Source organism: Podarcis pityusensis, assembly GCF_964106645.2.
Source record: "Podarcis pityusensis genome assembly, chromosome: 6".
Classification (NCBI taxonomy): domain Eukaryota; kingdom Metazoa; phylum Chordata; class Lepidosauria; order Squamata; family Lacertidae; genus Podarcis; species Podarcis pityusensis.
Window position 1 is genome coordinate 91,215,212 of NC_138030.1, and position 144,179 is coordinate 91,359,390.

Genomic DNA, 144,179 nt, shown 5'->3' on the forward strand with positions numbered 1-144,179 from the left:
AAGCCATTGGGGTGGGGAAGATTTGTTACACACAAGTGACAAATCAGATTTAATTGCTGGTATGTGATTGCACCCCACCCCAAAATAGCAACAGGTTGGAAAACCTTCAGTATTCCAAAACATAAAATATCTCAAACATGCACCTGCAGTCATATAAACCTTTACATATATTGGGTAAACAATTAATTGATTAAAAAGGCACAAGTAATCAGCTTAACTATGTTTTGTATGTGTGACAGCCCTACAAACCAGCTTCCTATATTACCTCTGAGAGCTGGTGTGGTGTAGTGGTTAAGAGCAGTAGACTCGTAATCTGGTGAACTGGGTTCGATTCCCCTCTCCTCCACATGCAGCTGCTGGGTGACCTTGAGCTAGTCACACTTTTATGAAGTCTCTCAGCCTCACTCACATCACAGAGTGTTTATTGTAGGGGAGGAAGGAAAAGGAGATTAGCCACTTTGAGACTCCTTAGGGTAGTGATAAAGCGGGATATCAAATCCAAACTCCTCTTCTTCTCTTGCCACAGATATACTTCTAGAATCCAAAACTTCACTTAAAAAATGCTCAGAAGTTGCCTGTCACCTTGGAATGAATAATAGGAACGTTTCATACCAGAAGTTGGATCAATCCTCATTTTGGCAATAGAGCTCAAAACCATTTGAGTCTGGAATCTCGAAGCTTCTGCACCTGTGTCGGCCTGGGATTTTTAAAATAGATTGAGAGCATCTCGTTGGCATCTTGATGCCATGCATCAAGGCTGAGTGACAAAGGATCAGCAACAGGTGTGCTTGGTGGCTATCCCATAGCTGAGAGAGTTATTATATTTAAACTAATTACCCAAATAATATCCCTTATTGGACATTGCCATGGTTTCAGTGTTTTGTGGAATCTTGCTCCTCTTGCTGCTTGTTCACAGTCTCTTGGCCATAACATGCATGGGGAGGACAGATAAGGCAGTTGCATGAAGCAGATTTTCTCATAATTGCATTGATCGCAGAAACAACACCTTTCCCCTTTCTTGGTGTCAGTAGTGACAGGGCAATCCAGCTATCCAGGACAAGTTGAATATGTGTCTAGACTCAGCCCAAGGTTTTATAAACTCTAGACAATGCTACTAGGAAGAGATACCATACTATTCCATGTATAAGATGAGATCCCCCCCCCCCAATTTTTAAATTTTAAAAATGTGCGTCATCTTATACATTGAATATAGCAATTTAAAATATAAATAAATACGGTACTTGCTGCCATACATGCTCTGGCAGTTGCAGCTCCTCGCAGTGGCCTCCTGTTAGGATTTTTATCTCACCAGCTGCTCAGCGAGCAGCACAATGGTTGTTTATATCATGTGAGTGTCTGAGAGCGTGAGACAGGAAGTCTCCACACAGTCTCAGTACTGTAGAAAGTTACTTTCGCTTCTGTGTGAAGTGTGCTCTTCCGTACTGCTGCTCAGAGAGAGCAGACACGCTGATGGAGACTCTGTGCATAGACAATGAATAAAGTAGTTTAGAGCTACTGGTTGTCACTTTCTTCTGCAATGAGATGCCAGAAGACGAGTGTGCTCTTCTCAGGAGGGAGGGGTCGCTTATTACCGATCTCTCTGGACTAAGGAAGATTTACAGCCAGAGGGTGACCACCGGAGAGACGCCTTGGGGTCTTGGGAAGGTGGCGGCCTTCCCAGGCGTTTTTCCAACACCTCCGTGGTCTGCTTGCCTCCTCCCACTCAGCCTGCCCTACAGCTGGAAGGCAGGCTGAAGGCAGTCCGTTTGTGCCACATGGAGTTTGGGCAGTGGCTCCACGCAATCAGTGGCACCACTCCAGTTGGTAGCGGTGATCGAAGATATCTAACCCCTCTGCGCCTTTCCCCCAGGGCCTCCGTAGTTTGCTTGCCCTCTCCCCCTCCCGCTGAGCCCGCCCTACAGCTGGGAGGGAGACTGAAGGCGGTCCATTTGTGCCACACAGAGTTTGCAGCCGGCTACTCACGAGCATCGTTGCCGCTTCAGTCGGCTGCGGCAATTAAAGTACCGTAATACCACCCATCTGTGAAACCTCACACCTTGTGTTCCTCCTGGGTAATGGAGCCTCCCCCCCAAAAAATCTCAACAACTCTGCCCCCCCCCCAAAAAAGCTCAGTGATTGTATGATACAGCCTGCAAGGGAACAGCTGATAGAGGCATGCGGCTGTCAGCGTTGGTCCGGCGGTGAGCGATTTTCATCAACAATTCAAGTCAATCTCCCCCCCCCCATTTTCTTAATTTGGAGTCCCCCAAAATAGGGGTCGTCCTGTACATGGGGGTGTCCAATACATGGAAAAATATGGTATCTTGTGAGACATTCACACTGTCGTTGGGCTGCTCAGCTTCCAAACAGTACAGGAAATTAAGCACACAGTGTCCATCATATTTGATGGGGTGTCATCCTGAATTGACCACTTTTTGCCTATCTGTAGGGTTGCCATATATCTGGAATTTTCCTTACACATCTGGAATACTTCAGCTACATGCAGTGACTTTGTTGTCCAGATTTTCACTTTTTGAAATATGGCAACCCTACTATCTGCAAATTCTTTGGTCACAGGTGTCCATGCCATCTTTTTGTTGTTGTTGTTTAGTTGTTTAGTCGTGTCCAGCTCTTTGTGACCCCGTGGACCAGAGCACACCAGGCACTCCTGTCTTCCACTGCCTCCTGCAGTTTGTTCAGTCTCATGTTAGTAGCTTCGAGAACACTGTCCAACCATCTCGTCCTCTGTCGTCCCCTTCTCCTTGTGCCCTCCATCTTTCCCAGCATCAGGGTCTTTTCCAGGGACTCTTCTCTTCTCATGAGGTGTCCAAAGTATTGGAGCCTCAGCTTCAAGATCTGTCCTTCCAGTGAGCACTCAGGGCTGATTTCTTTCAGAATGGAGAGGTTTGATCTTCTTGCAGTCCATGGGACTCTCAAGAGTCTCCTCCAGCACCATAATTCAAAAGCATCAATTCTTCGGCAATCAGCCTTCTTTATGGTCCAGCTCTCACTTCCATACATCACTACTGGGGAAACCATAGCTTTAACTATATGGACCTTTGTTGGCAAGGTGATGTCTCTGCTTTTTAAGTATTCTTGTAAAAAAAAAAAAAAGATCTCTAATTTGGAATTCTCATCTGAGATTGCTGCATCATTATGTACTGAAGAAAGGAGATTGGCTTTGCTTCCTTTCTTTGGGACAGAAATTATAAGTCTGTAATCTTCTTGAAAACCAATAAGCTGTGGTGCTTCTGGTTTTGTGGGCAAGGAAATAATGGAATTTCTGGTCTGCGTTTCGTCAATGTGCCTACCAGAATCAGGTATTTTTTTGATGTGCCAAGCAGAGTCAGATGTTTATTCAAGAGCAATGGTTCATAGTTCAATGGTGCTTATCCCCAGAAAATGCGAAACCAGATTTGTTTTTTGTTTTGTGACAACTCTCTGCCCCCCCAGCCAATCATATAATTCTTTCAGCTGAATATGATTGCTAGTTTCAAAAGTAAACATTTCTTGTTTTTGTTTTGTTTTTTGTAACTATAATACCCTTTGTACTTTCAAGTCTAGAATATGTTCAAAGCACATCACTTTAAGAGGCTGACAGATGGGGAAAACATCCTATTTTTCATACAAGAAATAGCCGAGAGCTATTTTTTAGTTGGTATGTTATAAAGAGTAATATAAACTCATAAACCATGTTTCGAAGTTGAAGAATTGTAGAAAACATATATACTGTACAAAAATGTACAGTAAGAATAAAAGGGGGCATCACTGCAAGATTTTGGGCCAGCTACTCAGGTGGGATATAAATGAAATAAGGTAAAACTAACTAATGAAATAAATAAAAACAGTGGGGTAGGGTGTGTAGAACAAGATACATATATATAAAGAGATTTGTGTAAACTTCGCAACTCCATTTTTCAAAAAAAGAAATTCAGTGAAGGATTCAGAGCAGCTAGAACTGATTGCTGAGTATTGATTATTTAATTTTTATACTGCTTAATGTATTAAAACTGTCTCTAAGTGGTGTGCAAAAAACTGAAGCAACAACAGACAACCTAAACAAAATATTACAAAAATATAGTTACATGGGAAAATGTTACATCAATACAAAGTTACACACCCACACCCACATGCACATTTTCCTTCTGATATGTCCTCACTCTCAGCCTCCAGGTATAATAATAATAATAATAATAATAATAATAATAATAATACTCTGGGTGGCTCCCAACAGAATATTAAAAACACGATAAAACATCAAACATTAAACACTTCCCTAAACAGGGCTGCCTTCAGATGTCTTCTAAAAGTCAGATAGTTGTTTATTTCCTTGACATCTGATGGGAGGGCGTTCCACAGGGCGGGCGCCATTACCGAGAAGGCCCTCTGCCTGGTTCCCAGCTTACCCACAAAAGTCTCACAATGAGAAAAGTTCCTAGAAACAGTGGACATCACCCTTGTCTCACTCTAGACTGGCTATTTATGGGCAGATGGACACCAAGGTGGATGGCGCTTCCTCAAACTGCCCACATTCAGCAGGATTGTAGAGTTTCCCAGGGGGGCCGAGGATGAGAAGAGGGGACCTCTCCACTCACAGGTCTCTCTTCGCCCTCTTTTTCTAGTGGTCTTGGCATTGCAGTGCCCTTAGCCACCCTCTCTGAAGCAATATCACTGCCTCTTACTGAATAATTGGAGGGTAAAGTGGCAGCAAGGGTGGCGTGGTGTGGGCACAGTGGCAGAGCCAAACTGATGCTCCTGCCACTGCACATCCACGGCCCTCATATTGTCACCGCCTTGCCCCACCTGAGCACCAATCAGATAAGAGGCACCAAAAGTGGGGTGTCCCTGTGGCACTGCCATGCCATGCCCAACTTAAGAATGTTTTCCCAACGAAATCTTAAGAGCTCAGTTATTAAGCTCTTAGTTAGTGCTGAGCTATGGATGAATTATATCCACCATTATTATTTTTTAAAAGGTATTTCCAACACTTTGGCTACATTTGCATTAAAGAAGTAAGAGTCAAGTTCTTCATTTCGAAGGGAATGATATTTAATTGGAATCAATTCTTTAGATCTGTTGTAAGGTACAGATCATCAGCATTCTCCTTAATTACTCAGGCATTAGGGAAAAATCATTGAACAGTGATGCCTGGACTGTCCCCAAGAGAATAATAAAATAAAACAAGTAGGACAGTTTTGTTAATAAAAGTGTCAACTCTTATTAAGCTGGCCTTCACTATAGAGAGCAACTGCATGTTATCAATTTTTATTGCAGCTACAATATATATTTTATGGGCTCAGATATTGTTCTCCTGTGTGTTCTGGCTGTGCTCTGAGAACCATACCAAGTCAGATTATAAATACTTTATTTATTATCTTTTCTTTGTAGACTTCATATCTTTAGAATACAGAGATTAAAAAAGACAATTGACTTAAGCAGCATAGCTGCCTATTGTTCAGAAGGAGGCATCATACACGCACACGCATCACACACACACAAAAAAACTTGAGATGGCTTAAATACATGCTTGCAACAAAGCCTGGGAACAAAACCAAGAGGAAAATGTCACATTTTGTGACTTTTGAAAATGAAAATTGTTTGAAAGGGGCCAAATCAGTGATGTTCTACGTGTGATTGAGCATGATCCTGCCCAAGTTAAGCACTTATACAATACAATTTGGTATCCACTTACCTGGGAGTAAAGTCCATTTAATTCAAAGGGAAGACATGCATAAGATTGCACTGTAAAGTAAAGGTAAAAGGACCCCTGGCCATTAGCTACAGTCGTGGACGACTCTGGGATTGTGTGCTCATCTTGCTCTATTGGCCAAGGGAGCCGGCGTTTGTCCGCAGACAGCTTCCAGGTCATGTGGTCAGCATGACTAAGCTGCTTCTGGCAAACCAGAGTAGCGCACATAGGTCCGTCAGATTGCACCCATTAATCTTCAGCTCAATTTCTTCTATTGAAGTCCAAAAAAGGCACCTGAAAGTGCTTTACTTTAGTTGGACTACAGCCATACATTTTACCAAGGAAAAAGAGCAGCGATAGCAACAAAAAATATGTGCAAGAATAAATAGCTTTGTTGCACAGAAAGCTGAGGCTGTAGCTGCTGTTCTGCTTGGCATGAAGTTTTTAATCTTTATGCAACCAAATAAGTATAGTGGTACCTCTATTTCAGAATTTAATTCATTCCAGAGGTGCGTTCTTAACCTGAAACTGTTCCTAGCCTGAGGTACCACTTTAGCTAATGGGGCCTCCCGCTGCTGCTGCGCTGCTGCCGCACAATTTCTGTTCTCATCCTGAGGTAAAGTTCTTAACCCGAGGTGCTACTTCTGGGTTAGCAGCGTTTGTAACCCGAAGTGTTTGTAACCTGAGGTACCACTGTAGATTATATCAGCGGTGGGGGATCTTCAGGCATGGTTGGGCTAAAAGGAGGTTTGCAAACACTGCCAGTCAGCTGATTGGTGGCACTTGCAAAGACCTCTGTACAGTGCTTTGGAAGTAATGAGAAACAGCTGTCTGTTGGGCAGACACACCAACTCTAGGGGCAGAGGTATGTCTTGCCCAAAGCAAAGTGGTTCTTTTAAAATGAGATTCAGAAGCAGTACAAAATACACAAGTGAGTGAGAAGATTAAAGATTTTATTCTAAAACAGCAAGCAATGTATACATACCAAGCAAGCAAGCAGTTCAATCTGCCACTTGGAAGCCCTCAGGAATCGGTGAAGCGACTCAGTCCGTGAGATCAGTCCGTGCACGAGCTTCAGAGAAACTCTGCCCAAACCGGCCGATTTTATAGATAGCCTATGTGGCTTTCTAGACTGGCTACGTACAGATCATCTATTAGCCACCCCACCTTACTTTCTCAAAACAATGTCCAACATCAAAGAAGGTACCCAGCGCTATCCTCCATAACTGATGAACCAGCTGGGGGGGGGGGTTCACCTCCTCCCAACTTTTTCAGGACATTAAAGACTGTTCTCACACCATCAAAAAACTTAACAAGAGAGAGAGGGGGGAAGGAACAGAGGCAGGAAGGGCTCCATGTTAGATCACTAACTCCTTGATACATTTTGTCTTCCGGTTGCAATAATAATAGTAATAGTAGTAGTAGTAGTAGTAGTAGTAGTAGTACTGCAAAAATTGTAGCACAAATAATGCAATCAAGATAAGTGTTTTGCATCATTTTTGCACAAAGAAGAATTCAGTCACTCCCGCCCCATTGCCTGCACACAGTAAGGTGGGGTTTTTTTGTGTGTGTTTTAAAATAGTTTGGTGTGAAGTACACATTGTCTGGATATTATTCCACTCTTCCATTTAGAAGCACAGAACGGGTAGCAGAAGGTCCAATCAGTCACTCTCCTAGGCTGAAACCTGTTTACCTCTAACTGCAAGGCAGTGCCATATGTACTCTCAACCCTCTGTGGTTTGGGTTTCAGAAAACCTATGTCATTGCCCTATTTATTGTATTTCAAGTGCAATGAAGAGGAAGGTCCAAGGATTTCTTTCAAATTCAAAGCTGTTTGAACAGAGTTTATACCACGGTTGTAATTTCCTCTGCGGCCAGCCTACGCTTTAACCTTTAATAAGTCATAGGGGCATACTCTAAATTGTGTGCTTTTGAACTTTGGAGGGTAGATGTGCTCTTGGGCAGTTTATATTCTGCACTGTAATGTTTTTCACCGCTGGCAGATATTATAGCTAGTGGTAAAATGCCACTAAAAATCAAAGCGACCTTATTCCCTGCCATCCTGACAGTGTTTATACTGAGCCAGTTCCTCAACAGCCACAAGCAACAAGGAATATTTGTGCTATGTTCCTGGCTCTCCCTTCCACTTATGGTTTTAAAAGGGTGTTGTGAAGATGTCAAAAGTTTAACAAAAATCATACTGTATTTTGATTACATAACAAAGACTGGGTGCTTAATACAGGGGTACCTTGGTTCTAGAATTTAATCTGTTCCGGGATTCTATTCGACTCCTGGAACCATTTGAAAACCAAGGCGCAGCTTCTGATTGGCTGCAGGAGCTTCCAGCACTCAGTTGGAAGCCGCAGAAGTCACATCGGATGTTCAGCTTCCGAAAAACTTTCTCAAACTGGAACACTCACTTCTGGGTTTGCGGCGTTCGGGAGCCAAGCCGTTTGACTACCAAAGTACCACTGTATCTAAAAAAGAGGAGCTCAAAGCAACCCATAGAGCTCACTTTTTTTCTTTTTTTTTTCTTTTAAAGATATTTATTGAAATTTTCAAAGTGTTACAAAAAATAAAAAATAAAATAGAAGCAAAAGAGAGTACAAATAAAAATAGTTGACAAAGTAGAAAAAGAAAAAAAAAACAAACCCCTTCCCACCATATGAGTAAAAATTCAAAATTAAAAAAGTGACAGGAAAAAAAAGAAAAATACAAAAATACATCACAAACCGTTAAAAACATTTAAAAACAAATTCATTATTTTCAAATCCTTAACTGTCATTGCCTTCTTTCTTAGACCTCCTCCTCCTCCCTTTCTTTGTATCCTAGTTATTAATTATCCCAGCAAATCCTTTCCATGTTTCATAATATTCTGTCATTACATTACCCTAAACTGTTTTAATCTTATCTTTCTATAATAAAATAAACCTTAAAGCTTAAAACTTAAATCTTATCCTTACCAACTTCTCATAACCATAATATTCTTTCATAATTCTTTAAACATCTTTGCTAAAGCCAAGTAATTTCATTCCAACATTTTTCTAACATTCACCAATTTTATAAAACAGTTCTAATGGTAGAGAAAAGAGATACAAACAAATCCAATCTTCATCCAACGTCCCTTCCTCCTGGTTCCGGGTTTTGTCAGTCCTTATTATCCCGTTGATCTAGCCCATTAACCTGGCAACCTTATATCCGAGGCCCTCAAGTCTCTTCCATGTCCCTTCTGCAACTCTTTTTCATACTTGTAACTGTATTTTCCCTTGTCTCCTGCTCGTGGTAACTCCAGCTTGACAATGTTCTTAACCCTTCTCAACAGATCAGCCCCCTTTCCATATTCAACACTGAATTCCATGTAGTATTTAAAAGCATGTTTCAAAGACCCTCCAAAATTAAGAGCCCCCACAAACCCAAACATCTCACGGCCCATTGCCATATTTGAAAAGTCCAAACGTCCCAGCATAGGGGGGTCAATCCAGCCCCCCATTTCCAAGCCAAACCAAACTTTTCCTTTCCGAATCTGGCTTTTTCCAAGTTCATTTGTCAAATCCGAAAACTCATATTCCTGTTGGGCCTGTTCTGTCAAGACACACTCCTGATTTAATTCGTGAGTGGGCTCCACATATTTTCCCACTGTCTGTTCAAAATTTCCCACTGCCTGTTCAAAATTTCTAGTCGAAGTCGCCATCCAATTCACCTTCTCATGTAATTGTTCCAGTAGGGCATTTGTTTTATAAAGAGCACACAACAAAGCTTCTGAATACATTGTCCTGCAAGGTCAGATGCCTGTTCCCACGGTTATAATCTGTAACAGCTGCCGGCTCCCTGGAGTTGGTTACAGTTTCACAGACTCCCTCTAGGGGGAAAACTTCTATTTGTTCTTGCAACAAAGTTTCCCTTTTTGAGATACTTTGTCAATATATATTCCTTTAAAATGCGAAGGGGAACAGTGGAATCACTATGTTTCTCTTCTTTTAGCTATCTGTCAAAAACACTTGTCTTTGGTCAATGAACTTCAAACGTCAGTCCTGACACCCCGCTCCAAGATCAGGACGGAGGAAAGTTACTTTACTTTAAAGTCACTTTAAACAGTCCAAAAAGATCCCCCCCTTCTCCTGCTGTCGAAGGGGGGTTCCACAATTTTAAATGGTGAAATCCAATCCTTTAAAGACGATTTTCTGAGCTCTAGTTTAAATTGTCTTTGCTTTATTCTGTTTACAAAAGAACGGAAGGCTGATTTCCTGTTTAGACCTTCCCGTTCCGTAGCAAATTAGAGTAAGTTTTTAAAATCCAATTCTTTTCTGCTCGCTAGTCCTTATTTGATGTCCAGTTGTTCAAAGTCTAAGTACTCACGGGTGCTTATTTTAAAGTCCAAATTGTCCCAGGAAAAAGGCAGCGCTCTCCGGCAACGGCTATGCGGCTTCGCTCCACGGAAATAGCAGTTGACTCACAGCACCGCGCCACTTCCCCCTCTTCACTTCGGAGCCCGTTACTGGGTTCCTTAGCGGGTTGGGGGGGCGCTAATGGTGCCCGCCGAGTCCCATGGTCACAGGCTTCATCCGCCTGTGATTTTTAAAAGGGTCCCCGCTTCGCCGTAGCGGAGAAGACCCGTTTCCCGCGGAGCTAGTCCCTCCAGTTCAGAGGGAGTCCGCCATTGCCGGTGGCGCCACCCCGGAAGTCGAGCTCACTTTTTTTCTTGCAGAATTTATTTGTAGCAACCTTGGGTTGTGTCCAAAGAAGCATTAAGCTGCAGTCCCATTATCAGCAAAAGAATTTCAAATTGCACAATCGGATTCTCCTACCTCCCCACTCCATGTGGATTGATGTAGGAATGATGGGCTCTAGAAGTTTCCCCAACACCCAGAATTGATTTGAGGAGAGGGCTGTGAACACATGGGAGGCAGGGGCGGCGCTACCTGCCCCGACCCCCAGAGAGGTGCGGGGGTGGGGCTAGCCGCCCACACAGCGAGTGGGGGGGGCGCTGTTTGCCGTCCGCACAGTGAGCATCCTTAGCTGCCTGCTGCCCACACAGCGAGCGTGTGTGTGGGGGTGCCACTAGCCACCCACATGGCTAGCATCCCAGGCTGTTTGCCGCCCAGGCAGCAAGCATCGGGAGGGGCGCCAGTAGTCGCCTGTGCGGTGAGTGTTCGGGGGGGGCCTCTGCTAGCCGCCTGCAGCAATATTGTCCCTAGTGGCTTGCTGCCCGCACAGTGAGTGTCCGGGGCTGCTGCCCACACAGCGAGCGTGGCGGGGGACGTGGCGTGGCGATGTCACCCGCCCTCACTGCTGACACCCGGTGCGCACCGCACCCCCCGCACCCGCCTTCGTCACTGATGGGAGGAGAGAAGGGAAACTCTCCTTGCATAAGCAGAAATCATTGCACTGACAGGACATGCAACATAGATACCACCCTCTAAATTGTAGCTTTCTGCTTATTTTATTTTAATGTATTTTTATTAAGGATTTTCTTGATTTACAAAAGTATGTGCAATGTCTCTCTCTCGTGTTTTTTCCCCCATGTAATATTTTTACAAATCAGTTTCATTTGTTGAGACATTAGGAAGAAAAGGGGGAAAGGATGGGGGTGGGGTCGGGTGACGATATTTCTATTTTACTTAATATATGTAGGGTTTGGTGTCAGCGTTGCTTGTGCAGGTTCTTTGCTGTTCAGTTGTGTTTCTTTGGTGGTGACAGAGGTTGGACTTGGCCTAGAGTGTGGTTGTTCATTTGTGGTTGGCTGTGGTGGTCTTTGTTTTCATGTGTGAGTGGGGTGGGTGGGTGTTTTGGATCAGGTTAGCCATATTGATATTGTCAGGGCTGCCTCAAGTCTCAGCTCACAAAAGACCAACGCCTTTCTTTTCTTATATACAAAAGTGTTTATTGCAGTTCATTGTTTGCTTAAGATCCGAGGCGCGCAGCCCTACGTCTGCTAGGCTTAGACCGCTGAAGTCCCTTCTGAATCCGTCCCTCCCCTGCACCAGTTTAAGAGGCTTGCGCTGCTCCACCTCTTTCTCTCTTTCCTTTTCCGCAGGGTCTTTCTGCCCGCTGGGGTTTCGCCCCTCCTGGATTCCTCCGACGCGGAATCAGACTGCTCTTGCCCCCTCCTGCGGGCTTTGGGACCTGGCCCCTCCTCCGGGCTCCCTGTACTTCCGCGCGCCTCTACATTTGAACTTGGCGCGCGCGCCCATCCTCTAACTTTCCTTTTGACAGCTACGCTACTCCCTTCACTACTCCCCTCCCCTTCCGGGAGGGTGGCTTGCTCCGACCTCCCTCCTTTCTCTACTGCGGGAGCCGCCTCCCCTGATACACTGGAACCTCCACCCCCTTCGCTGCACTCTGGCGGGGAGGCTGGTCCTGACGCCCAGCTGCCACTTTGGGATCCCCCGCTGGCCCCCTGCTCCTGACACGTCCCCCCTGGGGCTCCCCTGGCCTTGACCACCGGCGCCCCCTTCTGGGAATCCTCTGATTCGCTGGAAAGACTCATGGAATCTCTAGAGTCATTGTCATCCTCTTCCTCGCTGTCCTGGGATTCATCCCCATCGCTCTCCATCTCCTGCCTACCCTGTGCCTCTGTCCCTGAACCCCTGACAGATATGTATGCTGTTGGTGGTTTTTTGTCATTGTCTGCTGTCTGCTTATTAAACCTTTCCATGCTTCAGAACAAAACTCATTAACAGTGTCATTCTAATCCTGGCCACTGCCCAGTAGGATTTGATGGAGCAGTGGAGGCAACTGCCACATCCACAGTGCTACTGTGAGGCCACAGTGGTACCTCTTTCATCAGTATTCAATAAAGTTGTGTGGCCTGTTTTGATCCAAACCGGTCTTATTGGTCTGTTATTTCTCTGGGTTGGAGACTGGGGAGCATGACGCCTGGACCAGTGTAATAATAAAATTTTATATATATAATAAATGCTCATAAATGTAGCAACCAAGCACATACATAGATCAGCACAGGAAGACCGCCCTGAAACCATTTTGACTCCCCAACTGACCAAATGTTTTCTCTGCAAGGAGGGAGGGGGTCAGGGAACCTTTCCATTGTCTCAGGAATTGGGAAATTACCATCTCAAAGGAATGGGCAGACTACCAGGAAAGGCAATCAGATAAGGCATTACCAGATAACCTGACAGACAGGAAAAACAACAACACTCAAATTTCTGTTGTAGACCACCTTTTCTGTGATGTAGGTGGTAGAGTGTTGGTGGAGGGTGGTCTTGAGCTCCAGGGCAGGGAATTTAAAATGTCTTTATAAGGACAGTCACACCTTTGTTCTGGGTCCTCCTCCGTCCTCCTGCGTGTGAGGGGAGCACCCTGTTGCAACAGATCAATAAAGATCAGGCTTCCTAGCTGCTTTGCTTCACAATATTCTCTGGTTGGCCTGTGTTATTTTCTCCTACCAATAGGGAACCCACGTAAGGACTTTATATGGGCTCTTGGATACCCCATAAGGGAAAAAGGGCAGATTTTGTTTACAACACCAGCAAGGTCTAAAATGGAAAGGCAGAAGTATTCACACTTCAATCTGGACAGCAGAGCAATCGGGCCCAGATTGCACTATTAGGCTACAATCCTTCATGCATTTACCTAAGAGCAAGTTCCATTGGACTCAATGGGGCTTAATTTCAAAGAGGCATGCAAGATGATTGCACTGTAAATGTGTTTATTAGGCATTACTTTGCTGGATCCCATCAGCCCTAACAAGAGGTTCAGCAAAGCTAGCAAGTTTGGAGGTTTTAACATAGGGGTCAGCAGACTTTTTCAGCAGAGGGCCAGTTCACAATCCCTCAAACCTTGTGGGGGGCCGGACTATATGGGGGGGGGGGGATGAACGAATTCCTATGCCCCACAAATAACCCAGAGATGCATTTTAAATAAAAGCACACATTCTACTCATGTAAAAACACGCTGATTCCCGGACCGTCTGCGGGCCGTATTTAGAAGGCGATTGGGCCAGATCCGGCCCCCAGGCCTTAGTTTGCCTACCTACACAAGCGCTATCTGGTGAAATGCCTCAGTCAGTTAATTGATTTTTGGTATTTACTTTTCCCAGGTTTCTTGCAGCAGGCACAGTTTATATAGGCATTTACAGAATCCTTTGTGGGACCATTGAGGCTCCTCTTTGCAAGGAAGAAGCTTAATAGAAATATTCTCAAAGGGAAAATGTCAGAGAAATTAAAAGGCTTCCTTTAAAAAAAGAAATAGGGATATCGGATCTATTTAAAGCCATGTAAAATCCTAATATAGCAAGAAGAAGAGTTCAGGCTCACACGATACTTTTAAAGTACATTCAATGCACATTTAAAGCACCTGACGTCCCCCATGAATCATGGGAACTTTAGTTCCCCCCAACAAAGCTACAACTCTCAGAGAAAATCCACATATACACAAAATTAAAATAGCATCTAAAAACAATAAACGTCAATGTTGAAATGTGTCAAAAGCACCACACACTTGTAAAATAAATAAATAAATAATAATAATAATAATAATAATGCTGCAGTGGTACCTCGGGTTAAGTGCCGTATTTTTCGCTCTATAAGACGCACCAGACCACAAGACGCACCTAGTTTTTGGAGGAGGAAAACAAGAAAAAAAAAAATTCTGAATCTCAGAAGCCAGAACAGGAAGCGGGATCGCTGCGCAGTGAAAGCAGCAATCCCTCTTGCTGTTCTGGCTTCTGGGATAGCTGTGCAGCCTGCATTCGCTCCATAAGACGCACACACATTTCCCCTTACTTTTTAGGAGGGAAAAAGTGAGTCTTATAGAGCAAAAAATACGGTACTTAATTTGTTCCGGAGGTCTGTTCTTAACCTGAAACTGTTCTTAACCTGAAGCACCACTTTAGCTAATGGGGCCTCCTGCTGCTGCTGCTGCACCACCAGAGCACGATTTCTGTTCTCATCCTGAAGCAAAGTTCTTAACCTGAAGCACTATTACTGGGTTAGCAGAGTCTGTAACCTGAAGCGTATGTAACCTGAAGCGTATGTAACCCGAGGTACCACTGTAAGAATAAGAATAAGAATAAGAATAAGAATAAGAATAGAGTCAGAATATTCCAAATGCTTCCTGGAATAGAATCATTTTGGCCTGTTATCTCAAGGCAATCTTCTTGTTGGCATCCGTCTGTCTTGGGAGACAATTGAGTGTGCTTTCCGGGTGAAGTCAAACTTATGGAGAATCACAGTGCTTGCAATGGCTACAGAGACTGGTAACTCATAACTGCTGCATCTTTCTTTCTTTCTTTCTTTCTTTCTTTCTTTCTTTCTTTCTTTCTGATGTGTTAGCAGCACCGAAGTTACCATTCTGGGGCACAAGCCTGGATAGTGTAAATGGAAGTCCTGAGCTGCCCAGATGACGAGACCCCTTCTTAGCCTTGCTGAGGAAATCAGACCAATGCATTTGGCACCAGCTTGGCTGCAGAAGTTTCTGGAAAAATGCATAAAAGATGCCATCCAACTATCTTAGGGACTCCATTCCAGATTTGTTAGGGTTTATACCTTAGCCTTTTCTTCTCCTGAAGATCTCCTGCATGGCAGCAGTTACAGATTTTTCCACGGGGTTTACTCCCGCAGTCTTTCTCACAACTGAGTATGTATAGTCACAAGGCAGCAGAGGTTAGGGATCAGGGTTTCCCTTCTCTAGGATGGGCTTTCTCAGATAGATGAGCCCCACCAGCCCCTCATTTACTTCAGCCCAAATACCTGAAGGAGGGTCTCCACCCCCATCGTTCAGCCCAGACACTGAGGTCCAGTTCCCTCAATGCGAGGTTACAGGGAACCAGGCAGAGGGCCTTCTCGGTGGTGGCACCCCCCTGTGGAATGCTCTCCCATCAGATGGGCCTGGGCTGGGCTGGAATTGCATGTGTGACCCCCCCCCCCCCATGCCCAACAGCCCAACACTCATGGCTTCTTAAACTTCCTGTTCTACTTTTGACAGTGCCAAAAGAAATAAAAAAAGGCAGAAGTGGTCAAGGCCTTGTGGAAGAAAAAGCTGCTGGTGTTCTCTGTTGCTCTAATGGAACACAAGCCTTTTCCCCCTCCTTCCAGCCTGAATGATTCCATTATTTTGCTTCTTCGTAAAGTCGACAGGAGTTTGACATAATACTTATTTGAGGCAAGAAGAGCAGATCCAAGGTCTTCCAATAAAATGAAATAAAATACTATTTCCCATTCCTTGCTAACCTGGAGCTCAATAGCAGTCAGAGGTTGCCTTCAGGTGGTGCCATTATTATTAGACAGTTAATGGTAATTCTCATCGCTAAACCATGTAGCAAACTGCTTTCAATTACAATTCTCCTTCGTGTAAGAAGGTCATTGATATGCTGACAAAGCTACTGAATAATTTGCCACTCTCAAGAAGGTGGGAAGAGAAAGTGTGGAAAAATGACCTCTGAGGGCCAAGGCACAGCTCATTATGGTGGTTCCAAGCCATAATTTACACCCCAGCTGCTTTCAGTATATGAGCCTAAGAATTATAATTATCAGATGGTTCAGAAAGAGGATTCCATTCTCTTTCAAGTGTTAGGAAGAAATAATAAAAAAGAGAAATAAATAGATTAGAAATTGCCTGAGGCAGAAATGAACTTAGTTTTCAGTGGCAAGGGGCGGGGAGGGAAATAGATTTCCTGTGAAGACTTTGTTCAACTGTTGCTAAGGAAAAAGAATATTGGATTCCCCCCCCCCCACCCCCAGCTCTTCTCTGACCATTTGTCATACAAATGGCAAAACTTAGTCCAGAAAGGCAGACACACCATTTCCAAATACAGTGGTACCTCAGGTTACATACGCTTCAGGTTACATACGCTTCAGGTTACAGACTCCGCTAACCCAGAAATAGTGCTTCAGGTTAAGAACTTTGCTTCAGGATGAGAACAGAAATCGTGCTCTGGAGGCGTGGCAGCAGCAGGAGGCCCCATTAGCTAAAGTGGTGCTTCAGGTTAAGAACAGTTTCAGGTTAAGTACAGACCTCCGGAATGAATTAAGTACTTAACCCGAGGTACCACTGTATGTTGGACACAATCTAGAGAAAGTAGCATGTAAGGCTACATCTGTGAGTGCTCTTTATTTTAGGTATTCGGCCAAGGCAGCCATGGGAGAGAAATGCAGCTGGTCAGTGTATCAAGGTCAGTGCTTGGATAAGGAAATCACAGCAGCAGTGCAAATCCATGCCCCGCAGAGAGAACAGGATGTTACCCTGGTTATAGAGAAGAAATGATAAAGAGGAAACAGAACTGTTTGTTGTTGCACAGTTTTATCAGTCTATGGAACCTAGGTTTTCCATATTAAACAACTAAGAACAAATAAATAAATAAATAAATAAATTGTCCAGTAGCACCTTATAGACCAACTAAGTTTGTTCTGAGTATAAGCTTTCGTGTGCATGCACACTTCTTCAAATACACTGAAGCAGAAGTCACCAGACCCTTATATATAGTGGGAGGGTGGGGTGGGGTATGTCTCAGAAGGGTAGTAGGAGATGGGTGATTGGCTCAACAGGTAAACCTGTTGACGTATGCTAACGACTGTTAATGACTGTAATTAGTCCTGCAGGAAAAAGCAAGGGAGGGATAGTATGGACCATGGACCAAAGCATGCCAGGCACTCCTGTCTTCCACTGAAGGTTCAATCAGTCTGGAACCAATGCCTAAGCAACCACTCACATGCTGTAATCAATAAAGTTGTGCCCAAAATTTAATGCCAAAAACCTTAAACTAAAATCTGTGTCTATTGTGTATTTATTTGGGGGTGGTTTTGGGGGTCTTCACACGCAACTGTGGGAACAGGATAGATGAAACCACTGGCTTGATTCAGCAAGTTCTTATGTTCTTCCTCAAAGGGTGGTGGTGGGGAGCTCATTCCTCCTCACTAACCACTACTTATAACAAATTCCAAATTGGAAGGGACACAGGGGCTTCTTATTCTTATTTTATTCTTATTATTCATTTTATTTCCATACCCCTTTATATATTTAAGAAAAAATCTCAAAGTTGTTGACAACCTACATTAAAACATCCAGTAAAATAATCCAGAATAAAACATTACTGAAGAAAGTCAGATATTAAGTAACCATTCAAAGCAACGTAATTTACTGGAAGCTAAAGTATTATTATATAGAGATTTCAAAATAAATAATTACAAAGGAGGTCAATTACAAGAAAGCACATTTAATGCAGGAAACTTAACCATTTATTTTCTCTTAAATGTTTCCTAAAGAAAACATTACTAAAGGAAGTCAAATATAAAACACACATTGAAAACAGCATAATTTGCAAGAGGATAAAATATTATCAGCAGCATTGAACATATCAGCTGCTGTTGCTTCCAGTTCTGCCAATGGTGGTTCTTGAGGGCTGGACAGCAAAGAGACAGCAAAGATGGTCTAATGTGCATGCAATATGCAACAATGATTCAAATCTGCATTTATTTATTTTTTAAATGTGATTTTGCAGTTAAATATACCATGTATATGCAATTTTAGTGGGGAAATAGTTGTGTGAACTAGAGGTTTGGTGTTGTAAGCCTTGCAGTAAGCAAATCAGTGTACTCATCAAACAGAGCTGTGTTTAAATGTTCATGGGAAATGGATGACTAGATAAACAGAATGCATTTATGCCAATGGTATTTGCTATATTCATTCAGTGGTTGCTGAGAGGGAATGCAGAAAAGAAATACTCAGGCTTGAATAAATGTTAGCAGCAGCAAAACTTATAGTGAGGAGATACAAGATCAAAGGGAAACCTCATGAATAAATAATCCCCACAATTGCATCCGCTCGGTGTGATAGCTGTTCTATAATAATAATTATAATTATAATAAGTAATCTAACTTAATCGACAAATAGCTCTATCAGAAAATGGCTGTGAGTTTTACTGGTTGGGAGATGCACTCCCCAAAGAATGTGGGGCCAGCAGAAATCTAGAAATTTTCCTCTGAAGGAAAATAAGCTTCATTTGTATACTTCCTTACAAGGAAATCCCACCAAATCCCATGAGATTTCTCCAAAGTAAACATGCCTAGGATTGGGCTGGACATTTCTGTGGCTTTCGATGGCTTGGAGTGGGGTGTGCAAGAGAGAAAAGTAGCTGAATGCCTGTGGGGAGAGGTTTCACTCGAGCATGGAACTGTGACTTTCCTAGATGGGAGATGGGAAAGTGTTTGATTTTGTTCCAGATGTGAGCCATTCCTGGCACTTTTGTGTTTTATGTGATGTTCCTTGACACTAACCACCTATTGCATCATTGTGTTTGATTAGAGGTGGGTCAGGGGAATGATGTTCTTCTGTCCAGGACAGGTGAGAATGGAAGTGGGACTGATGGCAGGTACAGAGAGATACGGAGGTGGGCAGAAGTATAGAGAGAGAATGAAGATGGCTAGTTCCTTCAGGGTTCTTCATCTCTCTCTCACCCCCCCCCCCCTGTATTTCAGAAACTGGGGGTGATGGTCAGCCAACCTCATTGCCAGGTCTGCCCAGAATAAAACATCTATCATACAGTCTGATTGATGATGGGGCTGACCTGCTGTGAATAGGAGAGACCAGGGAAAGTAAGATGCATAGCCTAGCTATGTCTGTCTGTTTGTATGGTACAATAACATTCCAGGTTAGGGGAGTCAGGTGAGAAGAGGTTCTGCCATTGTCCAGGAAAATTCCACCCCCTCATCAGACAATCAATCAGCATGATGTAGTGGTTAAGAGCGGTGGACTCATAATCTGGTGAACCGGGTTTGATTCCCTGCTCCTCCACATGCAGCTGCTGGGTGACCTTGGGCTAGTCACACTTCTCTGAAGTCTCTCAGCCCCACTCACCTCACAGAGTGTTTGTTGTGGGGAAGGAAGGGGAAGGAGATTGTTAGCTGCTTTGAGACTCCTTAGGGTAGTGACAAAGTGGGATGTCAAATCCAAACTCTTCTTCTTCATTGAGTTTCATGGGTGGTTTGTGGTGTTGGGCCAGAAAGACAGAAAGGGAGTGTTGTTTGTGTATTGTCTATCTTGCTGCATTCCAAACTAAAACTTTTCCCCAGGACACTCCCATTGCAGCCATCTAAGAGAGAGGTTGAAGACTGTAGGTATGTTTTTAAAAATACATTTGTGGTTCTCAATTTCCCCACCCCCCACCCCAGGAAATGAAAAATATTCACATTTTCATTAATATTCTTTGGTATTATTTCCTGAACTTGTGAAACCCTGTGAGGAAATGTAAGAAACAAAGGCTGAGCCCTTTGAAAACCTTCTTCTGAAATGCTAGTAAGAATATATTTCCGATATGCAGCTAATTTGAAAACACAAACTGAGCAATACAGCAGACCTGACTTCAAAGTTCATTTCCCTATAAAATATTAAGTCGGATAGCTTTGAAGTATACATTTTTTTCTGCAAGATTTTGATATTCTAAGATGCTCAGAAGCCAACTAAATTAAAACGACAAGTTTTTTTCATGTAAAATATTAATGATCCAGTAACTTGCAATAAAATATTGAGGTCTGCAACAATAGAAACATGGCATTTTTGTACAGTGCACTATTCAACTCAGATTAGGGTTGGGTGTTTCTGGTTTGTGTCAGTTGCACATGTATTCATAAGTATCCTGCTTCTATCTTAAGCTGTGATATATTTTTTTCCTTGAAAAGAGGGGAAGGGACCAGCTGAAATAGAATTTACACATGTAGGAATGGCCACCAACTTAGATGGCCTTATCATGAGTTGGACAAAATCATGGGACATATATTTTCAAGATATGATGGTCATTTTACCTGTAGTATCAAGAGACAGTGTGTTTCTGAATACAAGTTGCTGGTGATCTGAGTGAGCTTGTTTGTGGGCTTCCCATTGGTTGGCCACTGAGAGTCCTTTGGTGTGATCCAGCAATATAGTACTACTGTGAGATTTCTGATCATTCAACTGATCATGTCAGAGAAAATGCCCTACCTAGTTCTCTACCCTCTTCCCAACTCCCACCTGCTGTCGCCTTGAAACGGAGTGATGCCTGAGATATATATGGAGTGATGCCTGAGATATATATATCTCATCTCAGAATGATGCGGAATTAGCGCACTCTTATTTGCAATTATTATTCTAAAATGGTTCCAAAGACCATAGGGCACCTATTACAAAGCCATTACACGCTATGAGATGATGGGAAGCTATTTCAATGCAAATCTGTGGTGACCTTGTGACGATGACATAATGATGCGATTACAAAAGGAAGATATAAACTGAAAGCACATCTTGAGTGCACATATGTATCCCACGAGAATAAAAAATATGTTTCTTTTATTCTCTGTCACAAAATGATTTATTAGAGAGGCACTACAGCGCACGGGGAAAAGAGAACACTTTTCCATTTTAAAGAGGACACAAGTTTTGAAATCGAGTTGCGGAAAGACAGGAGGATTGTCAAGAACGGATGAGCACTCCACTGTGGACAGCAGCGCAGAAGTGACATTTTGATTAAGCAAGCTGTGGAGAGAGGCTATCGTGAAAAGAATGTTCTACATTTATATATGCAACATGCAAAAACCCAAAATGTTCTCCTAAGAGACTGGATCAAGCTGTACGTGGAATGTGAATTGTAGAAATGGTGTTTTCCAAGCTAACCTCTCCATTGTAATAGGGATGTGTAGAACGGCCCTGAGGGATTGTTTTTGCCTTGGGAATTTTGCCTTAGTTACAACATACTTAGCAACTTGGTTGCCCTCTCAACAAATGGGATCATCTTAATAGATGGTCCTGGTTGCGGGCAGGCTCTCAACCTGGTTCCTCCCACCCTGGCGTGGGTGGAGCTATCACCCTCATGCCAGGGTGGCACCACAATCACCCAGGGCTATTGCCCAATGGAAGTGAGAGCTGGACCATAAAGAAGGCTGATCGCCGAAGAATTGATGCTTTTGAATTATGGTGCTGGAGGAGACTCTTGAGAGTCCCATGGACTGCAAGAAGATCAAACCTATCCATTCTTAAGGAAATCAGCCCTGAATGCTCACTGGAAGGACAGATCATGAAGCTGAGGCTCCAATACTTAGGTCACCTCATGAGAAGAGAAGACTCCCTGGAAAAGACCCTGATGTTGGGAAAGATGGAGGGCACAAGGAGAAGGGGATGACAGAGAATGAGATGGTTGGATGGTGTTCTCGAAGCTACCAGCATGAGTTTGACCAAACTGCAGGAGGCAATGGAGGACAGAAGTGCCTAGCGTGCTCTGGTCCATGGGGTCACGAAGAGTCGGACACGACTAAACGACTAAACAACAACAATTGCCCAATCATGTCAAAGGGTGATAGTGGGGAAAACTATAAAAGCGGCAGCGCGACGTCTGCTTGGCTCCTGCTTCGCGCTGCCAAACACCCGCCCACCCTCCCTTTAATTTAGATCCTTTGGCCTTGCTTTGGACTTCGGTTGGTTGCCCAGCTTGAGTCGGGGGCCGGGTAGGAATTTTCCCATTTAGCAAATTGGCACGGGCCACTTGGTTTTTACCTACCCCCTCAGCAATCGTCACAACTTTTAAGGTGGCGGTTAGGCATTGGCTTATTGAAATGTGGGGGAGGGGAGGTGCGGCCATCTCCTGCCCCTCCATTTCAAGGGTATTCCATTAAAGGAAGCCGGGGCCTGGTTCCTGTCCGAAGTCCGCTTGAAGGGTGAGGGCCATGCCAGGCCTCTGGGAACACCAGGAGAGATGCAGGCGTGTTTCCCCAAAGCAATTTCCCTTTGGGTGGTTTACCCTACAGACTTCCTGCAAAGCAGGCAGGAGTCAGATATAGTCTTGCCAATGCCTAAGCCAATACCGCTCTCATTCCTGTAATCAATAAAGTTGTGACCAATTTTTTGCCCAAAAACCTTAAACAAAATATCTGTGTCTGTGTGAATTTATTTACTCTAATGGGGGGTCAGCTTGAGGGTCTTGCCACATAATTAGCAATTTGATGGGAAGCCTCAAGAGGGATGAGCAACATGTGGTTCCATCCACCCCAGCCAACATGGCCAGTGATCAGGTGTCAGGCCTGGGCAGAAGAGCAATGGTGGAGACTGCCTCCCCAGCCTGAACCTTCCAGAGAAGAGGAAGACAGTATAGATTTACAACAGTGGTTTGTGGGAGGTCAAAGCTCAGAGGCAGATGAGGGGGAAAGCTGGGGAATAATGGGAGAGGAGGAGGAGGCAGAGCCGGAGCAGCTGGCTGACATGTTATCACTAGAAAGCATTCCAGACACATCCCCCTTCTCCCAGAACCCGGCGAGCATTGAAAGTAGGAGAGCCAAGGGGTCAGAGACAGGTGGCCCTAAGCGACAACTGTAAGGTAGGTGGTGCTGTTGATGAATGAGGAAGTGGAAGAGAAGGGGGGTGGAGATTTACTTGGAACAACACCATTACTCCAAGAGGCTGCGTGTTTAAGCCTCTCTCTTTGAATACTGAATAAACAACGTTGGTAAGAACTTTCCTTGTCTTATCCATTCCTGGCAACCTGCCATGGGGTGTGTGGATCCTCTGAAGTCTGACATCTCTGCAATTCTATCATTCTATGTTGTTGGACAACAACTTCTTCATTCCTGATCTGTACTGAGTGAAGCTGATAATAACAACAACAACAACAACAACAACAACAATAATAATAATAATAATTTTTATTTATACTCTGCCCTCCCCAACCAAGGCCGGGCTCAGGGCGGCTAACAACCAATAATAAAAAACAAGTTGATTGAAATAAAACTTAAAAAAACAAGGTTAAATACAACATTAAAGCATTAAAATGATGGGAGTTGGAAACCAGAAAAATCTGGAGGGCTACAGATTCTCCATTCCTGTATTTCAGAGCTCGTATATCTGGATGAATAATGTGCTGGAAAGCTCCAATATGTACACTACTGGCCCAAAGCATCATAATTTTTCATGTCTGATTATCAAATTTATGGAAATAGCATTTCTGTGATTTAATAAGTCAGTTATAGGTTGTTCATTTCACAGTTAGTTGCTTGAAACTCAATCAATAGCTAATAAAAAAAATCTAGCCTGTTTATGGTAGTGTACAGATATCCTGGAAAATGCATTAAGTATTTGGAGGTTTATTACATTGGCTATTAATTGGCACATAATGAGTCAGAGCAATTCACGGGAAACTTAATATAAGGGAATAAACTAATCAGTTATTAAATCACAAATACAGGGAGACAGAATATTACTTTAAATTACGCTACACAATACTGATTCCTGTTGTTTTGTACCTTAATGACTTTGATGGATACCGCAGGAGTTATAATTGCAAGCTTTTTCTTGCCAAAGGATAAAGCAAGTCAGCGCTGCTAAAATGAAACAACAGCTTTTATAGCTGGAATAGCACGGCACTGTATAATCAGCCTGTTGGGCATTTAAACAGTGTAGAATATCACAGTCTGATACATAGTGTAGGCATTATAAATCCATTTATGCCAGCAAAAAACAAACGACAGGCAGCTGTATCTGCAGTTCATTTATTTTATTTTATTTTGCATTGCTGAATTTTAAAACACAATAAAGCACCACGGGAGATATCACAAGAAAATAACATATTTAAACCCCTGGAGGGAAAAAATATAAAAGTATTTAAACAATCATTTTTAGGCCACAGAAAAAGAAATGTGTGTTAAATGGAAATCATAGTAATAAATCACCACCATCCCAAACTAAAAACTGTCCCCAAATCAGCATGCTGCAAACTGAATAACTGAAAATGTGTAACTGAGCAGGGGAAAACTTAGATCTAATCGTAAATATTATGCAGAAATAGATGGTAGATTTCTAGTCCGTATCACTTCAAGCTGCAGGTGAGGGAGGTCATATTTTTGAATTTTCCTCAGCTTTTAAAAAAAGGTTTTCTTCTATTTTGTTACCTAGTTCATCAGAGGGGCGTATGGGATGTTAGGGGAGGGGTAGTATATCTGGTGGAGACCCCTTGTGCTCCTTTGGGTCCACCTTTGTGTTAGAATTCCTGCTCCGTGATTGCAGTCATAGGATTGTTGTCTATCACATGACAGTATATGTTTTGACTCCACAGAGTGGGAAGTGACGGAGACAGGATGTTTGTGTTACTGTGTTCCGTGAAGTGGGACTATTGTCCTTTGTTCTTTTTCTCTTTGCTGTCTGATGCTAGAGAGAAAGGGAGCCATGTTGCAGTGCTCCGTGTGTGTTTATATGCAAATAAAGTTGATTAGCCAAAATGCTGAGTTGCTGAGGTCTGTCACGCAAGGTGCGCAAAATCTGCAGATCCCTAAGTGTGCCGGTGTTGGTTGCCATCAGTCGCTGTGATGTTTGGGCAGAAGAAAGCTTTTGAAGCTCTCGAACGATCGACCAGGAGGGAGGGAACATGCCAGTTAGGCATGTGTCTCTGCCAGGGTCCTACTCGAGTGTAGGCTGAGCTCCTGATACTTTGGTCCTCAACCTAGACTCAGCTCTCACTTGTGGCTCCTAGAAGTCCGTTCACCTTTTACCTGGTGTATGGCATTGCAACCAGTCAGTTGAGCTGCAACAGTTTTCCCGCGTAGGGAGAGATATGCTGCCTTCCCTCCCCCCCCCCTCAACGTCACGGCCAGCCACCATTTGTGCTGAAGACAGCCCCAGCCAATCTGCTTCTAGGGTGGGTGTGGCCACGGGCCATTTGTGGCGCTTAGGCATTGGGTACGACTTCGTTTGGTTGGAGGGAAGATTGTTGCCTTCACCTGCCCCTCCTCAGTAGAAGAAGAAGAGTTTGGATTTGATATCCCGCTTTATCACTACCCGAAGGAGTCTCAAAGCGGCTAACATTCTCCTTTCCCTTCCTCCCCCACAACAAACACTCTGTGAGGTGAGTAGGGCTGAGAGACTTCAGAGAAGCGTGACTAGCCCAAGGTCACCGAGCAGCTGCATGTGGAGGAGCGGAGACGCGAACCCGGTTCCCCAGATTACAAATCTACCGCTCTTAACCACTACACCACACTGGCTCTCGTAAGGGTATTCTGTTAAAGGGATCTGTGGTGTGAATATTGTCTGAAGCCTGGGCGTGGGCTAGGGCCATGTCACAGCCCCTACGACAGGGGTCAGCAAGCTTTTTCAGCAGGGGCCGGTCCACTGTCCCTCAGACCTTGTGAGGGGCCAGACTATATTTTGAAGGGGGAGGGAATGAACAAATTCCTATGCCCCACAAATAACTCAGAGATGCATTTTAAATAAAAGGACACATTCTACTCATGTAAAAACACGTTGATTCCTGGACCGTCCGCGGGCCGTATTTAGAAGGCGATTGGGCCGGATCTGGCCCCCACGCCTTAGTTTGCCTACCCATGCCCTACGAGGACCACCTCGGGGTGGTGTTACTATCTGACGTAAATTATAGGGCACCCTCTATCAGAACTCGTGGACTCCCTGCAGATGGGCAAGTGTCAAGATATAGTGTCATGAATGAGCCAGCTCCCAGGAAAGGTTTGCAGCCAGCTTCCAGGGAAGGGTTAACTGCCAGGCAGGACAAGCACTGGCTGGTGCCAACTCCACCGCCCCTTGGAATGCAGGTTGCCAAGGGAACAATCTCCAGCAGGAGCAGGATCTCAGCCAGGTCTCTCAGGGGGAGGAAAAAGAGAATATTGGCAGTCTGTAGTCTCAGGAAGAAGTTGGAGGGAATCCAAAGAGCCCATGAAATTGTCGCTGGGAGAAGGTGTATGACAGGAAACAGAATCAGAATTGTAAGGGTCATAGGTTCCGTTTATGTTGGCGTAAGAGGAAGGACTCCTTAGAAGGTTCATCATGATTAATGAGAGTAACAGCATGTTAGAGCCGTCCGGAGAACTCTGTTTTTGCAATAAATCTTCCTTTTTAAATAACCACACTTGCTGCATTATCAAGTTGGAAACTAGGACTCCTGACATATAGCCTGGCTTCACCCCAATGCCTAAGCCAAACCTCTCACATCTGTAACCAATAAAGTTGTGGCCCATTTGAACCCATAAACCAAAATACTCTGTGTCAGTGTGTTTTATTGTTCTCCTGGAAACTTTGTGACCAGTGCGCTTTGGCATGCAAGCTGTCAGCAATCAACAGTAGCCACATCCGAGGAATGACTCTGATAGGCCAGCTGAAACAGGTGGTGGCGGTTGATGGGTCTCAAACACTCAGTGAGTTAGGGATTTCCCCTGCGTGCAAATACAGGTTTCGGCAGATTGAGTGGGTGAGACCAATAGTGAGTGGGTCCCACAGTTAAGAAGCTGGTTTTTGCATGTGCTGTAGAGGGAAGTGAGGGGCAGATGGGGCTCATCAACCTGGGAAGGTAGCTCATCTGGGAGGAGGACCCTAAACCTCTGCTGCTTTGTAGGATATGTTCGGGGGGAGAAAAGGCTAAGAATTAACCCCTATACAAATCCAGAGTAGACTCCCTAAAACAATTGGATGGCACCTTGTACGCCTCCTTCTGGCAATTCCTGCAGCCAAGCTGGTGCCAAATGTATCGCTCTGCTTTCCTTTGGACTGTTACGATATAGAAGCAATGCGGCCGCGAGCTGGTAGCTTGAAAGCAAAACATAATGGGAATGTTGGGACTGTTCCGTGGGAAACAGAGGGACAGTCAGTTCACAGTGCAGAGGGCACCGGAATTAGCTCAGAGTGTAATATGAGCTGTACAGGAAGTACAGGAGGAGTTTGTCTCTCGACTGCAGGAGTTTGAAGAGAGCAGACATGATTTTTGTAACGCTGCAAAGACAGAAATAAAGGAATGTAAATACGTTTCTGTCTATCTCTCTCCCCTGCCCAGGGGGGGCAGGAAAGAGGGGGCGTGTTCTTCTCACGCTGAGAAGGATCGCCTATCGCGACCTAGCCTGTATCCTGCTGGGGAATGCAGACAGGGAGGTCAACAGGAGATCAAGCCGGGTGCCTGGAGAGTGGCCAGTTTCTCCTGATAAAGGCTTGAATCCTAACATATGGTAGCAAGGAGCCGATGGTTTTGATCCCTGAAAGCAACAAGAGAGGTTGATGGATCGTACTTCATCCTCTGCAAGGAGATAAAGAAAGAATGTGGTAGCGGGTGGATGGAAGCTACAAGGAAGGCTGAGCACCGGAGAAGGTGTTTTTGCTGAGCAACGGATTCCCTCAAGGTACGGTGATTTTATGGCTGTGAGAGTGTACGCGAATTGAAGCATTCTTCAGTTCACTGAGTGTCTGCTTTTGGATGAAACCAGCACTGAAAGAGAGCCACATATTTCGCATACCTGAGTCTTGATAAGCCTGGAATGTCCAGTTGCTAGGCAACGAAACGTCAGTAAAGTGGAAAGTTACTGGCCAACACGGAAGTAAGGCTGAGCACTGTGAGAGGCTGGAAAAACACTGAGAAAACAGCGTTTGTTTTGTCTGTATATCTCACTGCTCTTGGAGGGACTTTCAAAACAGCCTGCGTTTAGCTGCCAAGTGTGAGGCAGTAAACAGCCAATAGACTTTTGGAGTTTACAGGCTCGAGAGTGAGAGCTGACACTTGGATTCAAAATGGATACCAAGAAGGGGGGAGGCTTACCTTACCCACCTCCACTGACTAATGACAATTATTCCTCATGGTCTGTAAAGATGAAAGCCCTGCTTCAGAATCAGAGGATTTTTGGGGTGATTGATAACCCCATCCCTGCTGCACCAACGCCAGGTTGGAATTCACAGAATGTGAGAGCCAGGACGGCCATAATTCTGTGTATCTCAGATGGTCAACTCATGCATATTCAGGATTTGGAATACGCGCGTGAGATTTGGCAAACGCTGCGTAGAATACATCAAAGAGATGCTGGTTCTTCAGCGTTGCTGCATTTTGAAAAGCTAACCAATCTAAGGCTAGCGCCTGATGGAGATGTACAAGCGCATCTGACAGAGATGAAATTCTTACGCCAGCAGATGGCGGAACGCAATTTCCCTCTACAGGAAGAGATATTCTGCTTCATGATTATTAACAGCCTTAATCGGACTTATAAAACGGTTGCAAGTCAGCTTGGTTCTCTACCTGCCGCAGATCTTTCGACGGAGAGAATTTGTGCCGTGATTCTCAATGAGAAAGACAGACTTGCTGCAATAGATGTCAAAGACAGGGGGAGAGAAGCTCGGAGTTCTGACACCCCCACTGCTATTGCTAGTGAAGAACAGGCTGTTGCTTTGAACGTTGTCCGTTGTTTCAATTGTGGACAGACTGGGCATCTTCAGCGGAATTGTAAGAAGCCACGTCAACAGAAAGGAGCTAAGGGGAGCTCTGCAAAGCCTGAGGCATCAGGCAAAAGTCGTACCGAGTCCCAGGTGAAACCTGCAAAGGCATTGCTGTCAACAAAAGCCGCATTTTCAACGGAGAATGCTTTTATTTTGGACACTGGAGCGATGCAACACATGACGTCGCGGCAAGATCTGTTTTCAACGTTTAAGAAGCAAAGCTTCACTGTGAAACAAGCCAACGGTCAGGAGCTGGAAGTGACCGGGTTTGGAACTGTGTATCTTGAGAGTCTGAACTTGACTATTAACAATGTGTATTTGGTTCCTGATTTAAAGTTCAATCTGCTGAGTGTTTCGCAGATCACAAAGAAAGGACTGACTTTGTCCTATGATAGAGAAAGCTGCAAAATCTTCAAAGATGGAGAGCTGTATCTTTCTGCCATAGAGAAAGATGGACTGTATTTGTTGACTTTTGATCAAAGTGATTGCATAAATTGTAATGCATCTGATTCTAACATGATTTCTCTCGCAGGTGTGTCGAAAAACGTCCAGAAGACGACAAAAGTAACCAAAGCTTTTCAGCGAGTGTATGCTGATGTGATTGGTCCTCTAGCACCGTCTAGAGGCAATGCAAGATATTATCTTGTGTGTGTGGATTATTTCTCTCATTATGTGTGGGTATATATATTGCAGAAACCACAAGAAGCCTTAGAAAGGTTTAAAGAGTTTTGCGACAAGGTTAAGGATGTTCATGATGCTAACATTGATTGTCTTTTCACAGATGAAAAGCCAGTTTTTCTTTTACAGGATTTTCAGGATTTCCTGGATAAGAAAGGGATAATGCACAAGACTGCTGTTTCTGCAGAAGCATGGAACAGAAGTGTCTGTGTGCAAGTGAACAAAGAATTGCAAAATGGCATGAAGGCGCAATTGCTGAGTTCACATTTGCCACATGAGTATTGGGCGGAATCGATATTGTGTTATTGTTACAGTTGGGTGAGAAAAGTTTCAAAAGGTTTAGGATGTTCTCCTTTTGAGAAGCTGTTCCACAGAAAACCTTCTGTTGCCCATTTTAAGGTTTTTGGGTCTCATGTGAAGACTGAAGCTCCAGGTGGAGTAAAGAATGCTAGAGGCATTTTTGTGGGTTATGAAAAGGGTCTCTACAGAGTAATTTTGTCTGAATCTGGTCAAGTGATTCTCACAAAATTTCTAGAGAGTGCTCCTGAACAGGAGAGAGTAATTGTTCACACATTTCCCACTGAGGACAGTTCAGATGATGATGATGATTTTACTGATTACAGTGGTACTGAGAGTGACAGTGATAGCTCAAAGAGCTCAGTTGACACAGTCATTGAGAGGAAATCTCACACAATGGAAAGACCTTCACAGGTGAAGGATGAACCACTGTTTACTATCGGAACTGGTTCTCCAAAGAGTCCTGAGACTGAACCAGTGAGCAGAGAGGATCAGCACCTCATACGCAGGTCTGAGAGAGTTACAAAGGGTGTACCACCCAAGAGGTATTCAAAAGAGTTTGCTAACTCAGCTGTAGCATGTGTTACTATTGTTAACAACTCAAGACAGGTTGAAGCTGTGTCTAAGTCAGAGACAAAGACACAACAGAGAGTTGCTAAGCGTAACACTACATTCCCTAGCCAAGGTAATGCAGATGCACTCATTCCTTGGAAGACAGACAACCAGAGAGGTACACTGGGGAAACCAGTGGCGGGTAGTTCCAAGGGTGGAACTGAAACAACAGGCGAGTGTTATATGTATAACAACTGTTTGTTTTCTTCTCTGGATCACACTTTGCTCGCAGCGCACATTGATTCATATGGGGGAGTTACGATATAGAAGCAATGCGGCCGCGAGCTGGTAGCTTGAAAGCAAAACATAATGGGAATGTTGGCACTGTTCCGTGGGAAACAGAGGGACAGTCAATTCACAGTGCAGAGGGCACCGGAATTAGCTCAGAGTGTAATATGAGCTGTACAGGAAGTACAGGAGGAGTTGTCTCTCGAGACAGACAGATGCCAGCTCTGTGTGTGCAGAATCAACAGCACTAATTTTGACTGGACAGTTCTAGTGGACAACTCTAGGGAGGCTGTTCAGTAGTTGTGATGCTATTTAAACATGAGCGGCTGCTTAAAATCTACTACTATGTACAGATCTGCTTTTAAACATTTCTCCCAGTACGTTTCCGGGCACAAATTCAAAGTGTTGGTGCTGACCTTTAAAGCCCCAAACGGCCTCGGACCAGTATACCTGGAGGAGCATCTCCACCTCCATCGTTCAGCCCGGACACTGAGATCCAGCTCTGAGGGCCTTCTGGCAGTTACATATTACATGTAATTCTTGCCATACCTTTTCCCTCTGCAGCTCTTCCATTAATGGTGGTGTCTTGGATGAAAAAGCCCTTCACAAGTGCAGTGGATTTCACACCCAAAAATCAGACTTTTGCTTTTTTGGGAATGTCAGGTATTTTTCCCCGTTGTAGATATTGTTATTCATTTTGCATTGTTACATATTTCTACGCAGTGATTTTTCTGCTTCAAAGAAATCTGTTGTGTATCATTCCTGAATGGAGGACAAAAATGGAGGCTTAATTTAAGTAGCTGTTGCCTCACTGTGTGTTAATTTTAAGGCATCCTGTTGTGACGGTGATCAATGTGGAACAGTCTATTCTCATTATTTAGAATACACACTCATCAGCAGCTGTGCTTAAAAAGAGATTTTCTACTAGCATATTATTGTCCATAATGAGTTACTCAATGGGAGTTCTGCTATCTCCTTGGCAGAACTTGTTACTGGCAAACAAAATATCAACACCAATCCCCAACTGCCTGGTCCCATAATCTAGCAATGCTTGGTCTTGTGTTTGCCTTTATTTATATGAAGGGGAAAATGAAGTAGTATTTTATAAGTGGGTTGTTGTTGTTTTGCAACCTTAGTCACATTTCCACCTAATAAATGCGTTTTTGTATCTCTTTGATGGAGTTGGAGAAAGTGTAATACAATTCAAAAAAGTGTGAATTTTGGAGCATAGCTATGTTTTGGTTCACATATTGTTTCTAAAAGTGTGAATTAGGTAGGTAAACCAAATTTCTCCCCCAGCTCCTAGATTGAAAGGGGATAGGAAGAAGCACCTGTCAACCATGAAAATGAAGCTCAGGTATAATGGTATGGGGTTGCTCGTGCGTAAGTTGCCGCCTCTCCTGGCTATGTTGCCTTGTTAAACCTTTCTGTCTGGACAGCCCTTCAATTCGTGGCTGCCTCAGTCGCTAGCAGAATCCGTCAGTGGGCGTTTCTTAAACCTTTTCCAACATAAAAGTTGTTTGACACCCAGTCTCCTCCTACTTTCTCTGCGCGGAAGTCTTCTGCGCAGGGAGGGCGTGGGTAACAGAGGACCAGTGCTCTCCCCGCTGGTGTCCGGTGAAGAGTCTGGGAGCCCTCTCGCCGATTCCCCCATCTGCCCCTCCTTATTCCTGGTGTCGCACTGAATTGCTTCCCCATCTGCTGAGCTGCCTCTCTCCCTGCTGGGCCCTTCTCCAGCATCATTAGAGAGCCTTCCCTCCACCTCTAGCTCCGATGTCAGTTCCCTGACATCAGGTATTCATTTAAAATAAAACTCTCCCTCATGAGAAAGCTCTTCTCAATCACGATTCTCATGAGGTCAACAAAGCGATTGGTTATGCTCTGGCCCATTAGAACCATCAGCAAATACAAGTCAGATGTAATTTGGAAATTCAGAACCGTGAGATTATTTTTGTCAGTTGAGGTGCTTGTTCTTGTTATCTGCGGTTTAATCCGAACAGCTCGATATTAAGTGAGATTAAAACATGAAAAAACTTTAGAATAGCTAGAGAATGGCTCTATCGGGTTCTAGGAATGAAACTTCCATTGACACACAGTAGCAAACACTGGATTTTAAATCCAGTGTTTGCTACCAAATGTACATAGCAGGTGTGAAGTGTGGGTGGATAAATTGTCTGTGAGGCATGCATGAACCCTTTCCCTGCCCGCCGCTTTGCCCCACATGCCTCAGTTCTCAGACATGTTTCAGACAAATGGAAATAAATAGCCACTGCTTTGGAAAATGACTGCCCTAAAAAAACTATTCCCTTTTTGCCTACCATAGCTCTCCTTTGTATGAACCCGTGTTCCCTTCTTTCTGCTGTCTAAAGGGCTAGTTATATTGTCTGGATAATCCTGGATGATTAGCCAAAAATTGTGCACAACAGCTTCCTTACCCATTCACATCAACTCTTTGAATCCATCTAGCTTTTAAAATATGTGTGTTTTCAATTGGCGCCAGGTCCTCTTCCTCTAACAGGTTTTCAGGATATTAAAGATAGTAGCAGCAAGTGGAGCCAACTCCAAAGGAGAATGTCAAGTAATAATAATAATAAAATAAAAATAAAAATTATTTATACCGCCTTCCCCAGCCAAGATCAGGCTCAGGGCGGCTAATAACTAACAACAACAACAAAATAATAATAATAATAAAATGAAATACCCCCATCACACTATTTTCTGCCCGTGCCCTGCACTTTACACTTCTGTTTGAACTCTGCATCACTCAGCGAATCCTAATTCAAAAGTACAGCTATGCAAAGAGGTCCTTCTCACACATCTCTGGGCATAGCATGCAAAATTTTGGAATCTGCACTGCCAGCTTTTCAGCTTCTGTTGTGAAGGGTTCCCTGCCCTCATGTCACTATGAGAGCAATTCTAGGCAACAATTGCCTTTCTGCTCACCATTGCTTTCCTTCATAGGAAAAAATAGAGATGCTTGAAGAGCAGTCCTACCTTACAAGTGGTGGTGGACTTTGGTGTCTCAAATTTCAGCAGCGGCCTGTGTGATGGCAAATTTCAGAGCCCATACCTCTCACCTCCTATTTTGCATCATAGTTGTGGCGGTGTGAGGATGAAAAGGCTGAAACCTTTGGCAAACTTAAAATGCTACTACAAAAAGTAGGGTGGTGCAGAACGTGGTTCAGCTGAAAACTCAAGTGTGTGGCACCTGTATATAGACTGTACCCTACTACTTGCACTCCTCACCTAGGGAAGCCTATCCCAGGCAGGTAAAATGGTAAAGGACCCCTGGACGGTTAAGTCCAGTCAAAGGCGACTCTGGGGTTACGGCGCTCATCTCACTTTCAGGCCGAGGGAGCCAGCATTTGTCCACAGACAGTTTTCCGGGTCATGTGCCCAGCAGGACTAAAGCACTTCTGGCACAACAGAACATCGTTATGGAAACCAGCGCACACAGAAACGCTGTTTTCCTTCCCGCCACAGTGGTACCTATTTATCTACTTGCATTGCTGTGCTTTCAAATTGCTAGGTTGGCAGGAGCTGGGACTGAGCAATGGGAGCTCACCCCGTCGTGGGGATTCGAACTGCTGACCTTCTGATGGGCAAGCCCAAGAGGCTCAGTAGCCACCCGCTGTACAGGAGGCCTACATTAGTGATGGTAGTCTGAAAGGGAATCTATGAACACAGTGTTACTAAATGTCCAGTGATCCAGTTTAGTATGCGGACTCTCCATATTTTCATGTATTCCTAATTTCTGGTTGTCTTGCTGGAACACTCACAGCCTCTGGATTAGTCTTAGCCAACCTGAAGCCTGCTAGATGTAATTGGACTCAAAATCCCATCAGCCCCAGCCAGCATGGCTAAATAGTCAGGACTCCAGAGGGTTGGAATTATTAGCAACCTTTGGAAGGCAACAGGTTGAAGAAGGTTGCTCTAGATGGAAATGATGTCTGTGTCAGCTCTCTCCCCCAGCAACAGAATTCATTAAGATTATAAAACATTAATCATATATAAAGGTAAAGGAACCCCTTGAGCATTAGGTCCAGTCATGGCCGACTCTGGGGTTGCAGCGCTCATCTCACTTTATTGGCTGAGGGAGCCGGCGTACAGCTTCTGGGTCATGTGGCCAGCATGACTAAGCCGCTTCTGGCGAACCAGAGCAGCGCACGGAAATGCTGTTTACCTTCCTGCCGGAGCGGTACCTATTTATCTACTTGCACTTGATGTGCTTTCGAACTGCTAGGTTGGCAGGAGCAGGGACCTAGCAACGGGAGCTCACCCCGTCGCGGGGATTCGAACCGCCAACCTTCTGATCAGCAAGCCCTAGGCTCTGTGGTTTAACCCACAGTGCCACCCACGTCCCATTAATCATGATATAGATAGCGTGTAATGGCAATGAGCGAGCTCTCTTGCTATCTCTTTGATTCCGCTGTTTGTGACATTTCCCCACTGGTTTGCACAGGATTCTGCCTGCCAAGAAAAAAGTGGCAGTGAGGTTGCCGCAGTGAGGTTGCTGTTCTTTGCCCTCTCTTTTGGTGCTGCAGTTTTCTGTGGAGTGTTGGTTAATTAATTAAATTAATTTCCCATATCTTGCAGGAGATGAGCGTGCTACTCATTTGCTTTTTTCTGCGATGGAATAACTATTGAGAATTGTTTTTTTTTTTAAAAAATAATCCTGGGACTGTTTATGGGCTAAAGAAGAATTAATATTATTGCAATTGTTCTGCGAAACATGGTGGGATCAGCTTCATTACCAGCTTCGTAATTGCACCCAAGACCCTTTGTGTAGAGATGTTTTCACGCTGGGGCAGTTTCCATTGTTATGGATTTATTAATTTATTCCTCGGTTTATTTTCAGGGCAAAGCACTAAACCTATTGAACCATAAGCCTTAGGTGAATAGATTGCTTTCTGCTTGCGGTATTTACTGCTCGAGTAAATTAGGTGTACATAATAACCAGCTGTCGACCTCCAGATGCAATGCAACCAAGCTGCATAAATTTCCTTCCTCCCTGACATGATGACTTCCCCTTGTGAAGAACTTGGTGGGCTGCTATAAATAACATCCTGCTGTGTATCCTAATTTCATGTCTGCTTTGTTTTTATTTTATATTTTTAATCATTCAACAAAAAACCTATTTTAGAAACAGAAGGTGACTGGGCTGAATGTGTCTATGATATGCTTTCCAAGGTTTTCAGATGTATTCAGCTGGGAAAGTGGTATCTGAAGTGCACTGAGATATCTCGAGAAAAAGGGCAGTGAGAAGCTTCAATATGAGCAGGTAGTTCTCTCTGTCCAGTCTTCCGTTCAGTTTCACAACAGCTAGGTATGAAAATATTACCCTGTCTTATACTCAGCCAGAACACTGGTCCATCAAGTCCAATAAGGTCTGCTCCATTGGTCTTCAACATAGCTACTGATCTAAGAAGGTTCCCAACATCAGTGCCACCATATAATATATGGCTATAAGTTAAAATGTTGGTCTCTGTATACATACCTGGGTTAAAGGTGGTTCCTTGGTTTGAATAAGCTGAAGAATGCTCTTCAAGATCTAAGGCAGAATTTTCAACTCTGCTTACCTAAGACCCTTTTCTCTGGAGATGTTGGGAGTTGAACCAGTGCCTTTTACAAGCAAGATGTGTTCTGTTGCTGAGCTATGTTGCCTTTCCACTGGGAAGCTCACAAGGTAAAAGGTAAAGGACCCCTGGGCGGTTAAATCCAGTCAAAGGCGACTATGGGGTGCGGTGCTCATCTTGCTTCCAGGCCGAGGGAGCCGGCGTTTGTCCGCAGACAGCTTTCCAGGTCCTGTGGCTAGCAGGACTAAACCACTTCTGGTGCATTACAACACCATGACAGAAATCAGAGTGCACAGAAACACTGTTTACCTTCCTGCTGCAGAGGTACCTATCTATCTTCTTGCACTGGTATGCTTTCGAAGTGCTAGGTTGGCAGAAACTGGGACAGAGCAATGGGAGCTCACCCCATTGCAAGGATTCGAGTGGCCAATGTTCCGATCGGAAGACCAAGAGGCTCAGTGGTTTACACCACAGTGCCACTCACTCACAAGCAGAGTATGAAAGCAACAGCCCACTCCACAGTTTGCTTCTAGCACCCAAGGAGGAAACTCACCACTGACAATGGGGTTGCTTAGCTATCATAGCTTAGCTATCATAGCTAGGCACAGAGCCACTCCAACCATTAGGCAGGGTGAGGCCATTACCTCAGGTGGCAGAATTCCTCCAAATTCCTGCCTGTCCTACCATCGCTGCCACAAGTGCTGGTTTTGGGCAAGATCATGCCAATTTGGGGTGAGATCTCACCTGAAATAGTACAACATCTCACAGTATCTCATGATCTCTGCCTTGGAGGAGAAGAAAAGGCTATGGAGTAAATCCTACACAAATCTGAAGCTGTTGGATTGTGCCTTGTACTCCTCCTTCCGGCAACTCCTGCAACCAAGCTGGTGCCAAATATATTGCTCTACTTTCCTTTGGATCACATCAGCAAGGCCAAGGGTGGGGACCTCCATACATACTTCCCAGGCTTGCACCCAGGCGAGGTCTCTTCAGTGCTTGGCTTCACTCCCAGAGGCACACTCCATTGTCTCTGGAGACAGACGGATGCCAACACTGTGTGTGCAGCAGAAACATTTGTAGGCAGGTGACTTTTCTGCATATACAGTGGTACCTCGGGTTAAGTACTTAATTCATTCCAGAGGTCCATTCTTAACCTGAAACTGTTCTTAACCTGAAGCACCACTTTAGCTAATGGGGCCTCCCGCTGCCACCGCACCGCCGCCGCACGATTTCTATTCTTATCCTGAAGCAAAGTTCTTAACCTGAAGCACTATTTCTGGATTAGCGGAGTCTGTAACCTAAGCGTATGTAACCTGAAGCGTATGTAACCGGAGGTACCACTGTACAGTGGAACCTCGGTTTTCTAATGTAATCCATTCTGGAAGACCATTTGGCTACCGAAATGTTCGAAAAAACTGAGGATCAATGAGCTGGCTGCAAAGTCAATGGGAAAAAAAATGAAAAACGTGCCTTGGAAGCCATTTGACTTCTTAAAAAATGTTTGAAAATGGAAGCAATTACTTCTAGGTTTTCGGCGTTTGGGTTCTGAATTGTTCGGCTTCTGAGACACTTGAGAACCAAGGTTCCACTGTACTTAAAAGACCTGACCATTAGGTCCAGTGGTGACCAACTCTGGGGTTGCAGCACTCATCTCACTTTATTGGCTGAGGGACCCAGTGTACAGCTTCCGGGTCATGTGGCCAGCATGACTAAGCCGCTTCTGGCGAACCAGAGCAGCACACGGAAACGCCGTTTACCTTCCCGCTGGAGTGGTACCTATTTATCTACTGGCACCTGACGTGCTTTCGAACTGCTAGGTTGGCAGGAGCAGGGACCGAGCAACGGGAGCTCACCCCGTTGCGGGGATTCAAGCCGCCAACCTTCTGATCGGCAAGTCCTAGGCTCTGTGGTTTAACCCACAGCGCCACCCGCGTCCCTCCACTGTACTTAAATGCACAGTAACTTCCATGGGATCTGGAACCCTGAATGATCAGGGTTCCTGAACTGCTGAACTGCTTGCTGTATAGACCAGATACTATCGTTAATCATCCTGTGATCTTCAGATGAAGGGTGGTATATAAATTTAAGAAATGAATAAATAAAAAATACCCCGTGGGTTGCCATTTCATATGAAGTAGTACTATATGGTTGTTATTCGACACACACTTTACCTGGGAGCAAGCTCCACTGAAAGCAATCAGACTTATTTTGGAGTAAGCGGGTCTAGAATTGCACTGATAACTATGACACTTAATAGCTCTGCCAAAAGTATGTTAACATCTTGCTCTTCATTTCGTGCCTGGGATAGATATAGTATTGCAGAGTAAATTATAGCAATATTAAATTGCAAGGGTTGCCAATCAATATGATATTAAATAGCGCTGCCAGATGCTATGCTAAACGCCATTATTTTATTTTTATTTTTAGCTGATGCCTTCTTTAAAATTGCAAATGATTTCACAAAGCTGGGGTCTGGAAAACAACCAGGGAAGGGCTGTGGCTCAGTAGCAACGGTCGTACTTTTCATGCAAAAGGTTCTAGGTTGAATCCATGGCATCTCCAGTTGGAAGAGTCCTCACCTGAACCCTTAGAGAAATGCTTCCGATCAGTGTAGATAATACTGGATCAATGGTCCAACTCTGTATAAAGCAACTTCCTATGTCCCTATGTCATAGAGCTGGTGTATTATTAAACCTTTTGTTAATATATTGTATAAACCAAACCTTTAAAAAAATAAATAAATGTGCATATCCTTGCCTTAGATATGAAGCAGATGATTTAAGGAAAAGCTGGAATTCTTTGTGATCCATTTATTAGATTATTCCTTCCTTGATCATGAGCATGAGCATAACTGTATGTTGCATTGAATACATAACTTGCAGCTTCGTTTCTGTGTCATTTCCTTTACTACTAAGTATTTGCATGTGTTGTTTTCACCAGAAGTGTATTACAAAGGGAGGGGGGTATCTTTCTGCTTCCCAGTTGTGATCCCAACGAAAATTGTCCTCAACAGGTGCTAATATGGGGCTTCTGCTTACCCCAGCTTTGTGGTGTGTGTGATCAAGTGACATTTATTTATTAGGAGTGGATAACTGCTCTGTGCTGGAGCTGAATAACTAGGCAACTGTATCTGTTATGTACTGAAGTTCCCACCCTGGGCCAGCAGGGGGATACTGTAGATAGTGATGCAAATGAAGGAGCGAAAGTGACGTTCAGTGATTGGATAGTTTTAGAAAGTTGTTACAGTAGCAAGGTACTGGAGCTCTATATAAGCAGGCTGACTGAGCCCTTCAGCTCAGTTCAGTTCTGGCCTCAGAATAAAGAAGAGCTGTTTGAAGAATCGCTGTGTCGTCTGATATGTTCGCCCACAACTTAACAGTACCCCTTTCTAATCTGAGCAATGATGTCAACTTGTGCCCACAGTTAGATACGAGCCCCCACAAAGCCTCATGTCACTCTGTTGTCCTGTTTTTTCTGTACTCTCTATTTTCCTGGTCACCATATCCCTATGTTTGTCTATGTTTTTCTACTCTAGGGTCCATGGGCTTCCTGAGAAATGAAGCTGTCTAAATGCGGCTTGTGGTTTATCTCTAGCCAGGATCACCCTCGACCCACTAATTGCTCATGGATTGCAGATACGTTCAGGGAGATTCAGTGTACAAACACACAGATTATTTATCTGGGTCACAGTTTCTGCTTATAGAACAATAGTGAGAAATGTGTCTCAAGGATTCCAGAACAAGGAAATGCCTTATTATAGATAAGTCGGACACGTTTTGGCACAATTGCGCTTATCAAGGGCTTAGCTGTGAAAAACAATACAACAGTTGTTCAACTATCCATTTAAAAACATTGGAACCTTTAAGAAATGCACTCATATGTTATTAAAAAAGGCTTTTTTCAGATGGAACTTACCAATAAGGAACCTATTCAATCTGAAACCAACCATATCTTATAACCCATATAGACATACTCTCCATTTCTTTGCAAATTTGATCAAGAAACCTCTGTTACAGAAGAACGTGCATGATAAAAGCTTCTAAGAGACCCACTTTGAATTTCCATTCTGGTAGCAAATGCAGAAACTGACATGTGTGCAGCACTAGATTTGGGTGTCACAGAGAGATCTTGCAGAGCTGGACCTCCAGCTGTCGAACTGGGCATCTGTTGAATTGTAACACAAATTAATAGATCATTTCAGAGGCTAATTCTACGTATTCTGGAGCTAGAGCACTGACTTGACCCATTAGGGTCAATGTAATTATGTAAATCTAGTAGGGCATTATTAGTTGCATAAATATTAGCTGTATAATTATTAGGACAAATATGAACTTTCTGAAACCTTGTTGATAAGGTACTTGGCTGGTTCAAATTCTGTCCTGCTGGTTTATATGGCTTCTGTAGATTTCAAGTATGTAGATTCCAGGTGACTTTTAACATTTGGAAGTCATAATAGTCCTTAATTTGATTGCTCAGGTGCCATTACTAAAGCAAACCCTTGCCATCCAGATTACAGTCTGTGCATAAAACACCATTCAACTCTATTTAATTTTTTCTATCACTATAGGGCAGGCAGATCATAACATAAACATAAATTCTTTATTGGTTCCAGGACTTGTCATTCTCATCATTTGTGTATTTTGCAAGAATCCTATTACTCTTCATACACAGTTTTTTGTTGACTCAAGCTCAGTGGTGGATTGATGATTAACCTATTGATGTTTATAGATCCAGCTGCACATTCACCCCTGAGTAGTACATTTTCCATCCCACCATGTCTCCAATTCAGAGAAGCACAACAGGAATGTATAAATAGGCACTTGGCTTATCATTTTAGGTAAGCTTTCCACTATAAATAGGCATGCCAGTTGTGTTGGGAGACAGTCCCAAGCACAATTAATTTACCGTTAGACGGCCAAACGTAGCTTGAAGGCCTGCCAGTGGTTCCTTTTGGCAAAATTAAATAGTTCACAAGCACCAGGGATGGGAGCCAGAAGTCGTCAAGAAACAAGTAATGTAAACGTACAACTCTGATTTGTCTGTGGAGATTTTGAGCTGAGCATTGTGGTCTGCACATATGCTTCACAGGGGTGAGGAGGACAGATCTGTTCAGTTTCCATTTCAGTGCAAACCCACCACATTCACAGGGACGTGGGTGGTGCTGTGGGTTAAACCACAGAGCCTAGGACTTGCCGATCAGAAGGTCGGTGGTTCGAATCCCTGCGACGGGGTGAGCTCCCGTTGCTTGGTCCCTGCTCCTGCCAACCTAGCAGTTCAAAAGCACATCAAAGTGCAAGCAGATAAATAGGTACCGCTCCGGCGGGAAGGTAAATGACGTTTCTGTGCACTGCTCTAGTTCGCCAGATGCGGCTTAGTCATGCTGGCCACATGACCCGGAAGCTGTACGCCGGCTCCCTCGGCCAATAAAGCGAGATGAGCGTCGCAACCCCAGAGTCAGCCACGACTGGACCTAATGGCCAGGGGTCCCTTTACCTTTACCTTTACCACATTCACACTTCATGAACCAAGATGTGAACTGAAACCCTGCTGCCCTTTGTAGTGCACACTTTCTTGGAACTTGCAGTACAGCTCTCCAGCCAAAAATGCATTGAGCAGTGGTTCCCAGTTAGCTAATGCCCTGCAGAGGACCTTAAGGTCCACAAGTGACAACATTTTGGAGGTCCCAAGTCACAAGGTGGTTGGATTGGTCTCAATTAGGGCCAGGGCCTTTTCAGTACTGGCCCCGACTTGGTGGAATGCTCTGTCACAAGAGACTAGGGCCCTGCGGAACTTGACATCTTTCCGCAGGGCCTGCAAGACAGAGCTGTTCTGCCTGGCCTTTGGTTTGGATTTGGTCTGACCCTTAAATTTCCCTCCCCTTATGGTTTTGATCTATGGGCTATTATTAAAATGAGGCTGCATTTTAAATTGTATTTTTAACCTGTATTTTAAATTGTCCCCCCCCCCCCATTATGTTTTTATTGTAATTTTACTGGTGTTAGATGCCCTGAGCCCTGCTCTGGCCAGGGAGGGCGGGGTATTTATTATTATTATTATTATTATTATTATTATTATTATTATTATTATTTTCCAAAAGCCAAGCCATGGACCCCCTACTTTTGAAAATTTTGATCTCTCTAAAGTAGTTTTTGTTATGTGAATGGTGCCATGGACCCCTTGGGTCTGTGGACCACCAATTGGGAATTAGAGAAATCTGTGAAAATAACAGAATAGTGGTCGTAAGGAGCAGCAGCATGGAAATGACTACCTGTCCTTCACCAGCAGGTCCCAGGAAGTGTGTAGAAACTGGCCCACAGTATAAGAGTCAGATATCCATTCATTGCTATGGTCTCTTTTGCCTCCAGCCATGCCCATTGTGGGTATGTGGTCTTATGAAAGTTGCCCAGAAGGGAATTTAGCCTTCAGTCTGAGAATGGTACCACATACCTGCTGCAGTGAGTGTGAGTGGTGGATTAGCTAAAAATGCGAGCTCAGATACCTGCTTTATTTAGAATCTGTCCTCTGCCACAAACTCCCTAGATGTTATTAGGCAAGTCATAATTACTCAGACTCAGCCCCTCATTTGCAATATGGAGAAAACACTGACCTACATTGCAGGGTTATGGTAAGAATTACTGAGATAATAAATGTGAAGTGATCGCATTCCTATGTTATGTACATAGTATGCATTATTATTACGATTACTATTCATTTATTAATCACCCTCTAAACCAGCCTTTCTCAGCCTGTGGGTCCCCAGATGTTGTTGAACTACAACTACCATCAGCCCTAGCCTGCAAGGGCAGAGCTCAGGGATGATGGGAGTTGTAGTCCAACAACATCTGGGGACCCACAGGTTAAGAACCACTGCAACTATCATCTAATAATAATAATAAATTTTATTTATATCCCGCCCTCCCCAGCCAAAGCCAGGCTCAGGGCGGCTATCTCAAGATGATTTGCTTGTTGCAAGTATTGCAAATCAGTTAGAACACTACTTTAACAGCTAACATTTGACAAATAAGCACCAATTTCTACATCACAAGTTGATTAAGGCTACAGGTATATGTACATTTACTTGAGAGGAAATCCCATTGGACTTACTGAGATTTTTTGAAGTAAACCATGCATTGAATTGGGATAGAAAAGGCTTTCTTTTGGAGTAAGAGTAAGAAAAGGAAGGAAGGAAGGAAGGAAGGAAGGAAGGAAGGAAGGAAGGAAGTCCTTCTTTAACTGGCCTACCACTCTGAAGTTTGCAATCCTTTTTTCCTTCTCCTATATGTATTTGAATTGGCTCCCCACCCCTGAACAATACAGATTATGTCAGATCATTAAACCATTCCAGCTGCTGCTCTGGAGATCACATGAGTAGGTATTTGACCGACAGGATAATTTCAAACCATTATTTGTAGCCCTATTAACAAGCTAGAAAATGGGAGATGCGGGTTGATAATTGGTCTCTGCCCACTGCAAACTGTTGAAATTAATTTGGCTGCAGGCTGAGAGCTAAAAGCAAACCGATACATTAAAGTGGCTGGATCCATACTGTATTGTGTTAATATGCACTAAGGGAGACTATTCTTCTCGGTTTTCCATTTACGACTACCAAGCTTGTTTCCCTTGTCTGCTCAGTCATAAATCATGCATAACTCCAATGAAGTTGCACTGATAAAACAGCTTAGACGGGAACACAGAATAACGAAATTACCAGGAACTTGTAATAAAAACAATCAAAACCTGATTCCTTTCTAGTTTGTATTTGTGTAATCATTGCAGATCTGCCAACTCACAGCTACGTGGGTCTGATCTGCTATGTGACTTCTGTTGACTTTCATAAACCTGTAAAAGCAATAAGCCTCATTAAAGGCTCTCTGTAGGAATCTTTTAAGGAACTATGGCTTCCTCTGTCTTTTCACTTTGGGGTTGCAGGTTTATAGCTTGGAGATCGCAACCAGGGGAAAGGAGGCAGTAACAGTGCAGATTGTTGCCCCCTCCAGCAAAATTCGTAGATCCAGCACTTTTTAAGAAGCACTCTATGAAGTAACTTGGACTACTGCAATGCGCTCTACGTGGGGCTAACTTTGAAGGTGACCCAGAAAATACAACTAATCCAGAATGCGACAGCTAGACTGGGAGTGACTGGGAGTGGCCGCTGAGACCATATAACACAGTCCTTAAAGACCTACATTGGCTCCCAGTATGTTTCTGAGCACAATTCAAAGTGTTGGTGCTGACCTTTAAAGTCCTAAACAGCCTCAGCCAGTATACCTGAAGGAGTGTCTCCACCCCTATCATCCAGCCCAGACAATGAGGTCCAGCGCCAAGGGCCTTCTGGTGGTTCCCTCACTGAAAGAAATGAAGCCATAGGGAACCAGGCAGAGGGCTGTCTTGGTAGTGGTGCCCACCTTGTGGAACGCCTTCCCATCAGATGTCAAGGAAATGAACAACTACCTGACTTTTAGAAAACATTTGAAGGCAGCCCTGTTTAGGGAAGTTTTTAAAGTTTGATGTTTTATTCTGTTTTTAATATTCTGTTGGGGCTGTTTTTAATATTCCTCAGAGGGGCTGAGGAAACCCAGCCAGATGGGCGGGGTATAAATAAATTATTATTATTATTATTATTATTATTATTATTATTATTATTATTATTACATGAAATGTCCCAACAGTGACTAAGAACCTGTAGCACAAAAGCAATGCCATCATTGCACAGCAGGATCTTGAGCACTAATCTATTTATTTATTTATATTTATTTACAGAATTTGTATACCACCCTATACCCGGAGGTCCCAGGACAGTACACAGAACAAAATCCAAATATAAAGCCACAAAATATATAATCAAAATAAAAACATCCCAATAATGCCCCCCCGAAAACCCCCCACCACATTTTAAAAGGGCATAGGATGTCAGTCAAATCAACCAAATAACATTTTTGCCTGGCACCTAAAGGTGTATAATGAAGGCGCCAGGGGAACTTCCCTGGAGACAGCATACCACAGACGGGAGCCACTGTACAGAAGGCCCTGCTCTCCTGTTGCCACCCTTCGGACCTCTTGAGGGCCTCAAAAGATGATATTGGGGTCTGGATAGGTTCATATGGAAAGAAGTGGTCCTTGAGGTATTGTGGTCCTGAGCACTGGTGGAGGAAGAGGAGTGGGGGGGGGAGTGCACTGCCTCCGGCAGCGAGATCCTGGTGGGGTGCCATTGTGGCTGCCGCCCACCCATGTTGGGTGCCACACCCCTGCAGGTGGCGTGCCCTGCCCCTGGGATGCACGCCAGCCCCGCCCCGTCTGTTCTCCGCCCCCTGGTGCCGGAGCATGAAGCTCCACCACTGGTCCTGAGCCTGAAGTTTGGGTCAATTTTTTCACCCATCTAGAGAACGTTCAAAATATTAATTTACAAATTATGAATCGATACCAGAATAAACAAGGGTGTATGCTCCCTTGAATTTACAATATGGCTCTGAAAACATTTCCAAATTAATAAAATTGCATGCTTTTTTGGGGAAGAAAAAAAGGCATTCCAACCAAAGCACAGAATATGTGATGATAGGAGCATTTTGCTTCAATTTTCTTGGTTCTACAGAGCAGAGGTCCTTCAGCTATGTGCATTAACGATTCTCTATTGGAACTCTCTTTCAAAGTTATTTCCAATAAAACATGGCTTAAAAAAGGGGGGGGGAGAACTGGGTGTGCCCGTGGTGACACGGAATCCTTTTACATGATTAGTGTAAATCCACCCTTAAGAGAAAGCTTACTGCACACACCACATAAATCCTGGAATTACTATTACATTTGTTGTAAAGGGGCCTTGGAGCTTCAGAAATCTGGCATTAGCACAATGTGTTTTCCATTACAATGACAAGTACATGGTGGAACACAAATCCCACTTGAGAGTCTAAGCTGTTTGAAGGGCTTTAGTGTCAGCCACTCATTTCAAGAAGGTTGGATTAAGCAATGAGAAAAGATGCTCCCTTTGCAGCATTATAGTTAGTACATTAATGCACAGCTGTCTGTCACAACTTGGCTAAAATTGAAAGGCCACCGTTTGCCATCTCAGATGACATTCATAAACATTTCTCATTATAATGAAGTGATGGTTTTACCGCTTTAAAAAAAAAAATGCATCACTTCAGCGTGAAATTGTTGCTATGTTTTAATATATGGCATTTTCCCATAATAAAGCTTCAATTAAGAAACACAGCACAAATGGAAGACCTAAAGTTTTTTCCATTCCACATTTAAGCAAACCTTTATGCAAATTTTATTCATCTGAATGAGGAGTTATTTGTCAAAAGAAGCAATGCCACATCAAAGGACGGTTGAGAATTTTTTGTTTCTGCTAGTCAAAATTGCCACAATGAAAGGAGCAAGTTTGCAGAGTTCTCGTAAATTTAATAGCTTTCCTCCTGAGGAGAAATTTATCTGAACTGGACAGAAATTAGGAGTGTCTGGTTGAAGTAGTAGTACAGGTTTCCTCAACTTCGGCCCTCCAGATGTTTTTGGCCTACAACTCCCATTATGCCTAGCTAGCAGGACCAGTGGCCAGGGATGAGGGGAATTGTAGTCTCAAAACATCTGGATGGACAAGGTTGAGGAAGCCTGTAGTAGTATTTCAACAGGAACTATTATATAGCGCTTTTCATTTCAACAAGAAATACTTGTGGAATAAAGCTATACTGCCCATTATCACTAGGTTGTGGACCTTTCCCTCTGTCAGAGCTAAACCATAAGCTGAACAATATAACACAACACGATGGCCAATAACAATGGCACTAAACACTATTTATAGACTAATACAAATGATCAAAAATTACGACCAAAGTCTCTAAATCTTCTTCACCAGTCACAGTAGAATAATTCAAAAGTTCGATACATACATAATCTGTCAACAAATATCACCAGAATTCAAAAGTTTGATATATACATAATCTGTCAACAAATATTGCTGGAACAGAGTTTCTGGATAACCAATCTATTTCGTTCAATGCTTCATCAGCCAATCTAGATCAATTCTTCAGCAGCCAGACTTGTAAGAATTAATATGAGAAGGATTCAGTTCAAATTCTTAACAAGCCAATCTTATATGTAAGCAAAGCGGCCTCGGCCCAATATATCTGAAGGAGCGTCTCCACCCCCATCATTCTACCTGGACACTGAGGTCCAGCGCCAAGGGCCTTCTGGCGGTTCCCTCAGTGCGAGAAGCCAAGTTACAGGGAACCAGGCAGAGGGCCTTTTCGGTAGTGGTGCCCTCCCTGTGGAACGCCCTCCCACCAGATGTCAAAGAGAACAACAACTACCAGACTTTTAGAAGACATCTGAAGGCAGCCCTGTTTAGGGAAGCTGTTAATGTTTGATGCATTACAGTATTTTAATATTCTTTTTGGAAGCCGCCCAGAGTGGCTGGGGAAGCCCAGCCAGATGGGTGGGGTATAAATAATAAATTATTATTATTATTAGGAAAATATGCTCTGCATCAGTGCTCATATGATAGTGTACTCACTGAGCTAAACTGAGCTAAACCATAGGCAGTGGTCTGAGATGAGCCAGGCATCAGCAGCTGAATCAGAGTTCAGGAACTAAACCAAAAGTCAAGACCAAAGAACAAACAAGGAGGCAGAACTGAAGATCAACCAAATAGGGTTGTTATATGAACACACCAAAGCTCGGGAAGACTATGTTCTTAGGCAAGGCTTAACTAGAACAGTTAGCCCTTCTATACTCCTTCCTTTCCAATAGAATCTAATAATCACCCTGAGATGCCCTTACCGGGGCCATAGGATCGCACACACATCTGGAAGTATGTCCCATAAGACTCAATGAGCTTTTCTTTGCTTAGCTCATTGAGTCTTATGGGACATACTCCCAGGTGTGTGTGTGATCCTGTTGCCCCGGTAAGAAAAGCCAGGTACTCTATGCCACATGTGGTGGCTGTGTAAAGAAATTAAGGTGTTCTGAGAGGATACTCATTTAGAATTGGAAAAAAAATGTTTAAAATATCCTTTAATAAAAAACCAGAAGCTTTCCTTTTGTTAGTTACAGACTCAGACATTCCCAAAAGGGTAAGAGAGATTTTTCTATATGCTACAGTCGCAGCAAGGGTGCTGATTGTGGCAAATTGGAAGAATGACAAAATTCCATCAAGACTAGAATGGATATAAAAACTGGCTGAATATGCGGAATTAAACAGCTTGTCAGGAAGAAAAAAAAACCAAAACAGGTATTTATCCCAAGATGGGAAGTCTTCAAAATCTATCTGAAAAATAACAATTGTTTAAAGTCTGCCGCAGCGTTCAAATAATTTCAGTAGTAATTTTAAGTATGATGTAAAATTTAAGATTGACTAACGATTATTAAACTTTAATATAACTTGTTATGTCATGGCAGAGTACAACTGATGAGAAATTGATCTAAGGAGTAGATGGGAAGTCGGGTCAATAGAAAAAGACCATTATTATTTAAAGGTTTCGAGAGTATAAGCTGATGTATTAATTATATATTTTTTGCTTTATGTTGATGGATATTTGTTGTTGTTGTTGTTGTTCCTTTTTTCCTTGTTGGTATGTCAAAGTGAATAAGAAAGAAAGAAAGAAAGAAAGAAAGAAAGAAAGAAAGAAAGAAAGAAAGAAAGAAAAGACTGAATGAGCTTACTTGCTTGCTTCTAATACGGGATAGTTTTGAACTTTCTTAATATGATGCCATCGTGGCCAATAAATGCATTCCAGTGAACATTAGAGACCAGCAAAGGACCATTAGCATCTATGCACATTTTTAGAAACCCTTTGCACTGAACTTCAAATTATTATTATTATTATTATTATTATTAATACCCACCCATCTGGCTGGGTTTCCCAGCCACGCTGGGCAGCTCCCTAAAGAATATTAATAACACGATAAAACATCAAACATTAAAAACTTCCCTAAACAGGGATGCTAAGAGCAGGGAGACAGAAGTCGGAGGGAGATTGAAAACTACAAATCAAGGAAAAGAAAGGGCAAAATGCAGGCTACTTCCCTTGTCCCTTGACTACTCTCATTTATAGCTGGAGACAAATGGGGCCATTTGCTAGATGGAGGATAATTAGGTTGACTGTGTTTCGAATTACCCCTGTCTCCTAGATGCATTTTCAAAGGAAGAACAGGTATCAAGCAAGTTTGTGGGCTTTTTGTTTTTTTTAACATCTGGAAAAGAAAGGCATTTACCCTACCACACAGCCAACTGACTGTCCATGAGAATCCTCCCTGTTCTCTTTCATGGGCAGCGGAATTGACAGCTCTTATCGCAGAGTGTTTAACACCAATAAAATAGGGGTTGCGTGATGACAACGCAATTCATTATATGTCCCTGAGGGACGTATAATGTCAGATTCCCCACCTCCCCAGGGTGTCTGAGACTTGCAAAACTGTGGCTGAGACATGCATTAGCATTTCCTTTTACTCCTTTGTTCTCAACTTTATAGATATTGATGGAATGGTAATTAGGAGTCAGAGAGAAAGGGAGCTCTAAGTCGGATCAAACGATTTTCCTTCGGTTAATGGCTTCATTTTGAATGCCAGTGCCCAATATGACAGAGCGCTTGAACCCCTTTTAAACCTCTACCCCCACGGAAAATTGATAGAACAATGCTTTATAAATGATGTAAACACCAAATTAATTCAATTAACCAACCAGGAGCAGAGTGGATGCCAGCCTCAAAACTCTGCAGTGGAGGAGATATCTCGCCACACGGTAGCGTTTCGAGAAGACCCCATTTCTCCTAAGCTGTTCTGGCTTGTTACAGTGATTAAGGTCGTCCGCATTCTGCCAAATGCAGTCTACCCATTCATTAAATGCCAGCTTCAGCTTTTTAGACTTGCATTCCATTCAAGTTTGGCACTGGGAACTTCAGAGTGAGGTTCACTGTCAGGCCTGCAGCCACTTTGTAATTCCCAAATATTTATAAAAATGGAACTGCATTTATTTAAAGCTTTTCATAAACATATCAAAAGATCCCAAATGGGGTACAAGAAAGAAAGAAAGAAAGAAAGAAAGAAAGAAAGAAAGAAAGAAAGAAAACAGACAGTAGACAATAAAATAGCCTTAAAAACAATTGCGTGTGGAGGTCCCCAAGCCACCCCTCAAAAAATAATTCACAAATCACACGTAATTTTAGTTTAAGGTTTTTGGGCACTATTCTGGCCACAACTTTATTAAAATACAAAATCTGTGAGTGGTTGCTTAGGCATTGGTTATGACTATCTGTCCCCCCCGCCTGGGACAGAACTGACATTCCGAACTTCATCGGAAGCCAGTGAAGGGAAAACAATGATGGGGATCAGTTGAACTGAGCGACAGTCCCTCACCGCTCACCCAACCAGCTCCCCAAGGCTTGCCGGCCCTGGTCCCATTTCAGGGATTGGACGAAATCGTGGCAAGCCCCAGGATTCCTTTAATGGAATTCCCTTCCACACCACCATTGGAGGGGCGGGCTCAGCCTATCCTGACCCCTCCTCCACCAATTTTTATAACCAATGCCTAACCGCAACCTTACAAGTTGTGACGAATTGCTAAGTAGTAGGCAAAAACCAAATGGCACCAGCCAATCAGCCAAATGGACAAAATTCCTACTAGGCCCCTGCCCCAACGGCAGATGACCCCATGACAGGCATAGCAAAGTCAACCGGAACACAGGGCGGGCGGGTGGGTGATCCGATGCACTCTGCGAAAGAGAAAGCAAAAGCAGTGTGCCCCAATATTTAAAGCCTATGGTCCCACCCACCAATTTGCTACATGCAATTTGCCCCAGTAACCCGGGCAGCCAATCGTTGTGCCAGGCAATAACCATTAACCTGCCTGGCAACAGAGGGCTGGCCCGGTGGCCCCTACCACAACCCGTGCTCTCATTTCAGGGAGAACATGCTTTCTGAAACATCCCAGTCTCAACAGTGGAATCTAGGGGATGGCTAACATGGGACTTGGCAACATTCATCAATTTATAATGTTTAAAATGTGTTATAACAATGTGACACCAGATGACGCTGTAGAGTTGAAATCGAAAGTCAATAATAATTTCAATTGTGAGCTTTTATCATGTTTTTAATAGCGTTTTTTAATAGCTGTGTAGATCCAGCCATGCCTTGGGTGAAGGGCCACATTGTATAGCGGACAACTTTTTGTGGGCCACAATATGAAAGGTGGGGAGTTATGGCCATTTTTAGATTCCTCATTACGGTCAACTGTGATGAAACAGAGATCAGATTTTTGACCCAAATAATTAAGCAAATCAGAATGACATAATGCAGCTCTGAGACATTTCAGGATGGTTCCAAATGCTGCAGATCTGATCTGAATCATGCGGTAACTGCACCCCTAGTATAAGATAGCTTCCTGTGTTTTAAAATATCATTCCATCTCAAACTAGGGAGGCGCAGCAGTGAGGCAAAATGCCTTTTGAGTTGACACCTCAAGCTGTCACTGTCTAGCCCATCACATGACTGAAAATTAGTTGCTGTCACTGGGATTTCTGTTTTTGATCATTATATTATCCTTTGCACAGCCTCTCAGAACCTAACAGACCTAGGTGGCTCTCCAAGACCCATTCCTGCCTCTGTGGTGTTCTATTTTCCTGACAGTGACAGCTGGGTCTCATTTTCTTCACTTGTTTTCTAACTCATCATTAGATTCCCAGGCTATGTTGGCCAAAACAGATGTGAAGCTCACAGGACTTAAGGTCCATATAACCAAACCTAAGAAAAATAGACCAAGTTTCCATCTTAAATTGACCTTTAAAAGCTAAGGACCTATGCAAACATTAACATTATCTCTATTCTCACTTGTCCCAAGTCCATCCAATGGCTGGAGTGAGTGGAGAATAGTATCACGTTGAGGTAACCATGCTCCCAACATTGTCATTAAAATTTCTGTAATATTAAAAAAGTACAAGTATGGAAAACATACAGTGTAAATTCCCATCCCTGCAGGAAATAAATAAATCCAGGCATACATATTTAGTTCCCAAAAAAAGTAAGTTCATGGGCTGAATTTGGGGTAGTTGTGATTATTGAGCATCGTTGTCTCTTCTGATCTAAAGAGGCTGTTTCAGAGTGAGCCATCAGCCCCTGCTCCTGATGTCCATTCTCTGAAAATGTCTGTGGGCTTTTACACACCCTAATCTAAATGAGCCTTTGTACACTAGGCTACTTTAGATATGGTAAAGGTAAAGGACCCCTGGACGGTTCAGTCCAGTCCAAGGCAACTATGGGGTTGCGGCGCTCATCTCGCTTTCAGGCCAAGGGAGCCAGCGTTTGTCCACAGACAGCTTTCCGGATCATGTGGCCAGCATGACTAAACTGCTTCGGGCTCAACGGTACACCGTGATGGAAACCAGAGCACACAGAAACACTGTTTACCTTTCCGCCGCAGTGGTACCTATTTTTCTACTTGCACTGGTGTGCTTTTGAACTGCTAGGGCGGCAGGAGCTGGGACAGAGCTCCCGTTACTCTGTCCCAGCTCCTGCCAACCTAGCAGTTTGAAAGCATGACAGTGCAAGGGGTCCTTTTACCTTTTACTTTAGATACACACATAAATAGGCTTCTCTGTCTTCCACCCAGCTGAGCAAAGTCATTATGAGAGTTCAAATACATATCCTAGTTTTGCAAAAACACTTGAGGTGATTGCATGGCCAGGGAGTGTGGCTGAGGAGGGGGTGGGGTGTTATTTATTGTGGTATTGCTACAACTCACTGATCTTCCTTATTAAAAAAAACACGGAGGGGAGAAACACACAATAAAACCTCTTCATTAAAAAAAAAAAAATGCTCTGGGAGCAGAGATTTCCGACCTTTGTTCATCTCAGAGGAGCTATGTAATCCTCCTCTGACAGCGCAAAAACAACTATGAAATGAAGTACATTTATTTTAATTTGCTACCTCCTACTCCAAAGTTATCAATTAAAGCAAGTGGTAAAGAGAAAGGACCTGTGGTTGACGTGTTGCTCCAGAGAGCAAAAGTCTCTCCTGTGGTGTACTGACTGTTAAATAAATGATGCACTTAAAAGTTAACCTTTCTTTTAAATTGAAAGAATGGTTTCTACTCAATGCTCTATGATTTATTTATGGCTTCCCGAAGCCCCTAATGTCATCTCACCTCACTAACGTCTGCTAAGGTAATGCATCTAACGGCACAACTGCTTTTATTAGAAGCACTGCAGAGTCTTCTAAGGTCAGAAATGTCTTGGTGTTTCAGGGGGCTGAGAGACAACCAACCAGGACATTTCTAAAGTTGACCCTTAAATTTCATGCGCAACAAAATTTCAAGCAAAACTGGAGGTTCCAGCCTTTGGTGAAATATCTGTGAGGATTTCTGCGGGAAAGCCCAAAGAGTTGGTAAGAACGGTGACATTTTTCAAGGGAGGTATGAATCGGGGTATCTGGAAGTACGATATATTGTTTGGATTGGATTTTGGATTTGATATCCCACTTTATCACTACCCTAAGGAGTCTCAAAGCGGCTAACAATCTCCTTTCCCTTCCTCCCGCACAACAAACACTCTGTGAGGTGAGTGAGGCTGAGAGACTTCAGAGAAGTGTGACTAGCCCAAGGTCACCCAGCAGCTGCATGTGGAGGAGCGGGGAATCGAACCCAGTTCACCAGATTACGAGTCCACTGCTTTTAACCACTACACCACACTGTGTTTTGTGTATTGTGTAATATCCACATGCTTTTATGCCCTGTTTGCAATGTCCATATCATTCCACACTCTCATTCTGGCATCAGTCACCATGCAGTCACATGCAGTAATTTTTATATTCAGTAATTTGCAACTTAATCCAATAACCAAACTATACGATACATAAATCCCTAATCTCAATTTTTTCATCATTCCTATCATATTTTGGAAAGCTGTTTGCCTTTTCTCTGTATGTTTGGACACTCTTTAAGATATCATAAATTTTGTGTGAAGATACCTTAGGGAAGGCACAAGATTTTGTCTTTGTTTGGATATGATGGGGTGCCATTTTGAATCAAAAGGGTGGCATATAGCTTTAAAAATGGCGCTGGTATTTTACTTCCTTAGAATTCCCAAGTAGTGTTGGGTATGAGGCTGCTAGCAGGTAATATAAATAGGTTGTGATATTATTATTATTATTATTATTATTATTACTGTTACTATTATTATTATTTCAATTTATATAACAGCCTTTATCAAAATATTTTAGGATGGTGTGCAGCATTAGAAACACATTACAAAACATCAATAAAGAAAACATAATAAAAACATACTGGAGAATGAAGAACTGTTAGTTTGCTTTCATATTCTTCAGTGTTCTCACTACCTAAAGCAGGAAATCTCTTCAAATTTAAATTGTCCATATATGAGCTAGGTCATGAGTTCATTATTTTGGCATTTTGGGTTGGTGGATGCCTGTCTAGTTCTTGTTTTGTTAATATATAAAGTAAAGTCATGCCAGATAAGTTTACTGCTATCATTCCTTATTTTTCTTCCAGCCACCTGATGTTTGATGTAACACAGCATTTCCCAACCTTGGGCCTCCAGCTGTTTTTGGACTACAACTCCCATAATCCTCAGCTAGCAAGACCAGTGGTCAGGGATGATGGGAATTGTAGTTCGAAAACAGCTGGAGGCCCAAGGTTGGGAAACACTGATGTAACACATCTCACTAGTGGAAGCAGAAGCCAGGCTGGGCGGGGGGGGGGGGAGGGGAGAGAGGCAGTAATTTGCCAACAACTTCTGCCAGTATAAATCTTCCAGCAAAGTAAATAAGTATTCAACTTGTTGTGGATTCTATTATATTTAAATAATTGGGAATGGGTGAGTGAAACACACTCACCCACCCCCTCAATGAGCACATTTTTTCCCCTGAATGGAAAATTGTTCCACTCATGGTTTGGTTGTCTTGGTTGCCACCAAAGATGTAAAAGTACTGAATTTTAGCTACAGTCTTGCAGAACATACATGTCAAATTCAATTAGGCTTAACTACTGAATAGACATATAAGATTGTCCTTTGGAGGATGGATGCTGGCTAACGGATTGAGGTTGAATCCTGTCAAGACAGAAGTACTGTTTTGGGGGGACAGGGGGAGGGCTGGTGTGGAGGACTCCCTGGTCCTGAATGGGGTAACTGTGCCTTGAAGGACCAGGTGCACAGCCTGGGAGTCATTTTGGACTCACAGCTGTCCATGGAGGCACAGGTCAATTCTGTGTCCAGGGCAGCTGTTTATCAGCTCCATCTGGTATGCAGGCTGAGACCCTACCTGCCCGTGGACTGTCTTGCCAGAATGGTGCATGCTCTGGTTATCTCCCGCTTGGACTACTGCAATGCGCTCTACGTGGGGCTACGTTTGAAGGTGACTCGGAAACTGCAATTAATCCAGAATGCAGCAGCTAGACTGGTGACTGGGAGTGGCCGCTGAGACCATATATCACCAGTCCTGAAAGATCTTCATTGGCTCCCAGTATGTTTCCGAGCACAATTCAAAGTGTTGGTGCTGACCTTTAAAGCCCTATACGGCCTCGGTCCTATATACCTGAAGGAGTGTCTCCACCCCCATTGTCCAGCCTGGACCCTGAGGTCCAGTGCTGAGTGCCTTCTGGCAGTTCCCTCCCTGCGAGAAGTGAGGTTACAGGGAACCAGGCAGAGGGCTTTCTTGGTAGTGGCGCCTGCCCTGTGGAACGCCCTCCCAGCAGATGTCAAGGCAATAAGCAACTATTTTACTTTTAAAAGACAACTGAAGGCAGCCCTGTTTAGGGAAGTTTTTAACGTTTGATGCTGTATTGTTTTTAATATTCGGTTGGAAGCTGCCCAGAGTGGCTGGGGAAACCCAGCCAGATGGGCAGGGTATAAATAATAAATTATTATTATTATATTACCACCATTTCATTACAGTGTGTGCGTGTGTGTGTTTAAAAAACTCACCACACACACTCAATTTTGAATTCAACACACTTATGAAATTGCATATGTATGTGTGGTTCAGCTTCCAGACCCCCTAGAGTCAATTTTGGGCAGTGTTTTTTCTCTGAAAGAATAGGTGCAGGTATTCACCATGACGTTACAGTAAGTGTCACACTTTTTAACAACAACAGCAGCAGCAGCAAAAAGAGGTGCCAGTACTGGGTACTCTTGAGTACCCCCTGAAAAAAACACTGATTTTGGGGTTGCAGGAGAGTGTCACATTAAGCTTGTGGAGGTCGTTGACCAAAGGGTTCCACTGGCAGAGCTCTTTAGGCAAAGCACAAAATTTGTAAGTTCTTTGTCATTCAAAATATCGAATCCTGGAAGGCTACCAAGTTTCTAATTTGTGTGAAATTCTCTCTCCCCCCCAAAAAACCCAATAAATACTGGATCATTCTGAAGAGTGCTGGTTTCACAGAAGCTGAAGGAGACTTCTGCTATTTTTGTACACGACATAGCAGACTGCTAATTGCTTTTCTGTCTAAAAGGATAATACAATGTTGCAAGTAATTCTGAGAAATTTATTTCCTAACTCATCTCACACTTTTACACATACTCTCTCACACACATTTTTAAGGCAAATTCTTTTCTGTCATCTTTCTCAGGCTTTACTGAAAGCCCTCTTCTCCCTCTCTCTACTTCTTGGTTCAATATCAGTTAAAGTAAGTGAAAATCACTCGAGGGTAATGATTATCAATGCTTAAATTTAACAACATCTATTGTGAAGAGAGTTAGGCAGTGCATTTAAATAAGGCAAGCTGTGTTTTGCTTTTTGGCTGTCTTATGGAAAGAGATAGACATATGGTGATAGTTCTTGAAGTATTATTTTTGGAAGGAAGAATCCTAGTCCATTCCTTGCGTGATATTTAGATAAAATTATGATGCATATTCTTCTGTTTCAGTTCTATAACCAAGTCAGTTGAAGCACAGAAAATTTCTCCCCCAAAATGTATGTTTGCCTAAACTGTATGCAACCTTATAGACTTAGAAATGAAAAATAACTTTATCTGATTGAAACTGCCAAGAGAATTTAGCAAGATGGCATGCAATTACCAGATAAGAAGGAAACTAAAACTAAAAACAACCCAAACACATTTGCAACCGATAACATATTTTGACTGATTGCTCTCGTTTCAAGTGGCACAGAAGCTGGGTAGCTACTGCTGTCAGCAAGTAGGAAGACTGCGCATTGATACAAATGGAATCCTCAGTGCAAATAAACATCTGCAAAGTCTGATGAGTGGTATTTACATTTTCAACAGCCCCATTGTCATTGAATCAAAGCTTGCATTTTACTGGCCATCCATCCCACTTGATGGCAGTAACTGAGCATTTCATGAAGTGGGTGGTGAAATATGGCAAATCAGTCTGGCTTTCCCCCTGAGTTTTGCACAAGCACAAGATTCAGTATCAAAATGAGGAAATGGGGGGAAATTTTTAAAGCTCACCATTACTCTAGGGCAGGGATAGGAAATCTCAAGCTGGGGTGTGTGTGTGGCAAATGCAACTCTCCATACCTCTCTGTGTGGCCTTTGAATCTCTCTCTGGGCTACACACAGCCGCAACTCTCCATTTGTGCCCTCTGTGAGTGTTTTTGCCTGGCTGGAATACCTCTGGAACTCTGATAAGGCCTCTTCCCCTTCCAGAGGGGAAGTGTTGTGAGCGGGAGACGATTCCCACATCACGCAGGGGGCGTTCTGCCCCCTGCCCTATCCTCATGCCTGGCACGCCATGTCCCCCGGTTGGGCACCCAACCGGGAGGCTCGGTGGGGGCGTGGTTTGCTGCTCAAATGCAGCCGCGCCAGCCATTCTGCCCATTGCACTCACATTTTTGCCTCGAGTCACCCACCTACCACTCCCTTTAGGGCTTAGCTTTTCTCTTGACTTTGCTATGGGCCTATGGTTGGTTGCCCTGGTTGCGCAGGGGGCCTGGTAGGATTTTTTTCCAACTGGCAAATTGGCACCGGCCTTTTGGTTTTTTTCGCCTACCTCGTAGCAATCGTCACAACTTTCGTGGTATTTGGCGGTTAGGCATTGGAATGTGTTGTTGGTGTGTGGAAGGGCAAGGTGTGTCCATCGCCTACCCCTTCATTTTTGGGTATTCCGTTAAAGGAATCCGGCGGTCGTGGAACCTGTCTGATGCCTGTGTGGCGGGGGGCCATGGCACGACCCTCGGTGACATCAGGGGAGAGCTTATAGTTGTATTAGCATCAACAGGCTCCCCCGACTGGTGGTTAACCCCTCTTCAGACCCACCCCTCTCCGAGTGGGTGGAGTCAAATCTTCCGTGGTCCAATGCCTAAGCCAATACCTTCTCACATGCTGTAATCAATAAAGTTGTGGCCTTTTCTTGCCCATTAACCTTACATACTGTGTCCACATGTCTTTATTCCCCATGTGGGGATCGGGTCCTTGAATCACAATGCTTTTTGCTTTCCCATATAGTAGGAAAGGGTGTGTGTGTGAGTGTGGAGAATTACACAGGGGCCTAGGAAGGAGGGTGAGGGATGTGGGCCACCCCGGGTGTCATCCTGAAGGGGGGTGACATTCGGCGCGGGCCCCTTGCCCGCGACTCCCCCAAGCCCAGTGAGCGGCAAAGCGGCGTGTGGCGAAGCAGCTGCTCTCCCCCTTCCCCCAGCTCACTGTAGGCTTGGGAGTCACGCAGGGGTGTGTTGAATGTCACCCCACTTCAACCTGAAGAGGGGTGACATTAGGCACCCCCCCGCACCGAGATCGGCTTCTGGGGAGCATCACGCAGCCACGCCGAGATAGGCCCTAGCTCCGCCACTGGAATTACAAAGGTAATATTCACATTTATTGCTCTGCTCACTTTTGCTTCTGGTCCCATCCTGTACTGACACATGGCTCTTGGAAGGCTGTCCGTTTGGATATGTGGTCCAGTGGCGGGGCAGAGAGCAGACGTGGGCATGGCTGGTACACGTCCCGGGGGCGTGGCACGCCACCAGCAAGGGGGGGCAGCCACGATGGCACCCCACCAGGATCATGGCGCCGGGGGCGCTGCGCTCCCCCTGCCCCCCTCTTCCTCTGCCAGTGATCTGGTCCACTCCTTCTTTAGAGTGAGTGGTAAAAGCTATAGGCTCAAGCTTAGACACAGATCCTGCCCCCCCCCACTTCACCACTAGGCTGCTAGTCAAAGAAGGGAACTGTAGACCTTCAAGCCAAGAAGGTCTCCAAGCCTGGTGTTGAACATCCAGTGAATCTGGAAGGCCTATGATGTCCCACCTGTATGTGGCAGTCTTTCAAGTCTGGATAATTCATCGCAAAGCTAAACCATTTGGTGGTCCTTTTGTGCCTCCTGCCTATCTGTTTGTCTGATGCATCTACAGGTGCAATAGGCATTTGAAATGTCTCCAGGAACTGAGAGCTCTTCTGCATTAATATATTGGCCTAAGTGCCTGGTAGCAACATGAGGTCTTCATGGAACTTCATACACGTTACCTCAAAAAATCCTTCCCACAACTTTGTAGGAGAAGTTGGTAAGTATTATCCCCATGTAAAACGGGAGGGGATCAGCATTTGAGGATGAGAGAACAGTGAGTTCTTGGCTGGGGTGAGATGTGAACTGTCGATGTCATGGTTTTACAGCACACTCTTATTATTTACACAACTATCACTATCAGGCTTTATGGGAATCTGTTCCATATTAGTGACTTTAGCACATTGTTTTATATAATGAGAACGAAGTGTCATCCAGAAAGTGATTGGGAATTAGCATTTGTAGTTGTGACTCATTCCTGTGTTTTCCTTTTTAAAATCACATTTGTGCTTCATTGATCTGAGGCAGGGGTAGGCAACCTAAGGTCCATGCCTTCTAAATCCAGCCCATGGGGAATCAGCATGTTTTTGCATTAGTAGAACATGTGCTTTTATTTAAAATGCATCTCTGGGTTATTTGTGGGGCTTGCCTGGTGTTTTTTTCATGAGTAGAATTTGTGCTTTTATTTAAAAGTCATCTCTGTGTTATTTGTGGGGCATAGGAATTTGTTCCTTTTTTTTATTATTTCAAAATATAGTCTAGCCCACCACAAGGTCCAAGGGACAGTGGGCCCACAGCTGAAAAAGGTTGCTGACCCCTGATCTGAGGCCTGTATCCTTCTCACAAAGCACAGAATTGAGAATCTCTTCATGCAAACATGTGCAAACAGATCCCTCCAAGGTCCATGCTTCCCTGTGTTTGTGACTATTGCATGAGGTGCTCCAGATTTGATTTTGTTAGCTCAGAAAAAGAAACATTTGGTGAGGCTGGAGTGGGAAGAACATTGGAGCTGTTTTCTTTCCTCTTAGTGTCACAAAGGGGATAGGAGAAATCATTACTAAATTGGCCAACACTTTCCCCATATAAAATAAATGAGTTGTAAAAATGACTCTGGTAGCTGTCCGGCTGTAAAAAAGAGAGGCGTCCAACCAAGCGTGTATAAACACAATGATACATATCACCTTAGAGGAAAATGCATCAGCAAACGATTCTCTCTTTGTTCAATTCCTCAGGTTGGCATTGCAAAATAAACAGCAGCCTCCCTCTTGCTCTCTCTGATTTACCTCAAGGCGTCCCAAATGTAAGATTTTTCTGTGTGCCCGCCCAATTATAAAACTCTTGGTCATTCACTCTCCTCAACTCCATATGCTATTTTTAGAGGGAGCAAAGTAAAGATCAAAGGAGGGATACAGACTCAGTTCTACATCAAAGGCTGTCATTCTGAAGACAATTTGCTCTCACCGCTACAAAGTCTGCAAACCCAAGTCTCCTATGCTGCACACTGCAATTACTTTTTCACCTAAAGCTATATGGGGGGGGGGAGTGTGCCAAGGGTTGCACTGCTATTTTAATTAAGAGCTGCTGTCAAAATCCAGAACAGTACTTAGCCACCTAAAGAAACCAAGCTTACAACTAATTTGTGATGTTGGCAAAGTTCAGAAATCCTTGGGTATGAACTTTGGTAACTTACAATGCCTGCCTTCAATATGAGGTGAGCCTTATGTCCTCTGAGTTCCTGTCCAGCTTGGATATTAACCTAGGGAAAAATTATCCCTCTCAATCAGCCATCTACCTGGCTGCTGTTGCTATGGCAGCTGTGACTGGGACGGAGAGAAGTAGATCTCTCTCAATATCTCCCTCCTCCTCCCTCCTATCTGGCACATGGAACAGGATCAATATATGTGATGGGAAGGGCAAAAAGTTCCCACTATTACCATTTAGGAGAGAAAGAAGCAGAATTATTATTATTATTATTATTATTATTATTATTATTATTATTATTTTATTATTTATACCCCACCCTCCCCAGCCAAGGCCAGGCTCAGGGCGGCTAACAAGCAATAATAAAAACAAGTTGAATGAATACAACTTAAAAACAAGATTAAAATACAACATTAAATTTTGAAACATTAAAATATTAAAATGCAGCCTCATCACAGGAGGAGAAAGGAAAAAGAAAAAAGAAAGAGGGGGAGGGAATCAAATTGGCTCCAAGCCAAAGGTCAGGTGAAACAACTCTGTCTTACAGGCCCTGCGGAAAGAAATCAGATCCTGCAGGGCTCTGGTCTCATGAGGCAGAGAGTTCCACCAGGCCGGAGCCAGTGTTGAAAAGGCCCTGGCTCTGGTTGAAGCCAAGGAATTAAGGAAGAGAACTATCCTTTTCAGGCATTCCCTGTATCCCAATGCATGAGGGCAATAAGTTGGGATTGCTGCCTCCATTGAACTCCCAGTGGCCTGGCCCCACAGCCACTCCATGCATTGTGACTGAACATTTGCAGCAGGGAGCCTGTTCTGTGCATGCAGGTTTCCATCATGTCCACTCGTGGTTCTAAAAATTAAGGTTCGCACCACATGTGCAAAGCAGGTTTCCCATTGTAGAACTTCAACCCCAGCAACTGGGGAGGCAACAAGCTCTTCCAAGTGGGCAATGCGTCTGAGAGAATACTAAAAAGGGCTGCTTTGTTGTGCAGCTTTTGTTTGCTACAGATGACAAATAGTGCCAAATAGGGAAGTTTCAGTCGGCAGAAGACAAGACTCACTGCGAGAGTGAAAGGGCAATTCCTGAATATTTGCACAAGCACACAAACCATTGCATTTTTTCAGAGGATTGGCTGCTGTCATTCCCACCTCCCCCCCAAACTTCATAATAAACAGACTACTGGTGTCCTTGAGGAATAATCATATGTAATCTGATATATAGCCAGATGTCCCTGTCCTGTCTTGTTCAGATCCCTATTGATGGTATTCATAGGTATACAGGTCAATGTTTGATGTCACAGCAGTGTTTAATTCTATATCAGGATTTGGTCCTACCACATAACAGAAATACCATAACCATACTGCCAGTACTATTTTTTCTAGAAAAAGCAGTGCAAACTATTTTTCTAGAAAAATAGATGCCAGAACTCACCATGAACCTCTCCATTGCTTTTTTATAATGGCAATGACGCCCACCTGAGAGGTGCCGGAACTGAGTTCCGGCAAGTTCCGGCTGAAAAACAAAACAAAAAACCTGGGTACCACACTATGAGCAGGTTAAGACACCCAACAAATGCTTAGACAATATGATCAGCCAGAAAAGAAATTAGTGCATGTCGGCCACTATAATACAGAGTGACCATCCTGTAAGCCATATGTAAACAACCTGGTGCCCTCTATAGTATATGTTGTTAGACTATAGCTCCCAGCATCCCCAATCATTGGCCGTGCTAGCTGGGGCTGATGGGAGTCGGAGTCCAATGACATCCAGAGAGCGTTACGTTGGCTAACCCTGCAGTCAGCTCTTTAATTGTCACATATGAAAGCTCCTGCCAACCTAGCAGTTTCAAAGCACGTCAAAGTGCAAGTAGATAAATAGGTACCACTCTGGCGGGAAGGTAAACGGCATTTCCGTGCGCTGCTCTGGTTCGCCAGAAGCAGCTTAGTCATGCTGGCGACATAACCTGGAAGCTGTATGCCGGCTCCCTCAGCCAATAAAGCGAGATGAGCGCCGCAACCCCAGAGTCATCCATGACTGGACCTAATGGTCAGGGGTCCCTTTACCCTTTACCTATGAAAGCTCCCTAACTCTGGAGGAGACCTCTTCCATATTCTGGCAACATAGACCAAGTGCTTCCTGTGTTGATAAACTTATAGAAAAAGGTAATGAGAAGTGTAAATGTGGAGGGAGACTCTGTTTAAAAGGGAGTAAGAATTTGGCTTAAAATGCTTTCATATTCCTTTTGGTTCCTCTGTGTCGCACCATAAACACTGTACGGTACCACTGTACAGTATGACATGCCCTGCGCGTCATTTCTGAGTTTCTTGTGACTCATCATCCTTTTAAGTACAAGTGGCTTGTCTGAATTATTTAGTCCTCAGCATTACAGATTCCTCTGATTTATTTTAGATGCCGTTAATGTCTTAATACAGAGTAAAAGTTTCATGATCTCATGTTTTATTTAGGGTATCCTTGTTGGCAGGGGATATTAGACTGAAGCAGCTTCTGGTTCTCTCCTGTCAGCACAGCTGACAGTCATGACAGGACAAGAGGCAATCCAGATGTTTCTAAAATTGGTGAACATGATGCTGAGGGACCCTGCCATTGGCTCATTGCCCCCCAATTCCCCATCTTCTGAGATTCAGGAACCTTGTGATATTCCTACTCATTTCAGAAATAAGGATACTGTACCCTAGCAGGCAAAGAACTTTCTCGTGTGTCCATCTGTCTTCTTCACTTCCAACTTCTGCTGCCTCAAGGCAGTCATCAAAACTACCTATTTCTTTCTTTCTTTAGTTCTGTAGATGTTTAGATAGACAAAGGCCTAGGAGTAGAGGAATGTTCTTACCTGGCAACTAACGATATGTAATGAAGGAGCCAGGCGAGCCTTCCTGGGGAGAGCATTCCACAAATGGGGAGCCAATGTGGAAAAAGGTGATACCCTCCAGACCTCTTGTGGGGGAGACACCAGACCCTCCAAGTGTCCCTCTTTTCCAGGGATTTCCCTGATTTAAAGAAGTCACCCTAATTTTGGATTTGATCCCAGAATGTGCCACTTTTCTTTAGGATATCCCTATTTTCATTGGTGAATTGTGGGAGGGTATGGAGTTATTTGACCAGAGCTGTCTGAAGGCAATCCTGTATAGGGAAGTTTTTTTCTTGAAATGTTTAATGCTTCATTATGTTTTTATATATGTTGGAAGCTGCTGAGAGTGGCTGTGGCAACCCATTAAGATGTGTGGGGTATAAATAGTAAAATTATCATTATGGAATGGGATGTCTCTATTTCCATCAGAGAAATGTTGGCAGGTATGAGGCACATGAAGAAGGGCCTCAGCTGCTGATCACAGGGTCCAGGTTGGTTCCTGTGAGGAGAAGCGATCCTTGAAGTATTGAGGTCCTGAGCCATTTAAGGTCAATGTTGAATTATGGACACTCCAAGTGTCTCTATTTTCCAGGGACAGTCCTGGATTTACAGAAGGCATCCCAGCTTCTGATTTAATCCTGGAACATCCCACTTTTCCTTAGGACATCCCTATTTCCATCAGAGAAATGTTTGAGGGTATGGAGTTATGCAAGCCCTGAGCCAAGGAGATAAGTAACTGTACAACCCTTGGAAGACATCTGAAGGCAGTTCTGTACAGGGAAGGTTTTTCTTAATGTTTAATGTTTTATTGGGGATGTGGGTGGTGCTGTGGGTTAAACCACAGAGCCTAGGACTTGCCAATCAGAAGGTCGGCAGTTCGAATCCCCGCGATGGGGTGAACTCCCGTTGCTCGGTCCCTGCTCCTGCCAACCTAGCAGTTCGAAAGCATGTCAAAAGTGCAATAGATAAATAGGTACCGTTCCAGTGGGAAGGTAAACAGTGTTTCCATGTGCTGCTCTAGTTCACCAGAAGCGGCTTAGTCATGCTGGCCACATGACCCGGAAGCTGTACGCCGTCTCCCTCAGCCAGTAAAGCGAGATGAGCGCTGCAATCCCAGAGTCGGCCACGACTGGACCTAATGGTCAGGGGTCCTTTTACCTTTAATGTTTTATTATGTTGTTATATATGTTGGAAGCCACCCAGAATGGCTGGGGCAAACCTGACAGATGGGTGGGATATACAGTAAATAGTATAATAATAATAATAATAATAATAATAATAATAATAATAATAATTGAATAGAAATGTTGGAAGGTATGCATTGAATTGGGCCCAGAAACAACTAACTGGCAGCCTGTACAGTCAGGCCAATATTGGTGTTATATTCTCCAACCAGTTGTCACGGTAGCATCTTGGCCACCGATTTCTGCACCAACTGAAATTTCTGAACCATCTTCAGAGGCAACCCCACATATAATGCATTGCATTAATCTGACCTATGTGCTCTCTCTTTAAGCCAGATATAAAGAAAGACCAAAGTGATCAGTAGTCACAGGGTTACAAGGTTGAACCCATGTTTTCAAAGGCCATACCTACAAGGTTGGAAGTAAGGGTGGAGGAGAAATTTGATTCAGGTCGCAATAAAAGGCAAGCCTACCTAATTTGCTCACTGCAAAACAATACACATATTCAGAGGCCTCTCATGCTCTCAGGACAGTATCTTAGATCTCTTATTCAAGGGGCAGCTGCTTTATTCAATACCCCTTTTTAGGAAATTAGAAGCCTCACGAACTGGGAGCTGGTGTGGTATAGTGCCTAAAAATCTAGGTATGGCCTTTGAAAACATGGGTTCAAATGCCTGCTCTATCAAGAAAATCCCTGGGGATCCTCAGGGAAAATCATTCTCTCTGCTTGAAGAATTACCTGACAGGGCTTTTGTGAGGGCAAAGCCCCATTCTCTGAACTCATTGGAGAAAAAGTGGGGAAACAAAACGAAACCGTGAAGATAAATTGCGGCAGATTTTACAGCAGACAAATGTAATATGATCCCCATTAATATGAATGAAATGTGTAATGTACCACATCCTGCAATGAATGTGATCCTTGGGGGAGGGGGGGAGGAGAGAATACTTTGGTGAAAAGCACATCATTCACTGAAGCTAAACATACCCAGAGGGTTGCCCACGTTTTTGCTGAAAATCAGAGGGTCAACTTCCCAATTAAATCCTACATACTCCCTTGCAACAAAATCCTCATGTACAAAGATTTCCAGAGAACTCTGCTTCTAGCAAAGTTCATGGCTTTCTAATGAGAACAGAATTCATAAAAATGAGATTTGGGAGGAAAGATCCTTGTTTGAAAAAACTGTCTTCTCAGGATCTCAGTTAACCTCTGTAGAAGCCACTTGGTACATCGTTCAAAGATTGAATGCTTATTTATTTATTGGAGCTATTTATATACTGCTTCACCACTGGAGTTTGTAAGTAGTCACTAGTCATTTGTTTAGCAGGGGGGGGGATGATTAAGATATCTACCTGTAAGAAAGCAATGCCTATTTTCCACATGCAAGGAATATTTACAGGAACATCAAAATATCCTACTCTCTGCAGTGTAGAAGGGGCACAGAACAGTAAGACTCATAACATGTGATTCTGCTGATAGTGTAGCTGAGCCTTTGTGTGATTACAGAATCAGTCTGGAAATGACTTCTGTATGATAAAGTTACTTGTAATGAATGTGGTTATATATATAAAAAACCTTCATATTGAAAAGATTCAACAAAGCAGCCAATTCTTCCCCTAGTGCTTCATCTATTAGATGTCAAATTATAGAAGGAAACATGAATTGGAACATAGAATGAGGAGTATAATTGCTGTGATATAGTCTTTAGACATTGAAGAGGATAATTTTGAAGAATGTGAGGTTTATGAAATGTGTAATTTCTAGAAGAATACCTTACAGCTGCTGCTTTGAACTACAGTTTGGAAATAGTCTTCCGTGGAAAATAGCACAGCAGAATTCTCTTCTTATTCATGATTTTCAAACATTTGATCCACTAATTTTAAACACTAAGATTAACTATGAATGGTCCTTTAAGTACTGAATCTAAATGATAAATAACTAATTTCGTTGCAAGGATTCTCTGTAATTGTTGGATAATTTCTGGGTGGTTTTGTGTGTGTGTGTGTGTGTGTGTTTAAAAAAAAAATCCTGGAAAAGCATATCTAATTGCATACAGTGAATCTGATCCAGAACTCTGAGTATTAGTTTGGGGCTGCTCCTCACCTTATGATTGTCACTGGAGGCAATGAGCATCCTTCAGCTATGCCCGCTGAGATGCTTCCTGGATGGAGATAGCTTTGCCACAATGACACACTTATTGGTAACTTCTAAGTTGGACTATTTCAGTGTAGTCCATATGGGGCTGCCCTTGAGGTTAAGAAGCTGCTACAAAACACAATAGCTAGGCCACTCTGGAACTGTGTATCACGTCTTCTTCTTTGGTGATCACTTGTAGCTGAGTAAGATTAGCTTCCATATGCACGGTTTTAACAATGAGTCCATGACTGTGGAGGCCAATTCTGGATCCACATGTCCTTCCACAGTGGGGACAGTGGTTTCCGGGCGGGAGCTGATCACGGTGTGGATTTGCCAAGCGTGCCTTCCTCCTAGCACGTTTCTCCCTTGCATCCTGAGTTCGAGTGTCTTCAAAGCCCATGACACCTTTCGTAAAGGCTGTTCTCCAACTGGAGCGCTCGCAGGCCAGTGTTTCCCAGTTGTCAGTGTTTATACTGCATTTTAAAAGATTTGCCTTGAGACAGTCTTTAAACCTCTTTTATTGACCACCAGCATTCCTCTTTCCATTTTTAAGTTCGGAATAGAGTAGTTGCTTTGGAAGATGATCATCAGGCATCCACCCAACATGACCAGTCCAACGAAGTTGATGTTGAAGAATCATTGCTTCGACACTGGTGATCTTTGCTTCTTCCAGTACACTGATATTAGTTCGTCTTCTTCCCAAGTGATGTGTAAAATTTTTCGGAGACACCGTTGATGGAATCTTTCGAGGAGTTGGAGATGGCGTTTATAAGTGGTCCATGTTTCACAAGCATATAGTAAGGTTAGTAGTACAATAGCTTTGTAAACAAGCATTTTGGTTTCCCTGCGAATGTCCCGGTCCTCAAACACTCTGCACTTCAGTCAGGGGAAAGAGCTCAGGTGATGCTGGATTTTGGCATCAGTGTTGGCCCTTGTGGAAAGATATAACACACATTGTAAAAGAATTGTACTGGATGCCTATTTCTTCTTACACAGAGCCAAGTTGAAGTGGGACTGGTAGCAGGGAGGCCCAGTGCCATTGGCAAGCCAGAATGAGTTGAGATCACATTTCCAGGAGGTTAGAGATCCACTCATAATGGCAGATTATAGCTCCATTTTCACTTTAGGTGAACTCTGGTGGTACTCTGCACTTCCTTAACATCATGTGTGTGTTCTTTTTTCTCCATAGTTTTTAATCTGAATTTTAAAATTCTCCTCCTCCCCAAAGGTTCAGCCTCATTTTTTTTAAGAGAGCAGTGCATGCAGAGGTTGCATGAATTAAACATCTGCAAAAGGAATCCTGGCTTCAACGTGACTTTGGTGGTTCCTTACATGGATGCTTTTCCATTATTGTTGTTTATGTGTGTGATGTGCATACATTATTACTGATCTGGGTAGATGTCAGTGCAGAATGATAATAAGGTGATAAACCTTGCATCACCCTGCATTCTGTTATCATTACTACCCTGCAGGCATTTCATCTTTTTAAAGAAATTAAAGAGGGAAGGGGAGTGCAGTTTTCAAAGAACACAGCGAGATCCATTCAGAAAAGAAATAAGGGCTTATTTTGTTTAATGCACAATGTCACACAGCTTTCCAATATACCAGAAATATCTCTTCTGGAGAGAAGAGTTTTAACGCTTGGCAACAGTTGCCTTCAGTTTTTGTAAAACTGAAAATCTTTCAATTTTGCATTGATCCTCATGCCTAGGGCTGGATAAGGACCTAAGAATCTAAGAAGAGCTTTGCTGGATTGGACCAAAGGCGCTTACAAGGCAGCATCCCATTCTCACAGGGGCCATCCAGAAGCCCACAAGAAGGACTTGAGTGTCGTCTCCCCACTTGTGATTCTCAGGAACTGGTAGAGGCATTCGAAGGTAGAGCATCAGTATCACGATGAGTAGCTCTTGATAGATCCATCCTCCAGCAATTTGCCTAATCCTCCCATTAGAAATGCTCCCCTGGGTTGGGTAACATGCCTCCAATTTGGGAAGAGCAAAGATCATAATAATTCCCTCATAAGTGGAGGAGTGAACACTGAAGGGAACCTTCGCTACCCACTCTTTCAAACTTCTTTGACAGTATATGAAACAAGAATTTTGACACATTCCCTTATATATTTTATTGCATGGCTAATTAGAGGGGAATCTGGTCCGGTATGAAATCAATGGGGACTTAAGCATGCTAAATGAATGCCAAATACTTTATTTAATGGGATTTCCTAGCAATAAGTCACCCACAGCGATATTCATGGATGATGTTGAGTCTGCTAAGGTGCAACTTAACTGAAGCTCCTGATTATAGCCGGATCAAAAGATCACGGCATAGGGTTTCCAGGCAATTTCTACTGAGGTTGCCTGTTGCCTTGTGGGACATCTTTAGGGGGAAGAAAAGGCTAAGGAGTAAACCCTATGCTAATCTAGAGTAGAGTCCCTAACACGGTTGGATGTATCTTATACTACTACTACTAATAATAATAATTTGTTATTTGTACCCCGCCCATCTGGCTGGGTTTCTCCAGCCACTCTGGGCGGCTTCCAACAAAGATTAAAAATACATTAAAATGTCACACATCAAAAATTTCCCTGAACAGGGCTGCATTCAGATGTCTTCTAAATGTCAGGTAGTTGTTTATCTCTTTGACATCTGATGGGAGGGCATTCCACAGGGCGGGTGCCACTACCGAGAAGGCCCTCTGCCTGGTTCCCTGTAGCTTTGCTTCTCGCAATGAGGGAACCGCCAGAAGGCCCTCGGTGCTGAACCTCAGCGTCCAGGCAGAATGATGTGGGTGGAGACGCTCCTTCAGGTATACTGGCAACTTCTACAGCCCAGCTGGCGCCAAATGTATTGCCCTGCTTTCCTTTGGACCACATCAGTGAAGCTGAGAGGCGAGTCTAGTCATCTGGGCAGCCCAGGACCTCCATACACACTGCCCAGGCTTGCACCCCAGAGAGGCCACTTCAGTGCTGCTAATGTTGCAGAAACAATGCAGGAGGCAGCAGTTGCAAGTTACCAGTCTTTGAAAACATACCAGGTGCTGTGATTCTCCAGACGCTGTGAGAACCAGTGTGGTGTAGTGGTTAAGAGCAGTGGACTCGTAATCTGGTGAACAGGGTTCGTGTCTCCGCTCCTCCACATGCAGCTGCTGGGTGACCTTGGGCTAGTCACACTTCTTTGAAGTCTCTCAGCCTCACTCACCTCACAGAGTGTTTGTAGTGGGGGAGGAAGGGAAAGGAGAATGTTAGCCGCTTTGAGACTCCTTCGGGTAGTGGACTTCCGGGGTGGCGCCACCGGCAATGGCGGACTCCCTCTGAACAGGAGGGACTAGCTCCGCAAGAAAAGGGGTCTTCTCCGCTACGGCGAAGTGGGGACCCTTTTAAAAATCACAGGCGGATGAAGCCTGTGACCATGGGACTCGGCGGGCACCTTTAGCGCCCCCCCAACTCGCTAAGGAACCCACTAACGGGCTCCGAAGTGAAGAGGGGGAAGTGGCGCGGTGCTGTGAGTCAACTGCTATTTCCGTGGAGCGAAGCCGCACAGCCGTTGCCGGAGAGCGCTGCCTTTTTCCTGGGACAATTTGGACTCTAAAATAAGCACCCGTGAGTACTTAGACTTTGAACAACTGGACATTAGATAAGGACTTGCGAGCAGAAAGGAATTGGATTTTAAAAACCTATTTTAATTTGGTACGGAACGGGAAGGTCTAAACAGGAAATCAGCCTTCCGTTCTTCTGTAGACCGAATAAAGCAAAGACAATGGGGGGTTTTTTTGGTGTTTTTTTTGCACGTACTCAGATACCATTTTTATTGTTAATGCATTCTGGGACAAAGCCTGGGTTCAGAAGGAGGGGTGTGTCAGTTGCTGATGGAGACCTGCTGGGACAGGAGTGGGAGAGGGAAGTATCATGGAATTGTAGAGTTGGAAGGGACCCCCGGGGTCATCTAGTCCAGCCCTCTGCAATGCCGGAATCTCGACTAAAGCATCCAGGACCCTCCAAAATTAAGAGCCCCCACAGTCCCAAACATCTCACGGCCCATTGCCTTATTTGAAAAGTCCAAACATCCCAGCATAGGGGGGTCAATCCAGCCCCCCATTTCCAAACCAAGCCAAACTTTTCCTTTCCAAATCTGGCTTTTTCCAAGTTCATTTGTCAAATCCGAAAAATCATATTCCTGTTGGGCCTGTTCTGTCAAGACACACTCCTGATTTAATTCCTGAGTGGGCTCCACATATTTTCCCACTGTCTGTTCAAAGTTTCCCACTGCCTGTTCAAAATTTCTAGTCGAAGTCGCCATCCAATTCACCTTTTAATGTAATTGTTCCAGTAGGGCATTTGTTTCATAGAGAGTACACAACAAAGCTTCTGAATACATTGTCCTGCAAGGTCAGATGCCTGTTCCCACGGTTGTAACCTGTGACAGCTGCCGGCTCCCTGGAGTTAGTTACAGCTTCACAGACTCCCCCTAGGGGGAAGACTTCTATTTGTTCTTGCAACAAAGTTTCCTTTTTTAAGATACTTTGTCCATATATATTCCTTTAAAATGCAAAAGGGAACAGTGGAGTCACTATGTTTCTCTTCTTTTAGCTATCTGTCAAAAACACTTGTCTTTGGTCAATGAACTTCAAACGTCAGTCCTGACACCCCGCTCCAGGATCAGGACGGAGGAAAGTTACATTACTTTAAAGTCACTTTAAACAATCCAAAAAGATCCCCCCCTTCTCCTGCTGTCAAAGGGGGGTTCCACAATTTTAAATGGTGAAATCCAATCTTTTAAAGACGATTTTCTGAGCTCTAGTTTAAATTGTCTTTGCTTTATTCTGTCTACAGAAGAACGGAAGGCTGACTTCCTGTTTAGACCTTCCCGTTCCGTACCAAATTAGAGTAGAATTTTTAAAATCCAATTCTTTCCTGCTCGCTAGTCCTTATTTGATGTCCAATTATTCAAAGTCTAAGTACTCACGGGTGCTTATTTTAAAGTCCAAATTGTCCCGGGAAAAAGGCAGCGCTCTCCGGCAACAGCTATGCGGCTTCGCTCCACGGAAATAGCAGTTGACTCACAGCACCGCGCCACTTCCCCCTCTTCACTTCGGAGCCCGTTAGTGGGTTCCTTAGCGGGTTGGGGGGGCACTAAAGGTGCCCGCCGAGTCCCATGGTCACAGGCTTCATCCGCCTGTGATTTTTAAAAGGGTCCCCACTTCGCCGTAGCGGAGAAGACCCGTTTCCCGCAGAGCTAGTCCCTCCAGTTCAGAGGGAGTCCGCCATTGCCGGTGGCGCCACCCCGGAAGTGAAAACATGCTTTTAAATACCATATGGAATTCAGTGTTGAATATGGAAAAGGGGCTGATCTGTCGAGAAGGGTTAAAAATATTGCCAAGCTGGAGTTGCCACGAGCAGGAGACAAGGGAAAATACAGTTACAAATATGAAGATGAGCTGCGGAAGGGACATGGAAGAGACTTGAGGGCTTCGGATATAAGGCTGCCAAGTTAATGGGCTAGATCGACGGGATAATAAGGACTGACAAAACCCGAAACCAGGAGGAAGGGACGTTGGATGAAGATTGGATTCGTTTGTATTTCTTTTTTCTACCATTAGAACTGTTTTATAAAATTGATGAATGTTAGAAAAATGTTGGAATGAAATTACTTGGCTTTAGTAAAGATGTTTAAAGAATTATGAAAGAATATTATGGTTATGAGAAGTTGGTAAGGATAAGATTTAAGTTTCAAGCTTTAAGGTTTATTTTATTATAGAAAGATAAGATTAAAACAGTTTAGGGTAATGTAATGACAGAATATTATGAAACATGGAAAGGATTTGCTGGGATAATTAATAACTAGGATACAAAGAAAGGGAGGAGGAGGAGGTCAAAGAAAGAAGGTAATGACAGTTGAGGATTTGAGAACAATGAATTTGTTTTTAAATGTTTTTTAATTGTGTGTGATGTATTTTTGTATTTTTTTTCCTTTCTTTTCTTTTTTTGTCACTTTTTCTTATTTTTGAATTCGTATTCATACGGTTGGAAGGGGTTTGTTTTTTTTCTTTTTCTACTTTGTTAATTATCTTTATTTTGTATTTTCTACCGTTTTTATTTTATTTGGTAACACTTTGAAAATTTCAATAAATATCTTATTAAAAAAAAGAGAGAGAGAGACTCCTTCGGGTAGTGATTCTCGTGTTCTCGAAGCTACCAGCATGAGTTTGACCAAACTGCAGGAGGCAGTGGAAGACAGAAGTGCCTGGCGTGCTCTGGTCCATGGGGTCACGAAGAGTCGGACATGACTAAACAGCTAAACAACAACAACAACAGGGTAGTGATAAAGCGGGATATCAAATCCAAACTCCTCCTCCTCCTCCTCCTCCTCTTCTTCTTCTTCTTCTTCTTCTTCTTCTTCTTCTTCTTCTTCTTCTTCCAGCAGTTTGACTCGCCAGAGATGTATGTTAATGGCAAGTGAAAGAGCTCTACTGCATAATGTCTGAGAGACATGAGATGAAAATCATTTTCTTGACTTCTCATCGTTGGCTAAGCTAACAATTCTGGGGGGTTTTTTGGTTTGACCATTAAACATGGTGAATTTTCAGGACCCACATGGATCCCCTTCGTGCAATTAACATGTGAAGGGAGTAAGAGTGATTCTCCATGTTGCAACCTGGCAACCCAATACTGAATTAAATAGTTCAAGGGTGACAGCTTAAAAATCAGGTTTGTGCTGCAAAGGCAGTAGCCATAGCAGCATCAGCAAATTATTTTTCTGTCCCTTCGCCAAAAGTTTACCAAACTGTAATTAAAAACAACACAAGCAAATAACCTTATGAATCTCTTCTTCCAGATGTCCAATTAGGAAGCATCATCTTCCCTAATTAACACTGGTAATTGCACCCAGATTGGGAAGCTAGCATCATTTTATTCTTTAGGCAAGGCAGAAACTTGGCTACTGCCTAATTAACTGCCCTCCGGGATATCTTTGTCCTATTTGAGAAGCCATTCTGTTTGTACAGATGAACCACCAGATATCAGGAAGTAGCCATTAGCCAAGAAGCTGCCAATTGGGCTACTGAAGAGAGAAGACGTTCCTTAGGGAACTTGATGTGATACATTTGGTCTTTCAATATACTGTGAATGATATGAGAGGTATTCCAAATCCAGAGGCTATTCTTCTAAAGAAACAAGAACAACAGTGCTACGATCCCTGTAGTTGTTTGCTAACTGGACCTAGATAGCCAAACTGGGAATTATATTATTTTGATTATCTTTCTGTTTCAGTTCAGAAATTTATTTTTCTAGCCAAAGGCCATTACAAACATGTAGTTATAGTATTAATAAAACAATACAGAATGTAGATCCATAATATAATCCACCATCCATGATGTAAGTGAGAGAAGTTACCTGAGACACTAACAAACTCAAATCCAGCATGATTGAACCTTAAAATAACCATAACAAATTATATAATTTTATCTAACACATTTTCCTGAGTTGTTTTATTATTATTATTATTATTATTATTATTATTATTATTATTATTTGCAACCAGTGCATTAGAGGGCCACTCTGTGTGCAAAGAAGCTATTATTGTCACTCCAGAGAAATAGAACCATTTCTGCCAGGGTGCATCTACTTTCTTGTGTGAACAAAGGTTTCAGAAAGCAATCTCTTGGGTCTCTATACAAGGGGCAAGCTAACAGATAATGAGTGATATCTTCCCCTGCAGCTGACCACAAATGCAAAGTCTGTCTGTGTATGGGACCTTGTTGTAGCAGCCATCCAAGACTGCAGTGGGCATCACTTGGAGATGCAGCTTAATAAGGGCATTTCTTAAGGATTTGGTCAGATAACTGGCTCTAACATGCTCTGTTTTCAAGAGTGGATACAAAGAAGAAACTTTGGTGTTTCTACTTAGTTGCAGGTCCCTTCTGGATTTTATCCAGAAGAGCCGATCCTTTTGTTGACTCTTATTCACGGTCAAAGCAGAGCTCAGTCCCGAAAAATAATAGTCTAAAACAGCTTAACATGTTGCTTTCCAAAGTTGGTCATCCCTCAGTTCCATATAGCACAGCACAGCTACTAGCCTCAATAGGCATAGTAGCAATTTTTTCAATATACTTTAACTGAGCACAGTCTTCTCTTGCCTTAATTGTTGGTCACCCATATTCTGAACAAAAAAGAGCTCCTGGTATTCCTTCTGGTGGAGAGTATATCCTCCAATTTTATTTTATTTTCTATTCTACAGATTTAAACTTTAAAGGAGTTTTAATCAGAACTGCATACAGTGGTACCTCGGGTTATATGCGCTTCAAGTTACATACGCTTCAGGTTACACACTCCACTAACCCAGAAATAGAGCTTCAGGTTAAGAACTTTGCTTCAGGATAAGAACAGAAATTGTGCTCCGGTGGGACGGCAGCAGCAGGAGGCCCCATTAGCTAAAGTGGTGCTTCAGGTTAAGGACAGTTTCAGGTTACGAATGGACCTCCGGAATGAATTAAGTACTTAACCCGAGGTACCATTGTATTTCAATGGCATAGAGCATTTGAGTAAGCACTTTGCTACCAAATATCTTTAGAGATGGTTCAGCCATCTGCTTTCTCTTATTTTAATATAACTCCATCAAGGCCCCATGGTTTTCAAGTTCCAGTATTGACAGATGCCATTTAATTGTTTGGTTATTGAATCTGATATGGACTTTGTGAGCACAGACCTACCAAACTCTTGATGTACCTTCAAACTATCACCAACTCCTATTTCTTCGCTGATAGGTCTTATCTGCAGGACTACAGTCAGAATTCCTATCTCTACTAACCTGACCAGTGTACCAGTTATGGCATTCAGACCAGAAACTTCCTTTTCTGATCCATCAATTCTGCTAAAGATCCTAGGACAAGACCTGCCAAGGAAAACAAAGTATTTATGTAGGCTACAACAGCAGCAAGAGTCTTGATAGCACAAGGATGGAAGAATGAGGAAACCCCAACAAAAGAACTGTGGCAAGAGAAATTGATGAACTATGCAGAACTGGCTAAACTGACATACAAACTGTGAGATAAGGACAACTGTGACTTCAAAGAAGAGTGGGAACTTTTTTACAAATTACTTAAAAAGACAAAGCGTGTTCTCCAATAAATGAGAGCACGTGTTGCGGTGTGGGCCACCGGGCCAGGCCTCTTGTTGCCAGGCAGGTTAATAGTTGTTGCCTGGCATTGTGATTGGATAACCGGGTTGCTGGGGCAAATTGTATGTTGCAAATTGGGTGGGTGGGACTATAGTCTTTAAACATTGGTGCACTCTGGTTTCTCTTTCTCTTTGCAGAGTGCATCGGATCACCCGCCCGCCCGCCCTCTTTTCCGGTTGACCTTGCTTTGCCTGTCATGGGGTCGTCTGCCTTGGCGCAGGGGCCTAGTAGGAATTTTGCCATTTGGTGATTGGCTGTGCCATTTGGTTTTTGCCTACTACTCAGCAATTCGTCACAACTTGTAAGGTTGCAGTTAGGCATTGGTTATAATATGCTGGTGGTGGAGGGGTCAGGATAGGCTGTGCCTGCTCCTCCTATTGCGCTGAAGGGAATTCCGTTAAAGGAATCCTGGGGCTTGCCACGATTTCGTCCAATGCCTGTCATGGGACCAGGGCCGCCCAATCCCTGTCATGGGAATCCTTGTCATAGGATCTGGGCCGGCAAGCTTTCGGGGAGCTGCTGGGGTGAGCGGCGTGGGTCGGACGCTTAGCTCAAATGACCCCCAAGTTTGACTTTCCCTTCTACTGGCTACCGATCGGACCTCGGGATGTCAGTTCTGTCCCAGGTGGGGGGACAGATAGTCATAACCAATGTCTAAACAACCACTCACTGATTCTGTATTTTAATAAAGTTGTGGCCAAAATAGTGCCCAAAAACCAAAACTAAAATTACGTGTTATGTGTGAAGTTATTTGAGGGGTGGCCTGGGGACCTACACACACAAAAAAACATGAATTGGACTCCTTGGCATGTTTTGAATAAACATACACAAATTTATTGATTGTTAACATAGTAGACAGATAATATAAAGATTTATACAATTTTATAATATGCAGAGAATAATATGTGTGGAGATATCAGAGAGAGGAGCTGAGGGAAGTCTCTGGGGGGAGGGGAGGGTTTGAGGGGGAGGTGGGAAAAAGGGGAAAATAATGAATTTGATATGTTTTGATATTTTGCTATATTGAAATTGCTAATAAAAATATTTTTTTAAAAAAAATCTGCTAAAGATCCCCTCTATTGTTTGTTTAGACAGGCAACATAGGTTGTGTAAAATTTCCCACAGTGAGAGAGTTTCAGGTTCTGCTGTGGCTCAGTCTATTATGCAAAGATTGTTATTACGTATGGTTGAGGTTTCATTATATGGAGGAAGCTGAGGTTGCCTGGGAGCATATATATCAGTTGCTAACAAGTCCAGATCAATTGACCACTTAGCTAAGTTTCCATCAGAAGAATAGGAAGCAAAACCTCTTCCTTGGGATAAGGCATCTACAGCTGCAATACTTGCACGCTCAACATATAATGAACCAGGGCTGCACGTAAAAGTCATATTAATTACATCTTGCTGCAATTGCTTTTCAGTTACCTCTGCCTCCATTGCTTCACTTGCTGAATTACAATAATCACAAAAGTCCACAAAAAATTCTGGACAAAATGTGGCAATGGTGTTCTGGACAATTTATCTTAAGCACTGCATATCTGTGCTTCTGTAGTAACAATGTTAAAATGGTTAAAACTGCAAAGTATCCTTGACTGTTGTATTTTCTTGACTGCTCTTCATTGGCTAACAGTTCTAGTGTTTTTTTGGTATGAACATTAACATGATAGGACCCACTGGCCCTATCAACACACTTCATGCAATTAACATGTGAAGAGAGTTAGAGGGATTCTCCATATTGCAACCTGGGACACGGGTGGTGCTGTGGTCTAAACCACTGAGTCCCTTGGGCTTGCTGATCAGAAGGTTGGCGGTTCGAATCCCCACAATATGGTGAGCTCCCATTGCTCTGCCCCAGTTTCCGCCAACCTAGTAGTTTGAAAGCACATCAGTACAAGTAAATAAATAGGTACCGCTGTGATGGGAAGGTAAACGGAATTTCTGTGCGCTCTGGTTTCTGTCATGGTTTTTTGTTGCGCCAGAAGCGATTTACCCATGCTTACCCAGAAAGCTGTCTGTGGACAAACGCCAGTTCCCTCAGCCTGAAAGTGAAATGAGCGCCACAACCCCTTAGTCCCCTTTGACTGGACTTAACTGTCTAGGCGTCTTTTACTTTACCTTTTTTACTGAACTAAATAGCTTAAGGGCAGCAGCTTAAAAATCAAATTTGTGCTGCAAGGGCAGCAGCCATAGCAGCATCAACAAATTATTTTTCTGTCCCTTCGCCAAAAGTTTACCAAACTGTAATTAAAAACAACACAAGCAAATAACCTTATGAAACTCTTCCTCCAGATGTCCAATTAGGAAGTATCATCCTCCCTAATTAACACTGGTAATTGCACCCAGATTGGGAGGCTAGCATCATTTTATTCTTTAGGCGAGGCAGGAACCTGAGTACTGCCTAATTAACTGCCCTCCAAGATCTCTTCTTCCTCTTCTGTGTCATTCTGTTTGTACAGATGAACCACCAGATATCAGGAAGTAGCCATCAGCTGAGAAGCTGCCAACTGGGTTACTCAAGTGAGTGGATATTCCTTAGGGAACTTGGTGTGATATATTTGGTCTTTCAGTATATTGTGAATGATATGGTTGGTATTCTAAATCCAGAGGCTGTTGCATATTCTTCTAAAGAAACAAGAATGTTAGTGGTAAAATATCCACAGTTGCTTGCAAACTGGATCTAGAAACCCAAAGCAGGAATTATATTATTTTGGAATTTTTTGTGGTTGTTTTTTAAAATAGCTATGACAATTTGTATTTCTGTATTTTGAAAACCATACTCTAAACTAATTCCTTAATAAATGGTACTATGTGCTTCTGAAGCCAAACCAAACTTTCAAAATACTTGCACTTGTATCTACTCAAGTGGTAATTTTGTGCAAAGCTGAACAACCTTTCTCCCCAGGAACATGAAGTAAAAGTAAGGGTGCTATCCTAACTTCACTTACCTAGGAGTGATGCCCATTGAATACAACAGACTTTCTTCTGAGTAGACCTTGTTAAGAATGCACTGTAACATGTGAAGTGGATGATCTGTTACAACTTTGGAACCATCTGAACCTTCAAAGTGCTTTCGCTTGTTGCACAGCTTAGCAGAGTATAGCAGAGTACCACAGTGATTGTTGAGCAACTCTTGAGCTTGCTCAGTCAGGACGATGTTCAGGAACAAAAACTCCTTACTAGTAACTTGATACTTGTTGTTTTATTATTTACAGCAGCAAACATACAAGTCTACCTACAAGTTACTATTTACAACTCGACTTCTTCACTCTCACCACACTAACACTCAACATCAGTGTTATAGGTCATGCCTGTATAAGGGACCTCAGCCAATCACTGCCCTGTTGCTGGGTCTCCTTATCTCTAGGCAGATTCCTTTCATGCTCTGTCTTCCCAGGTTGCAGTGGAGACACTAATTGCTAATGTGCCAAGCTGCACTGAGTACATGGATTCCAACATGATTCACATAAGAGGGTTTTATGTGTGCAGGTGTGCCAACTCTATAGGGCCAAGGTGTCTTTGGCTCCCTCAATATCTGTTGTCAAGGGACCGTCCCCCCTCAACGTTGAGGAGGCCAAGCTCAGAGCTGGGCACAGAGTGGGCTCCTACTAAGTGTGAGAGCAGAGGAGTCACCAGCGATTGAAGATTCACTGCTCTGTGATCCACACTTGGACTCCTGCCAATGATGCACTGTCGCACGTGCATCGCTTGCTGTGTATATGATGTCATGCATGCACAACGTGTTATGGGTGCATGGTGTCACACACACACAGGACACACTTTAGACACATGATATCACACATATAACGCACACTGGGCACCTTTAATCTTGGACACAAGATGGTGCCTCTGTATGTGTGTCTTCACATTGGATGCCTATGTTGCAAAAATAAAAAAATAGTATAAACACCAACAACTGGGAAACACTGGCCTGCGAGCGCTCCAGTTGGAGAACAGCCTTTACCAAAAGTGTCATGGGCTTTGAAGATGCTCAGACTCATGACGCAAGGAGAAACGTGCTAAGAGGAAGGCACGCTTGGCAAACCCTCACCATGATCAACTCCTGCCTGGAAACCTATGTTCCCAGTGTGGAAGGATGTGTGGATCCAGAACTGGTCTCTACAGTCACTTACGGACTCACTGTTAAAGCCATGTTCGCCACGAGTGAACAAAGAAGATGATTATAGCCAAGTGCCTGGTTGCGTCCCTACCAAGTGAACATATCATCACTTGGGTATGAACAATACCAAAAGGGGATGGGGAGAATAAATATGTGGGCATTGAAATTTCATGAACCAAACAAGCTAGTATGTAACTAGTTCATTACTATATAATACATTTCCTTGCTCCTTCTAATGCCTTATTTACTCTGTATGTTTGGGTTCCTTTGTTATACCTTTGCTAATAATGCAACACGCTCATGTATTCTGTACTTTGTTCATACAGACAGCATAATTGTAGCATTATTTTACAATCCCTTTCATCTACGGTTTCTTCACAATTGCATGGAGATTTATGTTCTGATGAAGAATGCTGGGAAAGCAGATTTGTTTAATTATAGATTGTTGGAAATTCCAGTGAGAAAGCGACTTACTTCAAGTACCGTTATGCTAATTGCGATCTCTGTGACTTGGGGGACTGCTATATATGGAACAGCCTTCCAAATGTGTCTTTGCCTGAATGACTTCCTTGATGAAATATAGATGAAGAAAACTACTTTGTGCAATCTGTCTCCTTCCATAAATATGAACAAGTTTGCCTGAATGCAGCAGGAACATTCAAAGAACTCCTAAAAAACCTGTTTCACTATAGAGAAGCCTAAATTGCAAAAGCAAACACCAGAACTTGCAATGGGAGGGGGCTGAATCATAGTTGGGAAAATTGTCCACGATCTAATATTTGCCCCCATGCTGCCATTTTGTTTTTATTAATGTAGGTCAGAGGTGCGCAACGTGGTTCCCACCAGATGTTGTTGGAGGGCATCAGTGCCAATAATTATGGCCAGTGACAGCTGTAATTGGAGCTGTAGTTCAACCACATCTGGAAAGCACCAAATTAGCTACCCCTGATGCAGGTGATGGGAAATATATATATATATATATATATATATATATATATATATATATCAGTGTACAAAACCCTGAGCTCTCTGGAGAAAAGAAAGGATACTCATGTGATTAATAATAATAATACAAGTAATAAACAAGGCACCATGATACAGGGAGCGCGAGAAAAGGGATGGAGAATCTGTTGCCCTCCAGATGTTGCTGAAGTACAACTCACATCATTCCTGATCATTGGCCTTTCTGGCTGAGTCCAGTAAAATATGGGGAGCCCACTCTTGCCCTAGGAGCACAACACAGATTGCATCCCAGTGAATTCGCTTTTGCAGTCCTGTGGGATATGTGTGTCAAATGCAAACCTTTGAATTATGCAGCTGTTCAGCTTGCTGCCACAGAAATGTTTTCCCTTGAAATGCGAAGCAATGAAGAACATGATTGGCTTTGGTAACCCTTTGCAAATGGATGTGGACAAGGAGCTTGTTTTGTGAACTAGAGCAGACATAGCAGCACGAAGCTGCTTCAGCAGTGCTCAGTCTACATATGCAAGACTCAAACAATATGAATTATGCAAGGAACAGCGCAACAAAATCCCCACCATCTCATTGGTTGTAAGAACTGAGGCCTGCAGCTCTTGTACAGATATATGCACACAAATTAAAAGCAATTTGCAATTTCACAACCAGAAATCCTGCAGTCAAATGAGATGTTGAACTTGAAAAACTAAGAGAAAAATGTGTTGTTCTAAATAAATAAATATGATGGGAACTAATTCATCTCAAAATCTCTCTTTTAGTACAGCAATGAATTTTTTCATTGAAGGTGGAATTCAATGGCAATATGAGGTTCCAACGAATTGAAAATAAAAATACATGTACTTAATTTTTTATGTGCTACCTTTTTTGGGGAATGTTGGAGAGGGGCATGTGTTTAACCCGTTCACATGCCTGCAAAATTTCTTTTGCAGTTCACCACAAAGGTTTTTCTTCTGGATGGTTCATGTGCATCTTTACCCTCACAAATTGAAACCTGGAATCCCATGAAAGCAAAAACACCTTGATGTGGGGATGAACTGGAAAAGTGGGGATGTGTTAAACACTCCCATGACTGCTCTGCTGAATGTATTATTTTCCCTGGAACCATTTAGGTTTTAATACATTTGTATGTCATGTGTCATTTAGACCTGAGAGGATGTGACCTCTACTCTAGGAAACTTTCAATAGTCTTTTGTAGCATCCTTGCGGTAACCTGCTATGAGACAACAGTGCTTTTGTTGTTGTTTAGTCGTTTAGTCGTGTCTGACTCTTCGGACCCCATGGACCAGAGCACGCCAGGCACTTCTGTCTTCCACTGCCTCCCGCAGTTTGGTCAAACTTATGCTGGTAGCTTCGAGAACACTGTCCAACCATCTCGTCCTCTGTCATCCCCTTCTCCTTGTGCCCTCCATCTTTCCCAACATCAGGGTCTTTCCCAGGGAGTCTTCTCTTCTCGTGAAGTGGCCAAAGTATTGGAGCCTCAGCTTCAGGATCTGCCCTTCCAGTGAGCACTCAGGGCTGATTTCCTTAAGAATGGATAGGTTTGATCTTCTTGCAGTCCATGGGACTAACAAGAGTCTCCTCCAGCACCATAATTCAAAAGCATCAATTCTTCGGCGATCAGCCTTCTTTATGGTCCAGCTCTCACTTCCGTACATCACTACTAGAAGATCACAAATAGAGATGGGCAAAATATCCCCAAAACAGATCTCTGAAAGTCTTTGCAGAAAATTGTCAGAAAATCTCATGTCCCCCCCCCCCCAAGAATTCTCCAAAGCAAGCCAAATTCTTCTCCATCCCTAAACATGTTATGACATTACTAAGAAGGTTATTCCTGCCTCGAGCTTTTTTTGTGGCTCCATTTACTAAGCGCTAATGAATCACCCCTGAGAGAAAGAAAACCTTGAGGGAAGTCTTCCAGTGGCAGCAAAACTGTCTTGTCCAGAGTCTGATGACTCTTATATTGCATAGAACTCTGTCTATTTCAATGCATCACACAAGGCTGCTTAGACTCTTCTCAGAGCATCTAGTATTACATTTAAAGTTAGATGAGAAAGAGAGAGAGATGATAGATAGATTCAGCAGGAAAAAGACACACAAAGTCTACCACAAGAAATCATACTCACAAACCATATTGTCTATTAATTTTCACTCATACCACCTAAAAAGCCTACTGGACCAAGAAAGATTCCCACTAACTTTCTCGAAATCAACAAAGCTAACTGGAGAGGCCATTTTGGAGAAGGAGATTTGGGTGTTTTCTGAGGGTGCCACTGCAGAAAACACCCCAGTCATGGTTGCCAACCAAAGGTTCATTCCAAAATTGGGAAAGGTGCAAAATTTGAAAGAAAGCCACCTTCAAATTCACATAATCCAGGAGGCGCAAGCCAGCTCACACCAGAATTCCCAGGTAAATTCCTCAAGCATCCTTACCCTTGACCAAACCATCTTAACCCCATTTCTTTGATGAACCCCCTTCCTGTTTTTGCTTTCCCTGCATCCAATATTTTCACATCCCTTTCACTTTGGTTGGCACCAGAATTTTCCAGATCCAATAAACACATTACAACCTTTTAGATTGCCATATTCGGGGGGGGGGGGGAGGCACCCTCACGATTGTCTATAAAAGTTTAGCACAAGAAGGGTATTTGAAGTGAAATCGCTGCAACTTCCCAGATTGCTGACTGAATCATTCCTTTGTCTCGCTGCTGGTATAATTTATGGCTTTTAAGCATCATTAGTCAACTTTTTGATTTCACATGGCTTCCAGTAGTTTTTTCAGGTATGGCAAGTTTAATGGTGCCTTCATTATAATTGTGTGGGGCTGAATGCCAATTACTACTTGATCAATACGAAATTTTGCTTCAGTCATCTATTTCTGCCTGCCTGTTTGTTTAGGTTTACTTCTAAGGGACATTTTACTTTAGTGTCTACTTGTATTACAAAAAGAATTTTCTTTGAAAATCTCTTGCCACAATCCAGAGAAGGGCCAGTATCTCTGGATGGATGTAAAATCATGTGTGCCAATTAGGAATGGATCAGGCCCATGCGGGAGGGGGGGGGGAGCCAGATACACTTTCCCTGGGCCTAAGAGGACTTAGCTGGCTTGGGGGGGGGCACCAAGGGCCTGCTCAACATGGGCTGTCATACCAAAAACAAGACTCCCAGTCTGGGCTTCAGTCAAACTGGCATGAGCCTGGAATGGATATATCATTCTATTCATGGTCCACAACAGATTCACATGTGCTCCTTCATTAAGCCTGCTCCATCCCATTTTTGTAAAATTCAGTGATTTTCTTTTTAAGCATGAAAATTAGCATTTGGGGGTATGCATTTTACCTTATAATATGCAAATCTTTGCACCCAGATATACATTTTGCACACATCTTTGTATACCCTTGTATGTATACCTTTGGAGCTTGCAATTGTACTGCAAAATTCCGAGAGGTTTTAAAATGACATTGCAGTGAATATTGCAACCCTAACCTTGTCTGCTAGGAAGTAAGTCCAATTAAATTCAACGGGGCATTCCCTCTAGTGGGTTAGGACTGTAGCCTTGGTCTTACAGGTTCAACTCAGTCTCACAAGTTCAAAATGGGGGCTGAAGAAAATCCTTGAGCATTTCGAGTTTTAGTGGGTACAGCACACGCAGTTCCACCCCTCTCTCTAGCTGCCAAGACTGTACATATAAAACCATCTCAAAAGATCTTGCCTAGCAGTTGTCCAGAGCAGCAATAAAGTGATGGGGCAGTGATAGCTGTAGCCATGACCCAGAAAATTTTCTATCTTTCTAAGGAGCCTCTGAGTGCACAACCAATTCAGGGTGACTAATTAGAAGATTGCTTTTACTTGAAGGAAAGATCACTGGGAGTCTGAAGCTTGAATCTGAGCATTGCAGGAGGTGGGGTAGCTGAAAACAACCTTCTCATGATGTTGCTTTGGATGCTATTTAATTCATACAGATTCTGAACGTACCATAAAAAAAAAATCTAGAAATTTATAATTAAAGTAACATTTCCAAAACTGGAGATGGCCAGCACTCTGATGCCATCAGCACTGAAGTTTGGCAAATGAAGATACACACACACACACACACACACACACACACACATATATAGTGGTACCTCGGGTTAAATACTTAATTCATTCCGGAGGTCCGTTCTTAACCTGAAACTGTTCTTAACCTGAAGCACCACTTTAGCTAATGGGGCCTCCTGCTGCTGCCGCACCACCGGAGCACGATTTCTGTTCTCATCCTGAAGCAAAGTTCTTAACCCGAGGTACTATTTCTGGGTTAGCGGAGTCTGTAACCTGAAGTGTCTGTAACCTGAAGCGTATGTATCCCTAGGTACCACTGTATATATATACCCATCTGCTGCATCCCACCTTCAATAATTTCAGCATTCCAGTGGCATAGGATATGTAATTTGATCAAAAACTTCCAAGATGTAATACCAATGTGCCTGGATATACAGATGGAACATTTATACTAAAGTATCTCAGCATCCAGACTCCATTTATAACAGGGGTGTGGGCCTGCTTAATTTCCTGTGCCTGATTCTCATCTGTCACAGACAGGGAGCGCATTTGCGTATACTGTCTAGACAGTGTTTCCCTCTTGGGATTCTCAATTTAAATGCTAATAAGCTTTGTTACCTGATGGGGTTATGATTACTCAGCTCCAGTGCTCGATGCCATTCATAACTTTCTCAGCTCTAATTGGCTCGTGGACCTGAAGGCGTGGAGATTTGATCTTGTTACCACAATGGGGCATTTTGTTTTCCAAAGAGGTGGATCTGACATATCTCTCCTGTCTTGCATCTCCCCACCCCCCTCTGGTTTCTTCCTGATGCCGACATTGGCAGGTCTGAAGCTTCTGGCTGTGAATTTGCAGGTTCACATAGGTGTGAACTGGGACTCTGTGACACAAATTCGACTCGGGACTTTTGGAGCTTGCTAATTTGAGCTAATTCAAGTATACCCAAGCAGCAAAGCAAGGTACCTGAACAAACCTTTACCCTGCTTTTATGCCACATCTTTCTGCTTCTTCTGAATGAAAAAGAACATTGTTGGAACACAAGTGGAAAGTCTGCCGGTTCCTGCTGCAAATTGCTGCAGTTCAACACTTTGTACAAACACCAAACTGCAATTTTAAAATAGATTTTAAAAGCTCAGCACAGCCGTTTCTACTCACGTAGACCTAGTAAGCGAGGTAGTTTGCAAACGGCTAGAAATGCTCCTTCGCACCAGCACACTTAAGCAACACAAAATCTTCCACTGTCTCCCTCTTTACATGTCTTCCTTTCTTCTTTGTTTATTTCCCAGAGGGAGGCTGTTTCTTTTTCTATGATGTATCTTCTTCAGACTGAGAAGTATTGGCATCATTTTCAAATTTCCCCTTCAAGTAGCTTATCCTTAGGCTGCCTTTTCTTTGGTTAATATAAAAATAAAATAAAATTCTGGATGGTGTGGTGTGTGTACCTTGTGAGTGAGCAATGGTACTAGTGAAAGGGGAAGATGATAGACATGGTGAATGTTGGAAATATATGAAGAAGATCTATGTAAAGAGTCAGTCAAAGAAGATGCCATGGCCTCCTTCACCTCCCAAGGCTTCACCCCCCAAGACTATCGACCAACAATTGCCCAGTGAGAAGGATTGCAAAAGAGAGATGGAGGTAGGTGAAGATCAAATCTGAGCCCGTTCCAGTTGAACTATCCCTCCGCATCTCCCAGTGTCAGCAGTCGCCAGTGTAGACTACAGTAACATCCATCTGGCCTCTCAAAAACTTCACCACACTTACCAGGAGGGAGAGGGGTCTGTATTAAACAGGAAGGGGTAAAGTCTGACCTTAGTTGGAAGAGAGCTCTAACACTGAGTACATGGCTCCTGTTGGCTATGTGTCATGCACCAAGCCATGGAATGCCTCCAACATTTTTTCTGATGAAAATAAAGGTAAAGGGACCCCTGACCATTAGGTCCAGTCGTGACCGACTCTGGGGTTGCAGTGCTCATCTCGCTTTATTGGCCAAGGGAGCCGGCGTACAGCTTCTAGGTCATGTGGCCAGCATGACTAAGCCGCTTCTGGCGAACCAGAGCAGCGCACGGAAACGCCGTTTACCTTCCCACCAGAGTGGTGCCTATTTATCTACTTGCACTTTGACGTGCTTTTGAAATGCTAGGTTGGCAGGAGCAGGGACTGAGCAATGGGAGCTCACCCCGTCGCGGGGATTCGAACCGCCAACCTTCTGATCGGCAAGTCCTAGGCTCTGTGGTTTAACCCACAGCGCCATTCCATCATGATAATTTTACTGTTCATACCCCACACATCTACTGATGGAAAGAAAATGCTGAAACCCACAACCGCATGTGATCTCCATTCTAGATTAAAATATTTCAAAATACTTCAAGGAGAAAATCACATTAACATGGCAGTCATCTGGACTTCCTATAGCAAGGGATACTCCCTCAAAGGCACAGTACACAGTACTACAACACTATTTGCATTTGATATTTGCTTATTAAGCAGTTTTGTGTTTTTTACATTGTAGTTTTATGTTGTGAACTGCCCTGAGATCTATAGACGAAGGGCGGAATACAAATTTAATAAGCAAAAACATGCAACAACATCTTCCTGGTTTGCCCGAGCCACTCTGGGCAGATTCCAACATATATTAAAACATAATAAAACATTAAACATTTTTTAAAACAACAACAACAACAAAACATTCCCTATACAGGATTGCCTTCAGACGGCTCAGGAGTCAAAGAACTCCATACCCTTCAACATTTCTCCAATGAAAATAGGGACATCCTAAGGAAAAGTGGGGCATTACAGGATCAAATCAAAAACCGTGATGGCTTCTCTAAATCAGGGATGTCCCTGGAAAGTAGGGACACTTGGAGGGTCCACCACTAACAGGGATTCTCCCAAAGACTATAGTTATTACAGTTGGCATCCTTCTGTCTCAAGAGACAATGGAGTACATCTTCTCTTCAGGGTGTTCTGAAGTCAGGTTTCTTGAACTTCAGGAACAAGTTAAACAACCCAGAGCATGATCATTTCCACCCTCAACTTTTGCTGCCCGTCATTCCTCTTTCAATTAAGGGCAGGATATTTTCCATTAGGAAAATGGCAAGCTGTGAGCTCAAACGGCCCAGCTGAGCCACCAAGAAAAATATAAGGATCAATGTTAAATATGAACTGATTTCTAATAGCTTTGCCTTCAAAATGTTAGTTATATCATAACTTATTTACTTGAAGTACAACTCTTCCTAGTTTTGCCTACGTCTGAATTTATTCATGAAATTATTTCTATTTTTCATTTTAAAAAGACTAATAATGCAATTAATGATAATAATAATATGCTGCTCCTCATTGTTTTGTTCTGTAACCTATGCATGTTTACTTGGAAGTGAGTTTTGCTGTTTCATGTATATAAATTCAATGAAGAAGAAGAAGAAGAAGAAGAAGAAGAAGAAGAAGAAGAAGAAGAAGAAGAAGAAGAACAACAACAACAACAACAACAACAACAATAAGAAGAAGAAATAAAAAAGCGAACATAAAGCAGCATGCATATTTATGAAACATTATTCAAGGGAAGCCATTGCATCTAGTGGTCTGCTCCACAAGAGCATTTTAAAAGGTTGTTAAATTTAATTTTGCATTCTGAATACCTGCAACTACCGCTAGCTTCCAAAGAAAGCTGACAATCATATTAAGCAGAGCATTTGTATGCAACAGTGTTTTCAATACTGTAAACACTGTGGAAAAGGAGGAGGGAGATGTGAAGGAAAGCCATCCATTTTATTAAAGGAATGAATTGTCAGTGGAGAGCAGCTTATAGGACAACATCTTAGCAAAATGACAGCGGTCCTTCTGCAAAGCACAGTGTTGTTGATGAGAGGGCCCCGGAGACCATTGGTGCCACCTCCTACTTAATAAAGTTGGTGAAAAAAATTAAGGTACTTTAAAGCAACTTTGATTTTTAAGTAACTTTAAAAAGATTTTTTTTTAAGTGCAGGCATTCTCTCACCTTACCCAGAATTCTTTGGTCTGAGGAAGAACCCTCAAGGCAGAGGAGGGGGAAGGAAATGCAGAGACAGAATGATAACGTTTGGATCAATCCATCAACCTCTGATGGATGATTCAGAAGGATTGGGTCTGGCATCACTTTGGCTGTGTGTGTGTGTGTGTGTGTGTGTGTGTCAGTGTCCTTCCTTGGAAGCATCTTCAGGGTTGAAGGTACACAGCAGGCAAAAAACACTCATGGACGCCATAAAGATTCAGTCAAGTGTAGAGGTTTACTTGACAGACAAAAAAGCATATTGGTAGCAGATATATACAGACATTCACCACTGTCATGGTCAAGGCATGCTTAGAGTCCAACAGGAGTCCAAGACACTCTCTCTGCTTCTCTCACCACAAGACGCAATCAAGAGATTCACAAGAGTTACAAGTTTACACAGAGCCATTGTTATCAGTACTTCATGTCACACTGCGCATGTCCAAAGAACAGTTCCCACAGAAAATGTCCTTGCATAGACAAAACAATCTCAACCTTCTGCTGCTTCTTGAAACTTCTTCTGCTGCTTCTGGAACAAATGATTCTCACAGAGAGGGAGAGAATATCCAGAAGATAACACCCCAAAGGCAGTGGCAAAATGATAACAAGTAGCGAGAGAAGGAGCTGAAAGAAATGGCGTGCTGGGTGGCACTGTTTCCTGCCTCAAGTGGCACAATGATTTGCACCAACCCTGTCCTATTCCCCCCTAAATTTATCCAACCTACGCATAGCTGTCAACCGTCCCTTATTTGGCGGGAAAGTCCCTTATCCCAGCGCTGTGTCCCGCTGCTGTTCCTTATTGATGATGTCCCTTAAATTTCCTGGGTTTCAAAGGAAGCAGCTCCTCTCCCTCCCTCCCTGCTGGCCAAGGAGGAGGGAGACTCCAACTGTGTTGCTTGGCTGCATTGCTCACCCAATAAGGAGTCTAAGAACGACGGGGGGGTGGAGCTTGCATGCCTTGTGCCGATCAAATTGGCCGTGTTGCCTGGGGACTCGCCTTTGCTCAGCGCTTCCCAGCGGAGAGGTGACGTGGTTTTCCTTGCTGCATCCCCTTTGCCGGGTTGCTGCGCTGTGGGAACCACCGCTTGAGGCTTCGTTTGGCTGGCTGGGCTTTCTGCCTTTGGCTCGGAGGGGCTCAGAAGTTGAACATATCTGTGCCTGGAAAATCCCTTATTTTGGCTGGTGATCCCTTATTTTTGAGGCTGCTGGTCCCTTATTTTCAAATCTGTAAGTTGACAGCTATGAACCTACGCCCCTGTAGCCTTCAGAAGGCAATATTCCAGGTGGTTGTTACAAAATATAAGGGGGAAGATTTCCTCCGTCCTTTCCCCGTAATGTGAGTCCTGGAAACACCAGCGTAACATTGAAATAGACCTTTAAAACACATTTGCAATGTAAATGAGCAAGCTAGATTGGGGGGTCCATGAGATTCCTTAAAACAGTGAGAGTCTTTGAAATGATTAGTACCATTGGCTAAAATAAAAAGTGAAGTGATCCAGCAGACTCTTTTTACACTCGGATTTTCCCCAGCTCTGCTTTTAGAAACTATTCTAGCATTTCACTATTTTAATAGTTGCAAACCAACTCTGCAATCAGCCAGCTCCGAGGAGTGAGGCAGTCACATATCACTTCCCCTGCCAGTTCCTAAAATGCCTTGGACCTGCCCTCATGTGGTGTGCTTGCACGCACACAGACACAAATGTGTGTGCGCGCACACACACACACACAGCAATTAAGCCAGTCATTGTCACTTCTTAGTTAATGGCAAGTGGCACAAAAAAAGCCTGATTGTTGCTGTTACACCTCACTAGAGGTCTGAGCGGTCCCTATTCTCCCCTTTTTTGCATTAAGCAGGCGATAGTGTTGCTATCGCAGTCCCTGGGTTGGCATTGCAGCACTTCAGTGGCTCTTTCCAAGGCTAATGAAGCTTGAGTATATTCAGAGCAGCCCAAATGGAAGTCCCAGGACTGCATTTACAACACTTATGCAATACAAATTGTTAACAAGGAGGATTTGGTTTAGGTTTATCAGCAGCCCCTTTGTTGCTCAGGGACCGCACTTCAGCAATTCTGGTTGCCAGAGAGGAGGAGAATGGGCTGCTTCTAAATTGCGCTCTGCAGACAACTTTTACAGAGAGAGAGAAAAAGAAACATTAAATGTATGAGAGCAAAGAAGAGCCTCGTGACACCTTAAATGCAGGGAACATTTCAGACGTTCACTCCATTTCAGATCCAGTATAAAAGACAGGAAAGCTAATGTTAGCCGGTAGAAGCTGTTGTGGTGCCTGTACCATCAGTGGTGGCAAACAGAGTCTTTGGGGCATCATGTTGATTGAGGGAATGGTAAGGGAGGAAATAATAATAATAATAATAATAATAATTTATTACTTATATCCCGCCCATCTGGCTGGGCCTCCCCAGCTACTCTGGGCAGCTTCCAACAGAATATTAAAAACACAATAAAATATCAAACATTAACAACTTCCCTAAACAGGGCTGTTTTCAGATGTCTTCTAAAAGTCAGATACAGTGGTACCTCGGGTTAAGTACTTTATTCATTCCAGAGGTCTGTACTTAATCTGAAACTGTTCTTAACCTGAAGCACCACTTTAGCTAATGGGGCCGCCTGCTGCTGCTGCCGCGCCGCCGGAGCAGGATTTCTGTTCTCATCCTGAAGCAAAGTTCTTAACCCGAGGTACTATTTCTCGGTTAGCGGAGTCTGTAACCTGAAACGTATGTAACCTGAAGCGTATGTAACCTGAGGTACCACTGTAGTTGTTTATTTCCCTGACATCTGGTGGGAGGGCATTCCACAGGGCTTGCACCACTACCAAGAAGGCCCTCTGCCTGGTTCCCTGATCATTCATGTTCAGTTACAGTATATGAGCACTACTGCTTGAATTGCTAGGAGCAGAATCTGAAGGTGGACAGCTTAGCTCGAATCCACCAGACAACAAGACAAGTGTAATAAACAGTGGCTATGCTTCGGGGTGGGGAAACTGTGGCCTTCCAAAAGCTTTTGGACTCTAGTTCCCATCAGCCCAAGCTAGCATGACCAATGATGAAGGATGATGGAAGTTGTTGTTGTTTAGTCATTTAGTCATGTCCAACTCTTCGTGACCCCATGGACCAGAGCAAGCCAGGCACTCCTGTCTTCCACTGCCTCCCGCAATTTGGTCAACCTCATGCTGGTAGCTTCGAGAACACCATCCAACCATCTCGTCCTCTGTCGTCCCCTTCTCCTTGTGCCCTCCATCTTTCCCATCATCAGGGTCTTTTCCAGGGAGTCTTCTCTTCTCATGAGGTGGCCAAAGTATTGGAGCCTCATCTTCAGGATCTGTCCTTCCAGTGAGCACTCAGGGCTGATTTCCTTAAGAATGGAAGTAATTGACTCCAATTCTAAGGACACCCAGACTCTTTGGGCACCCCAAATATTTGGGGGCTGCCCCCCCCCAATTACCTATGCTGAGCCACCCCAGCCACATGAGAGTGCAGGTAAAGTGCCCAATTGGCCACCCACCTCCCTCCCTCCCAGGGCACCCTCCCTCCTTTCCTCCTCTCCAGTGGCCTCAGCTTGGACCTGGTGCCCACGAGCCCCCTGCCATGGAGGGGACTTTGCCGGGAATATCTGCTGGCCTCCAGGTGGGGAGAGGAGGGAGTGATGTTCAGGCTCGGCCTGCTGTTGTCTCTCAGTGAGCCACTCAGCTCAGCCTCTCAGCCTGGGCAATGTCATCTCCCATGCCCAGAGCCCAGCTGCCCAGGTCTCAGAAGTATCAGGTGAGGGAGGAAGGTGGCACAGCCTCCGCCGGGCTGGGGGGGCTCAATCTGGGCTGTGCTTGCTTGGCTCCAGCCTCTGTCCATCTGTCCATCCTTCCTGAGACCTCCTGGCATGTGGCAGGATGGTGAGCCCTCCTGATATTTTATTCAAGTTGGTGCCACTGAATTGTCAGCAGGGCTGGTGCCAACTAGTCAGCTGCCTACAGTGCAGAGTTCAGAACGACACAGTGCTGGTCTTTGCGGGCACAGTTTTATACAAATTTGTTTTTGTTACAAAGTTCTGTGCTTTTCATTTTTGCCTACAAGGTATCTGGTTTTGAAAAGAGAAGTTAGTGGGGGGGGGGGTTGGGTGTGTGTGTGTGTGTGTGAAAGTATTTAGCCTTGCCTAGGGCACAAAACAAGGGACGCAGGTGGCCACAGAGCCTAGGACTTGCTAATCAGAAGGTCGGCGGTTCGAATCCCCACGATGGGGTGAGCTCCCGTTGCTCGGTCCCTGCTCCTGCCAACCTAGCAGTTCGAAAGCACGTCAAAGTGCAAGTAGATAAATAGGTACCGCTCTGGCGGGAAGGTAAACAGCATTTCCGTGTGCTGCTCTGGTTCGCCAGAAGTGGCTTAGTCATGCTGGCCATATGACCCGGAAGCTGTATGCCGGCTCCATCGGCCAATAAAGTGAGATGAGCGCTGCAATCCCAGAGTTGGTCACGACTGGATCTAATGGTCAGGGGTCCCTTTACCTTTACTATGGCACAAAACAGTCTGGCACCAGCACTGACTGTCGGCGGGCAACAGCTGGAGGGGGACAGATTCACCGCTCCTGCTGTCATTGGATGAAGCTGCAGTCTGGATTGGCATTGTGAGGGACAGGAAGTGGAAATAGTGGCTCCTTCATGTTGTTGATTGTCAGACGCGCAACAAATGCAGACAGATTTAATGCCATGCTTCATTTGGCCCCGAGATAAATTCACAATGGGGATGGCTACTACTCTCTGCTTCCATCTGAGACTGTCAGATTGGGGGTGAGTCACAACTCATCCCTGTAGTTATGGATAGATAACCCGGGCATGAGAGTTTAAGATACAAAAAAAGAGGTTGAATGTTGGAGGGATGTGATTCCCCGAGATTAAAGTTCAGTTTTATACAACCTCCTACTTGCATATAAGGCGATCAAAAGTCTGAAGGACATAGTATAGCCAGGGGGCTGAGCTAAAACAGCAGCCCATCACTACCAATCTGACAGACTGAGGTGCAAGCATGAGGGTGTTTTGTTTTGTTTTCACCTCACTGACTGCAACAAATTTGAGGAATGAAAAATAAAGCAAAAAACACTTCCCAGGCCTGCATCTTGAGCAGTTACGGGCATCCTGTGCCTGGGAAGCTCATTGTAGAAAGGAATTTGTTATGGTTTGATCACCTCTTCTGAACAGAACTTCCAGCTCCTAATGACCCCCAGAATTATTTTGACGGGGACTAGTTTCTTCCTCATCCCTTCTTTGAACCACCACACATACTTACTTGAGCTGCAATTCAAACCTTCTCTGTCCTCAGCCAGCAGGACTTTATGGAGCAGTGGGACCACTGACAAATTATCAGCACATGGTGGCCAAGATAGAAGATGGATGGTGGGCAGTAATATTAGTCTGCCAGCTTAGAGCTGGTGAAGCAATTGGGCCCAGTGCCATCTTACAGTGGCAATGAGACTGACTTCTGGTTCCATGGATCCTGGAGTGACTTGGTCTCCTCTGCCCCTGGAATCTCCATTTTGGAGACTTCAGCTGGTTGCGTGTTCAGACCCAGAGACCTCCCCCCTAAATAAATTCACACATGACTCAAATTTTAGTTTTGGTCTTTGGCAGAATTTAGGCCACAACTTTATTGATTACAGCAGGTGAGTGGTTGCATAGGCTCTTGTTCAACTAGCTCCCTGAACCCTTGCAGGCAGCGCTGACCCAGGGCACCAGCATAGGTCAGCCAAGGGTGAACACCTGGGTAGGCAAAAAGCCGGGAACAGACTATGTTCACCACCCAGATGCCCCCCTGGACTCAGGCACGGGCACAACCCCCTCTTAGGGGTTGACCAAACCATTGAGTCCCTGGATTCCTTTAATGGAATACCCTTCACAGAAGAAGAAGAAAAATAATTTGGATTTGATATTCCACTTTATCACTACCCGAAGGAGTCTCAAAGCAGCTAACATTCTCCTTTCCCTTCCTCCCCCACAACAAACACTCTGTGAGGTGAGTGGGGCTGAGAGACTTCAAAGAAGTGTGACTAGCCCAAGCTGCATGTGGAGGAGCAGAGACGCGAACCTGGTTCACCAGATTACGAGTCTATAACTCTTAACCACTACACCACACTGGCTCTCCCATCCTTATCACCTGAACCATTGCCTATCCACAACCTTACAAGTTGTGATGATTTGCTACGCGGCAGGTGAAACCCAAATAGCAACAGCCAATCAGCCAAGTGAGGAAATTCCTGCCATGCACCTGTCCCAGCAACAGACGACACACAACGGCATAGCAAGGTCAAGTGCAACAAGCCCTAAAAGTAGGGAGAGGTGGGCAGGTGTTCCAAATGCACGTGCCGAAAGAGGAAGCTCTGGGTCACGTGCATAGGTATAAATAGGTCCATTGAACTGTTTGGACTGCGTCCCATTGGCCAGATTGAACCCAGCAACAAGGGACCAACCAATCGGGTGTTGTGGCTGACCAATCCAACCCACCCACAACACAGGAGGTCGGTCTTCAGGTCTCACCACAACACGTGCCCTCTTTTAGGGAGGACACGATCTCCAGAAGTACTCTTGGCTACCTGCATAGTCAGTGAATGGAAACAGGATGGATCCCACCATTGAGTGGTACAAAGATCAATCTTAGATGGGAGAGCTGGGCAAAGGGACTCCTGACAACTCCCATACCTCCCAGCCCAAGTTGGGTGGGTGTGGGAGTGGTTAGATTGCACTTTTTCTTGAGTAACAGTCAGGGTTGTGTTTTTTTATTGCTCTCTCCCATCCCAATGATTCAGCGAGCCACCATCTGTGTACTGATGGCAATTATGTCATTTCAAGACTGGATTATTTATGCCTGTTACACAGATTTTGCAGGGCTTGTTAACCTTTATTTTTGCAACCGAGCCTGAAATTGGTATCTTGTACACAATTTTCAGTGAAGTCATAGTGAAAATGGTGGCAAATTGACATTTCAAGGATTCCTGTTTCTTTTTCTGTCATTAATTTGTATTTATTTATTTATTTTAAAGCAACAACATTGTACTCTCTGACATACCTCCTATAATGGGAAACAATAATTTTTTATGGTGTAGCCCATTAGTTTTTCAGCTGACGAAACATGCTTGTAACCTGAGCCACTCAGGGTCAAACTAAATGTCATGTTAAATACGTAGCGTGCTGGTTCTTTTCTTTTAACTTAAAAAGTAAAAGCAGAAACATTCTGGATTGGGACCACAGCAAGTGGAGAGGTGTGGATTAATCTTTCCCTGCTGTCAAACCTCACCTCAAATCACCTCTGCACACCAAATAGCAAAAGAGAAAGAAACTCTGACTGGCAAAACTTTAAATAGGTGTAAGTCAGAGCTTGGTCATTAAGGAAAGAATGTGGGTAATGGCCCATTTGAGAAGGCCCAGTCTCAGATCCCACCAACAATTTCAGAAGGGCATGTTCCCATCCATTTTCAACCCATAGCTGTCAACTTACAGATTTGAAAATAAGGGACCAGCAGCCTCGAAAATAAGGGATCACCAGCCAAAATAAGGGATTTTTCAGGCACAGGTATGTTCAAATTTGAGCCCCTCCAAGCCAAAGGCAGAAAGCCCAGCCAGCAGCCAAACAAAGCCTCAAGTGGTGGTTCCCACAGTGCAGCAACCCAGCAAAGGGGATGCAGCAAGGAAAACCACGTCACCTCTCCGCTGGGAAGCGCTGAGCAAAAGCGAATCACCAGGCAACGCGGCCAATTTGATCAGCACAAGGCATGCAAGCTCCACCCCCAGTCGTTCTTAGACTCCTTATTGGGTGAGCAACGCAGCCAAGCAACACAGTTGGAGCCTCCCTCCTCCCTGGCCGGCAGGCAGGGAGGGAGAGGAGCTGCTTCCTTTGAAACCCGGGAAATTTAAGGGACATCATCAATCAGGGACAGCAGCAAGACACGGCGCTGGGGTAAGGGACTTTCCCGCCAAATAAGGGATGGTTGACAGCTATGTTTCAACCATTCATGAATGTCTCTACCTCCAAATAAAATAGATTAGAATAGATCCTGAGAACTGCAAGTTTCAAGGTTTCTCCACCAAGTCTGGGCGATTCCTATTGGAATTCAGCCCTGTCCAGAACTGGAATCTGAAGTCACAAGAGGAGCAGTACACAAGCACATCAACGGAAACCCACAATCCTGAGAGTGAAATGGCTTCCCTGGTCTTCTAGCGTCGTAGAAAACAAACCAAATGATAGGAAAATGTGCATTAAAATCTGACACACAACATAAATTGCTTTTCTTAGTGTTTTGTGCTATAAAGAAGAGATGATATACCCCAGAGAAGTACAAAAGGAGAATGAATAGCCCTCATTGTTCATGCCGTTAGGATCACAAAACCAGCAAGTAAAGATGTAGAAAATTCTGCTGAATAGCATGATATTTTAGTGGTCATGCTGGCTTTAAAAAAAAAAAGTGATAAATATAAAATACTGCCTTCCCTGACACAGGAGTTCTTTTAAATGCAGCAGAGGAAGCAGAACACCTTTCATATAAATAAGTGCCAATTCTTTAAAAAATCCCCCCTTAAGTCTGAAAAATTTTGTTTTTGTCTCTGTCTCCCTTACACACATTTGTGAACAATTCCATACATATACTATGTGTCTAGGCTGCCTACACTTCAAGAAAGAACTATGGTAGCAATTTCAATAGTGGATATAATGTTATTCCCAAATTTGCTATTTTCTTTTCTTCTTCTTTTTTATGGTTGCAAAGGTATGGAGTGAAAAGGTAAAAATGCACCAGGATACTTAAACAATCTTTTTCTTTGCCTCACAACTTTAGTGAATAGATTAAATAGAAGAGCTGAAAAGAGCCCGACTTGGCCTTCCCAAACAACCGCATTTGTGGTCAAACCTTTTGAAAGTTGGCCTTCCATTTCAAAGCATGTTTGCACAACTCAGTTAAATGTTACATCTGATCACAGGTCCCCCTATAGCTTTCACAGTTCTCCCTTTGCCAACCATACTACATCATGTGATCCTGATAACTAGGTTATGTGATAACTAGGTTATGTGAATCTCCTTCTCCTGGTATGTTGTATTTCGTGCTATCTGGGGGAAAGGAGTGGAGGAGGTAGCGCTTATCGCGAAAGGCAAACTGCAACCTGTGCATGTGCACCCATGCTCAAAAAAGCATACTTGCTCATTCGAGACATGTTCAATGGAAATACACTCGCGTCAAACACTGTTGGCTCAGAAACCAATCAAAATCACGTCACCCAAAACGTCCTATGAAATAAGTTGCAAGGCTAATATGAAGTTGCTGGCTTGCAACTTCAATCTCCACACTAGCCACTGTTTCCTTTATGTCTTATTTGTTGTCCAAGGCATCGGTATCTCAGCATGCACTTTTTTGGCTATTGTAATTTAGGTTTCTTTATCCTGAGGCCCTGATATGTGTCTGAGAGCAATGATAACCCCAATGTATGGATGCAGCAGGCGTAATGTGAGGAGCTGGCGGTTCTTCCAGTTTGGAGAGGGTCAGGGGATAAAGTAAAACCAAGAGTGGTTTGCTGTATTGCAATTTATTTTGAAAAGCTTTGAATGTGTTAGGTGAAAACTTATATTTTATATTACTATAGCAAGTAGGGCCGTCTTTAGCATATGCAGTGCCAGGGTGCAGAAAACTGCTTTTTTAGGGGGAGAGAGGAGAGCAATCCCCACAGAGGCTTGGGAGGGAAGCTGTGCAGGAGGGCCGAGTCGGCTGGCTGCCTCAGCACCTGCAGTGGAAAAGCCTGCGGTGCTCCGATGGGTTCTGCTCCGCTCGGCAGCGGCTGTTGGCTGGCCTGGCTCTCCAATCCCCAGACTCCAAATCTCAGCCCCAGACTCTCAGCCTGGCGCCCCTGAGAGCCCGGTGCCCGGGTGCCCCACACCCCTACTGCCTATGGGTAAGCTGGCCCTGATAGCAAGGGTAGGTGGTTATAGGGATGAGACCCCAGACTATGTGTGCATTGATATTTTTTTTTAACCACAACTCTGATTTTTTTAAAAAAAAAACAAACCTGTAGGCTTCTTCAGTTTCTAGCTTGACTCATATATTTTTTTCAGTTATCTTATGGTGTACCTAAACAATACCTGAGACTTTAGAGCCTTCTGTGTCCTTAATTCTCATAAAATTTAGCTGGCTAAAGTTTTGTTTCTTGAAAGTCTTTTAGACCAAGTATCTGAGATAATGCATATCGAAGAATGCCAAGAACTTTATCCCTGTTAAAATTGGTCAATAGGACTTGTATTCAGGTATAAATGAGGTTTTAAGAACATCATTAACATCACACATTCGGATTTCTGAAGGCTTTCTGGAAAGTGCATGTAGAAGCTGGCAGATATGTGGATTTGTCTTCTTCCATCTAATTATCAACTGGAAGGCTGTTCCAAACACTACACATCTTCCCTTTAGCTGTAGAATGTTTATGGAATGTTTTATGCAAGTAGGTTAAGCAAACATGCAGTAATTGCTTGATTGCTTTCTACAGTTCTGTTTATCCCTCAGAGTAATACCAGCCACTAATCTTGTTATCACACCAAAAGAGCAAGTGAAACAAGATTACATCCATTGTCTCGTCCTAACTCTGGCGTAGGCTATTGGCAGGGAGTGTCTAAGTGTGCCAAAGATGAATGTGAAAGAATGTACTGCACTGTTTTTTATGAAATATATGGTTAATTTGTCTTTTCAAAGAAATAGAACGTTACAGGCGCTTGGATATTTCAGAGTATGACTGTTTGTTTCACTTCAGCTGCTTCTTGAGAAAGATGGATAGATCTGACATTGTTTTAAAGTGCTAGAAATTGCTTGCAAATGCATGACTAGCTAAGCAAAGTGGCTGTTTTATTAGAAATATGGAGCCGGGTTTTCATCGCAGACACTTTTAACAGTGAAAACTGAAAGAACATCATTGGTCGTTGGAGTCATTCTGGATTTATGTTCCCACCCCTCCTGCCTTCTTTCTTGACTTATTTTTACACCAGAACATTCAACATTTTCCATTGTGCCCTGAATCTCCTCTTTATTCTCGTTGCTCTGTTTTCTAATAGGCACAACAGGAGCAGGGCTGAAACAAGTGTTCATACGTGTTTGATATTTGACCCACTTCCCAGTTTTATGACTCAAATATTTCAGAAATTGGGGATTCAACACTCAGATGTACCATTTGTGATGCTGTACCTCAAAACTGTAAATCTTCTAGGAATGCCGACATCTATGGATTGCTTTCTTGGCATTAAATATGCTTTTTTGGATTTACTAGGGGACTTCAGTCAAAAGTTTTGACTGGCTTGCTGGAGTAGCACATCAAAAGCCTGCAATTCATACAAGAATTGTACTGCTCTGGAGGTGGTGTCAATCATGCTAAGAATAGAAATTACCATCCCCAAACACCAATGATCACTCCAGTTCCTGAGCCAATGAGTCCCTCCACCCTTTCCCCTCCTTCTCCAGATATAGTGCTGAGGGATTTCTGGAAGTAGCTTAATAATGTAACAACATCTTAGGCCCAATTGCCACATTTCTTCATTTATTTTCTTGCATTTAAATCCTGCTTTACTTCAGATGTGGAACCCAATGTGGTATCCATGTGATTCCCAAGCAGTCAGCCATCCATCCAGGTACTGACCAGCCCCAAACCTGCTTCGCTTCAACAAGGTGGTGACTTATGAGCCTTCAAATCACCACTTTGATGACTCCAGTTGAAAAGGGAGATACAAAATCAGTCAATCAATAACGTTAATACAGTTCCTTTCCAAATGATCCTGCTGTTGGATTCTTCTGCTGTTGAATGGGAGCGGGTGGTGCTGTGGTCTAAACCACTGAGCCTCTTGGGCTTGCTAATCGGAAGGTTGGTGGTTCAAATCCACACTATGGGGTGAGCTCCCATTGCTCGGTCCCAGCTCCTGCCAACCTAGCAATTTGAAAGCACACCAGTGCAAGTAGATAAATAGGTCCCACTGTGGCGGGAAGGTAAACAGTGTTTCCCTGTGCTCTGGTTTTTGTCACGGTGTTCCGTTGTACCATAAGCAGTTTAGTCCTGCTGGCCACATGACCCGGAAAGCTGTCTGTGGACAAACGTTGGCTCCCTCAGCCTGAAGTGAGATGAGCGCTGCAACTCCATAGTCGCCTTTGACTGGACTTAACCGTCCAGGGGTCTTTTACCTTTACCTACCAACCTGTTGTTGAGTACAGTAAAGAATGGAACATTGGAAAGCAACTACTAAGCTTCTAACAGATACCTCACGTGCCACTGGGGTGCATGCTAGAGTGTCTCCCTTGAACTGCTGTCCTTGCAGCATTCCACTTCCAGAGAGCTATGCTTGGATGTGGAGATGACAGAGGGGAGCTGGACCCTGCAGCTCTCCTGCAGATCCATCCTGACAGCTTCTCTGCTGAAGGCTGTCCAGCCCCACTGACTTGCAGAATGCACAGGATGTTACATGTTGTTGAGCAATGAGCCTGGCAGGCAGAGAGAGAGAGAGAGAGAGAGACTCCTGGAGCTCGCCATAGTAGAAGATTACAGGGGAGGAGCCCTGACTCAGAGAGCTAGAGACCTGCATGCCAGTTCAAGCAACTCCTTTATACAGTGGTACCTCGGGTTACATACGCTTCAGGATACATACGCTTCAGGTTACAGACTCTGCTAACCCAGAAATAGTACCTCGGGTTAAGAACTTTGCTTCAGGATGAGAACAGAAATCGCGTGGCGGTAGCACAGCAGCAGCAGGAGGCCCCATTAGCTAAAATGGTGCTTCAGGTTAAGAACAGTTTCAGATTAAGAACAGACCTCCAGAACGAATTAAGTACATAACCAGAGGTACCACTATACAGGGTTTTGGGGGGGCTTTATGAGCCTCCTTGTAGTCCCCCCCTTTCCTTAATACAGTGGTACCTTGGGTTACAAATGCTTCGGGTTACAAACGCTTTGGGTTATAAACTCCACTAACCCAGAAGTAGTACCTTGGGTTGCGAACTTTGCCCCAGGATGAGAATGGAAATCACGCACCAGCGGTGCGGCAGCAGCGGGAGGCCCCATTAGCGAAAGCACGCCTCAGGTTAAGAATGGTATTAGGTTAAGAATGGACCTCCCGAACAAATTAAGTTCGTAATCCGAGTTACCACTGTAAAGAAAATAACTGCATGTTAGCCTCATGTCTCTCTCTCTGACCTGTGAATGACTTGCCCTTCCTGTTAGCCCCATGACACTAAGATGAAAGTGATTTGCTCTCTCTTCACTGCTATGGTAGCTTTCAGGGGAGAGAACTGCTGTGCTTAGTCAGCACCATGCCTGCAGGGCCACAGAATGGAACTGTATCTGTCACATGACACAAGGGACTGATCAAGTTCCATCTGGCACTAGTAGCAGATGCTGTGGGGGCACAGAGCCAGTCAGCTGACTTCTGGCTAGTCCCTTCACTGCTGTGTAGAGATGGGGAAGGATGGCATAGAGAGGAACCAGTAAGGGGCAAACCCACAGGCAGGTGCACCATATTGGCTTGACTGCTGTGTTTTCACTGCACTGACTATGCTCCTGCCTTGCCCCTCCCTCACAAAGCAGCAATGATGCAGCTAAGTGGAGGTCAGGTGAACAGCAGCACACCCTTCTTCTTCTTTGGCAATCACTCGTAGCCGAGTAAGATTGTCTTCCAAAACAGGGTTTTAAAAGTGAGTCCGTAAATGACTGTGGAGGCCAATTCTGGATCCACACATCCTTCCACAGTGGGGACATAGGTTTCTGGGCAGGAGTTGATCACGATGAGGGTTTGCCAAGCATGCCTTCCTCTTAGCACATTTCTCCCTTTTGTCCTGAGTTTGAGCATCCTCAAAGTCCATGACTGTTCTCCAATTGGAGCACTCGTAGGCCAGTGTTTCCCAGTTGTCGGTGTTTATACTACATTTTTTAAAGATTTGCCTTGAGAGAGTCTCTAAACCTCTTTTGTTGACCACCAGCATTACACTTTCCATTTTTAAGTTTGGAATAGAGCTTTGGAAGATGATAATCAGGCATCTGCACAACATGATCAGTCCAACAAAGTTGATGTTGAAGAATCATTGCTTCGACACTGGCAAGCTTTGCTTTTTCCAGTTGTTGTTTAGTCGTTTAGTTGTGTGCGACTCTTCGTGACCCCATGGACCAGAGCACGCCAGGCACTTCTATCTTCCACTGCCTCCCGCAGTTTGGTCAAACTCATGCTGGTAGCTTCGAGAACACTGTCCAACCATCTCGTCCTCTGTCATCCCCTTCTCCTTGTGCCCTCCATCTTTCCCAACATCAAGGTCTTTTCCTGGGAGTCTTCTCTTCTCATGAGGTGGCCAAAGTATTGGAGCTTCAGCTTCAGGATCAGTCCTTCCAGTGAGCACTCAGGACTGATTTCCTTCAGAATGGAGAGGTTTGATCTTCTTGCAGTCCATGGGACTCTCAAGAGTTTCCGCCAGCACCATAATTCAAAAGCATCAATTCTTCGGCAATCAGCCTTCTTTATGGTCCAGCTTTCACTTCCATATATCACTACTGGGAAAACCATAGCTTTAACTATATGGACCTTTGTTGGCAAGGTGATGCAGTACACTGGCATTAGTTCACCTGTCTTCCCAAGTGATGTGTAAAGTTTTTTTGGAGGCACCGTTGATGGAATCCTTCGAGGAGTTGGAGATGGCGTTTATAAGTGGTCCATGTTCCATAAGTGTACAGGGCACACCACCATGCTGTCCTCTACTGTCTGGAATTATAAAGTCCAAATTTTGGGTGAAACGTGTGCTTGAATTAAAGATCAATCTTCTCCCAGACTTGCCTGCTTGCTTTCCAAAGTGGCAAATGCAGTGGGGCAGAACTGTGGAGCTGTGCTCCCCAAACCAGTGTCACTTCTACTTACCTGGGATTACAGTCCCATTAATGCACCTTATTTGTTATTTTATTTGCATAAGAAGACTGGCTGACAGAAGGCTATTTTGCTCACAATTACTTTCTGCAGTAGTAGGCTGTCAATCTTCCCCGCCTTTGCCTTTTGTCACTTTCCCATCACGGTTATGAATCCTGCAGAGTCCTAAAGTGCCTTTTTTGCAGACTGAAATTGTTCTGTTTGTTAATTTCATCTCATTCTCAAAACATTGATCAAACTAATTTTGGGAAAGAATAGAAAGTCAATTTTCAAATCAAAAAAGGAAGTAGGAGGTGCATTTGATCAATTGTCCTATGCATTAGACGAACGAGTTCCAACATGAGGGTTTAATCATTTGTGAAATTCAGTTTGTCATCCAGTTTGAGCCTTTCTTTTGACAAACTCCATTTGAACCTCCCTTTTTTCTTTCCTTTGTAAAGAAATAATGGAATTCTATTTGTCAAAACTATTTAGTGTTGCCAAAAGTCATTTCATGAGGTTCTCGTGTTTGCTTCTGTCAATAAGATTACCGTATTTTTTGCTCTATAAGACTCACTTTTTTCCTCCTAAAAAGTAAGGGGAAATGTGTGTACGTCTTATGGAGTGAATGCAGGCTGCGCAGCTATCTCAGAAGTTAGAACAGCATGAGGGATTGCTGCTTTCACTGCGCAGCGATCCCTCTTGCTGTTCTGGCTTCTGAGATTCAGAATATTTTTTTTCTTGTTTTCCTCCTCCAAAAACTAGGTGTGTCTTGTGGTCTGGTGCATCTTACACAGCGAAAAATACGGTAAGTGCCTTGGTTTAGTTCTAAAAAACTCATGCACATGCACATCTATAAATAGGTGTCCCTGAGTGTATGTGTATTTGTGAGCATTTCTAACAGTCCAGTGCATCATATTCTAGAGTTGGGATTGGAACCTGTGGCTCTCATGACATTATTGGACTAAAGCTAAGGATGGGGGAGAAATTCAGTTCAGTTCACTTTTAGATTTGAGGGAGCGCCTACAAAGCTAGGCTGGAGAACCCGTAGTCTCTGTTGTCTTAAAGCCGTACCTGTTAACAAACAGCAATAGGACACTTCCTGCATATTAGTGCCATTTGATGTTTCAGGAAGAAAAATCTGCTTTATGTGCAATGGCTTGTAAAATAGCATAGCACACCGCATGAAAAATGCAATGAAAAATACATTTTGGCTACCGGAGGCTTAGCATTTCTAGATTCACATACAACCCAAATAAATTATATGGATGCTGGCACAATGCTATCTTTGCTTATCTGGGAGTAAATCCCATTGAACTCAGTGGGACTTACTTCTGAGTAGACAAGCAAGGGATTGCACCGTAAGGATTTTGTTGTTGTTGCAGGTCATTCTGCCTGAATGATCTCATCCCTTCATGCTCATGTGAGGAGAAAGCTGTAGCCCCTTGCAGCGTATATTCATTCATGTGTAACGCAGCATGGAAATCTTACAGTCAGCATTTTAGTAGTGCGGGCCAGATACTCTTCTGAATCAAAATTAGCCATTAAATCTGATTCGGCAGAATAGGCTTTCCCCCTTTACTCCTGTGAAGAATTTCACTATATAGAGGAATTAACGACGGGGTTTGGCTCTCCCCTCACTCCCTCTATGAATCTTTCACAAAACTAGTGGTGGTAGCAATTTCATGCGCTAAGTACAGCCACAAACATAATGAATGCAGATAAATATTTTAGTGGTGATCAGAACCACTTATAAAGGAAATAAATGGTATATTTTGCCACTTGAGCTTTCAATAACTTCAGGAATGGCTAAACTTACTGCTGATACTTGCTGGCCATGTACCTGCAGAGCAGCTGGCATGAGCCAAATTGTGTGTGTGTGTTCTGGGAAAGAGTTGGAGGAGCTATCTCCACAATTAAGGCTTTTAATGTTCCTTGAACATCTTTATTGCCCCTTTGGTAATTATGCAAGGATTATGTTTGTGTATACATAGCCACAATATTTATTAGAATGCTTCCTGCTCCTTTGCAAAATTATTCTGACAGCATAAAAATGACAGCCATTTTTCCCTCCAAAGGAAACATACACAATTTACCCTACTCTCTCTCTCTTTATTATCTCATTGCTGTTAGTTTATGCACATACATATACAATAGGTTTGGACTGAAGTTTTCCCACCTCCCCCTTTGTTCTGCATTCCCTCTCCCTGGCAGGATGCTGTCAGCGGCTCCCAGCTGTTTGCCCAGGAAAGTATAAAGACAAGGAAAGGTTTCTTGCCATCCTTTTTTATTTCAATATTTACAGAGAGAGGCTATAGAACCCAGCCTCTTGGATAATGGCGTTGTCCCAAGTGAATCTCCACCCCTCGTTTCTCCCACTTCTTCATTCATCACTTCTATGGGTGCTGCTACGCAGTGGTGTATGAAGGGGGGCGGAGGGGGCAGTTCGCCCTGGGTGCCACCCAGGGGGGTGACAAGATGGGCAGCTTCCTCCTCCCAGCGGTGGAGCAGCGAAGGGCACGTGCGCAGTCAGTATGGGCATCGTTCGCCGCATCTGTACGGGCTGCCACTCATGCACAGCGTCCATACGGGCATCTATATGGACTGCTGCTCAAACAGCATCCGTACAGGTTGCCGTGTGTGCACAGTCCGATTGGGCTGATAGGCGGTTCGCCCCGGGTGATGGAGAGGGTTCCTTCGCCACTGCTGCCATGTGCCCACTGTCTTTGAGCTCTTTGCTCTCCTACTTTTAAGGCTTGCTGGGTTCTGGGAGATGGAGGGTCTGGGATGCTTTCTAATGACACCGTGTCCGCAAGCTTCTGCTTGGGTTCTGCCACCACCTCCTCCTCTCCCAACTTTCCCCCTCATCTGCCTCTGAGCTGTGACCTCCCTCAAACCCCTGTTGTAAATCTATACTGTCTTCCTTTTCCTCCCCCCTGGAAAGCTCAGGATGGGGAGACAGTCTCCAACATTCCTCCTCTGGCCAGTCCCGGACACTCCCTAGAAAATGGAGTCTTCAGTATTTCTCTGAGAATCATGTGGCAAGGGAAGCTGCAACAGGAAGAGGGATTGCCCACGTCCAGTCATAGGCAGTAGTGACTGCAGAACACCATTGTATCTAATACACAAATGGATACACAGTGGACCTCCAGATGTTACTATATTTTGACTCGCATCATCCCTGGCCACTGGCCATTCTGTTTGTGACTTCTGGGAGCTGGAATCCAACAACATCTGGAAAGCCACAGGTTCCCCATCCCAAATCTAAGGGGATAGTTTTCCACATCCGCCTTAGCAACTTTTCTAATGACAGTTTATACTAGAACTGTGCACAAATGTGTGTATAAAATTATCCACCCTATTTCTTGGGTAGGAGGCGCAAGAAGATCCATTTCATCAAATTTCTCCAGGGAGAGGAGAAATACTCAGGGTTGACCTCACCATTAACGATGACAATAGCACAACTTCTCTCCTCCGCTTCCCCAGTTGGGTTTTGTTCGTTTGCTGCAAATGGCAGCAAGTACTTCTGCAGCCTGGCTACCATTTTTGTTGTTGTTTAGTTCTTTAGTCGTGTCCGACTCTTCGTGACTCCATGGACCAGAGCACACCAGGCACTTCTATCTTCCACTGCCTCCCGCAGTTTGGTCAAAGTCATGCTGGTAGCTTCGAGAACACTATCCGACCATCTTGTCCTCTGTCGTCCCCTTCTCCTTGTGCCCTCCATCTTTCCCAACATCAGGGTCTTTTCCAGGGAGTCTTCTCTTCTCATGAGGTGGCCAAAGTATTGGAGCCTCAGCTTCACGATCTGTCCTTCCAGTGAGCACTCAGGGCTGATTTCCTTCAGAATGGAGAGGTTTGATCTTCTTGCAGTCCATGGGACTCTCAAGAGTCTCCTCCAGCACTATAATTCAAAAGCATCAATTCTTCGGCGATCAGCCTTCTTTATGATCCAGCTTTCACTTCCATACATAATTGTAAAATGCCAGGCAAATAGGAGGGGACATAGTTTTGTGAAGGGATGTTGGGTCTGTGAGGACAAGTATGGATGGTTTCAGTCTGAATCTCTAAGGCAGGCATAGGCAAGCTCAGCCCTCCAGATGTTTTGGGATTACAACTCCCATGACCCCTAGTTAACAGGACCAGTGGTCAGGGATGATTGGAATTGTAGTCCCAAAACATCTGGAGGGCTGGGTTTGCCTATGCCTGCTCTAAGGCAATCCTATATCCGAGGCTCCATCTGCATTGTTCTTGCTTACATAAAGTAGAGAGAAGGTCTTTGAGTGTATGTAGAACTTGTTACCTAGTTAAGATAAAATTCACATTCAGTGTTCTACCTGTTTTTGCCTCTCATCCCATCCACAACTAGAATTTCACACCCACGAAGGCTGCTGTGATGGCCTGGGAATCCGATTCAGAGGCTGAACCTGAGGAATCCCAGCCTGCACAGGAGTCCCCACCTCCAGGGCCGGCTGAACTGGGGCAGGGCCTTGCTTCTGAAGCACCTGCACCTGTGCCGGATCCTCAGGAGCAGGCACCAGGTGAATCCACTCTGGCTCCGGAGGTGGTTGAGGACTCAGTGCCTACAGGTGAGTCTCCCCCTGGGTCCGGTAACCCTTCAGCCTCTCCTGAACTGCAGAGGCTCAGGGCAGAGAGGCGAAGGGAACTGGTTTCTCCCAGGAGGAGTGCTCTCCTTAAGGCCAGGAGAGGCGGGTCTCCTGGGGGCCAGGACCGCCCCTGGCCTCAGAGAAGATAAAGGTCAGTCAGCCCGGTCCCAGGTTGCGGGAGCAACGTCGTTGAAGAGCTGTTTCGGCCAGCATCCAGTCCTGTTCCCCCAGAGTTCCTGTCCTTGCCCGGCTTCTCGCTGTGGACCCCGCTTCGCCTGAGGAGGACTGTGTGCCGACCCTCAACTCAGGTCCTGGACCTTGCCCCATGGTAACCTCCCCCCTGGACCAGCACAGCTGCCCATAACTGAAAAAGGTTTAACCACCCCCTGTTCTATATAATACAGAGTACAACATTGGTCAGCAACAAGATTGTGTTGTAATACGCAGTTACCGGCTCACACTTGTGTTCCCTTACAGGAACCTACCAGCTCCTTGACAATCCTTTGTGCTTTGGTTTGCAAGCTGCTGGATGTCTATCGGGTCTCTTCTAGACTCCATACATGACTTTTCAGTAGTTTTTAGCATGGCAAGTGTAGGAAGTCCTCTATTGGAGATATCAAGGATTGAGTTTGAGACCTTCTGCATGCAATGCAGGGAATTTTACCACCAAGCAATGGGCTTTGGATAGCTGCCAGACCACCAATGTACCCACAAGGCTACATTTATGCATCTCTATGTGCTTGTGAGGTATATATCACCCCCAGAATAGCAACAAAAGCAACCTTGCATTTTCCTGAAGAATATTTTCTCCATCCACCAGGCCAGTTGTGCTAATAAGCCTGTATGATGCATGCAAGTATGCATGAAGGAAAAGATAGCGACTCCCGAGTCTTTTAAAAGCAACAGAATGCTCCTTGCCATTCTCTATTGCTCAGATAATTCATAAATGGCAACAGGCCTTCTGGCTCATCCTAACGTGCATTCTTTCTGCTGATTTAGTAGCTATTTCCTTTTCCTTTTACAACTGAAAATCTCAATTGACTCTTATGAATTTCTTTTGCCCTCGGCATACGCGTCTCCCCCAAAATCCCATAAGCTCTAATTATTTCCTTTTGTTGTTTCTATATTTTCATGTGGAATTGCCTCTCATATGGCTGTAATAATGGCATTGTACCTTCAGCTGCAAGATTACAGTGCTCTGCTTCCTCCCTGGACTGGGCAATTGGCACTTAAAGGTGTTTATTGTCAAGGAAAACTCTGTGACGGATGCAAGCACTGAGACCCAAAGGACAAGAGATTTTTGCTAGGAGAGCCTAATGCCTTCTTCAAAAATGCTCCAGGAACTCCACTGTACTTTGATCATCATTATTTATATCACAGGGTGTTTTCTTTACCCAGCCTTGACAAACCTTTCATTATTATTTATTGTCAGTAATTTATCGAAGCATTCCAGGAGTGCGTTTTAAGATGATGGAATGAGCAATCCTGCTAAGCCATAATTAGACAAAATTGTTGCACAGATCATAGTGTTTTGAAAGATGTAGTAAGTCTTTTTGTCATGGGGGATCAAACTGGTGCATTCCCAATAGCAATGCTAGCAAGAAAACCAAGTATTGCAAAGGTTAAAATGCATTATCTTTTCTTTGTAAAGAATTTTATGCATATGGCTTTAATATTGTTGCATAATATGTATATATTTATTCGAAGACTTCGGCAGAATTCTAATTCCCCAAATGTAAATGAGAGGAAAACGAGCCTCACGAAAGGCCAACTCAAATAAACTTAGGGCATGATACAAGCACACACACAATTTTGTTCCCAGAAAGGAATTGGTATGAGTCACAATGGACTCCCTTCCCTCTCTCCATTGCTAGGCACATATGAAAACCACAACATATTGATCATTACTTACAATGGCAACTCCCATATGTAGCCCAGAGCATGACTTGCTTGTTGGTTGGATTCCTGGATAAGAACTGCCAGTATGACTATATGGGAGGTGCTCAATGCTTTTCTGTTGTGAGTTATGACCTGCAGAACATTGGCAAGCTGAAGGAGAGGAAGGCTCTATTGTCAATACACTTTTAAATATCCCCCACTGGGCGTGGTAATCCAGTCAGGGAAAAAGGGAGGCAGACTATGTTTAGGGCACCTTTTCTAGCCCCTCCCCCTTTTCGGGGTGAGCAGAGTGGATCCTAAAAAGGAAACAGTCATGGATACAGCTGCTGAGCTGCTCAACTGCCTCGTTCTTTGAGTCAGAATGACTGAATCTGTATCCACTGCCCATGTGCCATTTCATGACTAGGGGCTTCCAGATTTCACGGTCCTGCCCCCATTACCATTTGCCGATCGCCATGGGACTTTGGGGGTTTGGGTAGGGTTTTTGGAAGGTGCCTGTGCATGAATTTGTTTTATGTGTGTAGATCAGTGCACATTGATCAACACACGGTCTTTGCAGTAGGGCTCTGTTCTGATGGCATGAGTAGTCATGACGAACCGGTAGATCCTAACTGCTGCAGCCTTCCTCTGCCTTCACAGCCGTTGTAACATACCATTTGTTATCATCTACTTGTTCTACCATTGAGGACTTCTTAGATCATTCTTTGTCTAGCTCCTTCTCTTTGACCTTACCGCCTTGGATGACCCTGCTGGGAGTACGAGATTCCCGATGGCTTCACCCACAAGGGTCACAGGGACGTGCAAGCCCACTCACCACAACAAGGTGATGATCCAGCGAGTGAGACTCTCACATATACCGTGAGTATGAACCATGTTCATATTTGTTTTCTAATACGTTATGGCATGATGACTAACTTCACAGCCACCCAGTAAACAACACCAATGTCAAATTCATGACCACATCCTATAATACCCAATAACCATCGCAGCTTGCTAAGACAGCAGTTCTAAGGCAGGAGCAGGAGTGGGAAGAGAATGACCAAAGGGATCATCATCAGGGTAACACTGAGGGCATAGGAGTCTCCCATTGGAAATAATTAGAGGAAAATCAACTAGGATAACTACAGTGCTGGTGAAGTTTAATCTCCATTGGGAGGGAGATGTCAGGACTGGGAGGGCAATAGCTCTTTTGAATACAACCCTTCCCCCCGTTCTCCTCCATTAGGTTAAAAAATGGTAAAGGACCCCTGGACGGTTAAGTCCAGTCAAAGGCGACTATGGGGTTGCAGTGCTCATCTCGCTTCCAGGCTGAGGGAGCCGGCTTTTATCCACAGACAGTTTTCTGGGTCATGTGGCCAGTATGATTAAACCACTACTGGTGCACAGAAGACCGTGACGAGTGCAAGAGTGCACGGAAACGCTGTTTACCTTCCCGCCGCAGCGGTACCTATTTATCTACTTGCACTGGCATGCTTTCAAACTGCTAGGTTGGCAGGAGCTGGGACAGAGCCACGGGAGCTCACTCCATTGCAGGGACCTTTGAACCACCGACCTTCTGATCAGCAAGCCCAAGAGGCTCAGTGGTTTAGACCACAGCGCCACGCACATCCCTTCTCCTCCATTATGTACCTTCAGCAATGTCCCCTTTCATCCCTACCAATAATGGAGCTCTGATGTCAGGAAAGAGAAAGCCATGGAAGTTTCTGAAGTGGTAAGGAAGGGAAATCTGATGTTGGCTATCATTCTCTGAGATGAGTCTCCACACCTACAGGTGCAGAAGCAATGCTTTCCATGGCACCAAGGAACTAAATGATGTCACTGTAAGTCTGCAATAGCATGAGGAATTTGTTCAAGTGTGTGTATATGTGTGTATGCTTGAATGTGTGTGTTTTTTGATGTATAGTGGCAAGTCCCCCCCCCCCCACATGTATGCTCAAGATTTTGACACTGACAAGGTAGTGAAATCCTGCATATCTTTTGATCATGCAATCAATTTCCCCGGTCAGTCTTGCTATGCCTGCATTGAAAGGTCACAGTTGTTATAGCTATAATAATTGTTAAGGACAAGTTTCAGGGTTCTTTTTCTGATATAATTTAATCCCCGTTGGGTGGCTTTGGAAATGTCTCCCTAAGTTCTCTGAAAGCTTGTTTGCTGCTAGAGCAATCCAATTTTTCTTCTGTACAAATAAACTTGGTGCACGTGCTGTGATTCTTGTTCTCGCTTTGAAATGTTTTACAACCGCCATTAGTGCAGCAGCCAGCTGTCATGACGGATGTCGATATTTCTTCTTCAGACAGATCATATTCTACAGTCTCTAAATTTGTGATTTTATCGATCACCTGTCGTTTCTACAGAGTGAAAATCCACTTCAATTCACTGGGACAAACAGGCAACGGAACGAATGTTGGGAAAGAACCGTCCAAGCACAACACGAATGTACAGGGCAAAACTCTTATTTTTAATCCTTTGATTTACCAGCCTAGCAATCCTATATATGTCAACTCAGGAGTATGTTTCATTAAGTTTAATGAGACTTATTCCCAGGTACGCAGGTGCTGGATTGCAGCATTAGATACACAGCCCAACATATCCCAAGGGCTCTTGGTGGTAACAGGTTTTGCAGAATGGAAAACGACCTCTCTTCTCAGGAAATTGCACACTCGGACAATAAATCTTTTCAGGCGCTTTCTCATCTTTGTTGCTTTTCTTTTGTCACATCTTTGTATTGGGCCAATACAGAAAAATAGCAGTGTTCCCTTTTTCAAAGCATGCTATGGAAGGAAGTAAACTAGGATAACCCTAACTAGCAAGGAAAAAGCCTGTCTATATGAACTAACAGGCCAAACATTTGAATGCTTACTTGAAATAAGTCACAAGAAGTTCAATGAAGCTTACAGTGCAATCCTACCAATATCCAGTGCTTTTGCGGGGGGGTACGCAGCTGTACACATACCCCTAAACATTTTGTGAATCTTTGTACTTTTGTCCATTTACTGTATTTATTTTCCCTGATTTTAACTATAAAATGGTGATTTTCTTGAGTCAAAATGAGAGTATCCCCTAAGCATTTTTTTTAAAAAAACAACAACACTGTGAATATCTATGCAGAAATAACTCCCCCGTGGTTCTTTCTTCGAGGTAATGGGTCTAGGATTGCAGTGTTGCTTCTTTCCTGGAAGTAAACCATCCTGAACACAATAGCATACCCTCAAATTTCTCTGATGACTCCATAGACTCTGTCATTTCACACATCCAGCTGCCAATAATCAAATGTACAGTTTTCAAGTTGCATGTATAAACCAGCTCTGAGCTGCAGTTAGACAGTGAGTGCTGCTCATCTAGGCCACAATCCTAGCCCCTTTTTCCTGGGAGTAAGCCCCACTGAATTAAATACAACTTGTGTTAGGAACTTGCATTAGACACAGTAGAAATGAATATGCATATAAGCAGATGGAAATGAGCAGGTGATTAAAAAGCAAGTGTACAATGTAACGAGAACAAATTGCACACAACATATAATTGGGATATCTTGCTGTGGCAACATAATCTTGAGTCCTACCATACTTCAGAGCATGACTTTTGCACAAGGGGGTGGGGGTGGGCTGGAAACATATTGAATAGCTGAGGATGACAAATTTGTCATTGTAATGAGGGTGAAAGAGAAGAGCGCAAAATATGGTCTGAAGCTCAACATCAAAAAAACGAAGGTCATGGCCACTGGTCCCATCACCTCCTGGCAAATAGAAGGGGAAGAAATGGAGGCAGTGAGAGATTTTACTTTCTTGGGCTCCATGATCACTGCAGATGGTGACAGCAGTCACGAAATTAAAAGACGCCTGCTTCTTGGGAGAAAAGCAATGACAAACCTCGACAGCATTTTAAAAAGCAGAGACATCACCTTGCCAACAAAGGTCCGTATAGTTAAAGCTATGGTTTTCCCAGTAGTGAAGTATGGAAGTGAGAGCTGTACCATAAAGAAGGCTGATCGCCGAAGAATTGATGCTTTTGAATTATGGTGCTGGAGGAGACTCTTGAGAGTCCCATGGACTGCCAGAAGATCAAACCTATCCATTCTGAAGAAATCAGCCCTGAGTGATCACTGAAAGGACAGATCCTGAAGCTGAGGCTCCAATACTTTGGCCACCTCATGAGAAAAGAAGACTCCCTGGAAAAGACCCTGATGTTGGGAAAGATGGAGGGCACAAGGAGAAGGGGACGACAGAGGGCGAGATGGTTGGACAGTGTTCTCCAAGCTACCAGCATGAGTCTGACCAAACTGTGGGAGGCAGTGGAAGACAGGAGTGCCTGGTGTGCTCTGGTCCATGGGGTCACAAAGAGGTGGACATGACTAAATGACTAAACAACAAGAAAGATTAAGGACCTGAGGGGAAGGAACTATAAACGCTGATCTGGTCCTGTATGTTTTGGGGTAGTTTTTAGCAAGACTGTAGACTGCATGCTTCAGTAAAATAAAGCAGAGGTGACCAAATTTATAAAGAACCTAAACTAGATGTAGCAATTGTCATGTGGTGAGCCATGGCATGTAAGCAGTGGTGTGGGTTTTCTCGAAAATTCTAAATAGGAACATTTTTTGAAATATTAGGGTAATTGGCATCAAAATATTTTTTCATTTTGCATTGGAACATTTTCTGAGGCTCTAAGAGAAATGTTCATTTTACTTGCATTTAGTAAACAAAGCTAAAAACTTTGAAACTCCTATACTTGCCAAGTATTTTTTTGCTATTGGCATCCATTCAATATTACTGACGAACTTATGACATGGAAAGCTTTCAGCAGAAGGAAAAATAATAATCACTCTGAAATTTTCTGCTTTGGAACAGTTGTCACTTCATGGCATCACTCCACAGCACTGCATGCAAGATTTTAAGTAAGTAAACAAATAGTCAATATCAATCATGTACGATGTAATGGGGACAGGGACTTTAACTTTGCACCTGCAAGCAATTGGAATTGGGCGGTCCTGAATTTGCAATTTGCAATGGAAAGAAAGTTTGCATGTTGGTCTATCACATGACAAATACTACTCTTTGACTTCACTCACCCCCTTTGTGGATCCTTACATTTTAATTTTCATTCTGCATCTCATCACTGACTCCAATTAGTATGTGTCCTTATTCAATTCATAGTTCAAATTTTTACTACAAGTTTTCTGTCAAACCTACTAATAAATGCAGTTGTTCACAATAATTTTTCAAATACATTATATACTTCCTCCATTCTTTATTAAAGTTTGATTCTTCTTGACTCCTAAATATTCCTGAAAGTTTTGCCAATTCAGCATAATTCATTAATGTTATCTGCCACTCTTCCTTAATCAGAACTATATTTTCTTTCCATCTCTGAGCTAACAATATTCAGGCAGCTGTGGCTACATACATAAACAATTTATTCTGATCCTTCAGGAGCCCTATAATTCCTAAAAGAAAAGCTTCTGCTTTCTTAGAAAGGTTATTTTCAACATTTCCCCCCAACTCGTTATATGTCATTTCCCAGAAAGCTTTTATCACCTTACATGACCACCACATGTGATAAAATGTGCCTTTTACATTTACCTCTTTACATTTCCAGCACATATTAGAGTTTGATTTATACATTTTAGCTAATTTACTAGGAGTTAAATACCAACAGCACATCATTTTCATATAGTTTTTTTACAAGGTATAACATGCTGTAAATTTCAGATCTATAGTCCATAGCCTCCCCCATACTGCTTACACTAATAATAATAATAATAATTTTTATTTATACCCCGCCCTCCCCAGCCAAGGCCAGGCTCAGGGTGGCTAACAAGCAATAATAAAAACAAGTTGAATGAATACAACTTAAAAACAAGATTAAAATACATTAAAATATTGAAACATTAAAATATTAAAATGCAGCTTCATCACAGGAGAAGAATGGAAAAAGAAAAAGAAAATCTATATATAGAGAGATTTTGGATATATCACTATATCCAAAACCCTCGCCCAGTGTATCATCACTGATTTAACCTGTTTGTCTTTTGTTTGCCAGTCCAATAGAAGTTTATACATTTTGGAAATCAATTTGTTTGAATTTTCTAGCAACTCCTTTTCAAATTGGGAGGTTTTATTTGAAAAAAACCTTTCTTTTTTATCTAACCAAAATACTTCATTAAGTCTGTGAACCCAATGCATCTCCATCTCCATCTCTGGCTCTGAGATGAAGGAGAGTGCCAGAGGTGTACTGTCTTTCCTCTGTTATTCTGAGCCTAGAAGGCACTTCAAGTGCAGGTGTAGAGCAAAGCTATGTACCTCTGCTTTCCTCCTCTTGCTCAGAACTACAGATGAAAAGTGGAGGCATGCTGGCTTGCCCTTGTCAGCCACCAAGGCAGAACAAGCCTCTGTTTCCTGCACTGTTGGATGAAGACCAGTGGGAATTTTGTTGCCTCCTCAGGATAACTGTCTTGAGCAAGCAACAAGTTTTCGTTTTCATTGCATGTGCAAAAAGGAAGAAAACAAATTAATTGTGCAAGGAGCTGAATAATGAAACAGATGGGGCATGCATTGCACAACAAATATTGGGCTTCAGTCCTATAAACACTCACCTGAGAGTAAGTACCATTAAACTCCCATAATCATCACTTCCAAACAGTACTTTTTTTCTAGAGGGGATGCAGGGGTACGCATACCCCTAAATATTTTGTGAATCTAAGTTTGGCCTCATTGAGGGGCAGTATTTCAATATGAGTAGGAAAATGAGAGTATCCCCAGACATTTTTTTAGGGGGGGGGGAGCACTAAGTAGACATGCATAGATGTGATCTATGCATGGGCAGATGTGATCTCAGAACCACTGGCAGTCATCTTTGAGAATTCCTGGAGAACAGGCGAAGTCCCGGCAGACTGGAGGAGGGCAAATGTTGTCCCTATTTTCAAAAAGGGGAAAAGAGAGGACCCAAATAATTACCGCCCAGTCAGTCTGACATCAATACCAGGGAAGATTCTGGAGCAGATCATTAAGCAAACAGTCTGTGAGCACCTAGAAAGGAATGCTGTGATCACCAATAGTCAGCATGGATTTCTGAAAAATAAGTCATGTCAGACTAACCTGATCTCATTTTTTGACAGAATTACAAGCCTGGTAGATGAAGGGAACGCAGTGGATGTAGCCTACCTTGATTTCAGCAAGGCATTTGACAAGGTGCCCCATGATATTCTTGTAAAGAAGCAGATAAAATGCGGTCTTGACTATGCTACCACTCAGTGGATTTGTAACTGGCTGACTGACTGAACCCAAAGGGTGCTCATCAATGGTTCCTCTTCATCCTGGAGAAGAGTGACTAGTGGGGTGCCACAGGGTTCTGTCTTGGGCCCGGTCTTATTCAACATCTTTATCAACGACTTGGATGATGGACTCAAGGGCATCCTGATCAAATTTGCAGATGACACCAAACTGGGAGGGGTGGCTAACACCCCAGAGGACAGGATCACACTTCAAAACGACCTTGACAGATTAGAGAACTGGGCCAAAACAAACAAGATGAATTTTAACAGGGAGAAATGTAAAGTATTGCACTTGGGCAAAAAAAATGAGAGGCACAAATACAAGATGGGTGACACTTGGCTTGAGAGCAGTACATGTGAAAAGGATCTAGGAGTCTTGGTTGACCACAAACTTGACATGAGCCAACAGTGTGACACGGCAGCTAAAAAAGCCAATGCAATTCTGGGCTGCATCAATAGGAGTATAGCATCTAGATCAAGGGAAGTAATAGTGCCACTGTATTCTGCTCTGGTCAGACCTCACCTGGAGTACTGTGTCCAGTTCTGGGCACCACAGTTCAAGAAGGACACTGACAAACTGGAACGTGTCCAGAGGAGGGCAACCAAAATGGTCAAAGGTCTGGAAACGATGCCTTATGAGGAACGGCTAAGGGAGCTGGGCATGTTTAGCCTGGAGAAGAGGAGGTTAAGGGGTGATATGATAGCCATGTTCAAATCTATAAAAGGATGTCACATAGAGGAGGGAGAAAGGTTGTTTTCTGCTGCTCCAGAGAAGCGGACACAGAGCAATGGATCCAAACTACAAGAAAGAAGATTCCACCTAAACTTTAGGAAGAACTTCCTGACAGTAAGAGCTGTTCGACAGTGGAATTTGCTGCCAAGGAGTGTGGTGGAGTCTCCTTCTTTGGAGGTCTTTAAGCAGAGGCTTGACAACCATATGTCAGGAGTGCTCTGATGGTGTTTCCTGCTTGGCAGGGGGTTGGACTCGATGGCCCTTGTGGTCTCTTCCAACTCTATGATTCTATGATTCATAGGGCTACAGTTATTGTCTTTATATTGCTTAGAAAGATTTTACAATGGAAAGCAGTGCTAAATTAAGGAAACTGCATGTGCAAATAATTTTGGAAGCTTATCCGTATTTACAACGACGTATCCCAAACATGGAATGCCAGTATTTGGGAAATATTTGGGAAAGAAAAAATCATGAGGGGAAAGTAGGGGAAAGGTTTCATCAATCCCTAGATTAAATCATATTCAGGCATCACATAGGACAAAGGGTGCCAAAACATGTGTGTGTGTGTGTGTGTGTGTGTGTGTGTGTGTGTGTGTTTGCAATAACTACAGACCCCAGCTAACTCTTCTTGTTGATTTGTAGAAAATCTCTTGATTAAATTTTTGAGCCATCTGCTGCCGAATTGTTCCGTGCAAAAATGTCAGCAGAAAGAAAGTGCAGGGCTGTCAAACGTAGCTGTGGAAATGCTGATTTTTGGCACGCCTGTGCAGGAAGGGATGTGTTCAGCATTAAAGTGGTCATCATCCTCTATAGAAAGCAAATAAATATTTTTGCTTACTCTTTCCTGAAATGACACGGGAATCATTAAAGCATTAAATTAAATTTACATATTTTCATCACAGTTTGCAATCTCAAATCAAGCAGAAGTGAGGAAAATACAGCTGGGATGAAGTCTAACGTGTCTTCATGAAAGTTTATACTGAGTTGTCGGTATTATCATATGCCTCACACTATTAACTGCATGGTAACGGCTCTGCTCATTTTCTTCTCCAGTGTGCCTTCCTTTGCCAGATGTCTCTCTCTCTTGCTTGTCCTTTTCCCTTCATTTGATTGGAACCCTTCCCCATTTCATAAGCTGCCTTATGACAAATGAGAGCTTTGGCCCACCCTAAAGGATCTTCATTGGCTCCCAGTACATTTCCAAAGACAATTTGAAGTGTTGATGTTGACCTTTAATGCCTTAAACGGCCTTGGCTCTGTATACCTGAAAGAGTGTCTCCACCTCCATCGTTCAGCCCAGACACTGAGGTCCAGCTGTGAGGGCCTTCTGACAGTTTCCTCACTGTGAGACATGAAGCTACAGGGAACCAGGCAGAGGATCTTCTTGGTGGTGGTGCCTGCCTTCCCTCTCATCAGATGTCAAACACGTAAACAACTAATTGACTTTTAGAAGACATCTGAAGGCAACCCTATTCAGGGAAGTATTTAATGGTTGATGTTGTATTGTGGTGGTGGTGGTTGGGAGCTGCCCAGAGTGGCTGGGGTAACCCAGTCAGATGGGCAGCATTTTAAATCATCAATATCATCATCATCATCATCAACAACAACAACAACAACAACAACAACATCACTTAACCATCCAGGGGCCCTTACCTTTAGCATTACCTCCTCCTCATCTAGTTCAGTATTGTCTTAATTGACCGGCAGCAGCTCTTCAGAATCTCAGACAGGGTTGTCTCCCACCCTTGCTTTGAAATGCTGAGGATTGAATCCACATGCTCTGCCACTGAGCTACAACCCTTCCTTTTTGGAGGATCCCATGCATCCTTGGATCAGCTCTTTCTACTTTAGGCCCTTGCCCATCTCCTTTTTGAAGTTCTAGTTACTCTTCCCATCTCTCTAGGATGTGAACAGCTCAACCAGTAGCAGCCAAAGGTCTTTGGCTTGCCCTTGCCCCTCTGTGATAGTAGGTTACCTCAGCCACTGCCATAAAAAATTATTATTCCATTATCCAACCAACACAGGCTGTACTGTCAATAGCTAAAAGGCTCATTTGATCCTTTCTGTGAGAACCTGCTCAAATCACATGCACTCTGCTCTCCTGAGTCTCACCAACAGCCTTCCACCCATCACTTACAACCCACCCATGTCATGACTAATGCTGAAATATCCGAGGATATTAAATTCAATGAGCAAACAGCTGATAGTAAGCATGTGTGGAGAAGATGCAGAGCACAAGCAACCAGGCAAAGTGTCTTGGACTCTTGCTTCCAGTAGCAACAAGCAACTACTTTACCCAAGTTACATCATGCTTGAGTAAATGGAAACAAAACGTGTAACTTTTGCAAGAGATATCCACACACCCTTTCTTCTCTATATGGCCTGACAAAGTAGACCTTCATGAACCCATTTCTGGAGGTTTGGTGGGTGGTGGTGGGGAGATGTTTTCTGCTGTGTCTGAACATAGAGAGATTTTACTGCATTTCACATTAGCTGGCACATCAGAGGTACCAAACATGAGAACATAAGAAGCGCTTGTGGGAATGTTCAGGGTAGCAGGAGAGGATATATTGTTTATTAATATCCTCCCTAACATGCGCTAGCAAGTTCCTTTATGTAGCAGAGTTACATTCCCCTTTTACATGCACAGCAGATAGCTGGTTGCAGGCTCGTGTGAGCCTCTCACTATTATACAACTCAATCTGTCTCAGATGGAATTGTACGTTCCTGGTGAATTCCCTTGAATCCCTCTTAAAAGAATAAAGACGCCACAATCTTATTAAAAGTCAATAAAAGAAGCTTGCTCACATCAGTTCACAGTTGGATTCCTGAAGGCAGACTTAGTTACAAATATGTACATGTGGATCTACCCCATATGGGGGAATAATCCCAGTGCTTCTGCTAGCTGAGAGCTAGCAGAGCAGTCCTAGCTAAAAGCTGGTCAAACGAGAAAGGATGTCAAAAAAGAGAATTGTGCTGCGTGACTTGTCCTTTTGTTACTTGGACAGGTTAGGTCATACCCAACTTCTAGCACATGCAAAAGGAAGGATTCTCCAGCCAGGAGGAACAGGAAGTTTTGACTGGCTGCACCAAACATTCCCTCACATGTCTTCTATCTAGTCCTGTTCTTGCAGTGGCCAACCAGATGTGAATGGGAAGCAGGACTTGAGTGCAACAGTGCAGCTGGGCTTTCCTCTCAGATTTCTGAAGGCAAAACACTGTGTTCTAGTCTTCATAGTTGCCCATCCTTGCTATTTGCAGCAATTTAAAATTATTGGGTTTCCAACCTTATTTGTGTCAATGAATCAGTATGGGGGAATTATACCCAGCCCAGTGGGACAAAGGAGTAAAAAAAAGATCGCACTGGTATTATTTTCTATATCTGGGAATGGAGCCAAAACCTAAAGGTAACATCAAATAAATAAATCCATGAAATCATCAAGGTGCCAGCAAAAGTAGTCTTCCCTTTTTCACCCACAATGCATTAAAGTTTCCAGTTGTCCAAACAAGCATAAACTAAAATCATAATTTACAATTAGGTCTGGCATGCCTGGTGAAATCCAAGGCGACTTATCTTTTAAGCAGTCACAATTCTACCTCTCTTTGACATTTAATCAAGTACAAAATAAGTTTATTGCTCGGTAGGTTACTGTCCCACAAAACAGTACTGTGGATGCTTTCTGGTAATAGAAATGGGGATGTTTTTCAGAGTGGGTGGGGAGGTAATGGTTGGTGCTGAGCCACCAAGAAAGCTGAAAATACCTTCAGACCAATAGCACTTATTATCATATTCCACCGAATGCTGTGAGATTTTTTCCCCTTATAGATAAACAGATAAAGTTACCAACATATTTCACTTAAGGAAAAATATTTAGGTGAATTTGGGAGGTCTTCCCCAGTAAAATAAGAGCCAGTAAATAAAATGAGACCCAGTAAAATAAGACCCAGTAAAGTAAAGTAAAGTAAAATAAGATCCAGTAAAATAAGACCCAGTAAAGTAAGAGCCAGTGTAGTGTAGTGATTAAAAGCGGTGGACTCATAATCTGGTGAACTGGGTTCGATTCCCCGCTCCTCCATATGCAGGTGCTGGGTGACCTTGGGCCAGTCACACTTCTCTGAAGTCTCTCAGCCCCACTCACCTCACAGAGTGTTTGTTGTGGGGGAGGAAGGGAAAAGGAGATTGTTAGCCGCTTTGAGACTCCTTAAAGGGTAGTGAAAGGTGGGATATCAATTCCAAACTCTTCTTCTTCTTCTAAAATATTTTGAGGGTTGCAAACAAAAAACAAAAAAAATCTTGACAGATATGTAACAACTGTCTCATTTTTCTTTAAAAAAAATGTCTCTAGCTAACTCCTAGTTTTGTTTTGTTTTTAATGAAAATTGGCTATGCAAGGCAGCTACAGAAAGCGGATAAATAGCAGCAGGCAGAGCAACTCATCATTTTCCCTTCAAGGCCATTTTGCTTCTCAAAATGCAACTCTCCACCCGCAGCTGCTTTTCCACCCACTGGGAGAGAAACAGCTTGAACAGTTTAAAAGAGAGAGAGCAGTCTTCTGCCCTGTTCCTCTACTCTTGATCACAGCCCTGTGACTTTCTTTCATTTTTTAAAATACTAAGAAATAGATAAGAACATAGTAATTTAAGAAGAGCCTGCTGGATTAGCCCAATGGCCCATTTAGTCCAGCATCCTGTTCTTGCTGTGTCCAAACAGATGCCTATGGGAAACGCACAAAAAGAACACTCTGGAAACCGGCATTCAGAGTCATTACTGAGCATGGCCCACCAATAGTGTTCTCCTCCATGAATTTGTCCAATCATATTTTAAATCCACCCAAGTTGGAGGCCATTACTCACTCCTGTGGCAGTGAGATCCACAATTCAGCTTTGTGCTGCATGAAGAAGTCATTTTGTAGCCTTATTAGACTTTACCGATTGGTGGGCTCTGCGTTGCTCCCGGACGGGAGGAAGGAAGTCAAATGACACCGAGGGTTGGTTCAGAGAAAGAGTTCTTTATTTCTGCTCTCCGGAGCAGCAGAAAGGCACTTGCGTGCTCAGTCCACAGCAAGTCCAAAGAAATGAGAGATTTCATGCTGTATATATATCCTCCAGGCACCCTCTCCCCCCTCCCCCAGGAATCCAGCCATGTCAGCTTAAACACGCAGGTTGACATCACAGATGTTCCTGCTCCGGTACTCTTAACCATAAAAGGGCTTTCCTTCCTGTATTCCTGACCAGGGTATTCCTGTTCCTATATTCTTATCTTGGAACAAGAGGTCACCAACTCCTGGAACATACTCTGGTGCTGTTCCCGGACTAGGTCTGTGCGTCAGAGTGTGGTCAGGACGTAAGATAAGACCTAGACATGTCATCCCTACTCCACTGGAACAGCCAAGGTCATCCGTTGCCGTGACTGATAAAGGAGAGAGCTTTGTTTATACAGCTGTGTTCTTGTTATGCATTTGCTCAACAGCTCAAGTTTATGCATTTTAGAAATGCTTTCTTGGAGAAAGAAGAAAGGGGGGGGGTTGGGTCCTGTTTCAAACTGACTGCACAGAAACCCATTCCTTCAATTTCTTTTATCTGCCCTGAATCTTCCAACACTCAGACAGTGTGGTGTAGTGGGTAAGAGCGGTGGACTTGTAATCTGGTGAACCAGGTTCGCTTCCCCTTTCCTCCACATGCAGTTGGTGGGTGGCCTTGGGCTAGTCACACTTCTCTGAAGCCTCTCAGCCTCACTCACCTCACAGAGGGTTTGTTGTGGGGGAGGAAGGGAAAATGAGATTGTTAGCCGCTTAGAGACTCCTTAGGGTAGTGATAAAGCGGGATATCAAATCCAAACTTCTCCTCCTCCTCCTCCTCAGCTTTATTGGGTGCCCACAATTTCAAGTGCTACATGAGAGGGTGAAAAACTTTTCTCTTTTCACTTTCTCCATGCCACATGTAATGTTGTAACCTTATATCATGTTACCTCTCACTCACCTTTCTTCTAAACAAAGATGCCCCAAATGCTGGAACCTTGAGGGTCTCCACAATGTAAATCACCACTTTGCTTTCAAGACTCAAAGTTTCTCAGGCAGAATTTCAACTACAGTGGTACCTCTTGTTAAGTACATGATAATAATAATAATAATAATAATAATAATAATAATAATAATAATTTATTTATATCCTCCCCTCCCCAGCTGAAGCCTGGCTCAGAACGGCTAACAACAATAAAAGTAACACAGCATTCTAAAATCAGTTCAAAATCAAATTAATGGCAACCAATGGGCTAGAGTTCTAGGAGGATTACAGAAGGAGGGGGTCAAACTGTGCCTTGGCCAAAGGCCTGGTGGAATAGCTCTGTCTTGCAGGCCCTGCGGAAAGATGTCAATTGCCGCAGGGCCCTAGTCTCTTGTGACAGGGCATTCCACCAGATCGGGGCCACAGCTGAAAAAGCCCTGGCTCTGGTTGCGGCCAGCCTAACCTCCCTGTGGCCCGGGACCTTCAAGATGTTTTTGTTTGAAGACCATAAGGTCCTCCATGGGACATACCAGGAGAGGCGGTCCCGTAGGTACGAGGGTCCTAGGCCATATAGGGGCTGTTCCAGAGGTCCGTTCGTAACTGAAAACCACTCGTAACATGAGGCGTGCTTTCACTAATGGTGCCTCCCACTGCTGCCGCACCGCTGGAGCGCAACCTCCGCTCGCATCCCGGGGCAAAGTTCACAACAAGGAGCAACTACTTCCGGGTTAGCAGAGCGTGTAACCTGAAGCATTCGTAAGGGGGACAGTACGTAACACGAGGTACCACTGTATTCTTGTACATAGGGGGTTCTCAGAGGGCTATAGCTGTTATTATAAGTCCAGCGGTCTTGATTTCAGAACCTCAGAAAAACTCCATCTCTGTCACATGAAATCCAACCAACAAAGAGCTGGTGCATGATTTACAAAAATTTGGGCTACACACAGTTCTGCTTCTGGGAAGAACTGGTAAGTCTTTCTCTGCAGAGCAATTTCTCTGTCTCACAGAATGAATCCTCTTCCCCATGATATTCTGAAAGGTGAAAGAAAAGTGCAAATCACTTGTTCTACTTCCATAATATAACTGGGCTCCTGTTTTGTCATTGCAATAACTTTACTATGATGAATATACTACATTTCCACGGACTTTAATTCTCATGCTGCTGAGCAGAGAAAACACAGTTAAGGATAAAGGGCTTAACAGAGAGCTACAAACATTCAGATATATATATATATTTACTATTCCACAAACTGAAGTCAACACTATAAACACATCATGATAATGTATCTGTAGTGTTGATTTTATTTTATGGAATATTAAAGATCTACTTGTACATTTGCTGATCATTTTATCCTTAACTTTGGATAACTTGATTTTTTTAGGAGAGCACAATTTCCCCCCTTAAGTTTGTCTTACAATCCCTGGCAATTGACCATGCTTGCTGGGACTAAGAGGAATTGAAGTCTAACAACATCTGGAGGACTACAGGGTGCTCATCTTATGCTATGGAGAAAATATTAATCTTCTTGGTAAAATTTACTCCATAAAACTGAAGCCCCAGAACTGCAAAAACCATAGAAGAAGAAGAGTGATTCCTACCTTAAGTTGTTTGGGAAGGGATTGGTGAGGAAATAAATATATTTCCCTTTCATGATAGATCACAGACCCTCCAAGTGCTTCTATTTTCCAGGGACAGTCCTAGATTTACAGAAGCCATCCCAGTTTCTGATTTGATCCTCTATTTTCTACAGAGAAATGTTGGAGGGTATGGAGTTATCCAACCCCCAAGCCAAAGAGAAAGGTAACTATACAACCCTTAGAAGACATCTGAAGGCAGCCTGTATATGGAAGTTCTTTAATGTTTTATCATGCTTTTATATATGTTGGATGTTGCCCAGAGTGCCTGGGGAAACCCAATCAGATGGGTGGGGTATTATTATTATTATTATTGAATAGAGTGTCCCTATTTTCATTGGAGAAATAATGGAAGATCATGGGATGGAGAGATATTTATTTCATTTAAACCCGACCTTGGTGTTGGTGCTGAACTTTAAAGCCCTAAACTGGGGTCCAGCTCTGAGGGCCTTCCAGTGGTTCCCTCACTACGAGAAGTGAGGTTACAGGGAACCAGGCAGAGGGCCTTCTCAGTAGTGGTGCCTGCCCTGTGGAACACCCTGTGGAAATAAACAACTATCTGACTTTTAGAAGACATCTGTAGGCAGCCCTGTTTGGGGAAGTTTTTAATGTTTAATGTTTTATCCTGTTGGAAGCTGCCCAGAGTAGCTGGGAAGACCCAGCCAGATGGGCGGGGTATAAGTAATAAATTGTTGTTGTTGTTGTTGTTGTTGTTGTTGTTGTTGTTGTTGTTGTTGTTTCATAGAGCTCAAGGCCAGGGGCAGACTTTGGTCTTTGGAATTTCACTGGCAACCTGTATGAGGCCAAAATCCCACCACCACCACTTCTTGCCTTCCATTCTGCTCAGTTCACTGCACCATAGTTGCCCAGTGTGGCAAAACCGATCATGCAGCCCTAAATCCATCTCTGTTCTCCCACACCCCACATCCCCACAACAATCTTGCAAAGAATGCTAAGAAATGCTAGGATGTGAACTGGTGACTGGCCCAGGGTCAGCCAGTGGGTTTTTATTGTTCCCCCATAGGCACTACACAAGCTCTCAACCTCTCTATCACACAAAGGATAACCATAATGATAACCTATATCCAACTTCATGATGCCCAACTGTCCTGGTTTGAGCCACTTCAGGCCCAGTGCCACGAATGGCGGGCCCCACACAGCTATGGCCACTTCCGCCCCTTTCTCTGCTGCTCCTCAGCATGTCCTTCACTGCCACCAAGCCAGAGACCAGTGACAAAGCGTGTTTTCCTTCATAGAGAGCACGTGTTGCGGTGGGGTCTGACAGGCCACCCCTCTGTTGCTGGGCGGGTTAGTATGGATGACCATCCGCAGTGATTGGGCGGTTGGGTTACTGGGCAAATTTTGGTGTTGCCATTTAGGGGGACGGACCAAAGGTTATAAAATTAAGTCATGCAGCACTGACTGGGCTCTTTTGCTGCATGCATCGGATCACCCGCCCACCCTCCCTAATCTAGGGCTATTGCCTTGACATTGCTATGCCTGTCATGGGGTCATCTGCTTTTGGGGCAGGGGCCTGGTTGGAATTTTGTCCATTTGGCTGATTGGCTGGGGCCATTTGGTTTTTGCCTACTGCGTAGCAAATCCTCACAACTTGTAAGGTTGCGGTTAGGCATTGGTTAAAAAATTGGTTGGTGGAGGGGTAAGGATTGGCGCTGCCTGCCCCTCCAATGCTGCTGCTGCAAGGGAATTTCGTTAAAGGAAGCCAGGGGATTGTCATTTTTTCGTCCATACCCCTGAATGGGGCTTAGGGCCACGCAAGCGCCAGGGAGCATGGGGGGGGGGTGAGGGTCTGGTGCCCGGCTCCATGCTCTCCCCAATATTGTTTTCCCTTAGTGGCTTTCACTGGAATCCGGAAGTCAGTTCTGTCCCCGGGCGTGGGGACAGATAGTCATAACCAGTGCCTAAGCAACCACTCACATTTATGTATTTTAATAATGTTGTGGCCAAAATTATGCCAAAAACCTAAAACAAAAATTATGTGTGAATTGTGTATTTAGGGGTGGCTTGCAACCAGGAATCACTGCCACCACCTCAGCAGGATCAGCAGGAGCCACCTCAGCTGAAGTGGTGCAGGAGCCAGAGCCGGCCAGGGCTGAGGTGAGGAAGTCAAATACCACCTGAATATTAAAACACACATCTTTTGGTTCTGGGAGCATGGCACCAAAAGACACAATTTTCATTAGCAGAATGTTGGAGGATATACAACAGAACACTGAAGAAGAAAAGTTCAAGGCCTTTGTACTTGAGGTTAATATTCTCCTAAGCTTCTAAATTTCTGAATATGTTGCCTCTCTTTGGTTTAATGTGATTTTCATGTGTAAAAACATCTGGTTCTGTTGCTCTTGATGCTAAACCTGTAATCTCCCTTTCAGACAGCTTGAGATCATGAGCATTGTCCTTGAGAGCAGCTGATGTTCGTTGGACTGTAAAGCTGAAATTACCTGGAGCAGAAGGTATTTTTAAACACATGTTATTCCAAGGTAGGCAGCTTCTCGCAGCATGAATCTTTTACTCACTGCTGCGCTCAGCAGTTCCCTTCCCTTCCTGGAAGGCACCAGGGCACAGAAGATCACCTCAATGCATTGTATGTTTGTGTGTGTTTAGAAGCTAACTGTTATGAGCTATCCCCTCAATATTATTAAAGTGGCTGTGTTTTGACAGCAAAGAAATGGTATGACCACAATAGGAAAGGACAAAGGAAATGAAATTTAAGAGCTAACAAAAGCATTTTCAGTGCAGTCCTGTTTACATGTATTCAGATGCACCTCTTATTGCACACACAAGTGGCGCTGTGGTCTAAACCGCTGAGCCTCTTGGGCTTGCCAGTCAAAGGGTCAGTGGTTCGAATCCCTGGGCAGGGTGAGCTCCTGTTGCTTGGTCCCTGCTCCTGCCAACCTAGCAGTTCGAAAGCATGACAGTGCAAGTAGATAAATAGGTACCACTGCTGCAGGAAGGTAAACAGCATTTCCGTGCGCTCTGGTTTCTGTCACAGTGTCCAGAAGCGGTTTAGTCATGCTGGCCACATAACCCAGAAAACTGTCTGTGGACAAACACCGGCTACCTGAAAGTGAGATGAGCGCCGCAACCCCATAGTCACCTTTGACTGGACTTAACCATCTTATTGAATTCAGAAGCAGTGTGCTAGGTGGGACAGAGCCAGTGACAGTATGCCCTGTTTTGTTGCTTGGGCCAAACAAGAATGTGCCACCCTGCGCCTGTAGAATCCTGCCAAATGCCATTCTGCCATCCCACAACTCTCCCATAACTGTATTGCATGGCAGTGCCCATGAGGCACCTGTGAATAGTTGACAGCGGTGCCAGCTTCTGGCAAGATCTCAGCAAAATCCTGCAAGATTCTGGTGAGTTCTCATGTGATTTAAGTGAAATCACACCAGATCTATCAGAAACCAGCAAGGCTGGCAGCACTGCTTCTCTGTTGGCGGTGAGTCTGGTGGAGCACACACGGGGCAACACCTCTTTGGCTTCCAGACCCCACCACATGGGCAGGCAAGCCCTGGGCGGAGCCACTCCTCTTGCTTGCCAGCAGGTGAGTTGTTGTTGCTTGCCAGGAGGGAGAGGGGAAGAAGGGAGGTCAGCACAGTGCAAACACACTGACAGAGCCAATCTGCTGCTGCTGCCTGTGCATTTGTACTGCATTAGTCTCCTCACTGCCTCCACCCCTTTTTGTTAAATAATGGCGACTCAGCTGCCAGAAAGGTAGCTCCACCCAACTCAGAAAGCTACTTCTGATTTAATTCAATGGAACTTGCACCCAGTTAAGTGCGTATGGAATAGCAGCCTTTGTTTTTTTCAGTTATCTTTTTTAAAAAAACCACAGAGACTGTTTCAAAAATAAAATAAAACAAAAAATAAAATAAAAAATAATAATAATAATAAAAATAAAATAAAAAAATAAAAATAAAAATAAAAAATAATGGATTTCATTTTATTCAGAGAAAATGACACACGCCTAATAAACTGTGTTTTAATTCTCTTTATAAACACAGACACACAGACAGACACACATACAAATATATCCTGTACATATAACACACATATTTAAGAGTCCCATGGACTGCAAGAAGATCAAACCTATCCATTCTGAAGAAATCAGCCCTGAGTGATCACTGGAAGGACAGATCGTGAAGCTGAGGCTCGAATACTTTGGCCACCTCATGAGAAGAGAAGACTCCCTGGAAAAGACCCTGATGTTGGGAAAGATGGAGGGCACAAGGAGAAGGGGACGACAGAGGACGAGATGGCTGGACAGTGTTCTCAAAGCTACCAACATGAGTTTGACCAAACTGCAGGAGGCAGTGGAAGACAGGAGTGCCTGGTGTGCTCTGGTCCATGGGGTCACGAAGAGTCGGACACAACTAAACGACTAAACAACAACTATAATTTATTATATGTTAGTATTGTCAAGGAGGGAGTCACTTTCCCAAGTCCTCCCTCCAACCTACTAATCAATCATATACAAAAGGGTTATCAGGTTTTATTGGCTGCTTCTATGGCACCCGGAAGCTGTACGCAGACTCCCTCGGCCAATAAAGTGAGATGAGCGCTGCAACCCCAGAGTCGGCCACGACTGGATCTGATGGTCAGGGGTCCCTTTACATTTACCTTTATGGCACTAGCTACCAAACATCAAACAGCAAGTCTAAAACACTGTGAGTTCTCTCCCCCCCCCCCAGGCAGTTTAACTCAAAGATTTATAGGTGCTGGGGAATGCTGGCAGCCAGCCAGCCCCATCACATGCTCCCACTTTGGGGACTAATTGTTACCCCCTGCCTGAGGGGCCCCACACAGCAATACTTGCTCACAGGATTACTACTTCATGAAAAAATATGTTATTCTAATTAAGTAGAAGACCTACAGAAAGTATAACTCAGCATTGGCTTCTACTACTTTTCTTCTTCTTTTGCAATTTTACCATTTTTGTGAAACAACACCTCAGAATGACACTTCCGATTAATCGCTTTATTGATGCTTGTGAAAACTTAGAGCTGGACAAAAGCTATACCTTACTTAGAAGTAAATATGCACCCTCGGAGGGTTTCCCATGTGCCATAATGTTTATATCAAATGCTGACTATGCAAATTCATTATTTGGTTGCCATGAGGATATTTAATACGTCCAGAATGTGTTTCATTGAAACCCATTTGCTAGTTAATCACCTTTGTTTCAATGGGACTCATTTTCAAGTTAATGCTCATATGATTGCCACTCAAAGCGCGGTACAAACAATCTGAAAGACCGGACGTCAAAAAGCACTACACTATGAAACCGTAAGCTCAACAATGCCTGAATGTCTTAACCTGGTACAAAAATGAAAGCAAATTTGGTGCCAGGGGAATGCATTCTGTAAGTGGGGCAGCAGATCAAGAGGGCCCCGTCAAACGCCCATCATCATAGATGCTACCACAATCAATAAATTGTATGGATTGACACTGAAGAGGAATATGAGATATTGTGTCCAAAGTCTATGACTAGGGAGGATTAAGCCTCACATCCTATTTCAGGTTTTAAAAATACTAACATGTTATTAAAGAACTTTCCGATATGAGGTGCAAAGTGAGGTCTGTCCCATAACCTCAGGGCTTCCTTCTCCTGGGGCCATTAGGATCTAGACTATGGTTACCAGATGTCCCTGTTACCTGGGGACAGTCCCCGGATTTACCAATCTGTCCCCGGACAAAATCTGTCCCCAGATTTCATTTAATCTCCCTGGATTTTTATTTTAAGTGTTGTAGATTTATTAGTAGGGAATGAATGTTACGTGATTGGTTCAATGGCACAAGACACATCATATGGGGACTTCCGGCGAGGCAAAATAGTGGGCGTCGCAGCAGTGAGCAGCTCCTGAAGCCAGCCAGAGCCAACTGCGCTACCACTGCCACTGCTGAGGGGGAACCAGGGATGCCCAGTATGTCAACTGGGGGGGACTGCTAACCCCCCTCCCAAAACCCAAATCAAGCTGGGGGCAAGAGCGCCTGGCCACCCAGCCAACAGCCCAGCGGCGCTTCGGGACCAGTTAAACCCCCAGAGCTGACACAGTGAGGAGGAGTGGAGGAGGAGAAGGAAGAGAGAGAAAGAGGAAGGAGAAAAAAGAGGGGAGCCCTGACCTCTGCCACCAAGGAGGAGAGGTAGGAGAGCACTGGGGGGGGGCAGGACATGTGGCTGAGCCCAGACAGACCTTAGCCTGCTCCATGGCAGCAAGTGCTCCAAGAGAGCAGGCTGAAGCCCAGAGGAAGGACATGCGACAGAGGAGACCACAGAAGAGAAGATATTACTTCTTTATTTATTTTTTTAAATAATTATATTTTTTTTTACAAAAAATCCCTCTTTTTTAAAAAAAGAAGTGTCCCCGAATTCTTTGAAAAAATTCTGGTAACCTTAATCTAGACTGCATTCAATTTCTCATTGGAACCTGATTCTGATCCCCAATTTAGACAGAAGAATAAATAATTATGGAACTGTAGGGTTAAATACCTAAGGTTTATAAACTGTGAATTGGAGTCCCCTTTTTGGGACCTGTTATCTGCACTGCAGCAAAAAATATTTAAGTTTGAGATAGCGGAGGGAAAGCAGTTTGCTCAGATGTTGGGCTATTTACTTGTAGTAAATATTATCAAAGCAAAGTACATATTTTCTAATTTGCATTGACTGTAGTGCACGACAATTAGGCATGTTTAAGTTCTATTAAATGAAAGTGTGTTGTAACAGGGGATTGGATTGTGGACAGAGGAGATTATGAGATAAACAATGACAGAAAAATACAGCCAACAGTAACTTTCCAAAATGTCTTGTTAAAATAAAAGCCAAAAGCTGTCAGGGGAGACATTTGCTTTAAAAACTGTGCGTCCCCCCCCCCTAAAGAAAACAATGGAGCACAGCCTCTTAAAATGTCTTAAGGAAGAGCTTGCTCTTTTATCATCACTAACTACCTCCAGAACACTCCGATGTAGCAAAGAAAATTAACTATAACCCTTCCTAAAATACCACAGGCAATGAACCTTGTTAAAACCCTCTTTCAAAAACCCAGTTCAGCCTTGCCCCTCCATAAAACCATCACAGGTAGTTTTATATACCACTTTCACAAAACCACATAGAGGGAAATGACCTCTTAAAAAACCCCAAAGCCCTAAATTACCCCTTTAAAATATCGTTTTTGGGGTGTGTTTTTTTAAGGTATCACCTTTGCTAGTTCTCAATGTTTCTTGGGAACCAGCACTGAGACTTTCCAACCTACTCATTTTTTTTATATCGTGTAAAATTGGCATGTTTCTCAGACTGGATTTCTAAGTATGCTAGCTTGGAAAAAGCTCCATCAAAGTCAGAAAAACGCACCATCAGTCTTCAATTTACCTACTTTCTGTGGAGAGAGACCACTTGGAAAAAGAAATCTGTTTGTGATGGCTTATATTTCTTTTTTTTTTTTATTTTTTTAATTTTTTTTATAAATTTTTTATTGCGTTTCTTTCCATAATTTTGTAGATTCCACACAACACAGAAACAGTAAATACAAGAAACAATTTTTTTTTTTTTTTAACAAAAAAGGAAAAAAAAAAAAAAAGAGAGGTTATAAATCCACTTTCAATAATTCCCTGTTTGGACTTCCCCACACCTTCTGGCTCTGCGTTCTTTAAATTAACAATGTCAGCAATTTGTTACCTTATTTCATACCTTATTGTAACTTTCAGTTGTTATGTATCTAAATTCAGTGTATTATGTCTCAATTTTAAAACCATTAAAATAAACATAACATGTTTGATTCAAATTGTCTCATTTTCTCTTTTATCACTTATTTTACCATTTACTTAACCATATTTGCTAAAGCATAGCATTTCCTAATCGTGCACTATCTTAAGATTCATACAGCTTATAATATTTTTGCAAATAGTCTTTAAATTTTTTCCAGTCCACCTGAATTGCTTCTTCGTCCAGATCTCGGATTCTGCCGGTCAATTCAGCTATTTCCATGTAATCCATCAACTGCGTCTGCCATTCCTCCAGCGTGGGCAAATCTTGTGTCTTCCAGCTCTTTGCAATGAGTATTCTTGCTGCTGTGCTAGCATACATAAACAAAGTTCTGTCCTTCCTTGACACTCTCTGGTCCACCATGCCCAGCAGGAAGGCCTCTGGTTTCTTGGGGAAGGTATACCTAAATACCTTTTTCAATTCGTTATAAATCATTTCCCAGAAGGCCTTCACTTTTGGGCAGGTCCACCAGAGATGAAAAAAGGTCCCCTCTGCCTCCTTACATTTCCAGCATTTGTTGTCAGACAGGTGATATATCTTGGCTAACTTGACTGGGGTCATGTACCACCGGTATATCATTTTCATAATGTTTTCCTTCAGGGCACTACATGCCGTGAATTTTATTCCGGTGTTCCATAACCTTTCCCAGTCTTCAAACATGATGTTGTGTCCAACATCCTGTGCCCATTTTATCATGGCAGATTTAACTATCTCATCCTGTGTGTTCCACATAAGCAGCAAGTTATACATTCTCGACAAAGTCTTGGTCTTTGGTTCTAACAATTCTGTCTCTAATTTCGATTTTTCCACCTGGAAACCAACTTTTTTATCCAATTTAAAAACCTCTTGAATTTGAGCATAATGTAACCAATCTCGCACCTTGTTTTTCAGTTTATCCTGGCTCTGCAGCTTCCAGTTGTCTCCAATTTTTTCAATTAGTTCCCAATATTTCGGCCAGTAGGCCTCCATATTGGGTCTTTTTCGAGCCTTAGCCTCCACCGGTGATAACCACCTCGGGGTTTTACTCTCTAATAAGTCTTTGTATTTCATCCAGACTGCAAAAATTGCTTTTCTGACAATGTGGTTTTTGAACAATTTATGAACTTTAACCTTGTCATACCATAGGTATGCATGCCAACCAAAGGTATTGTCAAAACCTTCCAGATCTAGGACATCGGTGTTTTCCAGCAAAAACCAATCTTTCAACCAGCAGAAGGCTGCCGCCTCATAGTACAACCTCAAGTCCGGCAGGGCAAACCCCCCTCTTTCTTTCGAATCAGTTAATATTTTAAACTTTATTCGGGGCTTTTTGCCCTGCCAAACAAACCTGGATATATCCCTCTGCCATTTTCCAAAACATTCCACTCTGTCCACGATCTGTAGGGTTTGAAACAAAAACAACATTTTCGGCAAAACATTCATTTTTATGGCTGCGATTCTTCCCAACAAGGAAAGTTTCAATCTTGACCAAATTTCTAAGTCCTTTTTGACTTCCAACCAACATTTCTCATAGTTATCTTTAAATAAATTCAAATTTCTGGAAGACAAATAGATCCCTAGGTATTTCACTTTTTTAACCACATTTAATTCTGTTTCCCTCTGAAACCCCTCTGCTTCAGTAGGTGTCAAGTTCTTGGTCAGAACCTTAGTTTTTTGTTTGTTCAACTTAAATCCCGCAACCCGACCAAACTCGGATATAAGTTCTAAAACCCTTTTAGTACTGGGTTCTGGCTCCTGTAATGTCAGAACTAAGTCATCTGCAAAAGCTTTCAGTTTATATTGTTTCACTCCGACCTCTATCCCTTGTACCAACCGGTCCTCCCTTATCATGTTCAGTAGCACCTCCAGGACCGAGATAAATAAAAGAGGGGATAGAGGGCACCCTTGTCGTGTCCCTTTTTCAATTTTAAATTCCTCCGTCACCACATTGTTCACTATTAATTTAGCTTTCTGCTCCGAATAAATTGCTTCTATTCCATTTTCAAACCCCCGTCCCACTCCCATCCCTTCCAAGTTTTTCTTCATAAACATCCAAGATATGTTGTCAAATGCTTTCTCCGCATCAATAAAAATTAACACCGCCCTTGTGTTCCTATTGGTTTGTAAAAGCTCCAAAATGTCAATGATGTTTCTGGTGTTTTCATATAAGTGTCTACCAGGGAGAAAGCCTGCTTGGTCTTTATGAATTACTTCGTTTAAAATCTTTTTAAGTCTATTTGCCAAAATGTCTGCAAATATTTTATAATCCACATTCAGGAGTGAGATGGGACGGTAGTTCTTAAGCTGAGTCTTTTCAGATTCTGTCTTAGGTATCAATGTGATGAAAGCTTCTTTCCACGTTTCTGGTGCCCTCTTCCCATCCATAATCTGGTTACATACCTCCAACAAAGGTTGTGTCAAATAGTCCTTCAAAGTCTTATAATATTTGGAGGTAAGTCCATCCGGGCCTGGAGATTTGCCTAGTTGCATATTCTGGATGGCACCTTCAATTTCCTGTGAAGTTATTTTAGAATTCAAGATTGATCTTTTATCTTGAGTTATTTTTGATAGTCCATTTATCTTTAAAAATTGATCTATCTCAAGTTCTTTCTGAGGCCCCTGTGCGTAGAGTTCTTTAAAATATCTGTGGAAGCACTTCCTGATTTCTTCTGGTTTCTGCACCGTTCTTCCTTCAATCTCTAGATTTATAACTGTATTTAGCTTTTGTCTTTTTTTCAGCTGCCAAGCTAGCAGCTTTCCACATTTATTTGCTGATTCAAACGATCTTTGCTTCATCTGTTTAATTTTCCATTCAATCTCTTGATTTATCAATTTAGAATATTGTGCTTGATGGAATTTGATTTCTCTCAGCACCTCCTTTGACTTTGGTTTGGTTCTCAATTTTTTCTCTCCTTGATGTATTTTCTCCAATATTTTATCCTTTTTTCCATTCCAGAGCTTTTTCATAATTGTATTCTGTTGTATCAGAAACCCTCTCATAACAGCTTTGCTTGCGTCCCAGATCATTCTTTTTTCTACTGTAGTATTCAGGTTTATCTCAAAATAGTCCTTTAGTGTTTTTTGGGCCTTTTTCACAATCTCTTGATCTCTTAGTAAGGTGTCATTCATTCTCCATCTGAAGGAGCCGGATTGAGTTAGTCTAAGTTCTAATTTCAGAGCATTGTGGTCGGAACATGTTTTTGGGCAGATTTCCACCTTTCTGGTCTTGGGTGCCAACCCTCTAGACATCCAGATTTGGTCGATCCTTGTCCAAGACAGGTGGGCCTCAGAGAAGAAAGTTCCTTCTTTACCTAGGGGGTTCTTTGTCCTCCATATGTCAATCAGATCCAAATTGTCAGCCAGTTCAAAAAAGGTTTTAGGCAGTCTGCCATCTGATATTAAATTTTGGCTTTGAGACTTATCCATATATGTAGACACTACTCCATTCATGTCTCCCATCATTATGATGTTAGCATAGTCCATATAGTCCAGCAAAATCTCATGCAGCTTCTTGAAAAATTCTGATTTCCCGTCGTTTGGCGCGTATATTCCTAATATCAAAATTTTTTCTCCTTGCGTCTGAATTTCAATCGCCAAAATTCTTCCTTGTTCATCCTTAAATAAAAATTTTGGTGCCAGGCTCTCCTTAGCATATATCACCACACCTCTTTTCTTAACCTTATCTGATGAAATAAATTCTTGGCCTAATCTTTTATTTACCAAAACTTTTCTGTGGAGCCTGGTTACATGAGTTTCTTGTAAACAAATAATATCCAATTGTTCTTTCTTCAATATATGAAATATCTTCCTTCTTTTCTCCGGGGAATTTCCGCCATTTATATTCCAACTAAGTAGCTGCAAGGACATCCTGTACTATTTTGTTACTCCTAGAGTGGTGTATCTTCTTTGTCCTCTGATCCCAAAGGTGTAGGCGTTGATCCGTTTCTGGGCGCTATAGGCCCAGATTGGGGTAGAGGCCAATGTGCTGCTGCTTCTTTTTGGAGATCTTCTCCGTGGTCGTGCTGGAACTTTTGTAGATCCTCTGGTGTTCTTATTTTAACCTTCTTCTGTTTGTAGGTAAATGATAATCCTTGTGGAAACTCCCACCTATAAGGAATTGCGTTAAGCCTCAGCAACTTTGCCAATTCTGAATAGGTGGCTCTCAAGTCCAATAACTGTTTAGGGATATCTCTGTAAATTTCCACCTTTTTGTCCTGAAACTCCAGTGGTTTTTTAAAGTGTAGGCCTAATATCTTGTCTTTCTCCTCCCTTGATCTCAAAGTTATCAAGCAGTCTCTGGATCTGTCCTTTCTTACCAATCTTCCCAGTCGAAAAGCCGATACTATTTTAAAATCACTTTCTTCCTTTATACCCCAGAACTTTGAAAATTCTGTTGTCAAGAATCCAATCAAATCTTCTTGTTCAATTTCTGGAATTGCCCTCAATCTAAGATTTGTCTCGCGATTTTTCAATTCCACCAAAGAGAGATAGGTTTGTTGGTCCCCAATCTGTTTATGCAGAGGCTTGACTTCTGCTTTCACTTCCTCGACCTCTTTCTTGGCTGACGTTGCTATTTGGATGGCTTCCCCAGCTAATTTACGATTCTCTTCTGTTGCTCCTTGCAATTTTTCAATTGCTTGTGTATGCTGGGAAACCTGATCCGTCAATTTCTGGATCGAGGATGTAGCTTGGTCAATTTTTATTGATTGATTATCTACCTTTTGATTTAAGGTTGACAATTGTTCCAAGATTTGTTTCAGAACTGCCTCAGATCCTCCTGATGCCATATCTTCCTCTTCAGATTTTTTAGGCTTTTCAACTTCTACTTTTTGTGCCACCAACACAGCTGGAACCGATGATCTGCGTCCCTGAGTCAAAGTTGTTTGTACAAGCTGTGCCTGCTTTTTCTCTTTTTCCTTTTCCCTAGCTTCCTTAGCTTTGGCTGCTCTTGTCTTTCCCATGTCACTCATCAGTCAATGTTCAAGGTCAGATATTGTAGTCCCATGGGAGAGGCAAGTCCAATTTAAAAACAATCCAGTGAGAGAGGGTAAACATCCAAGACTGTTCCCAGGCCTTTGTATTCCCAATATCCTCTAGGGGGAGTGCCACTAAAGTTCAGTAAGAAGAAGACAACTTTTCCGCCATTTAAAATCCCTGTTGTTCCATTTTTAAAAACACCATAGTCCCAGAACACTAAATAAGAAAGTCCTGCAGAGCACTTTTAGACTTTAACAATGTTCCAACAAGGTGTCTGCAACAGTATCCAGTCCAGTTGTTCAAGCTCAAAAGTGTCACTTTAATATCCAAAAGTATCTGGAAGTTTGTAACAGTTCCGCAGTTAAACAATTTCCCCCCCGGCAGTCCGACGATTTGGAATTATAATCTCAGTAACCCCTAAACAAGGGGATCGCTCCAATTTATTTATTTTTTTTAAAGAAATTACTTACTGATAGTTCTGTATTTCTTCTTTAAGAATGGATTCAAAAGTGCACGAAAGTCCCACTTTAACGCTTCCCTATTCAAAGCGCTTTCCGCTTCTCCAGTCCTTTGCTTTGATCTAGAAAGCAGTGCCGGAAGACGGACTTCCTTTTTCTCGTCTCCCGGTTTCAGCCAAATTTTTAGATTTATTCCTCCGAATTTCGAGTCCTTACTCACGGGTTTGTTGTTTCAGCCTGATGTTTCCAGGAAGAAAGGTCGGCGCTCATCCGTGACAGCCGCGCGGCTTCGCCTCCGCAGAAAGAGCGATGAACTCACAGCACCGCTCCCCCTCCTTCACTCCGGAGCCCCTTACGGGGTTCCTTCCGCGAATTCGGGGTCGCTCCAGGTGCCCGCCGAGTCCCACGGCCACGAGCTCACTCTGCCCGTGGTTTATCTTGATGGGTTGCCGCTGTGCCGTAGCGAAGCAACCCTTTTCTGCGGTGCCCCTCTTCACAGCTCGAAGAGGACCGCCATCACGGTTTCGCGCCGCCTCCGGAAGTCCTGTGATGGCTTATATTTCGGTCAGCTACATTGCATCTTATGGTTTAACCAAATGTTCACAATAAACAACTATTTTTTAGAAGACATCTGAAGGCAAACCTGTTTAGGGAAGCTTTTAATGTTTGATGTTTTATCGTATTTTTAATACAGTGGTACCTCGCAAGACGAATGCCTCGCAAGACAAAAAACTCGCTAGACGAAAGGGTTTTGCGTTTTTTGAGCTGCTTCGCAAGATGATTTTCCCTATGGGCTTGCTTCGCAAGACGGAAATGTCTTGCAAGTTTGTTTCCTTTTTCTTAACACCGTTAATACAGTTGCGACTTGACTTCGAGGAGCAACTCATAGAACGCGGTGTGGTAGCCTTTTTTGAGGTTTTAAAAGACTTTGGTGATTTTTGAAGCTTTTCCAAAACTTTCCCGACACCGTGCTTCGCAAGACGAAAAAAATCGCAAGACAACAAAACTCGCGGAGCGAATTAATTTCGTCTTGCGAGGCACCACTGTATTCTATTGAGAGAAGCCCTGAGTGGCTGGGGAGATCCGGCCAGGTGGGTTATAAGTAATAAATAATAATAATGACAACAACAACAACAACATATGGCAGTTACCTATGTTCTAGTCTGTGCCAACTTCTGATGTTGCCTGTTTTGTTTTTGAATTAATCTGTGATTTTTTTTAAAAAAGAAGCAAACATTTGCATTTATATAATTATTGAAGTATGTTTCCCTAGGCGCTGTGCCCCTGCTTCCTCTGCTCACCCCCCCCGCCATTCCCCCCCCCCATATTAAGCTCCTAGACCTCCCCCTTCTCTGCAACTCAGCCACAGCTCCTTGCAAAGCATTTATTGTGTCCCATCCTAACCACTTATCTGCTGCTGCAGAAACCTCATACACTTCAAGTCATAGCTAAGATAGACTATAAAGATTTTTTTTTTCACATGAAATTTGCTATATAAGTTATAGCGCATTATCTACAAAAATGTTACACTCCGCTCATTCTCGAGAAATGAACAGATGAGAATCTGTGGCCTTCTCTCTCCCCCCGCAATCTCTGAATACAAGCATAAAGCATAACCAGCCATGCATCTCAATCTGTAAATACAAACATTTCATCTCTGTATCTGCTTTTAAAAGGGGGGTGGGGGTTCGTTGCATCTGTCTTTCGTTGGGTACGCTGCTCTCAGCTGAATGCTCTTCACTCCCCTCCAATCAATTTGTCTTTGAAAGGAGCTAAAACATTGCCCACAAAAAGCAAGCTCTCCTCTATATTGTCATCTATAAAATATGACTTTCATTGATAAAGTCAGCGAGCATATTATCAGCTATCAAAGAAGAGATTTAAAACTTCTGCCTAAAGACAAAAATCCAAAGACTGCAGATAAAAGCAAATGCTTCAAGTTTATCTCCTGCAGAAAAATATGGCAATCTTATTTATCTTTTGGATGAATAGAGGTTTATAAATCCACAACTGGATTACACACACACACACACACACACAGAGAGAGAGAGAGAGAGAGAGAGCTGTTCCCCGTCTCCTACTCCCAGTATTGCTTAAGCCATTTCTCATCTTTTCCAGCAGAAAAAAATGGACAATCTATCCTTACATCAAACTTATATATTTATTCACTATGGGGAGACATATTTTGCTAGAGATGTGAATAATAAAATTACAAGAGTCTTGCTAGACTAAGTCCATCTAGTTCAGCACTGTGTTTTCAGCAGATCATATTGTGGTGAGACCTGGACAAACAACACCCAGTGTTGTGGGTGGGTTCAATTGGTAAGCCACAACACCCGCTTGGTAGGTCCCTCAAAGCTGGATACAATCTGGCCAATCGGACGCAGTCCAAATGGTTCAAGGGACCTATTTATGCCCATACACATGACCCAGATCTCCTCTTATAGCTCGTGTATTCGGAACACCCGCCCACCTCTCCCTACTTTTAGGGCTTGTTGTGGTTGACCTTGCTATGCTGTCGTGTGTCGTTGGGACAGGGGCACGGCAGGAATTTTCCCCACTTGGCTGATTGGCTGGTGCCATTTGGGTTTCGCCTGCCGCGTAGCAAATCGTCACAACTTGTAAGGTTGTGGATAGGCTCTGGTTCAGGTGATAGGGATGGTAGAACGCTCTCGCCATCCCTATGTGAAGGGTATTCTGTTAATGGAATCCAGGGACTCAGTGGTTTGGTCAACCCCTGAGAGGGGGTTGTGCCCGTGCCTGAATCCAGGGGGGCATTTGGGTGGCGGAGTTAGCCCGTTCCCAGCTTTTCTCTTATCCAGGTGTTCACCCTTGGCTGACCTATGCTGGAACCCTGGGTCAGCGCTACCTGCATGGCAGGGAGCTAGTCGAACCAGAGCCTATGCAACCAGTCACTTTCTGTAATCAATAAAGTTGTGGCCTAAATTCTGGCAAAAACCAAAACTAAAATTTGAGTCAAGTGTGAATTTATTTAGGGGGGAGGTCTCTGGGTCTGAACACGCAACTGCAGATTAATGCCAAATGGAATAAATTCATTGATAAGCACATGCACATTTGACACAGACTATTTATTTAGGGTGGAGGTTTCTGGGTCTGCCCACAAAATGCATCTGGAAAGCTTCAGGAAGTGCATGAAGGCAATAGTCCCATGAGGCATCTGACATTAAGAAATATAACTGCTGAGGCCCAGTATCATGGGTAGGCAAAGCTGGGCACCCAATGAGGCCCACATGCCAGCAAGGTGGCCACCAAACTTTCCAGAGCAGCTTCTCCAACCATGAGTGGTCAGATGTCAGGCTACAACTCCCATCAGCCCCAGCCAGCATGTCCAGTGTTCAAGGATGATGGATATTGTAGTCCAACTACAATCGTGCACATTGAGCAAGGAAGGAGAATGGGTGCTTACCCAACTTTGGGGTGAGTGGCAGTTGCTGCCTGCCGTGACAGCTCTGGCATGCCCCACAGCCCAGCGCCATTTTTCTGGGCCATTTTTTTTTTCCATCTTAGCCACCGTGGAGGCTCATGGGTCCCCACCAGACCCTCCAATCAATCCAGCCAATCCACAGCAGCCTGGGGGGGGGCATGACTTGGGAAATGGACCTGGGGGATGCAGTCTTCACTCAGGTCCACTCCTGAGGCCTATATTCTCTGCAGCTCAGTTGGCCAGTAGAATGCCATATAGTGGGCCTTGGGGAAACCAAGGGGAACTTGCCAAGACAAACCACAACCCCCTTTGGTAATCTGCTTTTCTGCACTATTTTAAAAATCAAAAACTTGCAAGCATTTCTTTCTTTAGCACCCCCGACTTAAAATGAAGAAGTGGGAGGGAGGGTCTGCTTTTAATTACAGGCAAATACAATCCATGAATAACATTTGATGCTGAAGCCAGTGCAATTCTTCAAATGGAATGTTCTAAAAGTGTCTTAAAATGATAGTACACAGACTTTAGAAAAAATTAGATGGCATACTGTGGACCTTTAAGGTTTTCAGTAGCTGTCACATTTTCAATCTGTTCCTTCTAATGCAGGGGTCTAAAAGTTATTTAGGACCCATAATTGTTGGTACTGTTGCAGCCTAATGATTTCTGATAAACTGTTTCCTTTCCGGTGCATACAGTGAATTCCTTTTATCATTTCTGTTTTCATTCACCAATTGGTTTGTTTTTAAAGCAGCAGTTTTTATGTTTAGATTTATTATAAATCCAAACAAACTTTATCAGCCAATAAAGGTAACAAGACCGTCTCTTCCTGTTT